Source organism: Vulpes lagopus, chromosome 17 (assembly GCF_018345385.1).
Source record: "Vulpes lagopus strain Blue_001 chromosome 17, ASM1834538v1, whole genome shotgun sequence".
NCBI classification, from domain to species: Eukaryota; Metazoa; Chordata; class Mammalia; order Carnivora; family Canidae; genus Vulpes; species Vulpes lagopus.
Window position 1 is genome coordinate 9,096,265 of NC_054840.1, and position 121,896 is coordinate 9,218,160.

The 121,896-nt window shown below is 40.8% G+C and overlaps 1 long non-coding RNA gene across 25 annotated transcripts; it reads right to left on the reverse strand.

Moving 5' to 3' along the window:
* Nucleotides 1-63,935: 63,935 nt before the first annotated feature.
* LOC121477286 lies at nt 63,936-118,494 on the reverse strand. 25 transcript variants are annotated; one of them, XR_005984184.1, is made up of 11 exons: nt 117,866-118,255; nt 117,670-117,777; nt 115,812-115,883; nt 114,227-114,344; nt 105,893-112,449; nt 105,605-105,795; nt 84,579-84,750; nt 81,680-81,833; nt 80,825-80,954; nt 74,721-74,773; nt 63,936-67,228 (listed from the first exon to the last, which is right to left on the reverse strand). It is a non-coding gene; the product is annotated as an uncharacterized LOC121477286 (long non-coding RNA). The 25 variants fall into 25 exon arrangements; XR_005984185.1 differs by lacking the exon at nt 74,721-74,773 and having other exon boundaries at nt 81,680-81,740; XR_005984193.1 differs by lacking the exon at nt 80,825-80,954 and having other exon boundaries at nt 81,680-81,762.
* Between the last annotated feature and the right edge of the window lie 3,402 nt (nt 118,495-121,896).

Genomic DNA, 121,896 nt, shown 5'->3' on the forward strand with positions numbered 1-121,896 from the left:
ATACAGAAAAGCTTTCAAAAAGAAGCATCTGCAAAGTAATTCCTAGGGGAAAGAAATCTCCATAAATAACAAGAGGGCAGGAATAGCTTGTCATAAACTTATTTAATATTCCTCTGATCTCTGAATATGAGGGTGACAACACATGGGGACCTGCTAACATCTTCAAGGATACCTGAGAAATCCGCTAATAGCAAACTGGAGCCAGAACTGAGGATCTTGACCCCATTTATTACCTGATGCACAACTAAAATACAGTACACTTTGTGTATTTGTTTCTAAGTTTAGCTTCCGCAGGACAGAGATTCCAACCCATCATTTTTCTCTTCTGCATTCACACAGTAGTTATATTATCTATAACTGTGTGCTGATTATTTCCTAAGTATGGCTAGATCCTATTCCCCAAACTGGACAGTGCGCACCTAAAGGGCAGGAGGGTGTCTCCTGGATGTTTTTTTTCCCCTTCCTTACTTCACGTTGCACAGGGTCAGGCACAAAGCAGAGGTTCTATGTGGACAATGGAAGGAAGGCTGGGAAGGAAGAAAGAAAAGCAGCCAGAAGTGAAGCAAGTTTTGGTGCCAAGCTTATCGATATACTTTCCTTCTCTCTAGTTTTTATCAATGGCCTCAGTATTCTACGCACCATCCTATAGTCTTCGGTTCTGACTTCTCCCTATCCAGGTCTGTCTCCACAAATTCTTCCTCATGACTCCACCACTTTTGCTTCCTCAGCCTCTCACCAAGCACAGCAGCCACTTCTCCTGCATAAGCGACTGCAGCATCTGCCCACCTTGCCTTCTTGTCTTAACTCTTCCCTCATGGTTATCACCTAACTCTGTTGGTGCTCTTGCCTCCTTGAAAGTCTTCAATGGCTTTTAGAAAACACCATACATTACACACAGAGTTTGTACGTACTACCACCCGCTGTCCTCTGTGCTGTCCCTGGCCTCCACATCCCCATCCTGCTCCATCTCCCCTTAAAGGCTCAGCCCAAAGGCCAGGCCTCCAGGAAAGCCTTGTACGTTCTCATCATGTCCAAAGCTCTCTGCCTTTATAGAAATGCCCTGCACTTCTCAGGTGGCCTTTATGGTATCTGTCACTGCCAAATCGACCTGAGGATACTGCAAGCGTCTCGTAAAAAGTGCCACCATGTCTCGTTAAACTTTGTATCCCGTGCCTTTTCCACAGTAGTTGCTTAGTAAACATTTGTTTAATGATACCCATATGCCTTCAGAACCTTATATCCATACACTCGGCACCAACAGTCTCAGTGATGATGAGGGAATCATAATTTAAGAATTGACTCTAGAAAACAACTGATTTTAAGCCTTCTATCTTTAAGGACAAAAATATCTCGGCCAGTTAAGAATTTATCAATATTTAGTACTCTCCTAAAATAGTTAAGTCAAAATACTTTAAATACAAAAGATATTTACATGTTATACATATTTTCCAGCCACCCAACCAAAACGTTTTGACGAACACCAACTCTTTTCTATAAACCCAGCAAGCCAGTGTCCTAATTCCCCTCCCTTCTTTATCCTTTTTCCACAGTGTGTTTGCTCGTGTACACAGTTCCTTTGGTGCCTCTTTTATATTTTGATGTGCATTGGCACCTCCACTCTTCAGCTGCCCCCAAGATGATTTTTTTTTTTTTTTTTGCCTAGGAGTGATTATTTGCTGTCCCTCTTACTTTCTAACAAGTCCTACAAATTCTTTATAGCCACGGCTTGTCTACTTCTTTCACATAACCTTTGCCGGCAGCTCTCTAAAGACTTGTACTATAATATATTCCGAGGCCAGGTATGCTCACAGCTCTTCCACCCTACTTTGAGGCCTGCATCGCCTCTCCTGTAACTCTTTCTCTACCAGAATATAATTCCTTATACCCAACCTAAATTTCTCACACTGCAGTTTTCTCTCCTTTTTCTAACCTTAGTGCATGTGGAGTACAATAATTTTCCTCTGTATAATTAGGGGGAATTATAGACCCCCAGTTCAAGGGCTGTCCCAAGAAACTCTTGATATTACTTTGCTTTGCTCTTGAACAATATTGCCCTTTATATTATTTATCCAGTCAAAACATAGAGTACGTCAAAATTTGTCTCTGCCAATGACATCCTATTTCTTTTATCCTGTCTGCACAGTTATCTTGTATGAGCTGATGGCTCCTATTTCGAAAGTCTATGAAGGATTGAAAGAGTCAGCTGTAAGCTTGGTGAATTGTGGCTGCTAATCCAACTTCCACACACTACGGTAGTGTGGCCAACTCACCTTAAGATATGCATGATTTTAATGGAGAAATCCAAAAGAGCTTATTAGCTTAGAGGATTTACATGTTTTAGTAGCACACTCAAAGTGTTCGATTAATACTGTGTTCTTATATTATATACCAACCAAGCCCTAATAGAGAGTTCACTCACCTGAGTCTAAAGGCTCTGTCCCACACAACCCTAGACACGATATAAGCCTCATGGAGAGAAGGTGAGAGGACGCACTCAGAGAAGTCCGTGAAAAGAACTCTGGAGGTTCTCTAACCATATCTAGAAGCTTTCTTGTTTTATGTGCCTCGGACGTAACATGGCCATTTACGGATTCTTTCAGAATGGTGGACTATCCAATTCTCTTCCTTCAATTGGAGGAATAAAACAAAGCTACCTAGAACTGAATTTTTCTAGGCAGATTATTTAGAATTGAGTGAGAAGAAACTTGGCAGATGGCACCCATAAATTAAAAAACAAATAATAATCATTAATGGGCAGTTGAAGATCTGCTTAGAGCTCCTGTAATCCATTAGAGTGTAGTGCATGTTTCATTCACTTCCTGAGTCTTGATCACAGTACCCCCTGCAGGCAGCGCTAAACCGCTGCACCACCGGGCTGCCCTGGGAATTTATTCTTTTTTTAAGATTTTATTTATTTATTCATGAGAGACACAGAGAAGAGAGAGAGAGAGAGAGAGAGAGAGAGAGAGAGAGAGAGAGGCAGAGACACAGGCAGACGGGAGAAGCAGGCTCCATGCAAGGAGCCTGATGTGGGACTCGATCCTGGGTCTCCAGGATCACACCCTGGGCTGCAGGCAGCGCTAAACCGCTGCACCACCGGGCTGCCCTGGGAATTTATTCTTTTTTTAAGATTTTATTTATTTATTCATGAGAGACACAGAGAAGAGAGAGAGAGAGAGAGAGAGAGAGAGGCAGAGACACAGGCAGACGGGAGAAGCAGGCTCCATGCAAGGAGCCTGATGTGGGACTCGATCCTGGGTCTCCAGGATCACACCCTGGCTGCAGGCAGCGCTAAACCGCTGCACCACCGGGCTGCCCTGGGAATTTATTCTTTTTTTAAGATTTTATGATTTATCCGAAGTTAATAAAGCAAAGTTTATCTCAGTAATTATTTTCTACTCATAAGTAATAATTGCCACATAGCAATTTATGAGGTATATCTGTCTGGGGGAATGTATACACACACATACATACACACACATGCAATGCATACATACACACATTTCTTTTTTCCATTTTAGGCACTGGAAATATATAGATGTTATGTTTTTAAAAAGTCAACTTTTCAGGGAAATCTAATATATTACTAGAGATATTTTTAGGTGCTATACTTTAAAAGATGGACAAGTTAGAAAGAGAAAGAACGAAAGAAAAAGAAGAAAGAAAGAAAGAAAGAAAGAAAGAAAGAAAGAAAGAAAGAAAGAAAGAAGAAAGAAAGAAAGAAAACTTAAATTATAGAGAGAGAGAGAGAGGCAGAGACACAGGCAGAGGGAGAAGCAGGCTCCATGCAAGGAGCCTGATGTGGGACTCGATCCTGGGTCTCCAGGATCACACCCTGGGCTGCAGGCAGCGCTAAACCGCTGCACCACCGGGGCTGCCCTGGGAATTTATTCTTAAGAAATTATGAGAATTCCACTTAAAAATTGAGGTACAAAAAAAATTAAGGTACAAAGATGTTTATAGTATTTTACAATGCTAAAAAAAAAGAAGTCAAAATACCAATGATAGGGAAACACTGATAAGTTATAGTACAACTACAGATAAAATACTCTACAACTCTAAAAGAGCATATTTTTAAATAATATTTCACATGGGGAAATGTTTATGATTAAAGTCAAGTAAAAGCAACAGATACAAAGCAATGATTAAATAAGATCTTGACTTTCTTAAAAAGAATGCAAGAGGGATCCCTGGGTGGCGCAGCGGTTTGGCGCCTGCCTTTGGCCCAGGGCGCGATCCTGGAGACCCGGGATCGAATCCCACATCGGGCTCCCGGTGCATGGAGCCTGCTTCTTCCTCAGCCTGTGTCTCTGCCTCTCTCTCTCTCTCTCTGTGACTATCATAAATAAATTAAAAAAAAAAAAAAAAAAGAATGCAAGAAAGATATATGTTCTTATGCATGAAGATTCTATATGCAAAGTCAAATATTAACAATGGTAATCTCTAGGAAGTAGGTTTATAAGTGATTTATATTTTATTATTTATATTTTTAGATATTCAAACTGGTCATTAGTAAATGTGTTTTGTTTTCTTAATTTTAATCAACAATTTTTCCATCTCCCTAACCCTTCACACACCAGGATTTCTTTATCTATTTCTACCCAGGCTTTGGAAGATGATACATGAAGTCTGCCCAAGAGAATTTCTTTCATTTTTGCTTGTTGCCCTGTCATTAACCATTTCCATACTCAAAGGTGTCCTGGTTTATATAATAAATCAATGCTGACCCTATCCTAACTAAAATTGTAGGATTAGAGATATAAAAGCTGGAGGAGGGATAAAACACTCTCTAAAATATGACCAATCTTCTGTCTAAAGATATGCGGAAACTCTATTTTAAGAACAGAGAAGGGATTGAGAAAGAAGCCTGATCTCTACTTACCTATATTTTGCCATTTCAGAACAGATTAGAGATCACTTTTATCCACTTCGAATTGTCTTGAATTTTAAGGTCAGGAACCAGGTGTGACCTCAGGTGCATGATATCAGTACAGCAACCTAATCATTGATACTCTTAAAAACTTCCATTTTTATACACCAAAAGAAAGAAGGTCATCAAAGCAGAACAAAGACAATTCACTCCTGAACAACACAGGTTTGAACTGTATGAGTCCACTTACATGTGGATTTTTTTTTTATAAATATGGTATAGACATGTATTTTCTCCTCCTTATGATTTTTTTAACATTTTCTTTTCTCTAGCTTACTGTATCATAAGAATGCAGTACATAACATACATAACTTACAAAATATGTGTCAATCAACTGTTTATGTTATCGGCAAGGCTTCTAGTCAACAGTAGGCTATCAGTAGTGAAGTTTTCTGAAAATCAAGTTATATATGGATTTTTCCCTGTGGGTGGGAGGTAAGGGGAAGAGGTGCCCCTACATTGTTCAAGTTCAACTGTAATCTCTATTGGTGTGTGGAGAAAGGCTGTGTTTTAGTATACTAAGTTTATAGTAAATAATCGGCTAAATTGGATGCATTCACCATTTCCAAACAAAATTTTAAAATAATTATTTTCCTGTATGCTAAAACACGATTTTATTTTCATTTTCCTAGATTGGTCTAAGAACCTAGAACCCTAGATTGGTCTAGGAATATATAATGTGTTCTGTTTTCTATCCAAAGTAAAAATTAATAGATTATGGATTAATATTAATTACTCTGAAACTAAAATCAGTATCTTTGGAACTCTTTCTTCCATTTGCCCATTTCCACATTCCTTCCAGGTGGTACACTGTGCAACTAATTCACTCAACTAGAAAGCTCTTCTTAAAATCAATCAATCCACAAGAGTTTATTGTGGATTTTATATTGCCATGATGAGTAATTAGACCAAAATCAGTATGACCATGCAAAATAGTAGTTTTTCAAAAATTTAAGCAAAATAATTTATTGCTTGTCATATAGTCCTTTGCAGAGCCTCAATGTATAAAAAATAAGTAAGGCTGAACCGCTTAATCTTACCCCTCAAGTCTTTCCCTTCCCTCCCCACTCTCACTCAACCAAGTGCCCCAAGGTACCTCTAATGAACTCAGAGCTTCATGACTCAGTATAGGAACATACTATAATTTTCCTCTTAGGAATCTGACTTCACTAGCTTCCTAACTGATTTCTAAAGCATACTGGTCCTGTTCAAAAAACACCCAACTAAACATATTCCTACCTCTCTGTTCTTTTTTTGAACTAGAACCCACTATCCAGCTCCTCTCAAACTCTGGCTGGAAGAAGTGACTTTAAAGAACATTGTTGAAGGATATAATAGGCAATCTCTAAATTATACTTTGGATCAAATGAGACCACATGAAGTTTACATATACAGACCAAATTAGCTTAGTTTTTTCTAAGAGTGCCTTTGCTGAACTGACTCTTAATCACCTTTAGATTTTTTTTTTCTTAAGACTGCTTTTAAAAAGAGCATTTGCTTCAAAAAATACTATTGAAGCAATTGCCTATGAAATCAGTGTTCATTATTTATGGTCTCATATGATAAATCTCTTTTAAAAATCAGTACTAGGAACCCTTGAGAAACCTATTTACTTACTTCTTTTGGATAATAACAGAAACAAAATTGATCATATCTCCTTTGTCATCTTGGCTACCAAGCACCTCAGAGCTAAGTCTGTGGTTCAGTGGTAACGTACATGTTAGACCTTAAGTCTCACACTTGAGTTTTGTTGCACCATAGCACCAACTTCAACTTTTACATACAACTTATTTCTTTCATTATAAGTATTCTAATTGTAAACTCCTTCAAATTCCTGATGGAATAATAATTGTTCATGAGCCATTAACTAACACTGTAATTGTACTAGTACAAATCTGTAAACTCAGCTAACAGTATTATAATTAAGTCAATACTGCCCCATCATGCCCACATTATCATTAGCTTTTGTTGGATGCCTTCTGAAAATATTTCTGGGCAGCCCAGGTGGCTCAGCGGTTTAGCACCGCCTTCAGCCCAGGCTGTGGTCCTGGAGACAGGGGATCAAGTCCCACGTCAGGCTCCCTGCATGGAGCCTGCTTCTCCCTCTGCCTGTGTCTCTGTCTCTCTGTCTCTGTCTCTGTCTCTCTCTCTCTCTCATGAATAAATAAATAAATAAAAAATCTTTTTAAAAAATACTTATTTCTTGCCTGTCTTCATAAATATCTCCAAGCTTTTAGAAAGATTACCAAAAATGGTTCTATCATAACATACACAGCATTTCAGTAATCCGTAATGTCATTATTCTAGGATTGAAAACCTCACTGGGGCTTTCTTACTACCCCCTGACATCTTGAGATTTAATTCCCTCTCAACTATTGTTCTACCCTTCACAGTCTGAAGATTATTTTCCTCTTTTAATGGTAAATCTAATCATCATCATTTAGTGCATACTATATATCAGGCACTATTCTAAGTATCTAAGAAAGTATAATACCTCACTAAATTCTCAAAACTAGTATCACCCATTCTTACAGATGAGAACACTGTGGCCAAATGAAGTTCAGTATCTTACCCAGGCTCCTGCAGTAATAAGTGGCAAAGCCACAATTTGACCCCCGGTGGTCTAACTCCAAGGTCCCTGCTCTTAACCACTATTCTATATTGCTTCTGTGAAACAGCCTATAAAATAAGAAGCTTGAGTTCTGCTGCAAGAGATTAAGTAAAATATTAATAAGAAAGTTATAATAGCATGACTTATATTTTAAAAGGATACCAGGTAAAGTTTTGAAAACAATTTTAATGGCTTCCTAAATAAGACAGTATTTCATTTTCTTGAGCTATTTAAGTGTGAGGCTGCCTGAAGATAAGAATGGGGAAGACATTGTAAAGGTTCCTTCCTGCTCAGTCACTCTAATTTTTACAATTTCGAGTCAAAAGAGTTTTATGCAAATGATGGTCAATTCCCACACCTCTGTTTCTTCAACTCTAGCCCTTTGTAATTGTTGGAAATAAGTAAGTATGGTTACTATAACAGATTATAAAATATTATTATTATTCAGACATCATTTTGTGCAAGGGCAGGGGTGGCAATATAAGGCAATAAAATGGAGGAGGGACATTCTCAAGAGATAAAACTCTTTTGAACATATTTTCTGCAACCAGAGAAAATACACCAGCACCCAAAGGAATATGGGAAACTTTACACTACATTTAAACACAAGCACATTTTCTACTTCTTAATTTAAAAAAGGAAAGGACAGCATTAAAATGCGCATACAAATAAACAGGCCATTTATTTACTTCTACTAATTAACATCTCTTGAGATCTCCAGGGTCTCTTAACATCTCTAGGGCCTCTCACAAAGGATGTTCTCATGGCACGAGAACCAGCGATTCAAAAACTTGCTGAGTCCAGAGGGAGAAATGTCAGAGAAAAAAGACACCCTAAAAACAAACATGTTAATTAAAAACATGAGATAAACACCAGCATCTTCCACCTTTACCCACTACCCCTGGGAGGCCAGGGAAAATAGTCTTCCTGCTTTAAACTTTTAAAGGGCCAAATTAGTATGAATTCTCCAGAAACAGTTAACATTTGCTCCATACACTCATTACCCTCAAGAAACACAACTCCTAATATCAGAGCTAAAGAGCAGGAACAGAAATTTCCAATTGCTCAGATTTACAATACATGAGACCCAAAGGGGCTCTGAAGTTCCCTTGGCTATTTCCAGGGGTCTCAACCAAAAAGAAATAAACTGAGACAGCTGGGATATCCAAGAGGGAATGTCAAAGTTGGGAGAAGACCAGTCAGGAACAGGAGGGGGAGACTGGGTGATTTGATTTTGCACCAAAACACAGTGTAGTTAGAAATAGGATTCTTGCTGCCTGAAAATTGAAAGTGATGGGGCTTAAAATGCACTACCCCCATATATGGCATATTGGCATCTGAATATTTCAAGCTAAAAGAGTTAGAGAAAACAAGAGAAGCAGGAAGGTCTCTCTGACCTGACCCCCGACCTTCCCTTCTCCCCTGAAGCAGCCCTTAAGATCATCACATGAAGGTGCCCTTCCTTTGCCCAGAGAAAAGGAGCATCTTTATCTCCTAGATGCAGGAAACCAAGAAGGATGGGCACACATGGTCCTTAACCAAGTTTCTCCCAATTTATTACATTTACCTCATACTCTTTGTCCTACCATATCTTCCCATAAATATCTACTTTCTATCAAACCTAGCATAAAAACTCAGCTCTAAGCATTTCTCTGGGACTTCTCTTCCTTATGAAAGTCCTTAAATCACATAAAACTGATAATAAATCAATGTGTGTGCTTTTCTCCTGGTTATCTTTGTCAGTCTAATTTTCAGGCCCAGCCAAGGACCCTAAGAGAGTTGAAGAAACCTTTTCCTCCCCCACAAAAGTATGGGGAAGGAGAAGAGAAGAGGAAAAGAAGAGAAAGGAAAGGGAAAAATTAATGAAGAACTATAGGGGCAGGATGAAGGTGGAAAGAAAATCAAAGTTGAACAACTTAACTCAAAGAAAACCCATTTCTATGGATACCATTCTGGATTTTTCCTTAATTTCCCTTATAATCTATAAGTGTGTTTTAAATGCAAAAGCAGTATTACAAGTTTAGCAAAATGTTAAAGGCACAGCTTTGGAGGCAAACAACCCTGCGACCTGCTCCGCTCGGGCCCTGAGCAGCCATGTGAACAGAACAAGCTACTTCACTGCACTGAGCTTTGGTTTTCTCATCTGTGGCACATTGATTATAAGAGTTATCAAATGATTATTATTTCTCCACAAATCTACTTTTAATGCATATTTAAAACCAAATACAACAGTAAGCTACCTACAATTTTAACTGCATAACATTTTTCACCTTGCATCATATCCAAGCAGTTTCCATGCTGTTGAGGCTTCCTGACTTTCAATGTCTACAACAATTCCGTCCAGTGCTTGCATCACATTCCTATACTGCTGCCCTCAGTTTCTCTTTTTTGGAAACAGGCAGTTACGAATACCATCCTGCTGATGGTGTTTCTTCCTATTTTGGATGATTCCTTTACATGTGAGGAGCTTCCCTATAGAGGATTGCCGACACCATAAAGGGCCTGAACATTGCTCTTGTCTTTTAACACCAGAGGTAGAAATCTAGTTCTGCACTCACCAATGAAGAGTGTGTGTGGTTACTCCAGTAGTACTAATTACCAGTATCTGTAGCCAGTGTTTCAGATTATGTCATTTTGTCATCTTTACAGAGGCTCTTGTGCTCCTCAAAGATCATCTTGAGTGAATTCCAGATTCTAGATCAATAGTTAATTCATGAACCTTTCCAGCACTCTCACCCTTGCTTCCCAGATAAACACACTTGCACATACACAGCATGGATGGAGTTTCTCTAGAGAGCGATTTTCAGCCCCCATCTGCAATCACTAGGCTGTCCAATCAATATGAAATGAAAAATCGCAGCCCAGTGTATTCAGCCAAAATTCAACTATGAGAAGTTTGTCCGTGGCAGTTTGTATATTATTTAATCGAGACCTTTATGACAAGTTTTTCCATTGTGGTTTGTGATAAATGCGATCAATCAGCAAATATACACAGATCGATCATCTAACTACTTTGAATTGTCTGTAAACTTGGTTGAAGTGCAAAGAAAAATAAGAACTATAATCAATATAATTGGTAATGCTGGAGGGAAATCAGACTTGGATGTTTTAAGTATACAGGTGTGAAACATGACTTCCTGTCTATTCTCTGCTGTCCCTGGAGGCCTGCTATATTAACTTTACATCAAAAGTTCACTTGATATTTTTAAGGAAACTGTCATTTTTCATATTAATATATGTTACTTCATATTACTAATATTTATCTGCAAAGACTACATCTATTTCCTGTCATCTCTAAATCTCATACTAATAGCTTCTGGGGCAAATAACATTAGAACTGTGTTATCCTGGGTTTAACCACAAACCTTTGAAAGGTCATGATATGCAAGACAGAATTCATAAATAAATAAATAAACCTTTTCTAAATTCATAAAATAGTTGTGCTTATCTGGATTTTGCTGGAGATTATCTCTTCTAAAGCACTTCTAGTCACTCAGTGAGACAGAGGTATAGTACAATCTTACAAATGGAAGAAGAGAACAAAATATAAAATGTGGTTCAACATATTTTAGAATCTTATCAAATCGTCTACCAAAGCATCTTGGAACAGGAAAAACAAAGATATGAAACAAATAATATGCAACTATTTCAGTAGATAATGTGAATGGAGGACATAAGTCAGAGTCCTACATATTCTTAATGACACAAAAATCTGATATTCTGAAAAGAACGTGGTACACTGGAAGATTTGTGTAACTTGATCAAGTTCACTGTTAACTTCTCCAAAGGTTCCTCATCTGTAAAATGGGATTATAACTCTCTAGCTCGCTGAGTTTTGTGATAATTAATGTTTGTGAAAGCACTTGGTTAATTATAATCTATGGATTCTAATTATGAATCCTTTTCTTTTTTCTTTTTTTTACTTCCTTCACATGTAATCAGTATTTCCACTTTAGAAACCATTTTTTTTTTCCCTGAATCTTGTTACTGTTCCGTTCTGCATGGATGGTTCATAAATATCAGACAATTTTTCTTTGTCCCCAACTCCTGCAATGTTAGCTGGAGACTTAAAAGAGACTAGATTGAATTGTGGATTTTTTCCTATAGATTTGCTTTCCTGGTCAGCCCCGGTGGCTCAGCAGTTTAGTGCTGCCTTCAGCCCGGGGTATGATCCTGGAGACCTGGGATCGAGTCCCATGTCGGGCCCCCTGCATGGAGCCTGCTTCTCCCCTCTGTGTGTCTCTGCCTCTCACTCTCTCTGAATAAATCTTAAAAAAAAAAGATTTGTTTTCCTCATTTTCAGGGACACTGAACACAGAAACATAAGATAAAAACACCTTGTTACCCCATCTGATGGAGTATTTAAATAAACATACATTTATTCAAACATCCACATTTCCATAACCTCTTCTCTCTTAAAGGTTATAGGCCTTTAAGCTAAAATCTCCTAAAATCACACATTGTCACCTACATCCAGGACTTCCAGCAAAGAAGCAAACAGGCATTGGTAGTGATCAACACGCCTCTCCATAATGAGACAAATTGGCATCTATTATAGCTGGGGCTTTAGAACCATACTGAGCCAGTCTGAACATTCTAACCTGCAGGTGGTAGTAGGATCTTGGAAATTTAGGTTTCCTCACTGAAGCTGGGTTTCCTCATTAGAAAATCAAGAAAGGAATGGTGCCTGGCATAGGATTGATTCTGTGTAAACAGCTGTACTTTTCTCCCAAGGCCACCTGAGCTCACCTCCGCCAAAGCACTCACCACCAAATACTCTAACCACCTGACTCCTCCCTCCACTTACTCATCTTCGTATCCTAGTGCCTGGCGTTAGGTGCCATTGTTTGGAGATTAATACGTCATCAACACTTGAATAGGAATGGAATAGCTTTTTTTTTTTTTTTTTTTTTTAAAGACATGCATTCTTTTTTTTTTTTTTTTAATTTTTTTATTTATTTATGATAGTCACACAGAGAGAGAGAGAGGCAGAGACACAGGCAGAGGGAGAAGCAGGCTCCATGCACCGGGAGCCCGACATGGGATTCGATCCAGGGTCTCCAGGATCGCGCCCTGGGCCAAAGGCAGGCGCCAAACCGCTGCGCCACCCAGGGATCCGTGGAATAGCTTTTTTCAAAAGAAATAGATACCGCTGTGGAGAATATGCAAAGCAATGTAGCAATATAATTAATGTTAATGTGACAACATGAAACTCATTTATTTATTCAACAATTTATTCAACAACAGTATTTATTAGCAACTACTGCCTGCTAGGTACTTTTCCAAATGCGGGGCATACAGCAATAAACAAAATGGACAAAATGCCCTACCTTAATGGAGTCTACATCCTAATGCAGGAAATGGATAATAAATAAATGACATCAGCAAAATATGTAATATATGAGATCATTGTAAGTGGTATGGAAAACACGGAATAAGAACGGGGGAGAAGACAGGTCAAGATCTTGGAAAGCTTCACTGAGAAAATGACATTTGAGCAAAGACCTGATGAGGGAGGGAGCGGTATGTATGTCTAGGGGAAAAACATCCAAGGCAGAAAGAATACACTCCGAAGCCATGAGGCAAAATTCCTTGCAAGAGTGTGTAGAGTAGGGTAAACATGTTAGAGAGTTCAGAGAAATAGGCTGTGGGGAGCGGGTGGGTGCTTGATCACATAAGGCTTGGTGGGCCACAGTAAAGACACTGGCTTTTCTCTCAGTGAGGTGGGAGTCAAGAAAAGGTTTTGAGCACAGAATTAACATTATCTGACTTCTATTTTAACAGATTCACTCCAGGGACACGGTGGGAAAAAAAGGGCAAGGATATAAATAGGGCGTCCAGTTGGGAGGCTACATTAATAGCTCAGCTAGGATATGAAAATGGTTTGGACTAGGGTAACTACAGTGAAGGTGGCAAGTAGATGTCAAAGTCTAGGTACATTTCGAAGGTAGAGCTCACAGGTTTGGATCTAATGTGCAAACTAGAGACGAGTCTGCGCACTTTGAAAGGCAAAGAATGAGTTCAATGAACAATGAGTTATACAGGGTTCTGAAATTAAAATGCAGGTGGCAACTTCCGAGGAATGAAGAATGACTACTGGCTAGGACCTAAATGGGCAAAACATAGCAATCACTTTTGAAAAATAACCTTTTGCCCACAGCTTAAAAAAAAAAAAAAAAAAACATGGAAGTATAAAGTGGAGGGTATATTCAATAGTGTGATGTCCCCACTTCCCTGAGGCTGGATGTTAAGAAGATATTCATACTTAGATGAAGAACAAGTATCAAAGGTGCTGAGGAGTGAAGGAGTCAAGGAATCAGGGTGTGAAGGGGACAACTGGAAGAGGGGATGATCCCAATCAATCAAAGAAATGGAAATCCAGAGTTCCCTATGGTTGCTGGACACAATACCCTGCGGTAGTAAGGGCAGGAAGAAACAATAAGCAAATGCAAAATGTCCTCATCCTTGGAAGGAAACCAATGACAGGACTTTGGAAGCAAAAAGGATCTTATATTGTTTTTAAGAGAATCTCAGGGAAGCTGGTGTCCATACCTATTCGTCCGCTCCACCAACCCTAAACCCCAGCATACAGCATTCCAGAGTGGGAGATGGAAAGCAAAATTGCGTGTAATCAAATCTTCAAAAGTCCTCATAAGGTGACATACACACACACACAGTGTATCTCTCCATTTATATATGGAGAAAAAGAGCAAAAGCAAGAGAGACACAGACAACCTACTTATTCTGTGACCATGGGAAAACAGTTAACTTCTCATTAAAAGAAGAAGAAAAAGAAAAGTAAACTTTGAAAAGAGCTATAATCGCATCAAAGGAACCTCCCTCTTCCCCAGCATTTTTGTTGCTTTGTGTCTAGGGGAATGAGATAGTGAAGACACCCTTTTAAATGTGAATGAATGAGAGAAACGTGACATCACACACTCACAACTCAAAAAAAAAAAAAAAAAAAATCAAGTTTCCTTTATTTAATGACAGTAGATGAAAAAGACTATATTCCTTCCTTTCCCAAATGGAAGAAACACACACACACACAGTGTTGTAATCCCCAGGGCCTAAAATATACTAATTTTCAAAATTTGATAACCCAGTTCCCATAGCAACCATAAATCAGTTGTTTGAAGGACACATAGGAAGGATATTCTGGCTGGAAACAACATTCTTTGACCACTGAGAAAAATGAAACCAGAGCCAAATCATAGTAACCCAAGATAGGCTTGTTTTAAAGGTCCCAAGCTTCTTCTCTCCGGCAGTATTAACGCTGAAGCAGACAGGACAGCCGCAGGCCCAGGAACCCTTGGATTCCGCGGGGAGAGCAGCAGGCGGGAGGCGCCCCCCGCCGCGCCCCCGATTGCCTATGGATCAGGCTGCGCCCAGCCTCAGCAGAGAGGCCGCACCAGGCCTTGGCTGTGCTCTTCCGGGCAACCCCATTTCCTAACGTCCAGCGCGCTGCATTTTCACGGAATCTTTCATCTCTTTCAGAATTTCAGAATTCAAACGTGTATCCACAGAACTGCATTTCCGCGCACTTTTCTTGAAATTTATTGCCAGAAGCCTTTCAGGTAAGATTCAAGTCTCCCCTGATTTGCTGGGGAGCTACTCTACTAAGGCATGCGAATGCCTCTTGCTATGTGACCTTAAGCAGAATAGGGGAAATGTGGAGCATCTGTTAGTATTCACAAACTGGTAATAAAATTTAATAGACTAAATCAGCTCTAAAGCTGCTAGAAAAACAGCCTCTATGACTTAGCAGGTATCCTTTGGCCAGCCACAAGCACCACTCTGGAGTTCCTTCTGTGTAAGCCTAAAATGTACCCAATTAATTGGATTGAAAAGAGCATTTATCCAAGGAAACTTAGAGTTCGATCTACTTTTTGTAAACACTCCCTTCTAACTAACAGCCCTTGACACAAAAGCATTGAGTTCTCTCTTAGGTGCTGTGTACCTTTTGGTGTCTCCTTCATTGACTTCCCCGCTCCTGTCCTCTAAAATTTCTCCCTTTGGTTGATGGAGGGAGCTAGGTGGGGGCTGAGCTCAATGGGTGATGGGCATTCAGGAGGGCACCTGTTATGCTGAGCCCTGGGTGTTCTATGTAAGTGGTGAACCACTAAATTCTATTCTAAATTCTACTCCAATATTACACTATATGTTGACTAACTAGAATTTAAATGAAAATTTGGGGGGGGGGGGGGGGGAATGACCTGATACATAAATATAAAAAATGTATGAATAAAACAGATTAGAGATTTTTAAAAAGTTAAAAGTAAAATTTTTCCCTTTGGGGGCACCTAGCTGGCTGGGTCGGTGGAGCATGCAACTGTTGATCTCGGGGTTGTAGGTTCCAGCCCCACTTTGGGTACAGAAATTACTTAACAAGGTAAAAATCTTTAAATAAATAAATAAATAAATAATAAATAAATAAATAAATATAATAAATAAATAAATAAATTTCTTCCTTTGTAAATTCAGTTTATTTTCATCACTTTGTGGAGATCCTTCTCAAATGAGTACCCTTCCAGGACCTTCCAAGGAATTGTTCAGTCCAGCAGCTGTTCTTTAGCAAATGGGTCTCTTCTTCCTCCCACTCATTCCTCCATTTCTGTTTCCAGGCCAGTGGTCTCAACAACCAGCCACTTCCCAAAGGACTGTCCTGATTCTAGTTCCTCTCCTGCCCTCCCTGTATCCAAATCCATCTTATTTATGGGCCTCAGATCAGAGTTGTTTTCCCCATATCCCATTTTCATCCCCACCTGGTTGGAGGGACAGCACTCTCCATATTCCGGCCTAAGCAAACCTCTTTCAGGTCCTGGAAAGCACCAGACTCATGACTCTACAGCCCCCTCACATGCTGTTTCCTCTACTTAGAAAATTCTTCTGCCCTGTTTCCTGCACCTGGCTACTGCCAACCTACCTATCTTCCAGCTACGTCTTACCATCACTTCCCCCAGGAAGAGGCCCTGACCTCCCTGCGGAGTTGTGGACCTCTACTTGCCCGATGGAAGTATGACTGTTGAACTGCTGGTCTTTCTCTCTGAAACGAAAGTTCTTTTGGGCAGGCACCTTTCCTCTCCCGACTCCATCGTAATTCCAGCCTAGAGCTTACTGTCTGGCAGGTGCTCAAGGAATATTTTTGAGTGAATGAAACAAATATGCTTCCTGTTATCTTACTTCCGTGTTCTTTCCAATACTCCTCTCTCTATGAAAGAACGGACTCAAATAGGAGGTGATATCAACAGCCACACAGGGAATAGCTTGGTTGGCGGCACAGCAGAGCAGGCAACTGTGCAGGGGGTTCGCCTCACTCAGGAGGCTCGCGGACTCCGGTCTGACCTGCTGAAGACACTGAAACGTCCCCACATACTTCAGGCCAACACCACGCCTGGCCTCTCACCCAGGGGTCCTGCCATCCCTAACTCAGACCAATATTCTCAGGAGAGTGGACTGGCCACAGGAGGCAATGTCGCTCCCAGAGCCTCACGTCACACTCAGCCAGAGCACAGGATGGAAGAGTCGTGGCCACCTGCCTTTATCCACAGCCTTGAGAGTTCACTCAGCTCCTGGCTCAGTGCCACACACAGAATATCCTGAGGGAAATGTGATGAATAAATGAGGAGCTCTTTTTTTGTAATTTATTTATTCATGATAGACAGAGAGAGAGAGAGAGAGAGAGACAGAGGGAGAGGCAGGCGCCACGCCCGGAGCCCGACGCGGGACTCGATCCCGGGACTCCAGGATCACGCCCTGGGCCAAAGGCAGGTGCTGAACCGCTGAGCCACGCAGGGATCCCCTAGGAGCTCTTTTAATTCAAAGCTCAGCTGTCTGCCCTGCACTAGCTAGTCTTCCCGCACTAACATAAAATGCTTCAGATTCACCCTTTCTTCACAACAACCACAAACACTCCCTCCAACTGACCTCTCCCTCCAACCATCATCCTAACTCCGATTTCAACCAAGCTATCAAAGTAGTTTCCACCTGCTAACTCCACCCTAACCTGCTGGTCATCCCTCAGACCACTGGATGAGGATCGGAGTCCCACCCCACCAATGCCACCAGCAAAGTCTTATAAAAACAACAACAACAACAACAACAACAAAAGGACACTTCCCAGCACTTACTCGGCTTGTCTTTCCTATAATGTTTAATACAACTCACTTTCCTTCTGGCACACTTTAATTCTTACGACTCCTCTCACAGACTTCTCCTCTACCCTTTTGACAACACCTATTCTGCATTCTTCACTGTAAAAAAAAAAAGTGAAATTTGTTTGGCCAAATCTCCTTTAAGCGTTATAATATTATAGTAAAGCTAAATCCATTCCATTTTTACTAAGAACCAGTCCTATTATGTATACTTTAATATATTAACTCATTTTATGATTCACAATCTGTCTACAACTCAAATAAATATCATCTCTATAGTATGGGGGAGAAAATTGAGGGACAGAGAGAATAAGTAACTTGCCCCAGTACCTGAGAGAACTAGGATTTGAACCTGAACAGCAGAGCCCACACCCTTACTACTAGTCTGTGCTCATCCTTTAAAGGGTGGTAGTCCTCAAGGAGCTCTCTGAATCTACAATTACTACCTGCATGATCCTACCCTTCCCTGGTTTCATACTTATACTCCCAGACAACCCCAATCTGTTGTACTAGTCCACAGCTCAAGATCTCTCAGCGCAAGATCCACACATCCAACTGCCAGCAAACACATCCAAACAAACATCTCACCTTTGACCTTCCCTAGCAGTGTGCTTGATTTAGAGCATTCTTCACTTGCAGAAGACACCACCTAGCACGCAGTCTCCTAGCCTGAAGATAATGATGCCATCCTTTGCCACCCACTGCCTCGCCTCCCACACCTCCCAATCAGCAAGTTCATCAGTTTAACAACTTCGTCTCCAACACCTTAGTTCAGATGCTGATCGTTCCTGAGCACAACTTTCAGCCTCTTCACACAGCTGCCAGAGTGATTTCTCAAAACCACAGCTGCTCTCCTATCTCCACTGATGATATTTCCAATGGCTCCTCATCCCTTCAGGATAAAATTCCAACTCCTGAGCACAGCGCACAATACCTTCCTGATAGGTCATGGCTACTTTTTCAAGTAGCTTTCTGTCCTAACCTCTAGTCCTCGAATCTGTATACATGTGGTCCCTCATTTTGAAACATACTCCATCACCCTTCATCCCCTTGCCACTCCCCTATCGTCTTTGGCTCACTTTCAGTCTGTTTCTCCACTCAAGTGACTATGCCCAAAATAGCCTTTCCTGCCCAATAGCCCCCTATATCCACCTGTCCCGTTACCCACCATACTGAATTAGAATCACCTTCTTATTTGATTTCTTATCATTAAGCTGGACTTCTCTGAATACAGAGGGCACACCTTAGACCTCCTTGTATTAAATAAGCATTTAACACAGGACTCACATGAAGTAGGTGCTCAATAAATCTTTGTCAGATGAAATAGCAAATGGAAACACAGGTTTTAGAAGCTGGTTTTGCCCCTCCTTCTGAATTAAGTAGGCAGATGGAGACAAAGCTAACTGCATTTGAAGTGAAAGAAGCAGATGGCTTTAAATCACATCAACTCCAGCCAGGGAATGTATACTCTTTTCCTTTCAAAACATCCTTAAATTATCACTTTCATTATTGATCCCTTCTTCTTTACAAAAAAAGATAAAATAAAAAGAAAGAAAAACAGGTCACTTTAACATGTTTAAATAGAGGAGTAATGACAGCTCTACGGAGTGAAGATAACTGAAGTAGAATATCTCCTCACTGATACAAGCATCATTAAGAAAGAAATTGATTCACATAACATAATTTTCTAGGTAAATATGTATTTGTCCTTAAAGCACCAAATAAAGGGGTGTTTTTAATCGTTTCTGGAAGAGAATCATTCTCAAATATACACGTCTCTACTTTTAGAATCAAAGAATATTTCAAAATACATTCGTATCATAGTAAGTAAATATGATTTTTAAAAGTAAGCATAGTCCCATTTTGTTAAAACAGAAACATATATATTCACATTTATATTTACATTTGTGTTTATATTATTTAGCTCTTCCAAAATGTTAACAGTGGGTATCTCTGGTTGTGAAATTATGACAGATTTTTATTTTGTTGTTTCATCTGTATATTCTAATCTTTTCACAATAAAATGCATAAATTATATAACAGAAATAGAAATTTGCAAACAAAATAGTACTATATTGAATTTAAGATTTTGTTGACAAGATAAATTATCACAATCAAGTTCCATATTCACCCATTGGTACAATATTTGGAAGCTCTTAAAGTTAACAAGAGCCTTAACAAACTAATTCAAAATCTAATGCTTTTAGAATTCTTGAGCGTATAGTCTAGATTTTTCAGGCCTTCTCATTTAATCTACAGCCATACTTCTTTTTTGCTGTCAATTCCTGCTTCTAGAAGTTTCCTTTTCCTCTTTTCAAATATGTTATTTGTAAATTTGCTAAAGTCATTTGAAAAGCAGAGTGATTTCTTTCTTGAGACCCTGAAGTGTAAAGTCTGAGCTTTTTTGAACACAGACTTTGTGGCATCTGTTTGCACTTTGTATTTACTATAATAGTTAAGAGTATGTTTAGGCTTTGGAATGTACTTCGACTTCTAGCTTCACAGCAACTAGATATGAGACCCTGGACAAACTACTCAACTTTTCTGAGCCTCAGTTTTCTCATCTACAAGAAGGGAGACCAATAACAACTGTATGTATGTTTGTTATGAACACAAATAAGAATGAGGTAAAGTGCTCCACAGAGAGTTGAAAACAATAGCAAGTACTTGTGTTTAGGTACGTTATTTATTTTACTATTATTAGTGTTAGGTATATTATTTATGCTACTATTATTGTTCACTTCCTAATTCTCAATTATTTTCCAGGTATATAAGCTTCCAGATTGAGCTCTAGGGAAGCAAAATATTTCTATGTATAAGCAACTGGTTACAGAAATGAGTCACCTAAAAGCCAAATCAGGCTACTCTCATCCTGAGAAGTAGGAAAAGAGGTGTTAAACCTGTTAAAGAGTTAGCAATTTACAGTACATATAATGTACAGTAAATAAAACACAAGACTAACTGAATCACTAACTTCAGATCTAAAGAAGCCATGTTTATGGCAACTTGTTCTTCAAAATGCTTATGTCAGTTGCTTCAGAGGTCACAAGACTGGAGCTCATGTGATAAGGTTAGCTCTCCCCCCCTGTTCTGGAATGCTTCCAGAGCCTTTAAACAGAGGATATTGACTTCATATATATTTTTTGGACCATCGCTGGAATAAATAATAGCAACCTAGATATAGAATACATGTTGACAAACCTTCACTAAAATACAAATGAACCAAAAAGGTTCTTATTAGAAATGAAGTTTGGTGGCCTCAATAATGGTCTTACAAAGTTGTTGTCAGGACGCTCTGGTCAGTTATATATTACAGGTCAGAAAACTATTTCTAAAGCAAATAAAATTGTTTCAACCATTTTTCTAAGAAAAATAGTAATAGACGTACATTACAGAGAAGTTGGCAAAAACTAAGACTATAGATGAGAGAAAACTTACCCATAATTCACCACCAAGAGATAAACACTATTAAAACATTTTGATGTATTTTCCTCCTTTTGTGCTTATTATCTTTATACTTATACATTTATATATAAAATCATGCTGTTATAGGCATTTGTATCCTGCTTCTTTTTTGACTTATTATAATGTAAGCATTTTATAGAGCATTAAAATTCTTTGTAAACATCGTTTTTAATAGCTGCATAAATGCTCCATTGTAAAGATATGCCATAATTTACCTAAGTGTTTCCTCATTGTTGGACATTTAGACTATCCCCCCCCTTTTTTTTTTTGCTAACAGAAATTTTAAAGATGATTTTCAAGAGAAAACAAGTTTTATTTCGTAGGCAAATGAAGTACACAATGAAACAGACAGTGATGCTATGTTAGTGTAATAGATTCACTGCTAGCCTCAGGTTCAATCAGAATAGGCATTTATCTTTCCTTCAAGCAATAATTCATTTTAATTCAAACTTTCCATTCCTAGCTGCTTTCTCACAAATATGTTTTCCATCTCACACAATTGCAAAGAGTCAGCCATAAAGCTCACTTTTTGACAGGTGGCATTTAATTTGTCTGTAGGTCAAAAGCCCTACTATCTCTTGTTGCCACGCTGAACAGAAGCAGGAAGCCTCACTTAACAATCCTGCCCATGTGTAACCCTCCTCCTTTGTGAGAATATTTACCTCCTCTTCAAGCTCAATTCTTGGCTCCTCTGTCAAATGTAAAAGTGTCTTCCTTGGGCTTCTGGGTACTTCAGAATTAACTTTTCTTCCCAGGCCCTTAGGCTCCCTTGAAATGTGTCTCCATGGGGATCAGAACTCCATATCAAGAGACTCCATCCCACCTTTAGAAGATCCCTATTTCCTTTACAATAGGCCTCTTTCCTGCTATACTAGAAAGTCACGCCAGAAATCTAAATGCCCCACCTATGCCTCCAGATGAAGAGCTTAAACCTTGAGATAATTGAAGTAGTCACAGCAAGAAGCAAAGCCTTGGGGAGGCCATTAATAATGCAACATGTGGTCATGCAGATTGCAGGTACAAAAGAGAATATTATAAGCATATTTAATACGAAATACAAGAACTACAGCAGAGTGAGTTAAGAATTTCAGTTGATTCTCCTGAGAAACTAATCACTTACCAGTCTAAACAGCTACAGATTGATCACAAATGCAATCTAAAAAATTTAACAACTTGTTGGGGTCAAAATGCAGATTTCACAAAACAAAATAAAATGTATGAAAAATAGGAAAGTTTGTGAATCAGAAGAGAGCAAAAGACTTCAAAGTCTACTTCTATTAATATTGAATCTGGTACTGGGGTATCTAACAGACTGATCCTAACCAGACCACCTTACCCTTCAAAAGACTATATACCTTCAGGAATTAAACATCATAAAAAGTATGAAGACCAAAGAAGTTTTATCCTTCCTGCACAGAGAATGGAATGGGAATGAATAAAATATCTAAACTGTAGAAAATGGGCTTTTCTTCCTTTATCACTATTCCTAAATAATGTTTTTTCAACATTGGAAGCACAGTACAATCGCACAACTGAACACAATTGGTGTTCAGATGAAATAATACAGAAAGCCCTTGCCATGTTGCCTGGCATGAAGTTCCTGTTCAATGGATGTCAACTGATTCTTTTCTTCTAAAAAGAAGAAATGGGGTTAAGAGGATAACAACAGAACTTGTTTCATGTATTACCCTAGTGACTCATCTAGTCCATATTTCCTGATTATTAGGATGGGAAGTTATATGTACATATATTTTTGACAGGGTATGTCATAAAATGGTGGGATTTTAGATCTTAAAAAATCCACTTAATGATCCAGCTTTTTTTTTTTTTTTTTTTTTTTGGCAGGGGCATGGAGGACACAAGAAGCTAAATCTTCCTTACTTTACACCAGCCAACATCCAGAGTTTACACAAACAAAAATTGGTAGGCACTCCGTTGCTTAAAAACAAAATTTGCCTTATTAAAAAAGAAATCCATACATATAAGCAAACTTTTAGAAGTTTAAATAACCCTTTGAAATTCAGTATGTTCTTCAAATATCATATTTGCAAATACAGGTTTGAAGTATTTGAATGCCAAGGGGCCAAATTGTTTTAGAGTTCAGAATTTTTCACATTTTAGAAAGGCAATATGATGCATATATGCCCAGAACTGTCTCAAGAGTCACATCCTAATCAAATACATGAATATTTCTTCAGGGAAACTTAAGGATTTTCATACTGAATAAAATAAATAAAGTCCATAATTAGACTCCTGTCTGCTCTGTGAGTTATGCCACCAAATTAGCCTGTGACAAATAACAGCAACAAAACAGTACCTGCCACTGTTTAGAGATTTTTTTAATTTCAGACTTATGAATAAGGAATTATGAAACTTTTTTTTGATATGAACACACACTATCAGGTAAACCTGTCTACTGTGTAAATTTAAGAAGGATAAATAATTAGGTGATACAAAGGACAGGTTATATGCTGATATCATCTAGACAAAACACCGCCTCGAATAGAAAGAACTTTTATGAAAATTACAAGACAAAAAAGAATTGGTGAAACCAAAGTATTCACCCCTTAAAACAAAAGGGTTTCAAGAGCCTCTAGTATAGAGCTGGCCTGTAAAAGCACTGTTTTGGCATAAGATGCCTTCAGACCTATTCTGATCATTATTTCCTGCCACTAACCAAAATCTGTCTATGACTCTAAAGCCACACTTTGGCGAAGGCAAAGAGAAAAGAGAGTACTTGGAAGTCGAACACACGGGGAGGGCAAAGCCCAGCAAAGGCCCTTCCAGAAACTGACAACCACACAAATATAGTTCACCTCACTCTTCAAGTTTATAAATATACAGAAATCACATGGTAAAAAGAATAAGTGAACACATGCTCCCAGTTATTACTGTTTTTGTATAACCTACATCCTATTACGACTGCCAAATCTCAGGATTAAGAATAGATCCTTAACACCCCAAATACCAATTTATAGTAACATGATCTTGAGAATTCCTGGCTTTTGTAAGGTTTTTGAGTCATTTTGATGTTCGTCTTTACCTTTTTCCAATCTCAAGTTTTCCCACAGAAAACTAAATATTTTCTGTCTACCAGCAAATGGGAGGGTTTATTATCAACCAGAAATATTCTTTAGATTAAAAGGATCCTTTAACTGTATTTTATCAGAGAGAGCTTAGCAGAGATGAGAGCCAAACAGAAAACTGTTGTCTTGGGCAGAAAGTTCCCTACATTTAAGGGCTGAATGTTAAATAATTGTATATAACAAGTCACATTAGGAACATATTTTAAGGCTGGTGGATCCTTGAAGCATATGTATCTTCTGAAACATATACCAAAGTTTTAACAAATGAGAAACTAGAGATCACAGAGGTTACTCCCAGCTAATTTTTGGCACAAACAGAACAAGAACTCCCAATAGTTAGAAATAATTTAAGTTTGGATATATTTTTTATTGGGGGCAGGAGTACAAGATAGGGGGCAAACAAACATGGGTTGAAAGCAAGTTATCGGTGTCTAGTTTTATTTCAACAATTATTGGCTTCATACTTTGACCTCAATGAGAGTAAAAACTAGCTGTAAAGAATTAACACAACTAAATAAATGTCGGCAGAAAATGTTCAACAGGACCTTGGGAGACCCTAGGATTCAGATGAGGGAAAAGAGGGGGAGAGTTTTCAGGGGAGATTGAAATGAGACAATGCAGCAATATACCTGGGAGGACACTTAGCTGCTACCAAGAATCTCCCAACTGTTCCCTGAGCCAAAAATATATTTAGAGGCTTTACAAGCATCACTGGGTCATTAGACTATGGACTCCCTGGTCCCTTAAATTTTAATGAACCTGAGCCCTTTAAAGGTGGCACCGAGATCAACTTGAGCTGTGAAACAATTAAAATGTTAATGGGGTTTCTACTGTAAATAGATTTATGAAAGAAGGAGAATGCTGACTGAGTTGTTTCCTGGCCCCGACTTGTTACTGTCGATTGAATTCAAGCAAGATGTGCTTTACAAGAGATGTAGACATACCTTTTAATGGCTGCTACCCACTGTGTTTCCTATTTCAAAATTCATTTCAGTATTGCATATAACATGCCTAAAGCCCAATACAAACACTATTCTGTTATCACATAATTGGCCAGTGTGTATTGCTGTGTCTTGAGTTTCTACTTGTTTTATTTTACATGTGGTAGACCAGTGCATTGAAAGGAAACTCATGTTCATTTTTGCTCATCCCAATTCAGAGAGAGTTCAAAAGTTCAAAAGATAAGAAGTGGTTCTCAGCATGAGTAAACCGTGAAATGCATTGGAAAATAAATTTTTGATGTCAAGATACATTCCCAGTTTATTCATGCTGAGAATAGTATTTTTTTTTTAATCTTTTGGAGTTTATAAGCTGGGATAGCCAAAATTTAAATTCCACCCTAAATAATGAAGCTGTACAATTTACTATTATTTTATTGTCACATACTTTTAACTATAAACAAAAGCCTTTCCGCTATAACAAAAATTTGGAAGTACTGCAAATGAACATTAGTACTCTGAGCTCTGCAAAGGAAAACCATTCAGAATTAGATTGCCTTTCCCCTGGTCACTACACTAAACCATAAAAATAGTTTTCTTAATAATTCAGAAAACCAAAAATGTAAATCTCCTGGTGTTCCCTCTTCCTTCAAGAGCCAAATCCACGAAAGTCCAGAATCACTGTCAATTCTTAATTAACCATGTCGGTGAGAAGAAACTTTAAACACCACTGAAAACTGTCCACTGAAGACTGACCAAAAAAACACTTCCCAAATCAAAAGTTGACAAGCCACATCATTTATACCCAAGGACCTGACTTACAAAAAGCTGATTGGAAAATGCTTTTACTAATTCTGAACACGTCCCCATCATTATCATATGGTTATCAAATAGATTTCTTTAAAGAAACTAGAGATCTCCAGATACCTAAGTCAAACACAAATGTCAGTTAAGATTGCTGAGACTGACAGACATGCAATTAATTCTATCTGAGGGACCTAGAATTAATTGTGAAATAGATGACTTTTGTGCTGGGTCTTAGAGATTAGCCTGGAAGAAAAGAAGGAGGCAGAAAGTTCACTGAGAACAAAGGTCACATGGCAGGAATGTGTGGAGTGCATTTGGGGACCCTGGGATGTCTCCTGGTGAAGTAGAGCTGCAGGTGCATGGACGCAAGGGTGGCAATACCAGTTAAGGGTAGTGAATAACATTTCCGGAAGGTGCTGTCCCCTTCCAACAGCCTCCAAGGCCTTGCCATACTGTGCTCTATTCCTGCAATGAATGTTCTTCTGCTCCCAATCCTCACTTTCAAATGCCACCATGTTCATGAAGCTTTTCATGATTCCTTGTCATGAATTTGACTTATTACTTTTTAATTATAGTAATATTTTGGTCTAAGTCCTTTACAACGCTTAATTATCCACAACAAAGAAGTACTTGACCATAAGCTCCTCGGAAGTGGAGGCTTTATTTTACCCATCTTTACACTCCCTGTAGAAAACGCCTTGATGATTGTGAACTGATCTTAAATTGTGGCCCATCTGTGATCAACTCTGCTGGAGTAGTACTGTCCCCTGTCCTTTCTGGCCATTAGAATAATGAGGCTGAGGATGATGGCAGATACATAGTAAATATCTAGTCATGCAAAAATGCAGACTGCCAATACACGTAGCCACTCTATAGACATCTCCACTTCTTGTCACTGTCACTTCTTGTCATTAAGAGTGATACCTGCTAGAGTTAACTTCTCAACTAGAACAAGGTTCTTTCATCAGGTAGATCTAGATAACTCTAAATCAATTTTTTTTCAGTAATGACATCTTTCTACTTGCCAAGTTCCTGTTTAACTTTCGGGAAGCCTTCCATAGCATCTACCCCCCCCCCCCCCTCTCTCTCTCTCCTCTCAGGCAGTTTCTTAATCTCTTCCATGGGTCCTTCTTTATCTGTCCTCCTCTCATTAAAATTTGACAGGTTTCCGGGCAACCCCGGTGGCTCAGTGATTTAGTGCCACCTGCAGCCCGGGGTGTGATACTGGAGACCCGGGATCGAGTCCCACGTCGGGCTCCCTGCATGGAGCCTGCTTCTTCCTCTGCCTGTGTCTCTGCCCTTCTCTCTCTGAATAAATAATTTTTAAAAATAATAAGAAAAATAAAATTTGACAGGTTTCCTTCTTCATAAGCTTGTCTCCTCACTTTTATACATACTTGTGTTTTTCTGCTTCAGCATCCAAGTGTAGTTCTAACCCAGACGGCTCTTCTGGCCTCAGACCCTTGCATGGAGCTTCTCCAGAACATCTCCATCTGAGGTTCCACAAGCCCATAGGGCTTACATGGTCACTGCTGAACTCACCCTCCTTCTGCGTGTCTGATTTTCTCCATTACCCAGCCACCCTAGAGTCTTCTGTCCCCTTGACTTCCACTCATTCATCAGCTCTTCTTGCGATTAATCTTTCAAATCTGTCCCTTCTTTTTATCACCACCAGTATTTCCTTTGTTGAATAGTCTCATGTTACTTCTCCCTCTACTATTGAAAGAACCCTCTGGCCAGGCTCCCTGCCTCTGGCTCCTTCCCTCTTCAGCCCATTCCTCATTCAAAAACACAAATATGATGAGGTTACTTCCCCTGCTCTCAGTCAGTCACTTCCTGGCTCCTCGCTACTACAATGCAAAGTCCAAAATTCTCATCTTGATATGAAAGACCCTTCCTGAGCTATCCCCTCTCAGCTCCCCTAAGCTCATCTACTACTGAGACCCGCTTTCATATTCTTTCCTCTGGATATATCATTAAGGAAATGGCTTATGATTTTCCTAAAAGAGAGATGAGGCTTCCTTCTGGCATATGCTCTTCTCAACAACAGGAACCCACCACCGCCATCACCACCCTTACCAACCATCTAACCTCTACCTAAAGAATCTGCTTAAGAAAATTAAAATCCTGAAAACTGACACTGAGGACCTAGATTCTTTCTTCCCTCAAGCTAAGTTACTTCTCCCATCTCGGCCAAGTTTGTTTTTTTGTTTATTTATTTATTTATGTAAGTAGGTAGGTAGGTAAGAAGGTAGGTTCTAGTCTGTCTTGTGGTTTCCCTACGAGGTGCTCAAAGATCTATCTTCTCTGCATCCCCAAAGCCAAGCAAAGTACTTGAGACTGAATAAGCATTTGTTGAATGGAAGTAACAAGAAAAGAATCCAGCTACATGTTAAGCAACTGGGTTAGTGATTTGATTTCAGCTTCAGTAGAAAAAAAGACACATATTTGGGATTTAAATATATCCCTTGGATCGGCTCACTAAACCTATGTGTTCATCTAGTTCCAGAGTCTTCCTACCTATGGAAAAAGAATGGGAAAATCAAGGGCTGGATTCGACAAAAGAGAACAAAACTAGATGCCTTAGCAAAGCCCACGCGCTGAAACTGGGAAGGAAAACGTTAGGAGAGTTGGGAGACAATTCTTCAAGGTCTCTTGCATTTCTACATATCTTGTGAAGCTTAGATGGCTTTTGTTCTGGAAGGATGTTTGTATAGCAAATAGCCTTGGAAGATTTAGAGTGTCTCCTGCCAGAGCTGAGCAAAGAGTTGTTTAATGAGCAGGATAATAAAGATGATGTCTCCCTCTAAGGGCAAAAATTGGCCAGGTTTGCTAATAGTCCCCTCATAAGACTAGACATTTTTTTAAGGCCTAGATTCTGCAGCTGTGACATAAATTCCACTGTGTGCACAGTATGCATTGGGGTCATTCTTCATTATCCCTGTGGAATTTGGGAGAAGGGGAAGTAGAAGCAAGGGAAACCAATTCAAACACAAAGCCCATGCTACCTGTTATGACGTGACTAATAAAGTCCTTTGTCTTTGACCCAGGGGTCTCACGTCTTCCTTTAGCAGCTATGAACTGTGGCACACTACCTTGTTACCTTGTAGGTGGAGTAAAATCTTAACTAACTACATAAACTCCCCTGAGCTTCACACTCTCTTCTATGCTATTTCTCCAGAAAACCTTAACTTCCCTTGAATCTCAATTTCCTTTTCATGAAATGTGGTTACTAATATTACCTTCCAGTAGGGCTGTTGTGAGGATTAAAGGAGTTAAAAAATGTAAAGTACTTAAATTGTTCCTGGCATATAAGAAGTTCTATTTAATAATAATATTCTGATGCTTTGAATTTTATTTCATGGATAATCAAAGTTTTACGGAAGGAAATGATACACATTAGTAGGTTTTTGCTTGGGAAACCAACTCTGATGAAAATTAAATCATATTTATAAAAAAAATAAGGAGCAAGAGAATATAAAAGAGAAGACCAACCAAGAGACAACTATAATAGTCTAAGGGTAAAAACAGTATAGTTGGGCTTGAGTGTTGGCAAGAAGAAAGAGAACTAATTCAAGAGATGTTTCATTGCTTGTGTTTATAGGATTTGTCAATTGATGGGAATATAAATATTAACTTATAGTTATCCAGTCAACACATACAAAGGCCTTTTCACAATTCTCTCACCTAAAGCTCATCACATAAGTACAAAGTAAACTGGGAGAAAGGTGACAGATAAAAGATTTCAAACATGAAGGAAGGGGAAGATGAGCAATATTCCCAAGGAGGAGAAAATGCGAGGGAGGCAATGAAGACTAAAGATGATTTATGGATATTTTGAGTCTGAAGCCAATGGAGGTGGTAAATCTATAGCTGAAAATGCAAGTCTGTGATTCCAAAGAGACTGGAGCTACATGTATAGATCTGAGTCTCATCAGAATAGAGGATCTGATAAGAGCCAGTGCAAAGAAAGAGATAAATCAGGTAAAGAGTAAAAAATGGGGAGAGAATGAAGACAGAAGGTAAAAGAGTACAGGGGCCAACCGAAGAGAACCACAGGTGATACCAATGTACAAATGAAAAAGCATAAGTGAGGAAGTAGAGAAGTAGGAAATAGAAATAGCCAGTAATATCATATACTACAGAAAAATGAGAGTAGGGTGAGTTTTGAAAAGAAGGCAGTCTCTGAGAAGAAATTTTGGCAGAGGAAGCCAGACTGCAGTGGGTTAACTGATCAACAATAAGAAAGAAGCAGCATCAAGAGCTGTTCTTGAGAAACTGAAGATGAAAGAGAGAAGCAAGGTCAAGACGGATCTGCAAACAGATACAGACATATGATAAACACGAAATAGAGAAATAGAGACGTAGAAAGGGACACTTGGATACATTGAGAAAAGGGAAAAGCAAACAGAAAAGAAAGTGTTGGCAATAAAATAGAGAAATGATAGAAAAAAAATTAAGGATGGGATCTGGAACATACAGGGAAGGTATCTTGAAAAAAGAAACATATTCCTATGAGACATAGAAGAAAGAAGCAAAAATATAGGAAAAAAACATTTTGAGACCAACAACAGGGAGCCTGACAAAATTCATAGAACATAATGTCAACTTCATCAGCAAAAGGGTAGAACAAAGTTGACTGCTAAAACTCCAAGGCAGAGCTGAGGTTTTGGTCTGCTTGGAGAAGTAAGAGAAAGACTTAGCTACTGTTGAATATAGGTAAGCAGATTCAGACCAAAGTAGGAGGACCAGGGAGGCTGGTAAAGTGAGAGCCAAGGAACGAGGGGTCAAGGGCTGAGGGACCACCACAGAGAACAGCGATTAGGGACAGAACTCTCGAGTGAGACGGAATGGGTCCAAGGCCCATCCCACCATTTCCCAGCTATGAAACTTCAGGCAAGTTACTTAACCTCTCTCTACCTCAATTCCTCACCTGAAAAGTGGAGATGATGGTTATCTACATCATGATGGCTGTTAGGACTTGATACATTAATAAATAGAAAATGCTGAAAATAATGCCTTGTCCATAGAGAGTACACACAGACTTCTCTGGTACACTTTATGCTCATTTGGCCTGGCTGATCTCACAAGAAAGAAAAATATTTTTGGACTAATTTACAGTAATGAGTAAGTGACAGACCACAGGCCATGCTTAAGTTCTTTGTAAATTTTAAAAGTGAACTGTTAATAGCCCCAGACAACTCTAGTCAGCTCAATTTCGGACGTGATCATGAGAAAATTAAAAAAATAAATATATAAACCAGAACCAAAACAAAATAAAGCAAATTCCATTATGTTGTGCTACATAGATGACTTTGTCAATTCCCCTTCATGATTTTGGATTATTATAGCTTCCTGCCTTTGTCTACTTCTAAATTTAGTGATTTCTCAAAAATCTAACTCTCTGCACTCTGACCACAAGTTTCTTTCTTTTTTTTTTTAAAGATTGTATTTATTTATTCTTGAGAGATAGAGAGAGGCAGAGACACAGGCAGAGGGAGAAGCAGGCTCCATGCAGGGAGCCCGACGTGGGACTTGATCCCGAGTCCCCAGGATCATACCCTGGGCCCAAGGCAGGCACCAAACCGCTGAGCCACCGGGGCTGCCCGGACCACAAGTTTCTGTATCAACTACAGAAGCCAGAGGTAAAATATAGTTCCCCATAGGTGTGTTGGGGGTGGGAGGAAGATGGATAAACAGTATCACAGAAGGCATATTTTGGATTCGTGTGTCAAACTGCCCACGTCAGATACTGGTGTTAGGAAATGATCACAGGATGCCCTAAACAATTTAGGAGACTGCTGAGTCACAAAGTGGCCACACCTTTTTGAAATTTCCCCCAAATGCCAGAGGAATCCAAGTATCTCTAGTTCCAGGAGCTTAAGCTACTGGATCTGCCCTTATGCACTCTGCTTGCTTGATACCTATAACACTTCCAAGTTCACTACTTTTAATCACGTTGCATACAATAATTATGCAAGTGTTTACAAGACAGCATCACAAAGGATAAATTTTAATAGAGTGTCTTACCGCCAGTCATTTTCCTTTGATGTCTCAAAGATCTGGAGTAGAGTTTATTTCCTCCTATTTAATCCTTTAGAAAACATTTGCAGAGTCCCATTAACATAAGTAAACTCTTCAATATCCCTTTATCAAAATGCCATCACCAGACAACTCTCCAATTCATAATGCACTTGCCAAGGATTTCTCCATTCCACAATTCCCAGTTTAAGCCCTGCCCATCATTTAATACTTAAACACCAGACAGCCATGCGAGAGCAGCATTTCTTATGAAAAGTCTCAGTGAGGAAAGAAATCAGATCTTCTTTGTGAGGACCTATCTTACCCATTTTTTGACACTTAACACCCCAGGCCCTCTCCATACCCAGCACCAAAGTACCAATGGAACCTTGTAGCTTTTACAACAATAAAAACAGTCCCACTTTGGGGGGGGGGGGGGGGTTAAAGTTTCTCAATACTCATGAGCCCCACTCCCGCTGAAAACCCCTGGCAGTGATTAAAAACAACTTCAAAAAAATTCAGATACTGGGCCTGGGTGTTCTGAAACGGAGCATATCTACTAAGAACTCCAATGCTGGAATTCAAACTACCTTGACCCAAATCTTGTGAATTTTCGGAGTGTGAATTTAACCTGTGTCTCTTTCTTCATCGTAAAATGGAGGTGACAATAGTGCCTACCTTGTAGGACTATTTCCAGAATAAAGTGAAATCATACATGTAAAGTACCTGAAAAAAATTGTCAGACATTTAAATACGAATTCAAACAGATTAATTATAACCTGTGATTCTCAACGTTTCTTTACATGGTAGGTCCTTAGGGACCTCTCTGTGGAATACCGACTTTATAAACCTGCCTATCTTTACTTCTCCAAGGTTTCCTACATATGATAATACAAGGTCATCAAACAGTTCAGATATCCTTAGAGTTGGGGCATCCACTTGTCATACATCTTTTGTTCCAATAACAAAGTTTCCTTTGGAAATGAGCTCACTTGTGGAAGCATGCACCATAAATACAATGCATTAAGTTTAGGCTGGCCATTATTTAGCTGCACAATCATTTCCCCTTTTCAGCTGCCACCCCAGCTCCAAAATCTGCTCAAGTACAAGATCAGCTACATAAAAGTTTTGCCTGTGTTAATGACCTATAAGTGCCAGTCAGTAAGATGATGCATTCTCATTAGTGGTCCTCTCCTCATTAGAAGCCTGTTCTCACTGATAATGGACCTCAGAGGTCAATAAAAAAATCTCAGGAAGATTTCTCCTTAATTTAATAGATGGACAGGTACATGGAAGCCATGTGCTATACACGACTGCCTTCCACATGCCCGTAACAATCGCAAAGGCCTCTGCAGAACCCTACTTCTAAATCCCAACATGGTTCCTCCTGAAGAAACCCCCAACTCTAATACCAGGGAAGACTAAAGTACAAATTTGATCGGTCTTTCCCATCTAGATTTCAGAAGATACTAAGTCAGCAGAGTAATCTCAAAAATCCACAGAAAGAGCATCTCTATCAAACACCCCAAAATTCATCTTGGTTTTAATATCTTATCTCATGTCACCTACTAAATAAATGAGCTTCAATAGCAGTGTCCTTTAAAAAAAAAAAAAATGCAATGTCATCCTTCCAGCCTCTTCCACAAAAGTGTCAATATTGAAACATGGGGTAAAACATAAAACAGTTAAGCAATGTAAAAAGTCACATAGCATTTCTATTGTTTCTCAGGCCCTACAAAGGGATCGCTCGGTCTCCTGTCACACGGATGACTCTGCGGCTACCTAATATGCTAACCTGGAACTTTAATAGCGGCACTTTAAAGGGAAAAGCATAGCTGGCTGGCAAGCCTGTCACCTAGAAAGCAGTCCCCAAGAAGGGAGGCCTTGTGGAGTCACAAGGTATCCAAGGAAAGCTGTGTTTTCTGGGATACCCTGGAGAGGCCAAGCCTAAATCAACCTTCTCTTCAAAATAAACAAGACCCGTTTCATCCACGCAGGAGCAATCACCTCCCCAGAAACTCCTTGCACTTCTGCCCAATACGTATCTACAAACTAGAAAACAAGGTGCTCAGCTAAGCCACCCACACCTTGCCCATGTCTCGAGATTCACGGTCAGTGACATCTGCAGTAACCAGGTAGCAAATTTAACCTCAAGTGAGAAGGAAGACACGAGGGAATGCAAAGGGAACCCCCCCCACCCCCCCCCCCCACCCCCGCCAAAATCGGATTTTTCTTACACGAGACCGTAAAGCCCCCAGAAAAACCGAGAGGTTGGCTCTATGCCCTTATCTACATCATTTTGCTCTTGCAAAATAGTCCCGTTTCGGGAAATCACAGATGAAGCAAAGCAGCAGCGGAGCAGCAGAGATGGCAAAACGTTCAAAATACCCCGGGGTCGGTGCACCACGGCTCCAGGGCGGGGGCGGCGCGGGTCGGTCCGGCTGCGCCCTCCCCCCCCCCCCCCCCCGCGGGCGCCCGGGCGATGCTCCCCGCGGCGCTGCACGATTCCGCGGGAACTTCTCCAGCCGCAGAAGCCTCCGGGGCCGGGCGGCGAGCAAGGCCTGGGGGTGCCCGCGCCCCGGCTCCGCGCCCCGGCCCCGCGCCCCCCCCCCGCCTCTCCGCGAACCTGTGGCACCGCGCTCCTCCCGCCTCACACCCGCTTCTCCAAAGATACAAGAAAAAATGTACACGAAGTCGCTGGTCTCCGAAAGAACGTGTCGAAAACTGGCTGCTCGGCAGGATTTCGTCGAAACCGCGTCCCAGAGTGGAAAGTTGTCCTGAGCCAATTACTCGGGAATTAACTGAAAGCGGACGCACGCGCGCACCGCGAGGCCGGGGGGGGGGGGGGGGGGGCACCCGCCGGGAGGTGCGAGGCGCGGGCGGCCCCCAGCCCCTGCCCCCTCCCTCCCTCCGTCCTTCCCCGAGGGCGCATCCCGCACCCGGTGGCCCGCAGCCCCGGCCCCCCTCCCTCCGTCCCCTCCCTCCCCTCCCCTCCCTCTCCTCCGTCGCTCCGTCTCCTCCCTCCACCCCTCCCTCCCCTCCCTTCCCTCCCCTCCCGCCCCTCCATCCCTCTGTCCCTCTGTCCCCTCCGTCCCCTCCCCTCCCTCCCCTCCATCCCTCTGTCCCTCGCTCCCGTCCCTCCGTCCGTCCCTCCCCTCCTTCCCCTCCTCTCCATCCCTCTGTCCCTCCGTCCCCTCCATCCCTCTGTCCCCCCCTCCCCTTCATCCCTCTGTCCCTCCGTCCCCTCCCCTCCCTCTCCTCCATCCTTCCGTCCCTCCGTCCGTCCCCTCCCCTCCATCCCTCTGTCCCTCGCTCCCGTCCCTCCGTCCGTCCCTCCCCTCCCTCCCCTCCCCTCCATCCCTGTCCCCCCGTCCCCTCCATCCCTCTGTCCCCCCGTCCCCTCCCCTCCCTCTCCTCCATCCTTCCGTCCCTCCGTCCGTCCCCTCCCCTCCATCCCTCTGTCCCCCCGTCCCCTCCATCCCTGTCCCCCCGTCCCCTCCATCCCTCTGTCCCCCCGTCCCCTCCATCCCTCCGTCCGTCCCTCCCCGCCCTCCCCTCCCCTCCATCCCTCTGTCCCTCCGTCCCCTCCATCCCTCCGTCCGTCCCTCCGTCCGTCCCCTCCCCTCCATCCCTCTGTCCCCCCGTCCCCTCCATCCCTCTGTCCCCCCGTCCCCTCCATCCCTCCGTCCGTCCCTCCGTCCATCCCTCTGTCCCTCGCTCCCGTCCCTCCGTCCGTCCCTCCCCCCCCGCCCCTCCGTCCCTCTGTCCCTCCGTCCGTCCGTCCCCGAGGGAGCGGGCCGGGGCCGGGCGGGGCGGGGCGGGGCGGCGGCGCGGGGCCCCGGCTCCCCCTCCGCGTCCCGGGCGCGGCGCCACTCACCGGCCGAGCGGAGCTGCAGGGCTGCGGGCGGCGGCTCGGGGACCCCGGCGGCGCGCCCCGCGCACAAGTTGGGCTCGCGGGGCAGAAGTTGGCGCGCGGGGCCGGCGGGGCGCGGGGCGCCGAGGGGCGGGCGGCGGCGAGCGCGGGAGCGGGAGGGGAGCGGGAGGGGAGCGGGAGGGGAGCGGCGTCCGAGCCCCCGAGCCCCCGAGGCGCCGCGGCCGCCGAGCTGCGCCCCTGCTCCGCCGGGAGCCCCGGAGCCCGGCGAGCCGCGCGGCCCCGCAGCCCCCGCAGCCTCGGTGCCATGGAAACGCGCTCGCCGCCCGCCCGCCCCGGCCCCTGCCGAGCGCTTAAAGCGACAGCCGCGCCGCCAGCGCCCGCCGGGCCCGCCGCGGGGACCCCCGCCCCGCCCCGCCCCGCCCCGCCCCTGCCCCCGAGCCGCGGCGCGGGCTGCATGCCCGGGGGCCGACTCCCAGGGGCGAGCCCCGCGCCCCCCCGCCCGCCCCCCCGCGCCGACCCGGCCCCGCGGCTCCCGGCGCCCGACCTGCCCCCGCCCAGCCCGCCGCGGCGCCTCCTCCCCGGCTCCGCCTGCTCCCGCCCGGGCCGGGGACCGGGGCTCCGCTCCTCACCCGACAGCCCGGACCCGCCGCACCGCGCTCCCTGCTCCCAGGGGGTGACCCCCCCCGTTCCCTGGGGCCGGAGGTGCCCGGAGGAGCCGGCCCCTCACTCACCCCCCCGGACGCCCCGCGCGCTCCGCGGCCGCTGGGCCTGCGCCCGAGGCCCCAAGCTCCGGAGTCGGCCTCGCGGGCGTCCGAGCCGGCGGCGCCTCGTGCCCCCCGCCGTGGGCAGCCCCGCCCCGCCCCTGTAGGGCGCCGCTCGCTCTGCAGCCGGACAACTTTTTTTTTTCTTCCTCCCGTCCCTAAACTTACCAAAGTGGCTCTCCAAGGACTCATCCATAGTCCGGTACTGAAAGTGGTGACGTCTGATTTCCTCAGTCCTAGGAGCCCTAAAACGATCCCCCAAACGGTCTTTTGGGCTCCCTTTTGCCCTTCGCATTTGAATTAACCATCTGGCCTCGGTTCAGTATTCTGAGCCTTTGTTCTCTCTTTTCTTTCTGCTTTTTTCTGCAACTAAAGAAGCAATTGGGCATTTGAAGGAGGGACTGAGGAGCAAACTTTTGGAGTTTCTCTGAAAAAATGAGGGTGAGATGGAGCCATCCCACTGCTGAAATATTTACCCTTCTTCCGTGCTGCCTTCCTTGATTCATACCCACCTGCAGTGTCTCCTATTGCTCTCACACAGAGCTACATATTTGGGGTTTTTTACTGAGGCCTCACAAAGTGAAAAATCATAAATGTAAGACAGAACAAGATGCGATCTCTTTCAACAAATGTCTTTAAGAACAGAATTTTAGTCATTTGCATGGAAATCCTTCTTGGAAATTCCTTACTTCATCAAAGAGGGATTCGTTCTTCGTTTTCTGAACACCAGTTATACATGAACCAGGCCTTCTCCAGCCCCAGAGGGAGTGGACTTGGGGACAGTGCTGATAGAGTTACATCGTCACTTGGCTAACTTTTAACCAGTTCTGATAATGCCAGGCCTCGTCTGTGTTGCTAAAACACACTGATAATTTTTAAATCTATTGTTAGCTCCTATAATTTCCTCTAAATCTCTTTGCCACCCTTGTTAACAAGTGACAAAGTGCAGTACTTAATTTCACTTCCCCTTCTTTTTTTCCTCTCCCTCTTCTGGTAAGGTGCTAATAAACAGTAAAATGACCAAAGGCAGGCAGGGAACTGTGTGGGGAAAGGAAAAAAAAAAAAAAAAAAGGAAACTGGATAATTCACAATGATGGTGGCTCCTGAACTAAGTGTAAAGACTGTAGAAGGTGGGGCCGTTTCTCTCTCCTTCTGGGTTTGAGTATCGGTGAAAAGATTAATCCTCTCCATTGATTCAATTTCTAGTTTATCTTGTGCATGAAACCTAAAGACTCTAGGTTATCTCAATACAGTTTGATCTTAATTGTTTCAATGAAAATTTATAGCGCACCTAAAGATGACAGTATCGATTAAACTGTACCCTGAAATTTCCCAGGACTCCATAAGCCTTTCTTTGCTTCTGGACTGGCTTTAACTCTGCAGGGCTCTATCTGAAACTAATCTCATTCCTTCCTGGAGTGTGAAAAGTTTCTACTCATTTTCTTCCTTTGTAATACAGAAGCCCTTGCATAAATAATAGACCACCTTTATTACAAGGCTAAATTTTATATCAGCCACAGCTGAAACTCAGAACTATTTTAAGAACTGAAGAATGATGGGGAAATGCTGGAACATGTGTAGAGTATCTGATTGCATGGTCAGCTTAGGCACATGAGAAGTGAACCAGTAAATTGAAAATCACCAATTAGGAGAATTTCCTTTTAAATGTACATCAGTTTAAAAACATGTTTATTATAGATGAAGATTTTTAAGCACTCTGTAACAGGCTAAATATGATTAATGTATAGTTTCTGACGCGAGGTTGATTTCAGATTATTCTAGCACGGATAATAATATGAACACAATGTCATTTAAGCAATTATCATTAAATAAAACATACTCTTCCAGCGTTAGGATTTAAAATTTTGCCATGACCTAGGAAACTCTAATTTTAATTCAGCTCTCCTTTTGCAGTCTATTCATACAATTTAAGAATACCTGGTGATTTGGTTTGATTGGTTGCTTATGCTTTATCTCTAAAACAGGGGAATATCAGGAAACCTGTTAGTTACAGGCTTATATATTAAAAGAGCAACACCACTTGGTGGCTTGGGGATGCTATGAGCACATAAAGTGAAGCCAGATACAGGCAAAACAATTCACTCGGCCCTTATTGCCTAAAGTGCAAGAAATTTTAAAATTAGCAAAGCAAAAGAATGAGCCAAATACACAAAGGGACAATTTTTTTTTTAAATCAAGAGAAAAGTTTTGTGTTGATGGCATCCCCCTTTTCATGGGGGGGAAAAATAGAAACATCATGAATTGCGTTTTATTCTTTGTGAATGATTTTCTTTTTACACTGTCAACCTGGACAAGCTCTTAAAAATGGATTTGATCTAGCAGACAAATGTTCTCTCTGAGAGGAGTCCAAAAGATTTGGGGGGACCTCCACTGGGAATGCCACATGCCACCCCACTCTCTCCAGACCTGCATCAAAGGAGTAATAAATCTAACCAGCTTTTCCCTTGTTAGGAGGAGGCGGGGTAAGCCAATTTCATGCTTTATGTATGCTGGTTGTAAAAAGGAATGCTTACCTAAAAAGAAATAGATTCTGACCAGATGTTCTCAAAATCTTCCTCAGCTGCTGCTTGAAGCTTTACAGTCACCGCATACTTTATCTTCTCGTCTATCTCCTTCTAATTGAGAAATTGTTGATCCATGCAGTTCGACAGGCAGGCTGCTGCAAAAGCCTTCCTGCCAAAGCTTTTCAGCCCTGCTCTCCTTTTGCACACAAAAACTTCCAGTGTCTGTATAGGGACAGGAAAAGAGAGCAGGCCACTTCATTCGGCAGGTGTTGCGGGTTGAAAGAGGAGGAGGTCAAAAAGTAATTCTTCAAAGGACAGCTTCTGTCACCTGAAAGTGTAATAAATTGCCATTATAGAAATGCCTACAAGCACTAATGAGCCATGTACATTGAAATCTTGATGTCAGGCAAAATAGAATGAAATTCACCCAGGAACCAACTGGGATTGTCACACCAAGATGTGAATAATCGTTCTCACTTTGGTTTCATCTGCTACTAAATTTTGTCCCTATAAACCAATAGTTCTCTCTCTTTTTAAGGAAAATGATAAATTCAACATAAAATTCCTAGGATATCTGTCTAGTGATTTACACGTAATTTCTCAGTGCTGTGCTACCCACCGACCATAAAGACTTGGCCAATAAGATGTAAGATAAAATTACCAACATCAGAATTGTGTATTTTTATGAGAACATACTTAGAAGATTAGCCCAGATATACGTTGACTTGTACTTTTTGGAAACTACACCTTGCACAGCTAATTCTTTTGTGTATGTGTGTGTGTGTGTGATTAAAATAAAATATGCAACATTAATATTAGCATCTTAATCATTTTAGACAATTCAGTAGTGTTATATATACTCACATTGTTGTGCAACAGATCTTTCATGTAGCAGAACTGAAACTCTATTCCTACTAAACACTAATTCTTCCTCCTGTTCTCTATCTAGACCTTCACAAATACCTCTCTATTTTCTGTTTCTATGATTTTGATTAGTTAGATTCCTCATAAGTAGAATCACTGGCTTATTTTGCTTAGCATAAAGTCCTCAGGGTTCATCTATGTTGTAGCATAGGATTTCCTTCTTTTTTAAGGCTATGTAATATTCCATTGTATTCTACACATTTTGTTTATCCATTCATCTGTTGATAGATATTTGGATTGCTTCCTCCTTTTGCCTGTTGTGCACAACGTTGCAATGAACCCGGATGTACATGTATCTCTTTGAGATCCTGCTATGAATTCTTTTGGATATGTACTCAGAAATGAGATTGCTGGATCATATGGTAATTCCATTTTTTTTTTTTTTTAATTTTCAGAGGAATCTCCCTACTGATTTCCATAAGGGCTGTACCATTTTATATTCCTATCAGCAGTGCACAAAAGTTCCATTGTCTCTTCATCCTTCCCAACACTTCATATTTTCTGTTCTCTGTTCTTATTTTCTGTATATTTCTGTTCTTGGCCATTCTAATGGGTGTTAGACATCTCATTGTGAATATAATTGAATGTCTCTTGTAAGTTGAGATGTTGAGCATCTTTTCATATATTTGCTGGCCATCTGTATATCTTCTTTATTTTTTTTAAAGATTTTATTTATTCATGAGACACACACACACACAGAGAGAGAGACAGACAGACAGAGAGAGAGAGAGGCAGAGACACAGGCAGAGGAAGAAGCAGACTCCATGCAGGGAGCCTGACGTGGGACTCGATCCCGGGTCTCCAGGATCAGGCCCTGGGCTGAAGGCAGCACTAAACCGCTGAGCCACCTGGGCTGCTCCTATATATCTTCTTTAGAGAATTATCCATCCTTTGCCCATATTTTTGATTGAGTTATTTGTTGTTTTTTGTTGTTTTATTTTGTTTTTTGGTGTAGAAATTCCTTATATATTGTAGATATTAACCCCTTATCAAATACATGATTTGCAAATATTTTTTCCCATTCCATAGGTTCTCTTTCAGTCTGTTGATTGTTTCCTTTGATACCCAGGAGTTCTTGAGTTCTATGTAATTATTTTGTCTATTTTTGTCTCTTTTGTCTATTTTTATTTTTGTTGCCTTTGTTTTGCAGTCTTATTTTAGGGCTTATGTTTAGGTCTTCCATCTACTTTGAATTAATTTTTACATATGGTATAAGGTAAGGGTATAACTTTAATTGTTTGCATGTGGATATACAGTTATACCACCACCATTTCTTGAAGAAACTGTCCTTTCTCCATTGTATAGTCATGGCACCCTTGTCAAAATTATTTGGCCATATATACAAGGTTTATTTCTGTGCCCTCTATTCTATTCATCTGTATATTCATCCTTTTGCCAGCACCACATAATCTTTTTTTTTAAGATTTTATTTATTTATTCATGAGAGAGAGAGAGGCAGAGACACAGGCAGAGAGAGAAGCAGGCTCCCTGCAGGATCCCTTAAAGCTAATTTTCATATGCATAGATGCTCCTTATTGTTATTTGAGTAAGGCACAATTTTTCTACATCTTTTCTGTCGGAGGAAAAAAATGAACACCAAAATATCTCCCCTGGCAACTCTTATTCTGAATTCCTATTTTTTTGTGTGTCTAAATGCCTTGAGTAACAGATCAAATCCAAACAGTCATTATCAACGTCATTCATATCCAGGAAAGATCAAAAACAGTCCTTGAGAGTAGAGTTTTTTGTTCCTTTTCCAACCCAATATGGTTAAGGCAGAAGAAGATTTCACAAAAGTGGGTAAGTGAACAAAATAGTAGCTGATGAAACTCTGTAAATAAGGAAAAATATCTACCTAAGGAAAAGTGATCAAACCCAATATAGTCTCAAGCCTATCTGTCTCAACTCCATGTAAGAAGATGTGAAGCATTGTCAGCTGTTATCTGGAAGGTTAAGCCCAAATTGTGGCTAAGGCCCCAAATCAGCAGCCTAAAGCCACTATACTTAGAAACTCATTATTCTATACTTACACACAAACATAGTGCACATTTGCACCTGGAATATTTTTTATAGTTTTGGCTGTGTGTTTTATGTGGCATATGAGTAGGCATGATTACTATGTAGCTATGGAGTATCAGTATCGGAAGTCCCATCAGTATATTATCCAAAAAGTGAACAACCCACAGAGTGGGAGAAAATATTTGTAAATCATACATCTGAGAAGGGACTAGTATCCAGCATATATAAAGCTTACAGTTCAACAGTAAAAAGAAATAAAGGGGGAAGTAATTAGAATAGACCTTTCTCCAAGAAGATACATAAATAGCCAATAAGCACATGAAAAGATGCTAAGTATCTTTAGTCACTAGAGAATTGCAACCTGAAACCACAATGGGATCCACTTCCCACCTCCTAGGATGGTTATAATCAAAGAGACTCTAAAAGTGTTGACAGTGATGGGGAGAAATTATAACTCTCATACATTTCTGGTGGGAATGGAAAACAGTGCAGCCACTTTGGAAAATGATTGGCAGCTCTTCCAAATGCTGGATGACCATATGACCCAGCACTTCTACTGCGAGACAACAGAAAACATACATCCACACAAAAGCTTGTATAAGAATATTCATAAAAGCATTATTTATAAGAGCCCAAAAGTGGAAACTATCCACTTGATACATTGATATAAATAACTATCAATTGATAAATACACAAGCAAAATATGGTATATCCATAAAATATATTATTCACCCATAAAAAGGAATGAAGTACTGACACATGCTACAACATAGATGAACTCTAAAAACTACATGCCAAGTGAAAGAAGTCACACAAAAGAGGCCACCTATTGTTTTAGGATTCCTCTTAAGTAAAAGGTACAGAGCAGAGAAATCCATAGAGATAGAAAGTAAATTAGTGGCTACCAGGAGCTAGGAGAGAGGGGGAAGTAGGGTATGGAGTTTCTTTCTGAGGTAATAAAATTACCTCTTTTTGAGGTAATAAAAATGTTCTGGGTTAAGTAGTGGTGATAGTTGTACAACATTTTGAAGATCCTAAAAGGCACTGAATTATATACTTTAAAAGGATGAATTTTCTGACATGTGTATTATATCCCTTTTTTTTTTTAAGTTGAGTTTATAGACCAGTGCCAAACTGCAGTGTTTTCATATCACTCCTTGACAAGATGAGAAGTCTATGCCACAATGGAAGCAGACTACATCGCTAAGCACTCTGCTTAGCTCAGATGACATTTTTTTTTTCATGGCAAGACTTGCTCAATGAAGTAAGCAGCCCATTGATTCTCCTTCAGAGGTAAGCTCCTTATCATCCGTGGGGCCAGGTAATGAGGAGTTCACAGATCAGCTGCTTTAGGCAAAGCCGCTGTAATCTGCATGCCTGACTTGGTAACGTGACACACCGATAAATGAATTAAGACATTCGCAATTTCAGAGAGAAACCATTCCAAACTTATGTCTTACATTTTATTGTACATGGTAACATAACTTCAATTTAGTTCATCATGCCTCTATATATCTTGCAGTGGGTCAGGTAATAGAAGTTAAGGAGGAGGAGGGCAAGAGGAAGAGCTGGAGGAGGAGGAGGAGGAGGAGGAGGAGGAGGAGGAGGAGAAGTGGAGAAGAAAGGAAAGTGGAGGAAAAGGGAAAAGGAGCTGAAATAATAACACACAGGTGCTACATGTCTAAACAATTTATTCTGGGAGTTAAATATATGACTTGTCCAAGGTGATGAGTGTAACAAGAGAAATAGGAATAAAATAAAGAGTAGGAAGAAGTTATTTGAGGCAGAATGTTTTGTATGTGGTCAGAAAAATCTAGAATATGCATATGAGGTGTGTCATAAAGGATGAGTAGGTGTTTAACAGGCACATATCTTGGAATATGGAGGAATAGAACCAGAGTTAATTAAACTAACTAAGGCCATACTGTAAACCAGTGCGTGTCAAGGTGTGGTTCCCGAACCAGCAGCATCAGCATTGCCTGGGAACTTGTTAGAAATAATTCTTAGGCTAATACCTTTAAATAAGGAATCATATAGTCTGGAGGTGAGGCACTGCAATCTGTTTTAACAAGCCCCTTGAGTGATTATTTTTAAAGATTTCATTTGTTTATTCATGAGAGACACACACAGAGAGGCAGAGACACAGGCAGAGGGAGAAGCAGGCTCCATGCAGGGAGCCCGATGTCGGACTCGATCCCGGGTCTCCAGGATCACGCCCTGAGTTGAAGGCAGCGCTAAACCGCTGAGCCCCCCGGCTGCCCAAGTGATTCTGATACACGTTAAAGTTTGAAAACCACTATTTTAGATAAATACAGAAAATAGTTTTAAAATATATATACTGAGTCTTGGGGAAAAAAGCCAAGAGAGTGTTCTAGTTTAACAGTCTTTTACCTCTTCTCGCTCAGAAAACCTCACTAAATGAAGAATAAAGAAATGTTTTAAGATATTTTCCACCAAGACGAGTGGGAGAGGAGACAACAACTAGCCAACTATCTCCAGAAGAGTTGGGAAAGTAGAAACCTGATGAATCCTTTCTTAATTGCCTTGGTAGAGAAAAGTCATAAATGTCACAAGCCAGGTGCTTGCAGAAGGCAATGCCCAGAAGAGAAGTGAGCCACTTCCCCAGAAAGAATGCAAAGGAACGTGATACTTGAAGGCACCTGGAAGGAGTAGGTGATGTGTGAGCCTAAAATGAGGAATCTGGTTCTGAAGTATGGAGAGTAGTTGACTCTCTGATGTTACCTTCCCCTCACCTGTCCCTCAAGAGACAGGGGATGTATTTCCTGGAGAAACTGAACTGCAAGTGTCTATCCGTGACACAGTGCCGAACAGGGGCAAGGCAAAGAGCGCACGAACGTTAAGTAAAAGTCCACGAGATGAACAGGCGGTCCTTCATGGCCCTTGTCACCTGTAGTCCCCAGAAAACCTGTATTCAAGTGTATATCATGCACCATGTGGAGGTTGGAAGATTGTCCCCTGGAAAGCGCAATGGCAAGGCCAGTGATTGATAACCTTCCAGTGAAGTCTACCACTTATATACTCCTACCTACAAAAACAGAGCTTTATTTCAATAATATTTATATGTTTGTGCTTTAACATAATCAGCTGAGAATTACCAGATGCAAAGAGAGCTTCCAGTATGTAGAGAGCTATAGGAAAAGAGCAGATAAAAGGAAACTTAAAAAAAAAAAAAGGAAAAAAAGTCCCCTCCCCCTGAAATTATACTTATTAACTTCAGAAGGAGACTATTTGACATTCGCATACACCAAAAAATGTTTTGCTATAAAAAAGAAAAACTCAGAAAGATGAGAAATTGTTCTTTACAATGATTTTCAATTGCAATACAGTTGACATACAATATTAGTTTCAGGTGTACAACATAGTGATTTGCCAATTATAACATTATGAAATGTTTTCAACCTAGAATTCCATGCTCAATCAAACTATCAATCTAGTATAAAAGAAAGACAATTTCAGACATAAAAATACTCAAAAAAATGGACCCACTCCTCTACCATTTCTTAGGAAACTATTAGAGGAAATATCTCAGCAAAATGAGGACATGAGACAAAGAGAATCTCGAGGAAGTTGGCAAAGGAATTTTTTTAAAAGATTTTTTATTTATTTGAGAGAAAGCACGTAAGAGTGGAGGAAGAGGGAGAGAGAGAGAGAGAGATCCCAAGCAGACTCCCCACTGAGCATGGAGCCTGACACAGGACTCAGTCTAAGGACCCTTAGCCCATGACCTGAACCAAAATCAAGAGTCAGACGTTTAACTGACTTGAGCCATCCCGGCACCCCAACAAAGGGAATTTTTACAACCTAAGCTGTGAGCCAGAACTAAAAAAGCATCCTACCAGCTGGGGATAAGCAGGGGGAATAAGGTGAAAATCTCTGGAAAATGAAAGGGAAGGGTCATTTAACATGTTTGGGGGATATAGCAATTATTTCTAGGTATTAGAGCATTTGGGAAGAAAATTAACTACCAACAAATGAGAAAAAATACACAAGAAAATGATTAACTATAAAACAACAAACAACAACAAAAACCAAAGCTCAAATGAGAAAGGAAATATCTTAAGACATTATTTGGTGTAGCTGCAAACAATATGCTACGTATCAAATAACATAAATATTCATGCATATTTGTGATAAACTACTGAGAGCAGAAAGGAAGGTTGTGGAAATAGGGGCTTAACAGATGCCAAATGAAAAGGAAGTCGGGGTACCTGGGTGACTCAGTTAAGCATTTGCCTTCAGCTCAGGTCATGATCTCAGGGTCCTCCAATGGAGCCCTGGGTGGGGCTCCCTGCTAAGTGGGGAGTCTGCTTCTCCCTCTGCCCTGCCCCCTCCTTCTGTGCATGTGAGCTCGCTCTCTCACTCTCTCTCTAATAGATAAATAAAATCTTTAAAATAAATAAAAATAAAAAAGAAGTCAATAAACACAGCTTGATAAGACAAATTAAGAAATAACAGAATCGGGGCCCCTGGGAGGCTTAGTCGGTTAAGCATCCAGCTCTTGACTTCAGCTCAGGTCATGATCTCAGGGTCATGGGATCGAGCTTCTTGTTCAATGGGGAGTCTGCTTGAGATTCTCTGCCTCTGCCCCTCCCACCCTAAAATAAATAAACCTTTAAAAAAATAAAAGAAAGAAAGAAAGAACAGAATAGGCTAGTCTATCAGATGGTGGTATATGTATGGAAAAAGAAAAGAATGTCCTAGGATGGAAAGAAAGGAGAGGCAGGCTTTTCTGAAGAGTATCTGAACTCTTAGGAGGAGCCAGTCATGCCAAATCTGGAGGACCAATCCTCCAGGCAAAAGTAATAGCAAGAGTTAAGATTTTGAGGTAATGCTAAACTTGGTGTGTTCTAGAAAGGCAAGAAGACCAGTAAGCATTGGGCAAAGTCAGCATATGGGAACAGTAGAAGAGACATAGCCAAATGAGAGAAAACCATTTGCACTTCAAAAGTGTGCTGTATCTAAGAAGATTATGTGGTTCAAAGAAAAACGAAGCAATACCACATCTGTTTATTTTATTTCATGGATTTATCCTGCCCTGCACAATTCTATCCTGCCTTCTTCACCACTTTAGTACCATCAACCACTAACACCACAGGGCCCAGTACTGTAGTAAACACTCAGAGAAAAGTTCTTCTGGCTACCATATCTGGGTCTTTTGCATGTCTGGGATTTAGTCTATTACCACATAAATCATGCCCCCTCTGTTTCTCTCTCCTCTGCTCCATTTTGGATTTCTCCATGTGATCATCATCCCAGTTTCCTATTCACATTTTCAATAGTAGTAACCTACGAGATTTCACATTTTCTGAAAATACAAGAGTCTTGTGTGGAAATTATAATTAGGCTGGCTGGGCAATGTTCTATTATTAGTAAGAATTGTGATTTTTAGAGTTGTGGGTTAATTGCTAATAACTGTATGCAGTGTTTTCCCTCAAGATGTTTTCTATTACAGTAATTAACTGAGCAGCTGGGAGAGCAGACATTAACCATTTGTCTTCACAGTAGCCCTCACTGGGGACTCTCCCCAAACCTTCGCACATGGCTTTATTTGCTGTTTGATGGGTAATGTAAGACAGAGGCATAAAAGATACGGGGTGTTTGCACTTTGGAATGGATATCCAATTTAAAATGATTTTTTTTTTTCTTGTCGAAAGGATTCTTTCTCACACATGTGATGAATAGATGATGAGAAATGTAGAACGCCTTTTAGATATATGGACTTATTTGACTAGTTTTTATGTGCATGTTTCTCTTAGTATCTTCACATAATGAAATTTTGTCGCAGTGATTGTGTCAGAAGCCCGAGCTCCCCTGAAGACACCACTGGTTTATCTGTTTACAAATTAGATTGGACCAGTAAAAGCTGGCCGGTACTGAAAAAAATCTGTTCAGTAAAACTTTGGGAGCCACTGCCTGGTAGCTCTATTCCTTTTCATGATACCTGAATTCCCATTTGGTCATTAACTCAGCTCTGGCCCTTGATTTTAGTATCCTGAACCTCCCTCTGGGACGCTTGGTGCTTGCTCGTAAGGTTTTCTACTCACTGTCTCACGTGGCCCCTCTCTCAAGACTATATGCGAAATCAGATATTTTGACCCCAGATTCTCCTAACCGACTCTGCTGTTGCCTGGACTCCACTCCATCTCTGCCAAGTTCTGTTCTACAGCATGCCTTTTGTTAGTGCAAAGGCGTTCGTCTTCTTTTTTTAAACAGGGAACATTTTATTTAACATATTTTTTAAAACAAAATGTCTCAAACCACAAGTCGAGACTAAGTACATTTTTTTTTTATTAAAAAAGCTAGGCTTTGGGGAAATTTTTAGGTACATAAGAATTCTTTATCTTCCCTCTTGTTGAATAAAATAATAAGTTCACTACTGTTCAGATCTCCTTGCTTTTTTTTTTTTTTTTGCCCTGCTTTTCCAGAGGTGAGAATTTTCTTTCTTCTTAAAATTACTCCCTTTTCTTCAAATCCAGAAAAGCTCTGGATTTGTCAGAGTGTGTGGTTGTGAGAACCTCAATGGGAAGAATGCTATCTGATTTCAATTTATGCCACAGAAGCTACACAAACGAGAGCACTCCAGGCCCTCTGGTGAATGAGGCAGACCACAGCTTTCCTTCCCCCTCCAATAAGATACAAGACCCTGACCCACTCTGCCTTGGTTAGCGGTAGATGGCTCAGCATGGCTCACTGGGGCCAGCCCCTTAGTGTCACTGCTCAAAAGGGAGACTCACCCATTAGAGATCATGCTCCCGAGTCTAAACTCTGCAAGTCTCAAAGGTCTCCCTTGTATTTTGAAGAGTATAATTTATCAAGGGTTTGAAGGCAAACAAGGTTATGGTGTACTGTAAAGAAAACTTTTCATTCAAAAATTTCTATTATGGAAATCCCACTGGGAGCCTGGACCATTAACTGGAAGAGGTCAACAAGACACAAGAGCCTGGTGTAGATGCATTCAAGAAGACAAGCCTCAAAGCAGTTGGAGGTAAGGCATCAGGCAGAGAAGTGTTAGCCTGTGATCCTCAGGGTCAATGAAAGCTTCCAGAAAGAGCAAGGCCATAACCAGGATGCCCTCATGGGAGAGAAGTTGCTCTAACCACTTGGCTGTGGACAAAGAAGCCCTGAGTTATCCTGCCTCTTCCTCTAGAAAACCTTGACTCCATGGGTTCATTCTCACTGTATAGCATTCAAATCTAAATGATGCTATCTGCTTAATTTTTTATAAACAGTGCCTTGCAGGGAAATGCTTTAATGAATCCTTTTTGATTTACTGGTTGGTTGAACCAATTTTGGAAAAGCCCTGCAAAGCATGAATTAAAATAAAAATTGAGTTTAGAAAATATCAGCTTGCATATTCCAAAGGAGATAAGCTCTTCTTAACTTGCCCTCACAATTCTCCCTTACAGAAAACCCTTCTCAATATACTCCTGGCAATAACTAGCAGGGGAAGGCTATGCAAAAATAATATCTATATTTCCTGTCCACTTAAAATGGATTTCGCAGAGAAAATCCAAGTTGATCATTTCAAATTAGTATCCAAGTATTTTGATTTAACTGTCCCCTTCTCCCATCCAAATTTATTTTGAGCTCCTTAAGCTGGGAAACATGTTTTATACTTATTTATATTATTCAAGTGACCCAATTGTATTGGGTGAGGTCTGTTGAATGATTGAAGTGTCTTAGTTTAAACTAAGGTTTTGGGACCCCTGGGTGGTTCAATGGTTGAGCTTTTGCCTTTGGCTCAGGGCATGATCTTGAGGTCCTGGGATCAAGTCTTGCATTGGGCTCCCCGCTAGGGGCCTGCTTCTCCCTCTGCTTATGTTTCTTCCTCTCTGTGTGTGTGTCTCATGAATAAATAAAATATCTTTAAAAAAAAATAAGAAAAAGTAACTAAAGTTTCTTTTAAGGCCAACCTAGAACACTTTGGAACAAAAGAGCTGACTTGGATTGTCATTATGACCTCAGTTAACAGAGGGGAAGCAAAGGGAAGCATAGATAACAGCAGTGCTTCTTTGGCTAAAATACAAACACTACACTACTTCAGAAATAAGAACCAAGGACAAAAGTCTTGGCATTTTGGCGAGTCCTTCATAAGCAAGAAAACACATGAGGTTTTGGTATAATCCAAGAGCCATTCTATCAGTGCTTTAAAGAGGGTAGAAATTAAGCTATATTAAAGCTTGTCTTGGCCCAATTATGGAGTGAAAGTGAGGCATCCATGGAATGGTTCCAAGATAGGTTTCAAATCAGTTTGAATCCAGCTATTTGGTCCTTATTAGGACTTGAGGGGACAGCCAAGAATTACATTTAATTCATTATCTTGTTCTGAAAGCACTACAGTGGCTGCTACACAAATTGAAAGCAGCATTTACACAAGCTAATACCCATGGTATCTTTCCAATTTATCTTTTGGGCATTATCACCTCCCATTGCACCTCCTTGAAAGTTGGACATGCAGCCTGAATTCTTATTTTGTAGGATGATAGCTATTCACCCCGAAGAGAACATTGAAGAAAATGGCCCCACATTAAAGTGTTAAGAATGCTACCTCAAATACATTTTAAAAGATTTGAAAATAGCTACAGTCTTATGGCAGAAATTGTGCTATATATAAACTTGCCTTTTAGGCAGCCCATTCTTTCTGGATTGAAGCTGCAGTATTATTATTGACTTAATTCATTGCTGTTGGACTCATGTCTAGCAATCTGCTGTAGATTCACAATAGAATTACTGCCCTCCTTTGTGACACATTCAAGACCACTGATGTTATTTGTTCATTTATTTGTCATTGTTCTTCAAAAGTGAGAAAATTTAAGGAGCACGTTTATCTTTGTGATGTGAAAGTAAATATAACCTGTTGAAATTCAAGATAGGGATACATTCCTTTAGGAAACTGGTAGGAGTGATACAGGAAGTAATGTTGCCCACATATAGAGTGATTTCTAACAGTTCATTGATCTGACTGTTTAGTGTCGCCTTTGAGTTGTGCATTAACAAAACCCTGCACAGCTATTAAATTGACAGCATAATCCTAGAGTGTTTTATGTAACGAGACACTAGCAATAGAGAATACAGTACGAACTCCCAGATATCAGGCAATGGCACTCCAAGCCAACTTGTATTAATGCTTTATATTGATGTAAAACCTTTCTTCCAAAAAGTAAAAAGCACTTTCTTGAAATTGTCTTATTGGGTTTTGTAACAACTCAGCAATGCACAGTGTCTGAGACCACAATGTGTTGGGCTGAGATAATACCAGTTTCCCGATTCCTAATCTAGTATTTCAAATGTTTAATCATTAGTCATCCTTCCAGTTTCCAAAAATGCCAAAAATTATTCATTCTGTACAAGGCTTGAAAAAGGTTATATTTCAGAGAAGTTTCTTTTAGAGTCTCTAAACCATTAAGTAAAAGTTTAAAAATCAATTGTATAAGAATTCAAGTGACTTTCTTTTAGCTAAGGATTTAAGTCTATTATTTCATCCTTTTATAGAAGAATAAAGTGAATGTTAAGAAAAGATCAATAAAATAGATATTTTCCAGTAACTACACAAAATATTCCGAAAGTTAAGCATAATCATTACTAATTCAAAATGGTTGACTACTCTTTTAACTGTAAAAACGTTCACCAATCTTTTAAAAAGCTAAGGATTAGCCATCTTAGGAAATGTTTAGGATCATTTTGATACAGATATCAAATGGATGAATAGTTTCTTTCTTTTGGAGGGTAATTTTGGTTTACTTTCTTATAAGCACTTACCAGGCTCCAGTGCCTAAATTACAAAATTTTCCTCCAGATGTACAGAATGCGCCCAGAAGTGAACACTAAAAAATAAAACTATACAGATGCTTTTGGTGGTCCAAAAGCAAGGTATACAAACAAATCAAGGCTCTCACCACTAATGTACCTTCCTGCTTTATTAAGTTTAATACAGTGACTTAAGGCCTAGCTCAATATAGTGCCTTTTTCTGTTCTTTCAGAACACATCTTCTCTTACTTCTCTCTTAATCAGTTGGCCTTTGAAGATATTTCTATCAATGGGAAGGAAAAATCCCTTCCTAAAGCTAGCAACTGATAGTAGCTCATTGAAATTTCATAAGAAGGAGCACTGAGCATGTTCATTTTCCTTCAGTTTTGCTAAGATACATGATAGATTTACCAACACCTGCTGTTACGATTTTGTTTGCCCTTTGAATTAAAATATAGCAAAAGAAAAAATGTACACATTTAGGTTGAAACGACCTTACGCCTGCAAAACCATGTGCCATCTTTGCCTTTTCTAGATTCCATATACTTTCTCTTTCATTTAGAGCAACAGTGTGTTTGGTTAATAACCTTACTGTTTTCTGCTGTTAAGGGAACTGAAGTGCCATTAACACATATTAAAGTACCATTGATTCCATTAGTGCCGACAAGCACTAAATCCCAATTTCTTTTTAAATAAGCATTAAAACAAATGCAGATGTCCTTTATTAACAAGTAACATGCTGAGCAACCCTTATTGCAATAGTTTAATATATGAGAGCTATCTTAAGGACCAAGTTAGAATCTTAAGGAGCCAAAATGCTAGAACGTGGGTACAATGAAGGACAAGTGAAGGAATAAATATGAATTTTCTATATGCAAAGGCCGTTATCTGAAGGGTCATGTTTCATGTCCCTTATTAGAATCATGATCACTTTTCACCTTTATATGTCTTTGCATTTGTATAACACACATAATGCCATACCAGTGAAGAGACACAAGCTGTAGATTTATAAGATTTAAAACAAAGCAATTTATCGGGGCACTTGGATGGCTCAGTCAGTTAAGTTTCTGCCTTCAGGCTCAGGTCATGATCCCTGGCGGTTGCGCTTCCTGCTGGGCAGGGAGCCTGCTTGTCCCTCTTCTCCCAGCTAATGCTTTCTCTTGCTCTCTCTCTCTCTCTCTCTCTCTTCCTGTTTCTCTCTCATATCTCTCTCAGATAAATAAATAAAATATTTTTTTAAAAAACAAAGCAGTTTCTGAATGAGGAACTAAAGCTCAGAAATGGACATGGCTTAAGTAGGCTCCTACTCTGTGATTTCTAGATGTGGTCCTTATGATTAGATGTTCCCATAAAATAGTAAAATACTTTCAATTGTGAAGCAATCTCAAGGGAAAATATTTATGTGCCTCGGCATTGGGCCTTCTTAAAATATATGACCATTTTCATACCAATAGAACTTAGAAGATTTCAGCATAGACCTTAGAGTCAAATTTGCAGCAAAAACAAAATGGTTTCTCTTTTAGTATTAATCTCATCTCTAAGCACTATTTTATTTCTTTACCCTTTCCCTCCTTGTATTTCATCTCTTCTTTACTTATTTCTGATAGGATTATGCTAGTTGTATGTATTCCTCGAACTCTGCTTCTATTACTTTTCAAATAAAGATATAGACAAAAGAGAGAAATTGGCTTGTTTTTGTTTGTTTGCTACTGCATTTGCAGAACCAAGAAGAGTGCCTGAAATAGAGAAGACGCTCAATATTTGTTGAATAAATGAAAAAATGGTAGATGATAGATAAGTAGATAGAAATTGACGGATGAGAGATTGATAGATAGATAGATAGATAGATAGATAGATAGATAGATAGATAGATAGATAGATAGATAGATAGATAGATAGATAGATAGATAATACTGGTAGGAAACTAAGAAGAAAGGAAAGAAGGCATGGAGGAAAGAAAGGCATTATTAGGCAAATGTACAGGCTCACAACTGTGGAGAATTTTACTCTACCTACTTAAAGAGTTTGACAGAGTGGACAATAGTTAGAAGCCCTAGAACACCAAACTATACAATCTAATAAGTAGCCTTCCACAGTTCCATGGATGCTAACAAATGACACAAGACTCTTCAGAGACAAAGTGCTTTATTACTTTCACAACAAAAGCAATAGCAGGAGCATCAACATATTTGTTGTGCCAGTTCCCTGAGCTTCAGGTTCCACAGGGCGATAAGTAGAGCCAGATAGAACCTGAACATGGAACAGAGGGTGCCATAGGAAAGGAACCACAAGCTTAAGGACTCTGCTACTTTTATAGCAAGCACTTTTATATGCTCGGGAGAGAGAGCAGATGTGTCATAGGACCTGTGATTCATTACCCTGCTTTCCAGGATTGCCACTTCAAGGATTCCCAGTCCAGGAAAAATGAGTAAAAAGAGCAAAAATTTAATAGAGGATAAATTTGCTTTAGTACGTAGTTTCAGGGATTAAACTGGTGAGCTACGATGTATGAGTAAGAGATAAGCTGATGATGTGCCATGGGAGCTTAGAAGACATACTGAGAGGTGACTGGCCAAATAGAAGAATAATAGCAGAAAGTTATCAGCTCATTCATCGCATGAAATACACTGAGACAACCTGGAGTCCATAGCAACATCTCCACCCTAAAACACCATGTATCATGGATGGTCGACACATACACAGGCATGTATAGGAGTCATTGGAGTGTCATACGTTGCGACCAGAGGTATTAGACTGGAGTTACAGGGGGTAGAAGGAGTGGCTGAGTGTAGAACTGATAGGCTGCTTCACTGAGAAACACTGGAGCTTAGGCTGAGTGTATGTGGTTGCCCAAAGGAAGTTTCCCATTGCAAGAGGATGGGGGAGTAGGGGTAAAGGCTTGGCATCTATATTCACAATGTAATGTCCTCTAACCAAACATCTTGGATGGCTCATGTGGGTGTCCTGTAGGAGGTTCTCTGCTAAACCCATCCCTGAACTCTCGCTGCAAGCCATCAAGGTTGTCACGATCTGTCTCTCTTCTTTGAAAACCTTCAAAATATTTTTAGTATATTTGCTTTAGGAAAAAGTGTGGTGCATTATGTTTGGTTTTTACATGCAGCTACTTTCTCAAGGATTTTGTTGTAGTTGGACAGCAGGGAGGTCGGAAACAGAGGGGCACTAATGACATTTAAAAAGAACATCTTTTTATCTTTTGGGGTTTTATAGCAGCTTTGGTTACTTGTTTATCTCCTGAAATTATAGCTTCTTTTTTATATAGAAATCTTAATTTCAATTCCCTGCAATATCAAAAAGCAAAACAGAAACCATACTCCTTCAGAGGAGCAATAAGCAGCAGGCTAAATGAACTCTGCATACTTCCTTGATGTTTTAGTGGTCTGTAGTTAGTTAATAAGTTGTTATTCATTTTAAGAAAAAAAAATGACTACAACAGAAATTCAGGTGGAATAACCAAAAAGGAAAAAAAAAATGCTACAAGTCTCTCAGATTTGTTTTCCTGCAGAGTTATTTCCAGGTCTAGGATGTTTCTGTCAGTGCATTTTTTCTATGGAGATACATGTGTCATTCTCATAATTTTGTACATATAGGGCGACATCCTAAATGAGTTTTAAGGGTCTCCTCTAGACTGGGCCTTCTGTTCAATGCTGCCACCAGTTTATTAGAAAAGCATGAACTGAGTAGTTGTTTTGGTTTGAGTCTCAAGATAAAATAATTACGAGTCTCCAAGACATTCCACAGATACAATTTGATAAATATGTCCATATTTGTTTACAGTATGTTAGATGACTTTGTTCATATACCGAAAAAAAATAAATCTGATACTAAGAATTCCAAAAAGAAGCAAAGAAGCTAAATATCAGAACCATGAAATAAGATTTCTTAACTCATAAGTATGCTTTTATCTTGAATCTCACTCAAAAGAGCCTTGAACATGTTAACATTGTCCCAGTCATAGATAATTCTATCTGGCATTGCTTTACTACTCATCCAAAAGCCACAAGGTCTTGAAATACCTTAATTTGCTTAAGTTTCAGAGCATCTTCTTTCAAGTCTTCCTCCAATTGAATATCTTAAAGTGGAATGTCTTGTACAATAGGGTGAACACCTTTAAAAAAAAACCGCATTGCATAAGAAAGGAGTAAACATTGCAAATATTTCCCATTTGTATTTTTCGTTAAGAATTGTTAAATAACAAGTTTGGACAATAATTGTAATAAACTATATTCAAGGCCATCCATACTTGTTCAAAGGCAAAAAACTTCTGTAAGAAGGAAAAAAAAAAAGCATCTAATTTTCTTATGCACTGGTTAGAGGCCAGAGTGGCAAAAATTTGCATAGGAAAGTCTTTCATTTTTTTTGCCCGGGACAGAGAGAAGTAGATGAATCTGCCTATACATAAGATAGAGAAGTTGATCTCAAGTGACCTTGGAGGACCATGTAAGACTATAGAGAAAACACATATGTATTAGAGAAGATGGCTGTGACATAATTTGTTCTTTTAATTTCATATTTGAGGAGACTGGCTCACATTTATGATCAAGCTTTACCCACCAGTATCTGTCACCTTAATCTGCAAAGAAATTTGCAAGTTGCAATCACAGAAATTGCTATGTCTTGGGTCTACCTCTCTAAGATAATTTCAAGGTCTCTCTCCCTTTCCTAAATTGTCAATATTGGAAGGGATCCAAGGTTTTGATGAGAGTAAAATTTGAAAAGAGAGACTCTTACTTGGGCCAAAGAACATTCGGTTTAAAATAGCTCATCCAACAGGTATCAGTATTGCATTTAGCACATCTGAATCTCCACAAGGTGACTCATATCCACCTGAAAGAATCAAATTGTAAGTTTTGTCGCAATACGTTAGAAATAGGCCTTTCTAAGTCTCAAAAGCTCACTTGTCTTCAGACAGAGTTAAAGAAATCTCAGCTTTAAGGGATTGCCCTGCAAATGCAGAGGACATTGAATACTGTCACACAAGAGGTGACGGAGGAAGATGCAGAAGGCAAGAGAAATGAAAGATAACTAATCGTTTAATTCTCTTTACAGTTTTTCTAAGAGTGGAGCCTGCTTCCATTCCTTGTCATTTTTACCTAGAGACTCAGTACTAAACAACTAATGAAAGATCATATCAGGAATGTTTTCTCCCTAGGAGATGAACCAGAGCTGGCTATTAAGCTTTAACTATAAAAGATTCTAAAGGAAGCTAATATCAGCATCAGCACTCTGTGGTGACCAAGACAAACAAAATTATTCTAAGGGCAAAAAGAAATACGAACCTTGCTGCATAAAGTGGGCAGTGCATCTCTGTGGCCACGGCTATAATTAGTTTACACAGGCATGCATTCTAATTGATTAGCAATATAAAGCCTAATTTAATGGCATACATATCCGGATGCTAATCAAGCTTGCTGATACATGTCTCAAGCATTATCAGCATGAAGAGAGATATTTTGCCAAATGTACAAGGGTGAGGAAATAGGGCTGTTGTAAACTCAGGGTAAGAGAGTTGGAAAGGCATCTGCATCTGGCCTCTTGCTAGCCTCATACCTCCTTTGCCACATTTTTGCAAATGTGACGTCCCTACCCTACTCGTCCATGGTGCCTTGCACAAAGTAGGCACTCACCTTCGTGCAGTTGAATGTAATGGTGAATAGAATGGAGTCAGAACTGAAAATTAGGAATCTCTGATTTCTTAACCTACCTTTTGCCAGCAGATTTGTGAGTTTCGAAAAACCCAGCTAACTTCTTTACCTCTTAGTTGTCTCATCTGTGTAATAACAGGTTAGGCTCTATAAGCCCTGAGGGCCTCTCTTACCCTAAACTGTGGTGAGCTATCCTTAGGAAAGATACCTGTTCAAGTGCACCTCTGCTGTACTTTCTCCAAGCTTCCATGCCATGTGAATTTTTCCTTCCTTCCTCTCTCTCTTCTATGTGTTTTTTGATGGAGTTGACTCCCCTTCTTGTTCCCGGGGTTAGCATATGGTCAGCCCTGGCCAATCCAGGCTTCAAATACCTCCAGCCATTGTCATGTGTTCCAGTCAAAGCCAATAGATACAGTGATACTTAGGACTGTTGGGACAATTCTTGGGATGTAAAGAGACAAGAACTGCTAGAATTAGATTATAAAGCCAACAGGCAGAAGGCTGAGCAAACAAAAAGGGAGAAACTAAGTATTGACGGCACCATTTGATCCCCTGACTCAGACTTCACCCAAAGCCAAAACAACCTGTAAACTTTTCTATTATGTCAACCCATGAGTTTCTTTTACACTTATGTCTGCTATAGGTGAATTTCTGGTCAGTAGAAATGGAAAAAGTGCTTACCAGTAATACTTACGTGTGCCCTATAGAGTCTTCCTAACCCTTTGTAATCCATGAATATTTGGCGATAACAGAATGGACTAAATGGACACCTGTCCCATTCATCTGTCACTACAAAAAACAAGGTCTCTATTAATGGGAAGAGAAGTCTGCCTCAAGTGTGTGTTTTACTAATGAAAGTAAGCTTTTAATCCCTATCTCTAACTAAGGAAGATAAAGCTCATATGATGAATCTTTCTCCAATAGGCTTGGTCTCCAACCCCCTGATAGGTTTCCAAAGACCACAAAGAACAGTTCAACAATGGCTGACTTAAGGGAAATACTCCACTATTTATTGTGTATTTTTGGTATTCTGTGCAGTTATTGAAATATATATCTGCATGTTATTTCATGTTTCCTTATTAATGTCCTTCTCTGTCCTCTCTTTCAGACATGTTTTAGCATATTTTTCATTTGATTCCCAGGTGTATCCTCTACCATTCTTCACCATATACCATGTTCTATGTGGTTGGCACTTATGGTCTTATGACCCATGAAGTTCCTTGCTTTCTAGCTTCAGGTTGGGTTTGCCCAACGAGAGCCACTGAGATATGGGCAGGTAGGATGGAGGGAAAGATACCTCTTGCCCCAACCCTCTCCCTGTCTCATTGCTTTGAGTTATACACAAAGACCACATTCTCAGAGCCCAGTTTTCACAATGCTTTCTCTAGTAAAGAGGTTCTCAACATTAACACTACTGACATCTTGGGCCAGATAGAACACTTTGTTGCCTGCATCTGTTTAGCAGCATCCCTGGCCTCTATCCACTAGTTGCCAATAGCATCCCCTCAGTCATGACAATCCAAAATGTTTCCAGATGTTGCCAAATGTCCCCCAGGAGAAAAAAATACCCTCCCTTCACTCACCCCTACCATTAAGAACAACTGGAAGCTACTCTTCTCAGGTTTTATTAAGTTCCCTCCCTTTGCCCCTTCAGGCCTAGAAGTAATAACATACCCCTCACTGCTAACACTATAGTGGGTCTGTCTCTATTCTGGTTCCTTTGCTTTTGTAAACAGCTCTTTTACTAAAATTGTCCTCAGTTGTCTCGGTTCAGTGTGTTATGTCTTTGCTATTGGGACACTAATGGATATTCTTCCCCGATCCTACCAAACTATTTACTGTCCACCTCTTAAAACCTGCTTACTTTCTTTGCATCTTTGTACAAGTTCTGCTTAGAAGAGAAATAGAGGCGGCATTGATTGCAAGCTTACCACATGTCAAATATGGTGAATGTGGCTTACATAATTGTGGTAAATATTAATGATTGGCTGTCTCATCACCATCCATTTTCTCTTTTCTAAAAGCACTTTAATTTGGGTTCAAGTATCCACCCCTCCTAGACATAACCCATGTGCTTCAGGCAGAGCTGACCCTACTGCTAGCTTCAGATTGTTTGAGGGTTGTTAGGACTCACCATTCTAAGAATAATCCATTAAGCCTTCAGTGATAAGCATTAATTAAGACTTTGGCTCACAAATAAGCATGTGCCACAATTTGGCCACATGAGACCTGAAGAGCAATTTGATGGCACTTCTGGGAGCAATATTTCCTCACACCAGAGAGTTGCCTATAATGGCCTCTTTTTCTCTGAATTTTCCTTATGCATTATAAGGTCTAGAACTCTTGCAACCATCTCAATAGTGGTATGAGGAAGAAGTCATCACAGGCAGGAAGGTAAAATTAGAGAATTACAAAGAAATGAGGCCATTGATTCAATCCTACCTGACCGTTGCCAATCTTCTGGACTTTCTCAATTATGTTATCCAGTATATTTGTTCATTTTGAAGGGACTTTGGGTTAGGATTTCTGATGCTTGTAGCTAAAATCTTCCTATCACTCTAAGAGTGAGATGTATGTGTCTGACGCTGACAAGAATTCTCAGCTGAGAGATGTTAAGCAACTTGTTTAAAGAGACCAAACTAGGAAGTGTTCGAGCTGGACTAGATCTGCTGGATCACATGGTCTTTCTATTCCACGCCTCTCTATTTGACCCAGCCATCTTAAATTATTCAGCTTCCAGTGCTCACACAGAAAAGACACAATTAGGTAAGTTTTGATGAGGGGGAGGGGGAGCAGTTATATAATCCAGGAGTCTGCAGTAGTTTCCATGAGTTTAAAGGACAACTAAACTAAATATAGAGTTGTCCTCCCCTGGTGACTTGGCCCTTTGAGGCACTTGTTGATTCTGCAGGGCTCTCTGTGTCTTATCTACCATCTCCACCTCATTGCCTTAGAACAGGCCAATGGCTCTCAACCTTGTGCTTCCCTGTGGGGGCCTAGAGAACATCTACATTTTTTCCGTGTCACATGGAACTTTGCATAATTATGTCTTGCTTCCACTTTTATTCCATCCCTATATTTCAGTGGGAGGCCAGTGTACAGATCTTTTAGATTTCTTCTCAAAATGACTACCACTCTCCCAGATGCCCTCTTGGGTTTCCAACACAGAGAAAGGAAGGTATGTAATCATGTCTGACCAGTTGCCTTGCCTCATTTCTTAGCCTTTCCTCCTCACTCCCACATGGAGTGGAAGGGCAGGATTTACACTTCCTTTTGTTTGTGTATTCACATCTCTGACTTTGACCTCTTCCTGGGACCCTTAGAGTGGATTGGGTATGGAGAGAAAAGCTACTTTTCTGAGCATATTTCTCATGAAGCATTACAGAAATAATTCTCCCATCCCATTACAAATGTCAGCACATTGACCGTATGGAATTGTTTTGAGAATAAAATGAGATTGGATAAAAGCTGTTGATGAAATGGAAATTACAATAAAAAGTAAGATGTCATAGTATTATTTCCTTTATTAGTCACAAAGGAAAGAATCCATGTAGCCCCATATTTCAATTGCAATATACATCTGTACTGAAAACAACTTATGGAATTAAAAGATGCCAACTGTGTACTACTACAGTATGGAGCAAGAAACCAATCAATAAATTATATTAGTAGATTCTTAGTAAGTCTTTGACTCATGAAGTAGCATTTTAGAGTGAGACAATCTTACAGATTTTTAGTCAATGGTTCTCTGCCTTTGCTGTACAACAGAATCATCTGGGGAGGACAGAACTAATGCAGATGCCCTGGGCCTACGTTCAAATCCACTACATTAGATTAAATGTTCCTTCTTGAGAAGAATGACATTACATGAAAAAAAAAGTGAAAGAAGCTAAAAATTGTTAATGTAAAGTTTTTGGTATTAAAAGTTAGAGCCCTTCTGGAAAATCAGGACTTCCACATGGATAGGTTAACTAATGTAAAAACCTGAGATCACTTGCCCAGCTGGCAATCTTATTTTCAGGGCCAAGGAAATCAGAAGTGATTCTATTTAGACCGTTTCATTTTTTGATGTGAAACACGAAGACTTTGCCAGATTTGTCCAAAGTTGTCCTCCAGAGCCCACATTTTAAGTGCCCTGAACTCCAGGAGAATTCTCAAAGACAGCAATCGTGTCTCCCCCAAATTCCCTGCCCCGTGACTCTGGCATTTCAGTATCAGTATACACTTCTCTGCCCTTCACTCAAATGAAAGCACGACTTCAGAGAAATGTGAAGTAGTTCCAGTTCCTCCTCACACTTCAATTGGCCTAAAACACCAGCTGATCAGAAACACAGATGCCTAAGATAGAAATAGTCCTGTCTTCCTGGCTCCCAGGGCCAGAAGACAAATGGGTGGGGGCCAGAGCCGCGAGGGAGGTGCTGCTGGAGCCAGCCTCCTAGCAGCAAAGTGAATCACCGCTGCCATTCAAAACGTGTCCAAAAGAAACCAGGGTTTAGGGGGAGAGGAAGCAGGTTTTTTTATCCCGCGACTCCGTAGAGATGGTGGTGACAGCAGCTGTGCTTCCTCCCTTAGAAAGTCATTTTAGCGTTAGATTTTCCCTAAGGAGGAAGCAGATGGAGAGAAGCTTGACTTACACATATGTGACTGCTGCTGGCTTTCCTACTGCTGCTACTGACCCTGGATTATACGGAGAAACAGGGCTTTGGAGGGGGGGCGGGGATCAGTATTTAAGGGGCTCTTTTTGGACCTGCAGATCTAAAAGCCCCAAGAGTGCATCAGTACCAAGGGGTTAACTGTGTGCTCTTTGAAATTCTAAAGCTGTGGCAATAGTCTATCATTTTATGTAAGATGATGATGTCTCCTGATTCCCTAGTAAACAAGAACAGCACAGACAGCTGTGACGGGCGAGATGACCATGAGGGTGAACAGCACAGAGTTCCTGGCCACAGAGTGGTTGTAGTCGAGCCCTCTAGCAGCACGATAAATTAAATCATAGGCTATGTTCCAGCATAGTAACCAACATATTTCCTTTTTGCAGACACAGTACTTCTCACCCTCATGTCATCCTACAGAGAAGCACTGGGCGTATTACTTAGGAAAGCGACATAATTGGGTGAAAAAAGCAAAGAAGAAAAAAGTCTTTCTTCTTCCTGACTTTGCTTCCAAAGATTTAAGCCTAGAGGACACAGTGAACTCCTATAATGGATAAAACATTTGCTTCCTTTCTGAAGATGCAGAGACAGATTCTCTTTTTCTGAAGCAGGGAGGAGAGATGAAAGGGGAAAGGATGAGCGCAGAGAGTTTAATGAGAAAAAGAAGAGAACACCAACTCCATGAAAGCCACGTAAACTGAAAAGTATTCTCAGCGAAAGACAACCATGACATTGTTCAGGCATCCAAGAGATGAATGGGGGCTGACTTTACATCCTCAAACTACCAGGCCTGCAAAACACTGCATGCTCCCGAGATCACACTAGTAGTTCCTGCCACTGGCACCTGCATCTGTGAAGGGCCTCCCTTCACAGGCAACCAGCACTTTGTCAAGTGGATACCCAGCATTTGACATCTGTCCCAACCCAGAGACTTTGCTTTCACCCTTTGATGTGCCTCACATAGACACCCCTTTGCTACATCCCAAAGAATGAGATGGGCACTGGTACCTAGCAGGGTGATAATGGGCCATAAAAAGTCTTCACATCTGTTGTTTAGCAATCCTTAGGAGGACAAAACAAAACTTGGTCAAAATTCTCCCTGAGCAAGGAGACTAGTAAATATATCCCATAGAAATGTTAGAGAAGAATGATATAAGCACAAGTAGAGTAGAATGGGAATGGGGGCGGGGATGTCATTCATGTTCCTGGGACAAAAAAAGTAACTGCTTCTTTGAGGAAATGACACTGAACTCTAGTCTAGGATCACAGGAGGCTTCCACATGGGGAGTGCAGCAAGGAAACCATGGTATCAAGCTGTGGAAGGAGCCACGATGTCCTTTGACAGATGAATGGATAAAGAAGATGTGGTATGTTACTCAGCCATCAGAAAGGATGAATACCTATCATTTACATCAATGTGATGGAACTGGAGGGTATTGCTGAGTAAAATAAGTCAACTAGAGAAAGACAATTATCATATGGTTTCACTCATATGTGGAATATAAGAAATAGAGAAAGGGACCTTGAGGGAAGGGGGGAAACTGAGTGGGGAAAAATTAGAGAGGAAGACAAACTGTGACTCTGGGAAACAACAAAGGGTTGCAAAAGGGGAGCTGGGTGGGGATAAAGGGTGACTGGGTGACCAGCATTAAGGAGGGCACATGATAAGATGAGCATTGGGTGTTATATTAGATGTTGGCAAATTGAATTTAGATAAATTTTTTTTTAAAAGGCATGGCATCCAGAGAAGTAGAAGAACCAGAGAGTTGTATGACATAAAATTCAAAGAGGGAATATAGGAGTAGTCACATCAAAAGAAATCAGAAATTCTCTCTAGGAATTTGATGGACAGTAAAAAGTGATTTTTAGATTTTGCCATTGAATTTAGCCATAGGAGAACATAGGTCAGAGCACTGCCAGTGGACAGTAATACTGGAAGATGGATTGTGCCATACTGAAGAGTGGACTAGAGGAGAGGGAGTGAGAGAAAGTGAGCCATCCACATGGAGAGCTACGGTTCTTAAAGTGTAGACCAGCAGCATTAGCATGACCTGGGAATTTGTTAGAAATGCAAATTCTCACACATACACACGTATTCCCCAGCCATCAGTCTGGGTTTTCATGAGCCCTCCAAATGACTCTGATGCTTGCTAGAGTTTGAGAACTATTGGTTCTTGTGATGAACTTGAAGTTTATTTAATTATAATGAGGAGGAATTTATATTACATTTACTCATGAATATGGGGAGTGATTACATTAAAAGTATCTTGGTAACCAGTGAAATATCTATTAATGATTTCTGATAATGATTAAGGAAGCTTATGCAATAAGCAAGATTAATAATAGGTATATAAACCCAGAAAATTCCTTAAAACAGGTGACTGAGGAGTTGAGAAGCCCATCCCAAATCCAGGCAAGGTGACTCAGGGGAATTTCGAGATTGCAGACTTATAATTTGTTTGGTTCAGCTTACTCAATTTTGCCTTTTCTAGAAACAAAATGTGACTGTATATGCCAAGACTTCTAGGCAGAGTGAAGGGGCAGGGAGAGTGTGGGAAGCTGGGAATACTGGCAGGAAGGTGAAGGGGAGGCAGCAGTCAGGAATGGGGAGGGAGAAAGTAAGTGGTGATGAAGCCAAACTAGCAAGGGCTGGAACAAAGACAGAGCAGCTGAAAACTCTAATTGGTGTCAGGAGGAGTCCCACGTTGTGATCTCAGGCCAGGTCACAAGTGTAAAGAACCTGAGCCAACTGAAATCTCTTCTGGGCAACGGGGCTAGCTGTAGCATCACATTCTCGGTGCCCAAGACCCAAGAGTGACCTGCCCAAATGGCTCCAACTTCAAGAATCTATATGGTTCTCCCTGGGGTCTCACCCCCTTAGGACAGGCAGAGGAATGGCCAATGAGTGAGTGACTGTTGGTGGGATGGACTGAACGCTGTGTCGGCAGAAGTCTTTCCCAACATGGATGTGAGACCCTTAACAAGTAAGGGAAAGAATCAGGGATGAAGACCATAGGATAGAGGCTGAGAGCCATGAAGCTGATTCCTTCCCACAAGGAAAGTGAAAAATTCTAATCCTGTACTGGCCCTCTAGGTCATAATGAAGGTATATCTGTCAAAGTAGGAAGACAGGACATGTTTTAATTAATGATATGTTAATTAGTCATTTATAAACACTTAGGTGGAATGTGGGCCTTGGTTTGTACTCTTGCCCTAGGCTCCATACAAGTTAGAGGTGAGCCTGCTAATACTAGGAATGGTTTAGTCATAAATATTCCAGTCATGGTAATAAATATTGTCTAAGTTAGTATAGTGGCCTTCTTATTTATAAGTAAATTTGTGGTGGGTTTCCTGATTGTAAACCACTTCCTCATCATGCAATCTCATGAGCTCCCTATTCCTATGTCCTTGAGAACTAGATCCAAACCATAGGGACCATATGAAGACAATGGCACCCACCCGATTTGCCTCAGTGCTATGTGGCATCTTGGACAATATTGATCTTGTCTCTAAGGAGGGTGAGAAAGAATAGCAGAAAAGAAGGATAAGCTAAAGGAGAGCTGAAGCCAGACATAAAGAACTCTTCTTTCTAATACATAAAAAGGAAAAATGTCAGCTATTACTCAGTCTCATTTCAAAGGTTTAGTATTAATGGCAAAAAAGCAAAAGTTCTGATGCATCAATTTGGAAAAAGCTGTTATCAAGTACTAAGTGTCCCTTAAGTGAAATTATGGAAAATTGGAATAGAAATTCAATATATTGCGCAAATAGAAAATTATGTAGGAGGCATAAAAGAAACGTGTTGGAATCTACCTAGGCTCTAAAAATTAAGAATATCCTACTGAAACCATTTCTTTACTACTTACCAGAGACCACTCAAAGTGACTACAGCTGACAATCTATGTGGGAACCGTGGTGTCTTTAAGGCCAACTGCATATGAAATTGCCCCAGGGCCTGAGACTGGTGGTAATGCAGATCGTGACAACTCTCACAATCAGAGGCAGATAATCTGCCCTATTCTCCTCTGGGGACTCTCCAAGCTGAGATTGTTTTTAATGGGAATTGTTTATTATAAAGATAGACAATTTTAATACTTTTCAAAGCTGAAAGGAAGCAATCTGAAGTTGTAACATGTCAGAATAATATGTTGGTCTCTGGCACACACACAGCTTGAAAACACAATTTTTCCACTTGAGCTAAAAATCACAAGGAATATTTTAGACCATGGCTCAGTTTTTTATGGATAAATATTCAAGCACGAGTAGCCACAGACTGAAGGAATACCATCCATACTTGTCAACTCTAATTTTTAGAGAGATCCCAAATATCATCTACTCCACCCTGTGCCAGTTTCATCCAAGAGAGTAAGTAGAAGGTAGGGAAGAAGAGACGTAACAAATAGAAGAGGGGGCGGGTGGGAAGTACAGACAATATGGTGACACTAATAATATCTCCCACTTGGCTATAACACTTCCCTATTTAAAGGATTTTTACATAATTCTGTTATTTGCTTGTTACAGGCAGCCCACGAGGTTGGTGTTACTTCATTGATTTTGCTGGTGGAAAAAATCTGGGCCCAGGGACACATCACTTGTCCAAGATCAGCCAGAACAGCTGTATGAAGATTAGGCCAGAATCAATGAAATAATTCCCATCCTACAGTCATAACATTAATGATGATGATATTTAACATACTTTGATAGACTGCTAGATATTGGGCATTATAGCACTGAATCTTCCAAACCAGTGGATGGGAATTGTCATTGGCTCAGCTTCACAGACGCAGGGATGAAGGCGTAGCAACTTGGCTACGCCACCCAGGTAGCAAAGAGTCAAGGAGCCAGAATTGGGGGCTGGAACTTGCCTTTGCTCTTCATCCTCACAGTCCCATATGCAGTGTAGACAGGTAAAATTCCTCTGCCCGTCTTGATTTTTCAAACATGATGGAGGAACAAAATGGTTACATTTTTCTATTCCTTCACTTCAGTATTCTTTCGTGCTTCGTTCTACACAAGTCAACTTCAAATCCTTTAAAAAAAAAAAAAAAAGGTTTCTTGATGTATTTGGGCCAAGCACCAACCTCTTTATGTCCCCAACTAAGATTTCCAACCATGCTTCCATTGGTCTAAGTTTCCATCCAATATATTTTCTCTATCCCCCAAGCAATTAAATGCGGGATCTTTCAAAAAATGCAGTCTTCTATTCCACTCTAGACACACTCTGAGTGTGGGATCAAGTCTACCAGTTACCTACCAGTATCCAGCCTCTCCTTCTTCTAAAAAAAAAAAAATAAAAAAAAAAAAAAACAGAACATTGGTTTTGTGCCCCACTCAAATACTCTATTTGCAAGCATTCTCAGAGTAGGGGCGGTCATCAGGCCGAGATCTGACTAACAAGATGTATGTAAGGTGACTGGGACTAATTGGGAGAGTTTTGCTTTCCTGATAAGGAGAAACACTACTCTTTCTCCTTGTAGATTTCTTTTTCTTCCACCCGCAATTCTCAGGGAAGGCCAGAGATCAAACATGTGGGATCCATGAGGTGACCATGTGGGTAAGTCAAGGGCCAAAATGGAGGAGCAGACTGGGAAAGCACCTAGACTTTGATGTCACCAAGAGCCGCTGCAATGGTCCTGGGTGACTGAACCCCAGTCTGTTCTCTGTGAAAGAAAAAGGAAGCCTTATTTGGATAATTGACTATGATTTGCTTTATGTGGGTGAAAACAATCTTATCTGACACAGTGCGCTAATGCCGACATAATAGTGTAACCACACTGGTACAAAAACAAGAAAAGCAAATCTCATAGCAACAAAATCAACAGCAATTATATCAGAAGAGTACACACTGTGGTTTCAAAGGTGTGAGTTTATGCTCCAAAAATGAGAAATCAAAGCTGGTTCCTACGGGCTTGCGGGGGGGAAAAAAAAGAGACATTTATTGACAAGAGATACAATCAATAGAGAAAACAAAGAGACGTTAAATGAAAACACAAGTGTAAAAAGTGATGTACAATGTACAACAAACATGTTTATTTTACTCATGTGAAATTTTTCTACACATGTTTAACCCTACATACCACTAAAGCAAAAATCAATAGACTAAATTATCTGGCCAGAATTCTGTAAAGGCAAAATTATGAATTTCAGAAATGCTTTCACTGGTGTCCCTAATTTCTTGCTACTTCTCTACCAATGTCTAATAGTCTCAGCCCCAAACCTCATGACTTTTTTTTTTTTTTAAGATTTCTGTATTTATTTGAGAGAGAGTCATATGCACAAGGGGGGTGGGGCACAGATGGAGAGACTCTCAAGCAGAAGCTCCATGAGCCTGGAGCCTGTCACGGGGCTCGATCCCATGAGCCATGAGATGGTAACCTGAGCCAAAATCGCAAGCCGAAGGCTTACCCGACTGAGCCACCCAGGCACCCATCATGACTTCTAACTTAGTGCCTTTTATGTTTGCCCTGTCAGGCAAGGACAGCACTCAAAACTCATCTTTCAGAGCTGCCCCATTTTTCAAAACCCCAGGACCCTGCACTTTGCTAGAAAGGGCATGGATGTGCCAAAGTACCCTAATGGGTTAATTGGAAAATACGCCCTTCTCCCCACTTACATAAAGTATCCATGAACAATTAACACCTGCTTCTGGTGGGTCATCAGGACACAGCTAATCACAGGGGTTTCCGACACCCTGACACCCCCATGAGCCTTCCAGCCCCCCTTATATGACCCTCTGTAGGGATCTGCTTATTCCTATTTGCAGGGCCTGCCCTGTCGCCAGAGGAACAGGCCATCACACAGATGATAGCTTGGCAAAACAGCAGTCATCACTGACCCCTGTGCCACAGACTCCTTCGGCGTACCCCAAAGGTGCCCTTTCCTGAACCTTCCCTAGTGAGCTCTGCATGGTTCTCTAGGCACTGTGTGACTCTAACACTACCTTGCTTTGTATTTTTAGCACCTGCTCTCAAGCCTGGAAACTCAGCGGCTTCTATCATTCAACGCACCATTTTCCTTCACTAACTTTTGCATCGTGTTATTACACTTGTTTGCGGAGTCCCTTAGGATATCTGGATTAAAACGGCTATGAGAGAAACTTTCATTTCTATTTAATTGAGAGTTACTGGTCAGACAAGTGTTCTATGTAATTGTTCACACGGGATGCTGAAACAGTCTGTACTGCGTTTTCCCAAACCTAAGCAGATCTGTGTGATTTTCTTTAACTTTGATATGCCTGTCTTTTCCTTTATTTTTTTAAATATATTTTTTAAAAATTTTTCTTTATTTATGATAGTCACACACACACACACAGAGAGAGAGAGAGAGAAAGAGGCAGAGACACAGGCAGAGGGAGAAGCAGGCTCCATGCACCGGGAGCCCGACGTGGGATTCGATCCTGGGTCTCCAGGATCGCGCCCTGGGCCAAAGGCAGGCGTCAAACCGCTGCGCCACCCAGGGATCCCCGATATGCCTGTCTTTTCCAAACCAACTCTGAACTAAGTGACCTCACCAGTCCAGTGAGAAGCTCTAACTGGGAAGAGAGCGTTTGCTCTTGAGGTCTTTCTGTGACTTCAGGCTTTTGCAGTTGATTAGTAGTCGAGAAATTTGAGCACTCTTTTAAAGTCTCTAAAGGATGGATGATTTTTTAAAATCGAATAATTCTAATTCCATATGGTTCTTAATGACTTTTTACAACAGCAGCTATTTTATCCATTGTTCCCACTTGCTCCTCACTTTAGAGAATGAAATTCAGCATTTGCTCAAACGAAGTAGCCGACGAACAATTACACGTAATGTGTATTTTGTCTTTTTCTGTCTCACAGCATATTGAAGTTATGGATTCAGAAGGAATCTCTTTGCAAATGTGGACAGCGGACTGCACTCTGTCTTTTCATGCTGTCATATTCCTTTGTTGATATCTCTGTTTTAAGATGAGTTTGCCCCATGCATCACCAATTGTCTTTTGTTTTCACGCTGCAGGGAAGACTGGGCTAATCCATATGTCACTATGAAGCTTCAGGCCTCTCTGTTTGACAGGTAGCGAGCCTGACAGCAATCTATTGAAAATGCATTTTAGACAGCAATCTATTGAAAATGCATTTTAGACTATCATTTTTCCAGTCTAATTTACTCTTAATAAAATGACTTTGAAGACAAGGGGTCCACTCTGTGTTGGTTTGCTTCTTGCAGATAATTGCATTTTGAGAAAGGCACATTGACAGTTTTCACAAATACAAAAATGATGAAATTCCCTTGGGAATAAAATAAGATAGCTTCACAATAAATAGCATCTTTTAGCCTAAGTGATCCCAAAGCACTTTGGGACCTGTGGACATTCAGATGACTCCTCGGGGTAGGGAAACAGTCAAACACTCATCCAAGATCTAGAATGAGACACGTGTTTTTCTGTGCAGTGGGAAAAACATAGCACCCACCCCCGTGCACCCACACCTTTGTCAAACAACGGATATTTATGTACTTTGTGTATATGTATGTGCGTGTTACAATCGGTGGCAAAATTTTACAAAAGAGTACACATATAAAATATTATCAAAGTATCTACCTAACACTAATAACATTAAATCTATTTTTAGCACGACTTCCTTTTTAAAATTCACTTCATGATGTTCACTTATTCATTTCTCCCCCTTCTAAGAAAGAATAAAAATAATAAAAAAATTAATACCTATTGCCCCTTTATCCATTTTCAGTCACCCTAGCAAAATCATTCCTTACTTAGTACCCCCATCTCCAAATCTGAAAAAAAAAAGAAAAAAAACTGCTTATAGCTACTTCCTCACATGAAACTTTGTCAAATGGATACTTGATTGCCCAATAAAAAACTTTCATTTATAAAGCGTGGGGGTGTTTTCTAAGCCATTGAAATAATAATAAAAAATAATAAATAATAATAATAAAATAAAAAACCCTCAAAGTTTCTTAAACCGCACATATCATCAGTAACAGAATTGTTAATGATGTTGCTTTAAGAAACAACTATCCTGCACTCAGAACATGATACGAGATGGTATATTCTAACTTTATTGTCTTCATAATTTAGACGGCTACCCATACTATTTTTGCTACATCAATGATAACTAAATTTTTGAAATTGAAGAAAAATGACACTAACATTTTAAAATAGGAGAAAATGGTTTTACTCTTCTGTTTAGGATGCCACCGGATGCATAGATTGGTTTTCACTTTTCTCAATTGTTATCTTGATAGGAGGGAGGTATTGCGTTTCTATTCTTCGAGATGCTTGGTTCTGTAACAAGTGGAGCTCCAGCGCTCATGAAAGAACAGGGAAGCAAGCACCGAGTGCCAATGACAGGGTCCCTGGGAATGTGATGTCCATCACAGCCTGTTGTTGGCCACAATAGAAAGAGGAAAAACTCAAAAATAAGGATCTTTTCCTCAGAAGGTCTCATTCTCTCTTTCCCTCTCCTGAGAGAATCCAACGCCAAATATTTCAAGAAGTTGGAGTGGGAATTTTAAATTCTGTTGAACTTGCACGTAGAGTCATCATCTGAGCATTTATTTCTCCACGGTCTGGGTTCTTTTCCCGGAAGGTGTGGAGAGGGCCTCTTACTTGGAATGTAATGTTTTGGTGCCATCTGGTGGAGAATTGTCAGTTTAGCAACTTCACTTAAGAACCTAAAGAAATGTTTCTGAGGAAAGGGAATATAAAAAATAGTGAAAGGGAATAAAGGGGAAAGGAGAAAAAATAAGTGGAAATATCAGAAAGGGAGACAGAACATGAGAGACTCCTAACTCTGGGAAACAAACTAGGGGTGGTGGAAAGGGAGGTAGGTGGGGGTGGGGGGGCTGGGTGGCAGGCACTGAGGTGGGCACTTGACGGGATGAGCACTGGGTGTTATTCTGTATGTTGACAAATTGAACACCAATAAAAAATAAATTTATTAAAAAACAATAAATTTGAATACAAAAAATAAAATAAAATAAAATAAAATAAAATAAAATAAAATAAATAAAATAAAAGGAGGAAAGGACAAAAAGGAAGGGCCGCAGAAGGGCACAGGAGGGAAGAAGGAAGAAATAAATGGTCAGTCTCCGCAAGTCATCACTGAGTGCCCACATCTGCAAATCTCAAAGAATAACTCCTTTTTTTTAAATAAATTTATTTTTTATTGGTGTTCAATTTGCCAACATATAAAATAACACCCAGTGCTCATCCCATCAAGTGCCCCCCTCAGTGCCTGTCACCCAGTCACCCCCACCCCCCGCCCACATCCCCTTCCACCCCCCCCGCCAGTTCGTTTCCCAGAGTTAGGAGTCTCTCATGTTCTGTCTCCCTTTTTGATATTTCCCACTCATTTTTTCTCCTGAAAGAATAACTCCTGATAGCTACTTCCTCACGTGAAGTTTTGCCAGATGGATACTTGATCGCCCAGGAAAAAGTGTTACTTTATAAAGTGCAGGGTGAGTTTTTTAAAAGTCATTGAAATAATGCTTGGGGGGGGAAACCCCAAAACTCCAATTTTTAAAACTGCACATATCATCAGCACCATGAGTGTTCATTAGGCGTGGGGTCAAGGGCATATCTAGGGAAGGGCACCAGGCAGGAGCCCTTGATGCTCAGTCTGCGGAGACTGAGTTACCTCAAGTGACAAGGACTGAACCGTGAGTGGGAAGATCAGAGGTGGTGTTGGCAGGAACTGAGCTGAAAAGTCAAAGCTAGAACTTCATTACCAAAGATCTCTGAGGTCTCAAAGGTGCCTTCACTCAAAATTCATGCTCTTCCCTGCCACTCTCAACCTAATCCTTAAAAAAATAAAAACAAAACAGAAACCTATTTCTAGTTTCCCCTTTTCAGTGACGGCAAAACCATCCAGGTCAGCTTGATGCCACCCCCAAATTTCATCCCACAAGTTGTGTTGACTTCACCCCCTGTATATCTCTTGAACCTGGTCTCTTCCTCGTTGCCACCTCCCGGTTCAAGCAACTACTCTTTCACCTGGTTGACTACCTCTTCACCCTTCCACCTCCTTTCACTTCTCTCACTTCCAATCTACTCTCAGTTCTGTATTTTCAAAATGCAAATTGATCATGATTCCGCCCCCGCTGAAAATACTATTATCAGGACTTTCCCTTTAGGGTAAAGATCAAATTCTAACCTGAACTGCAAGACTCTATGTGACCAGACTCCCACTGTACCATCTTACTCTGCACGCTGTCTCCCTTACTCTGCAGGTGTGTCTCCCACACACACCGAGTGGTGTACTCAGCTCTGACCACTCAGGCTTTCTTTACTGCCCATTCTTCTTCCTACCACAGGACCTTTGCATATACTACTCCTGCCACCTGGGCACTCCTCTCTTCCGGCCTCATCTAGTTAACTCCTATGTTTCAGAACTCAGTTCTAGGTCACTGATTCGCCCCTGGCTTTTCCAATCAAAGCCCTTCATGTTAAGCTCTAGGAGCTCCAAATTCCTCTTATTGGATAAAAATCATACCTGTAATTTTACTCTTAGAAATTACTTGAATATCTATCTCCACCATTAGAATATAATTCCCAGGAAGGCAAAGACTGCATATATTTTGCTTTACCGTTGTATACCCTGGGACTAACACGGTCTCTGGGTTAACATATATGCGATAAAGGAAGAAAGAAGGGAGGGAGGAAGGAAAGGAAGAGGAATGGCTGGAAATTATAAATGTGATTACCATCGTAAAAAAACTAAAGGTTTTTCTAAGATTTAAGTATGTAATTAATTTTTTTTTTCTTTAGCAGGCCATCCTGACCCTTCTTTATGATCCAGTATGTATTGTGTGTGTGAATGCCCTCCTGTGGTCCCTAACTACTAAGAGTCCTGGGTAATGTAGTAGTTAGTCATGGTGCTGCTCAGATCAGACAGCCAGAGGTCCGAGCCCAGCTGGGAGATCTGAGGCAACTACCTCCACCTCACTGTGGCCCATTTCCTTACGCCTAAGAGGAAGATAATAATAGTACTTGCCTCACAGAGTTGAGAAGAAATCGGGTCTCTTTGGGCTCAAATGAAGCATTCAGTAAACCCGTCACCAATACTAGCTTTTATCATCCCCCATAATTGAACTGTGCTGTGACACATTGTCACCCATGGACATCAGCTCTAGACGCGTTACACTTGCTTCTGCTTCCTCCCCTTCCCCCTCCCGGCTATCTGGGCCTATCCTGGCAAAACTCTCCTCATCCTCAAAGGCCTAATTCAAATGCTGCTCCTTTCAGGAAGTCTCCTATGCCCCTTTCATAAAAATCCACATATATTTAGTTAAGGTATCCTGTGTTGGCCCATTCACACTTTGTAAACTCACACGTGGCACTTACGACAGATCCATGGGGAAAACACCACAAATTGTGAAACTTTTATTTGAAAAATCCTTAAGTGTACCTATGATACAAGATGCCTAGTTTGGAACTAGATAAATATGCCATTTTTCTATAGTTCTTTTAAGCTATTATTTCCAACTCTAGTAATAATGCTTCACCTGTATCAACATGGGACTATTTGAAAACCTACCTTTAGAGGATTGTCTGGGGGAAGTAATAGGACAGCAAGAAGTACAGTCCGCGCTGTGGGCCACCAGAAGAAAAAAGAAAAAAGAAACCAAGGACAGTGAGAGGACGTAGCTGGTGGAGGACAGTGTGTTGCCTGCATCTCTAGAAGATTTTCTCAGTGGAGCCCACTAAGAGACCTATGAAAATGGCCAAGAAACAGTCCATATATAGCTGCCTGCAGGCCCAATGGGCACAATGCCATCTTACAGTGGGACCAAATGACAGTTTTCCTTTCCCCTTCCCATCCTCCAGATGACAGAGGAGAAGATCCAATTTCAAATCAAATTTGGAGTTTTTATTTCTATATGGGATCAGACCATTTTCAGAATTGAAATAGTATTTGAGGGCAGCCCGGGTGGCTCAGTGGTTTAGTGCCACCTTCGGTCTAGGGTGTGATCCTGGAGACCTGGGATCGAGTCCCACTGTCAGGCTCTCTGCATGGAGCCTGCTTCTCCCTCTGCCTGTGTCTCTGCCTCTCTCTCTCTCTCTCTCTCTGTGTCTCTCATGAATAAATAAATAAAATCTTTAGAAAAAATAGGAAAAAAAAAGAATAGTATTTGAATAACTGAAAAACTTCTTAATTTCTAAAATGAAGCAGAGAATTCATTGAGCAACCTCTATTTTTAACCAGCAGGCAATCAAGGACTTGCCTGTCAAATAAATTTGAAAAGGACAAGGAGAGATTAAAATAAAGATGATTTCTGAGTATATCTCGAGTCCTGCTCGTTTAATGTACCAGATATACACTAATATTTACCTTAATTCTCACAATACTGTGAGGTAGGCCTAGTATTATTATGCATCATTTCCATTTTAAAGATGAGGAAACTGAGGGGCACCTGGCTGGCTCAGTTGGTTAAGCTATAATCCAATGCTTGTTTCTTTTTTATCTTTTATAAATTTATTTTTTATTGGTGTTCAATTTGCCAACCTATAGAATAACACCCAGTGCTCATCCCGTCAAGTGCCCACCTCAGGGCCCATCACCCAGTCACCCCCACCCCCCGTCCACCTCCCCTTCCACCACCCCTAGTTCGTTTCCCAGAGTTAGGAGTCTCTCATGTTCTGTCCCAATGCTTGTTTCAACTCAGGTCATGATCTTAGGGGTGTGAGAGCAAGTCCCATGTTGGGCTCTGTGTTCAGCAAGGAGTCTGCTTGGGATTCTCTCTCCCTCTCCCTCTGCCCCTCTCACTCATTCTCTTTCTCTCTCTCTCTTAAATAATTAAAAAAAAAAAAAAAGATGAGGAAACTGATACATTGAGAGTTTACATAAGTTTCCTCAATACCTGAAACCAGGTTAGGTTAAACTACTCTGCTGTAAGTAGTTGAACTTACAATAATAATATTATTGTATACAATCACATTAAGCATTTTAAGTTAATTTTTTATACCCATGGTTTCTTCTCTTTCCTTAACATGGGATTCCACACCAAAAAGTCATTTTATTGGTTGGCTGAAATTTTTGGAGTCTTCCCCGGAAATCCCAAAGCCTGAGATCCCTCCTCCATAGAAAACCATGAAGCTGCTTTTCCCTTCTCAATCCAAAGTAGGGCTGCCATGGGGCTCTGGCTAAAGATCTCTATTTCTATGGAAGTCACAAAGTTATATATCTCTCTGAGTCTAGGAAAATTAATTTTTAGTCTTGGAGAACCTATCTCTTTGTCTAATTCTCTTCTCCCAAGAGGGCTGGGGCTGGAATTTCTTTGTATTAAAAAAGCTGGATTTCCAGTTTCCCTTTAAAAAATTGGAAGTCTGGCCTTTCTGGGCTCACATCCCACAGAACAAAAGCTGGGACAGTGCAACAGCTGCCTTCTTTATCCAAACCACATGCCCTCCAGCTCACCACAGACCCTTCCAGCTCACTCCTCCCATCATTTTATCTGCCAGACCCTTCTAAGCGTTTGGATTTGTTACCCTTGGCTTAGGCTTTTGGAAACAAAATCCAGGAAGGTTTGCTGTGACTTCTTCTTTGGAAAGTGTCATAATCCTCCCTGGAAGGGATGAAGCAAAACAAACTACCTTTCTGGATGACAGGAGGCAAAAATTCAGGGTGAGGAGGGGAAAAAAAAAAATCCCTCAAAATTTGGTCTGCTACTTCTCCCTAGTAAAGAAAGTTCATTTCCATTCTTGTACACCTGAATTGGTTATCTGAAATGCACACCTGCTCCCACTGAGATAGAAGGGCTCTATTCAACATTCCGCAACGAACAAAGTGGGCCTTCAATAAATATTTACTGAATCAAGTTGTTCTGCTGTTCCCGAGTAGATTAGAACAAAAATATTAAAGATCAGCATCCATGCCTACACACAAACAAGGATTTGTTCTAGGAATTTTAATTGTATTCTAGATTCACACGCACTAACAGACTTGCCAACTGTTGTCCTTTGGAGTTGCAAAGCATACAAGTGAAAACGACATCTATGATTGCTGGCGAAGTAACTAGTTCTCTGGGCCCTAGAACATTATTTAAAAAGAAGTCTTTAGAAAGCTGTCACTTTATCCCAGATGTGCCATCCGTATGGGATCAAATCTAGACAAAGTCACAAAGGATTCTGAAAAGGGACCTGCATAAATTCAGTAACCTGGGATTTCCTCTGGGTATCAATGCTCCTGACTTGTCAGTAAAAGGAGCGTCCAGGCTCTTTGGCTAAATTTTCCAAGTCGTTCTATGTATGTATATCTGGACCCACGAAAGAGAAAAGGATAGCAGGGAAGTGTCGAAAACAAGAGCACTCTATAAAATGAAGATGTTTGAAAGGATTCGTTGCCCTCACAGTTAATTATAGGCTGCTTATCCAAGAATTCTCTCTACTGCTGGCTTTCGCTACTAGTGCAGCTCAGCAAAAGCAACCTACTGCCAGCTTTCCAAACCACCTTCCTTCTTCCTTTTTTACTTTTTCCACAGGACAAAATACTTCAAGGATTGAATCATAGGTGGCTTATAAGAACAAATACGGGAGTCTTTATATTTTCAGATCGCACTTGCTGTGTGGAAGCCCAGATCCCTTACCAGACATAGAAGTCGTAACTGGCTCGTCAGCTGGACTCAGCAAATACAATGCTATCTACCCAGTGATTAGCCAGCAATCGCTAAATATTTTGCATGTGTTTCAAATATTGTCTCATCAATTCTTAACTCATGTTTAATAAAGGTGGGATCAAAGCTCAAAAACGTGAAGTGACTCGTTCCAAGTCACACAGTCATTGAACGGAGTTAAAAGCATCTCATCGGCTTTTAACTTCTAGTTCAATTCAGAAGGTGTCCCTAAACCCAAGACCTTGCTGGTGTCTTTAAAACACTCTAGGGAGGCCTAGAGATAGGTAACGGCATTAAGGCTTTTGAACAAGAGATAGGAAGATGCTTTGTTCTGGATGAAATGAAATTTGCAATGTAAGATCCTGGGACGCCCGGGAGGCTCAGTGGTTGAGTGTCTGCCTTCGGCTCAGGGTGTGGTCCTGGGATCCAGGATCAAGTCCCTCATCAGGCTCCCCTTGGGGAGCCTGCTTCTCCCTCTGCCTGTGTGTCTGCCTCTCTCTGTGTGTCTCTCATGAATAAATAAGTAAATCTTTAAAAAAAATGTAAGATCCTGAGGATTCATCACACACACACACACACACACACACACACACACACACACACAAATACTTTGACCCATTAGGCTCAAGCCACAGCCTTGGCTGTGGCTGTGTTGTGGAGGGCTGGAAGTGCACACGGGCCTTTTTGTCAAATCATCATAAAGTACTTATTTAGCATCACCTAATCACACATGACAACCCTTTGAGACAGATTTCATTATTGGTCACATTTTACAGGTAAAGAAGCTAGGAATTAGACAAGTGACATCACTTATAGGAAACACACAGCCTGGGTAGCGCGGTGGCTCAGCGGTTTAGCACCTGCCTTTGGGCCAGGGCCTGATCCTGGAGGCCCGGGATCGAGTCCTGCATCCAGCTCCCTGCCTGGAGCCTGCTTCTCCCTCTGCCTGTCTGTCTGTCTGTCTCTCTCTCTCTCTCTCCCCCCATGTGTCTCTGATAAATAAATAAATAAATAAATCTTAAAACACACACACAGCCTAAGGGATTGTACAGCCCTGGGTTCAAATTGAGTTTCGACTTTTCTGGCCCAAAGACGAAGTCCCTCCAAAAAGGATGTGTCCTTCTGCATACCCCATTCCTCGCGCTCAGCCCCATATCACTACTGAAATCCCACCATCCAGAATTAGTTTCTGTGGGGAGGGGGACTGCTGACCCAGCATCCTCGTTCCCACCCGCATTAGAGCCCTGAGACGGGGGCCAGGGCCCCGCCTTCCAAACTGAAGAGTTGCCCGTGGGACCCGTGGGACCTGTGCCACCTGCCGAACTGAGGAAAGAAAAGCGCCTGAGAGGCCGAGGACGGAGGGAAGCGGGCACAGGCCGCCCCGGCTCCCACCGGGTGTTCCAAGCCCCGAGCCCCGGGGCCGAGGGCGGGCGACACCCCCAGTCCTAAGGGAACCGCCGGGGTCGCCTGCACTGGGGCCGCTTGCACCAGGTGCTCTACTTTCAAACACAGGTTTTAAGGACTTGGGCCTTCCGGGCGCCGGGGAGAGCCGAGCGCGCTGTGGAGGCCTCGGCACGCTGCCCCCCCCCGCCCCCCCGGGCTGTGGCCACCCGCCACCTGCAAAGGCAGCCCCCCCCGCCTACCCCCAGCCGCTCCCCTCCCCCCACCATCACATGCAAATCTTTGCATCGCATCACGTGGTCGCCGAGACCCACCTCCGGACGTAGTGCCCCGCGGAAGACCACGACCAAGTCTTCAGAGGTGTTACCCACCGAGGACAGGTGTGGGGATCCGGGCCCAGGTGGAGACCGCGCTGGGGCTCGGGCGGCCGAAGCCACAGGTGCAGCCCCCCCGCCCCTCCCCCCCGCTGCGGGCGCCGTCACCCCGCGCGGCCCAGACCTGGCCCTGGGGGGAGCCGGGGGCGGGGCGGGGAGCGGGTCAGGACGCGGAGGAGCTGCCCCGCGGTCCCTGCTGGGCCCCGCCACCCGCGGGCCTGGGTCGCCCCCAGGGCCCCGCCGTCTCGCGGCTCCCGAGTCCTTACGGGACTGAGAGGAGAGACGCGGAGGGAGGCCCCGCGGAGCCGCGAGCCGTGCAGGGTCCGTCCAGGGCCCCAGGGCCCCTGCACCCCCCCCCCCCGGGGCCCCTGCACCTCCCCCGCGGAGCCGCGAGCCCTGCAGGGTCTGTCCAGGCCCCCAGGGCCCCTGCACCCCCCCCCCCCCCGGGCCCCTGCACCTTCCCCGCGGAGCCGTGAGCCTGTGCAGGGTCCGTCCAGGGCCCCAGGGCCCCTGCACCCCCCCCCCCCAGGGCCCCTGCACCTCCCCCGCGGAACCGCGAGCCGGTGCAGGGTCCGTCCAGGCCCCCAGGGCCCCTGCACCCCCCCCCCCAGGGCCCCTGCACCTTCCCCGCGGAACCGCGAGCCGGTGCAGGGTCCGTCCAGGCCCGGGCTGAGCCCCCGTGGCCCCTGCACCCCCCCAGCCCCACGCGCCTTGTAGCTGAAGGGCCTCCCGTCCCAAGTCGGCCCAGACATACCCCTTGGTAAAACCAAACTGGGGAAGGTAGTTTTATTTTTATAAAAATAAAAAAATGTGGGCAGCCCGGGTGGTCCAGTAGTTATCGCCGCCTTCAGCCCAGGGCGTGACCCTGGAGTCCCTGTGTGGAGCCTGCTTCTCCCTCTGCCTGGGTCTCTGCCCCCCCCCCTCTCTCTCTCTCTCTCTCTCTCTGTCGCTCATGAGTAAATAAATACAATCTTGAATGAATGAGTTAATGAATGAATGAATGAATGAGTGAATGAAGAAACCTGAGGCTTGAGGCTTGCCTCTGCCCCGTTCCAAGTGGGTCAAGTTGGCCAGATCTGTCCCTGCTGCTGGAACCCGTGCTTAGTGGTCAGGCTTTTTAAGGTCAGGAGCTGTGGTCAACAGTCTTAGGAGAGCACATGGCCCCATGACACCTAAGGGGAGTAAGCTGGCCCTACCTTAAGGCAGACTCATAAAAGGAGAATTTCACTAAAATTTAATTGATGAGAACTCACCCACTTTTTCGATGTTCTCCCCTATAGCTCCCCAATCTTATCTCTCTCGCGTCTCTGCCAGTTGTCATCGCCAAAGTGAACACCAGTGAGCAGAAGCTTCTGTGGCTTTTCAGAGCCTCATCTCTCCAAACTCCACAGTACATAATGTTATCGAAAACAAAACAAAGTTGAGAAAAAAAAACAAAACAATAGCCTACAACCAACCTTAGATCTTTTTAAGTTATTTAATTTTTATATAAGATGTAGGAAACTTAGTTCCCTACAAGGGCCATAAAATGATGCAGCTAAGCAAAGTATAGAATATCATATTATATATTATAATTCTAAAGAATTAGTAAAGAGCATAGAACAGCTTGGGATTTAGAATCAGCTGACCCCGGGTTGAACCCTGTTTAACCATTTACAGGATGTATAATCTTGGGTAAATTAGTATCTCCAAACCTACACAGTTTGTGCGTCTGTATGAACCCACCACTCAAGTATCCTGATGACTAAAGTGTTAATGTCCATCAAATGCTTTTTATGCAGCCGGCCTTAGAGTGAGCACTCAGTAGATGGTGTCCCATATTCTTTTTTTTTTTTTTTTTTAAGATTTTATTTATTTATTCTTGAGAGATAGAAGGAGAGACAGAGCCAGAGACACAGGCAGAGGGAGAAGCAGGCTCCATGCACCGGGAGCCCGACGTGGGATTCGATCCAGGGTCTCCAGGATCGCGCCCTGGGCCAAAGGCAGGCGCCAAACCGCTGCGCCACCCAGGGATCCCGGTGTCCCATATTCTTAAGAAAAGTAAGTCAAATGACAAACAGCAATATTTCTCCTATCCCACCCACAGTTATGTATCTTTATCCACTTACCAGGAAGAATTATGGAATATTCATCATAGTCTCATTTCTCCATAATGTCTTCTTATGAGACCTTGGGTAATAAAATGATTCACCTCAAAAAAAATGAGAACATATGAAGAAAATTATCCTAGCAATGTGATCTGACCTTTCTCAATTTCCTCATCTGTAAAAAGGAGCAAGAACACCTATCAGTATTTATCAGCAGATAAACTTACTTCATTATGTGAAAATACTCCCTAAATTACATGATGCAGGGACACCTGGGGGGCTCACTGTGTTAAGAGTCTGACTCTTGATTTTGGTTCGGGTCATAATATCAGGGTGATGAGATCAAGCCCTGTGTGGGGCTCCTCGCTGGATGTGGAACCTGCTTAAGGTTCTCTTTCTTCTTCCTCTGCCCCTCCCTCCTACTTACACTCTCCCCCCACCAAATAAATAAATAAATCTTTTTAAAAAATTACATGATATTTGGGGCACCTGGGTGGTTCAGTGTTTGAGCGTCTGCCTTTGGTTGAGGTTGTGATGCTGGGTCCTGGGAATGAGTCCCACATCGGGCTCCCCACAGGGAGCCTGCTTCTCCCTCTGCCTCTTTCTGTGTGTCTCTCATGAATAAACAAATAAAATCTTTTTTTAAAAATTACATGATATTTTTATTTCTTATTTGGGACAGAAGGGATGGATTGGAGATATAAGAAGCAGTTTTAACTAAAGAACACTGAATAGCTGCCTCATCAAAAAGTGGCACTTTCTAATTTTATCCCCCTTATTACTCAAGGTCAACCTACACCACTTTTTTTTTTTTTAACTTATCACTGGCAATGACAAATTATGAGATTAAAAATATATTAACTACTGGGAAAGAAGAAACTATTATCATTACAGTGTCTCCTATCTTTATCATTTGGCTTCCTAGGTAAGTTTGATGAAGAGAAAAATCACCTAAACCACCATATGATCTTACCTGCCAGACCCTATATTTAGCATTCCGGAACAGACCGACCAAAATCCTTCCTTCAAAAGAGACTGAAGTATGTACTACAATTAATATTTTAAATGGATTTTGCTTAGCTTTTTATATTGATGGAAAGACTTCTATCTGCAGGTATTTTACTAGCATTGATTTGAAATTATATTTTATGTAGAGATGCCTGGGCGGCTCAGTGGTTGAGCATCTGCCTTTGGCTCAGGTTGCGATCCTGGGGTCCTGGGATCGAGTCCTGCATGAGGCTCACCACAGGGAGCCTGCTGCTCCCTCTGCCTATGTCTTGCCTCTCTCTGTGTCTCTCAGGAATAAATAAAATCTTTTTAAAATTTTTATTTAAGTATGCTTTGTATATATATTGAAACCCAGCAAAGTGAGCATTTCTACAGACAAATGAACTTTTATCCTATGTTTTTACCAAAAAAAAAAAAACCCACAAAAAACAAAAACTCTATGCTTCCTTCCAAAAAGGCTATTTTGATTTCGTACGTAGAACTCACGTGGTTTCCCTGAGTAGGTCTTGGGTAGGACTTGCTTTGCCAGGCTGATGAGACTATTATAGCCTGTACGTAAGACTTGAATATTTATATATCACAGTTTATTTATTGAAGTGGGTGAAATATTTTTAACTCCCACTCTGCTTTATAGAGGGAACAATTTCCCTTAGAAAGAATATTATTAGCATGGAAATTTAAAGGTATGATGATTTAAAAATAGCAGAGGAGTGAAAAGAGTAAGCTCTAGGGTCAGACTGCCTGGGTCTGCGGCAGACTCTGCTTGTGGTGGCTGTGTGACTTTAGGCAAGATTTTTAATGACTGTGCCTCAGTCTTCTCATCTTTAAACCCTGCAGCATGTATGGGCAAACTCGTGCAATGCTGCCGATTTAATCCTTAAGCTGAGTGATTAAAAATAAAGTATGTAAAGGACAATAACAAGGCCCAGCAGAAGAATTTATATATGTGCATAAACTCTTGGTACAACCAATCTGACATATTCTTCCCTTCTAGTAAAAAGGTAATACTTTATTCAACTTGGCTCAAGGTAGGCTTTTCAGTTGGTGTCTAAATTTAGTCCTAGAGTTCTTTTTTTCCTGGTGGTTTCAGGAACATTCATACTCCATGAAATATGAGCATTTATATATTGTCTTCTGGGTGCCCTTCACTACCCGGGTTTATGTTTTACATTTCACCTATGATTCTTCCTTCAAGGTGATAATGGTCTAGCCCAGAGGTAGGTAAACTCCTACCAAATTGAGCTCACCACCAGTTTTTTATATGGCCTCTGAGGTGAGAATGGTTTTGATTAAATGGGTAGAAATATCTAAAGAAGAATTATATTTTGTGACATGCGAAAATGATGTGAAATTAAAATTTCAGTATCCATTTAAAAACGTGTTACTGGAACACAGCCATATTCATCCACTTACATATTGTCTATTTTCTTGGCTACCTTTGTGCTACCACAGCAGAGTTGAATAATTAGTATAGAAATCATATGGCCCACAAAGCCTAAAGTATTTAGTATCTAGCCCTTTAAGAAAATGTTTTTGACCCCCCCCCCCTCCAGCCTAAATCTGTCCCAGAAAGAATGGAAGTTGGCACACTAACAGGATTATAGGCAAAGTTCTATTAAGCAGAGGACAAGCTGGTGTTTATCTGATGACCATAGAATAATCTTCTGCTTCAAGACAAGAGAGAAAAAGAAGAAGAAAGACCAGTTATTTGCCGACTAAGAAACTCCACGTTAGGATTGCTCATCATAAGAACTTTTCCAAATTTTCTATAGTGATAGATGGATCCTAATTATATTAAATGGGTTATTCCATTATGATATTACACAGAAAATGAGTCAGAAATTCAGGCAGTTGAGACCAAACACAGGCCCACCCCACATCCCAGGCAGTTGGTGACATGTTAAATACCCACCAGGTTCCCAGCTCTTCTGGGAAAGTGATGTAAAGCATTTTCCCCCAGGAGGAACTGCCACATTTGGTGCCTCAACATTCATCTCTTCACTTCCTGCTCTGTTGCAGGCATTTCGGTCAGTTCTGAGGATACAGGGATGATCAGGAAAGCACTCTCCGTGCTCTCACGGAACCTAAGATGCAATGCAGGTGACAAACAATAAGCAAATGAATAAAGGAAGAAATGCGGAAAAGTGCTCTAAAAAAGCAAAATATAAAAAACCATGATTCCACTCTTATGAAGAATTTAGAGCAGTCAGATTCACAAAGACAGAAAGAGAATGGTGGTTGCTAGGAATTGAGGAGAGGTGGGAAGAGTATGTCATTACTTAGTGGCTACAGAGTATAAATTTCAGCAAATGGAAAGAGTTCTGGAGGTGAATGGTGGTGATGGGTACACAATATGAATGTACTTGATGCCACTGAACTGTAACTTAAAAGTGGCTAACATGGCAAATGTCATGCTATTTGTATTTTACCATGATGTTTTAAATTGGGGGAAAAAACAGTAGAAAGTAAAGAAATGGTTCTAAAAGTTTCCCTAAAGAGGAGAAAAAAAACCAAAAAACAAAAAAAAGACAAGTCACCCACAAAAAAAAAATAGGATAAAGAAAGAATATTCAATTTCTAATCAGGAACTGGACACTAGATAATAGGGAAGAAAAGTGTATTCAAAATTCTGTGCTGAAATTATCTTCAACTTAGCCTTCTATACTCAGACACATTAATTACCTGTGAAAATGGAAAAAGTCATTTTCAGAAAAACACACAAATACACAGGTATAGTCATGGTAGCTGTCTAAGGGGGCAGATGTTCATGTTAATGTATTTGCAGTTTAAAAAAAATATCAGAATACATAAAAAGATATATATGGTAAAACTCCCCCTCCAATGCTCACTCCCATATTCTCAAATTGTTCTTACTGCTTATTTCCAGAAGTTACCACTGCTGTTAGACTCTCACGTAACTTTCAGAGTATCACTCTGCATACATAAGCAAATTTGAATATGGATTCTTTCTCTTCCCATCCTTTAAAAGATTTAAGTGGGGTCATTAGGTAAGTAAGGCATGAGTAGTAGGAAGACAGCCACGTGTAGACCCAGGAGGAAAGTGTTCCAAGGAGAGGAAAGAGAGACCAGAGGCTTCAAGGCAGGAACTGGTGTCATGTGTTTAAGGATCAGAAGTAAAGTCAAAGCAAGGAAGAATGTCAAAGTGAGGCTCAAAGTGAAGGTCAAAGGAAAATCAGGCTGCATGAAGGAGAGTGTGGCAGGAAAACAAGGCAGAAAGGAAGGGAAAGGCCAGGGACCTCGCCTAGAATAATAGTTGATAGCCTGCCAACCCTAACTCATTGAGAAATTGCCTGCCACTGTCGCCATCCCTATCTATCACCAAAGGACCATTATGATAATTTGACATCAAAAGAAAAAAAAAAAAAAGGATTCCATGGGCCCCCACCTGTTCCAGGAAATGGTCAGCTGTGGTACAGCCTCACCCCTTAACACTGAACAATTCACCTCTTTTGAGATGTCCCCAGATGGCTCACCTGCCCTTGAGGCCAACCAAAGAATGCGGAGTATTCCTAAAGTTCAAATAGAAAGTCTCCCCTACTTCCAAAAAATCCCACCAGAATAGAATGTTTGTCAATTAGAGACTGTTTCCTCTTTTTTTGCCATAAACTAACTCTACTTTCTGCCACCTTAGAACTCCTGCTAAACAAAAGTGATGACAGCTGGGTTCCCTTGTCCAGTTTAGGAAGAAGCAGATTTTGCTCATTTATCTCTGACACAGTTTGGTCTTCGACATCATGAGACATTTACACCTTTGGCCTAAGTAGGGGATCCTACCTTTCCCCAGCTCCTGAAATGGAGAGGGAAGAGAGGGGGGGAGAAATCAGCAGATTCTTATTTATTTATTATTTTATTTTTGTATTCTCTATGCTTCTTAAAGTCTGTTATCCTTCAGTACTAAATCCAAATACTTATTTCATTTTACCCCCAAATTTGACTCAGAGGAGTTCGTTTTTTTCCCCCAACTGATCTCTATTTTGCACAATACATGCATAGACATAAACTCATGAAACTTTCCAAGTTTTATTAAAAAGGTATTAAAACTATCTTTGATGTAGTTCCCATAAAGCAATATTATGACTCAGGGTGCATTTTTAGAGAAATTACGATGAATTCTTTTAAAATTCTAATTATAGTTTAAATAACTTAATTGCTATTCAATATCAACACATCATACATCCAATTCAATATACTTCTTGAAAATATTGCAAAGGATTAAAATAAATTATCGTGTATACTGTGTAATTTCACCTTAATTATGTATTTCTGTGATTGGTTTTCAGTTTCACTATTTCTGTTTTCTTTGTAAATCATCTTTCTTCTCCACGGTATTTCTTGCTTGATAAAAGGATAATGTCAAAAAGATGAGATTCTAAGTTTTTTAAATGTTTCTATTTTAAAAGTAGATTTAGAAAAATTTAAAGCAGCAGAAAGTGGATAAAATGGGTGAAGTTTGTCTCTGTCCCCTTGAATTCTACACCCATGAAGTAATTAAAATATGAAATGTGTGTATGAGTGTGTGCACATGCATGTGTGTTAAAAAAAAAAAGTCAAGAATGGGACTCTGTGAAGAGTTTCAGCCAACTACAAAACTAGAGGACACATAGTCCACACAAGACTGCTCTCACTTCTCACACCAACCTTATGTTTGTGGGTATCCCAAAGCCACCTTCAGATTTGAAAATTTTCTAGGACTTAGAGCTCACTGAAAGCCATTATACTCATAGTTTATTTCAGGGCGAGGATACAAATGAAAATCACCCAATGGAAGAAGCACATAGGGGGGAGTCTGGGGAAGTACCAGATGCAGAGCTCCCATTGCCCTCCCCCTAGAGTGTCAGGTCACTTTACTTTCCTGGCATCAAGGTGTGACAATAAACATGGAGTATTGCCAACAAGGGAAATTCACCCAAACCTCAGTGTTCAAAGTTTTTACTGGAGTTCTATCATGTAGGTATGATGGATAGGCTCCTTGCCCGCATGGTTGAGCTCAGCCCCCAGGTTGCCTGACACAGCATGACCCTAAGTAACGTTGCTGGGTTGTCTGATGTGGCCAGCTCCTGGGCACAGCCAGCCTCCACCACACATCTTATTGTTAGACCATCTGGTGAACGAAGGTTCAGGAAAACAAAGGCACTCCTTTCTGACCTGTCATTCCAAAGGCTTAGTGATTACCCCCCAAGAAGCCAAAGTTAAAGGCCAGAATTTGTGGGGGAGGGGGCAAGGTTAAATTCTTTACTACATAGGCCTCTAAGTGAAAAACTATTAGAGTATGAGCAACCAGGCTTATTTTTTCTTTCAGCTGATTTCAGACATTATTCCATTATATATACAGTATTATATATATTCAATATATGTAATATTTCATAATATTATATATATATATATATTAGAAGAGAGAACAGTAATTGTCTTTTTTGCCATCATAGAATAGTAGGGGCAGTGGGAGAAATGGGATACTATTCATTTTATGCTTTTGCTGTTTGTCTTTTTTTTTTTTTTTCCTTTCTGTCCACTTGGCTTCCTCCAATCCACTGCAGTTAGTTTCCATTACTAAAATGTCACTCTGAGTTAGGGATCGCCTAGACAATGTCCACGGAGGTAGATAAAGGAGTAAATCTCCCATTTGAGGTTGGCTCAACATTGATATACTTTGTTCGCGTATTACACATTAAAAAATATACATTTTTTCCAGAAAGGAAATGTTTCCTTACTTCTCCACTGAACCCCCCTTTTTTCTCTTGAAAGGGGTAGATCTTTCAGCAAATCTTTTCTTTTTCTTCTTTTGTGGCACATGCAGAGAAAGAGTTCTCTGCCATAATAAAATTTACAGCTGGGGTGAGTAGAAACTTGTCCCTGACTCTTACTCTAAGGTGTAAGTCAACAATAGAACCTGGTGATGGTGGTCCTTAAAACACATCTTCTCATCTAAAGGAGTAGTGTCCACTCAGCTCTAGTTAATGGTTACATGGTGAGTATAAGAAAAAGGTAGAAAATCTGAAATAACTCCATTCATTCATTCATTCATTTGTGTGAAAGTCACACAGCATAAAATTAACCATTTTCAGGTGAAAAATTCAGTAGCATTTAGTATATTCACAATGTTGTACAATCACCACCTCTATCTAGTTCCAAAAATTTTCCATCGTTCCAAAATAAAACCTTGTGCCCATTACATAGCTCTCTATTCCCCCTTCCTTCTAGCAACTGGCAGTCACCCATCTACACTCTATTTCTGTGGATTTACCTATTCTGGGTAGTTTCTACGAATGGAATTATACAATATGTGATCTTTTGTATCTGGCTTCTGAAATAACTCCATTTTAAATATGGTATCAATGCTAAAAAACAATAAACAACAATATTGGGTTAGATAAACGTGTCAGGGTGGGTATGGCCCGCCCATCACTAGTTAATAGGCTCTATTCTGATGTGAAGAGAGAGAAGAGGCCATAGATAGAAGTTTGATTAAAAGAAGGGGCCTATCAAGATGTTTTCTAGGAAGACAAGCAATTGAACTAGGTCATCAAATTCATAAACCCAGTCAAGGACATAGAATCCTGTGGAGAGAGCCTGTTAGAATCATGGTTTTGACAGGAAAACTAAGCCCGATGTTCTAGAAAATCCTAGAAAGTAGAGAATAGAGAAAAGAACTTCAAAGGTGGAAATCAAGTAGTCTGTAGACCTAAAAAACATGGAGGATTTAAAAAAAGAAAAAGAAAGAAAGATATAGGGTAAAATAGAATGATGTGAGAGATGATGCCAATTGGAACTCAGCTTGAAGCTCAATACTTAATGTTTTCATCTCAGATTCTTCCCTAAGAAAATGAGTAGAATTACTCATTGTGCTGGATTGTTGTTAGAATTGTAGATATTATTTCTATAATACCTGGCACAACATAAAAATGATTAACTATGAATTATTATAATAATGAGATTGGTATCGACAGTTATTTTTTTGTTTTCAACAGAGTTTAAGTCAATACTCCTAGGATAGACATTTGCTTTCTGGACTGCCTTTCTACTCCCTGCTGGGTGCAGGTGGGACACCATAAAGTGGCATAGCACATCCTCAAGGGGTTTAATAGACCCTCAATAGAAGGAGAGAGGTGTTCTTACAAATGTCTGTGAAGCACTTTACCACTAGTTGAGAGGAATGGTCATGGCTTTTAAATTAAATCTAAATAATTTTACTCATTGGAAAGGATGACAGATGGACAGTGTGACCCCCTGTAATCCCTTTTCGTTGTGGAAATGGCAGTTAGTGGAGGGATTAAGCCTGTCAGTGTCACACTGCCAACTGGACAGATCTCAAATTGAGAAGGACAACTTCTGTGTCAGACTAAGTAGGTCAAATTTTTGTACCTTTTCCATAAAGTCCTCTGCCAAGCAGAGAGTGAAAATTCAGGGGCACTTGTTGATTTGACAGAGTTTAGATTTCACTTTTTCAAATATCTTTAATAATCATCTAGAAATTTAAGACCAACAGAGAATTATACCAACACCTCCATAATACAAACAGTGTTTTTGGTCTACTTAAAATGAATTTTGCATCATAAAGAAAGATTTAAACATATGACTCCAAGTCTTAGCTGTTATATAATCTTAAATAATCTCCATGTTTTTGAAAAGGAACGTGCCTTGTTTAATGTGAAATGGGGAAAGGGCCATCTTTTACTCCTTAAAATTCTATTTTCTGATTAGCTCTGTGTACATTAATGATAAAAATCTAACATCGTTTCCAGAAATTAAATGTCTCTCTATTTAAATAATTGACTTGAATTAGTTAAGGGGAAAAAAAAATCTGATTTTTAGAACACAATATACCAAAGGGAAAAACAATCAAGTCTGAAAGTGTTATTTCTCTTATTAAGTCTTTTCCTTAGGGTTTTCAGTGCGCCTTGACTTGCATGGAAGTAGGTGTAATGTTGACAAGAAGGATGTGATACCTACAGAACAGTTCTGGACTCGGTTCCCTTAAGCAGGGAACTTGAGTTGAGCTAGTTTCTATTAGATCTTGAGTGTCAAGAAATTAATAAGGGTATTGATTCCACAGGTGTAGGAACATAATTGTGGGGAGTGAGGTCCTAGTTTCTGATTGATTGCTTGATTAGGCAATGATTTAGCAGGGGAGCAGGAGGCCGGAATCATTTAAACCAATATTTCCAGAATTATAGCACTTATTAAACAGATGAATTAAGGTCACCTATATATGATATATTAATATTTTTAATTACCTTTTTATGACAAGTGATACTGACCTTCTACTTATATTGATGACATGCGCTTTCGTTTTAGATTTATCTGACCAAATGGAAAAAGTTTTAATTAAAAAACAAAATGGTAAAGCTTTATGAAACGTGCCAAACATTGCAAAGGTTGTGTATGAAGGACCGGTTTGTGAAACATTCATTTCAATTAAGAAGACAGGTAGTTTTTTAAATTGAAGTACATCTAACCCTGTGAGGTCCTAGGCATGTGAATTGACATTCTAAACCTGTCAGAACCACTGGATTTGGCGGGGAGGGGTGTCTGGATTTTAATTTTTATCTTTGTGCATCTAAATTCTTAAGTTCCTATAAAATAGTCTGACTGATAATAAACAGAAAAAGATATCATCTCTCCAATGTCTAGAATGAAAATGAATAAATAGAAAGAATCAAAAATCATCAGTCCAAGTGTGACAACTTTAAATATTAGCTAGAAACAGATATAATGAGTCAGCAACCCATGCGAAATACAGACGTCTTGGTATTTGCTTGACACACATTTACACCTTACAAATTGAGAATTACATCTACAGTAATACAAAATCAATTCCCAATTAAAAGCGAGGTTTAATTCTATTTAATTATATTAGTCTTCTTTCGAAAATAAATTCACATGATGGTTTCAGACACAAACAACACAATATCATTTTTTTTAAATGCAATTAAGCACGTTGGCATAAAGGAAAGACATCATGGATATCATGGTATATAGTCTGCAGACCGCGTGGTCCATGCTGGCAGTAGACTGCAAAGTTGTGGATAAGCTTCCTAACAGCCAAAATAAACACAAATGTGTAATTAGTTACAACGGGGGTGGCAAACTATGGCCCTTGGGCCAAATCCCATCTGCCACCTGGTTTTGTAAATAGTTTCACTGGCACACAGCCACGCTCATTTGTTTCTATATTGTCTATAGCTGTTTGTCCACGATGGGGGAAGGATTGAGTGGCTGCAACAGAGACAGTATAACCCGTAAGAAAAAGTTTGCCAAGTCCTGAGTTACAACATCACAGCAATTAAAAGATTTTCAAAACTCTACTGGCTTGGTGAGTTTTTTATTTTTTATTTATTTTTTATTTTTTTTTAAAGATTTTATTTATTTATTTATTCATGAGAGACAGAGAGAGAGAATGAGGCAGAGACACAGGCAGAGGGAGAAGCAGGCTCCATGCAAGGGAGCCTGATGTGGGACTCGATCCCAGGACTCCAGGATCACGCCGTGGGCCAAGGGCGGGCAGGCGCTAAACTGCTGAGCCACCCAGGGATCCCCTCGGTGAGTTTTTTAAAAACACAACCATTTTTAGTTATTAAAAGGCATTGATATTAACATGTTTATCTTTCTCAAAATGGATGTGATATTTTTGCATAAAATTTGTTCCTATATTTCCATATAACAGATTAGCTGCGTTAAGCTGCGTTGCCAACTTTAGCTAGCTAAAGCTCATCTCTTGTATAAATTAAGTACTACATACTCATACTCCCTAAAATATGAGTCTAAAAAGGAACTGCCAGCAAGGCCCAGATCTAAAATAAATCCATTACCTAACAGCCATCTTTTTACACAAGGATTTGTAAACACCGTCCTCTACCATTTACGGTGCATCACATTAATCATTAACTTCAAAGGAAAAGCAATCTCTCGATAAAGAACATTTCCTTCTGCTCAGTCTTTAAGTCCAGATCAGCAGCAACTATCATGTAATGGATTTAGGACAATGCACTGTAAGCAAAGGATGAGAATGTCAATAAAGCTTCTTTAAAAACCTTTCCAACTGCTTGGACTTCAGAGAAGGCAGCGAATGAAGGCAAAGGGAGCCAATCCCAGCTGTGACTATGTGAAGAGTGTCCGTTCCCAGGTTTGACTCCTAGGAGCCTAAATTTGAGGCTGACTTTACTATCGGGCCATACTTGCTTGATCCAAGAGTGGACCCGGTATGGGTTGGCTATCAGATTCAGTCTCCAGAGAACTGGGAATACCCTGGAATGTTGGTTCTCAGACTCACAAATGGAACCCCCAGGAAAAGGAGGCTTGAGCTGTGCTGCTGAGTGAAAAACCAGAGCTGCCCCGATTCCTGCCTCACTGAAACCTCGTTGTCCAGAACTTCCTTAGCTCCTGTGAATTCTCCATCTTTTCCTAATTTCTATTGTTTGTATCCAAAGGAACTTAATAACTTGTCCAGATGGTATCTTTTCAAACACTTAAGGATAGTTATTGTAGCCCTCTAAACTTTCTTTCTCCATATGAAGGTTATTTATTTTATTAATTCTTTCCTCAAAATAATTTTACTGGGGAAGAAGAATCCCAGCTATCTAAACAGATACATTTTTAAAAAATATAATCTAATCCTAACCTCTAACCTCAGCCTCTCCAAATTCTTGCGTCAAGAATTGAACGCAATGCTCAGGCATGGTATGATCAGCACAGAGTAAGACAGTACTATCACCTCCCCTATTGTAAGTACTATATTTCTTCTTCTCCTCTAGGATCTTGATGGATTCCTATCTCACATTTACATCTTTCATTTGAATTTATTTCTGTGTATGGTATAAGAAAAGCGGTCCAGTTTAATTCTTCTGCATGTTACTGTCCAGTTTGCCCAACACCATTTGTTGAAGAGACTGTCTTTTTTTTTTCCATTGGGTATTCTTGCTTGCTTTGTCAAAGATTAATTGCCCACAGAGTTGGTGGGTTTATTTCTAGGTTTTCTATTCTGTTCCATTGATTCATGTGTCTATTTTTGTGCAGGTACCATAGTGTCTGGAAAACAATATGGATGTTCTTCACAAAGTTAAAAATAGAAATACCACACAATCCAACAGTTGCACTACTAGGTATTTACCCAGAGGATACAAAAATACTGATTCAAAGGAATACATACACCTTGATGCTTATAGCAGCATTATCAACAATAGCCAAATTATGGAAAAAGCCCAAATGTCCATCAATTAATGAGTAGATAAAGAAGCTATAGTATACATACATCTAGATATATAGATACATACATACATACTTACAATGGAATTTTAGCCATAAAAAGAATGAAATCTTGCAATTTGCAATGACATGGATGGAGCTACAGAGTCCTAGGCTAAGCTACATAAGGCAGTTGGAGAAATGCAAATACTATGTGATTTCACTTACATGTGGAATTTAAGAAACAAAACAAATTAACATAGGAGAGAAAAAAAAAACAATAGACAAACCAAGAAACTCTTAGCTCTTAATTATAGAGAATAAACTGTTGGTTACCAGGGGAGAAATGGAGGCGGGGGGATAAATAGGTGATGGGTATTAAGAAGGGCACTTGTGATGAGCACTAGGTGTTGTATGTGGGTGATGAATCACTCAATTTAACATATGAAGCAAGTATTGTGCTGTATGTTAACCAATTGGAATTTAAATAAAAACTTGAATAAAAAAAGGTTGATATCTTTATTTTAATCAGCACCCATGGGTGCATTAAATCCACTTTATTGAATCCAGTAATATTGAAATATTATTTACTCTGCATTTCTAAACTTTTCCATAAGAATGAAATAAGTCTTTTCCAAATCCTTGTTCAAGTCCACTTACATTGTGCCTACAATTTTCCCCTGATAGAACAGTCAAATTACTCTGTCAAAAAAGTTGTATAACCTTTCCAGAAAACAATTCAGAAGTACATGCCAAAGCTCACAAAAATGCTCTTATTTCAACCATCTCATAAAATTTCCCTTCAGAAATATGTGCCAAGGAAATAATTCAGCTTTTGTACATAAGTCTTTTTTTCTAGATTTTAGATTCTTTTATAATATTTCTATTTTTGTATTCTGTGTTATTTAGAAAGGTAAAACAGCAAGCATAGTAAAAGCAGAATTACAAGTCATGTTGCAGCACATAATGAATTGCTACACAGACTTTTAAATATTGATTTTGAAAATATACATTGACATGGGCAAAATGCTCATAACACAAGTGAAAGGTAAAGATGCAAATGCATAAAGTTTGATCTAATTTCTAATGTATATTTAATATGTATAAATGATGTGTATTATGTACATACCCTAAATAACTAGACTTTCCTATGTTTCATTAGTCTGTAGCTCTAATGAATATATATATATATTCATATACATTTTTTACTGGGTTATCCAACCTCCTGTAAAGCTGTCCTCAAGTATTTCCAAAATACTAAAAGTATTTCCAAAATATATATCTATATATTTCTGAATTCAAGTAATTTAAATATATTTCTGAAATAAACAGTTGACCCTTGAGCAACACAGGTTTGAACTGCTCAGGTCCACTAAGCATGTGGATTTGTTTTCAATAAATACTGCATAGTACTGTAAATATATTTTCTTTTCCTCATGATTTTCTTAATAACATTTTCTTTATTATAAGAATACAGTTTATAATACATTTAACATACAAAAGACGTGTTAATTGACTTTATATCATCAGTAAGGCTTCTGGTTAACAGTGGACTATCAGTAGTTAAGTTTTAGGGGAGTCAAAAGTTATATATGGATTTTCAACTATGCAAAGAGTCAGTACCTTTAACCCCTACATTGTCCAGGGGTCATCTGTATATTCAAGTACTTATACATATTCAGGAAATTCAAGTATTTCTGAAATATATATATATATATATATAGTGTATTATATATAGTGTATTATATATATAGTGTATTTTATATATATAGTGTATTATCTAGCCCCCTGCAAAACTTTCCACAAGTATTTCTGAAAGTTGTATGGAAGTACACAGGAATATGCTACTTTTACCACCATGCTACTACATTCACTATGTTTTCTCTAGGGCTGCCCTACTAAGCATTGCAGACTTCTGCCAGAAACTGCCACCACTACCTTTCATCAGACACTATTCTCAAGTGACTACACAATGCTCAAAATAGAAAAAGAAAGAAAGCTTGCAAGCTTCCAACAGCTCCAATGGATAATAAGTTCTAATTCCCTAAAGTAGTCTAGAGCCTGTTTTCAGATATTATTTTCATGATGGTTTGTTGATTGTCTGGAACCTATAGTTCAAGCTACTGAAAGCCCTAGCAAATCACTAACTCTCAAAAATGCTTTGAACTCTCAGACATTTGTTATAGGGCATGGCAGCAAGATTATGACCTCTATTTTCTTAGGATTTCTGCTTACCACCTATTTGGACACTGACCATCTTACATATTTTATGGCATCATTCAAGGAGCAACACTGAGGATATATCACCAAGATGTTTAATCAAATGCTGGCAAGATACTGCTAATATAATTATATTATCTATTTAAACGTATTCTTCCCATTAATTCACAACACTAATGTTTTCTCCATGAACTACTGGGAGGTAGCAGGAGTCATTAAGATTTCTTAGAGCATCTTTTAAATTTTGGTAGAGCCCCAATAGGCATGATGAATAACATCTTGACTATTTCTGTCTTAGCCAGTAGGATATAAAATATTATTCTGCTGTTGTATAGGTTGTGCACTGCTTGACAAAAGATAGCGTGACATCTAAGGCAGTGCCATTTATATCCTAGTTACTAGATTTGTGTAACATGTTTCATTATAAATATTAATTACAAGTTGAAATTATTATACCTTGTTTTAGGAAGTAGAATGCCTCATGTAAGGGAGTGACTTTGTCTAATTTACAAAAAGACATCGTGTGAACTTCTAGCAGCCCTAGGACTAACCACGATCACTTATAAATTCAACTTTGAAATGCCCTAGCAAATACTTCGATAACTAAGAGAGGGTGTGTTGATATAGAATGATGTCACTAACTGAGAAAGAGGGGAATGAAGAAAAGGATAAGTTATACTTCACAATTGGAAATATGAGACTGGAACTCAGAAAAAAAAATAGGGGTTGAAATTCTAGAGGGGTGAATTTGTGAGAGTAAATGAGACCAATAAAATAGATGATGTACATGTGAACAAAAATACAAAAATATACTTGGAAATAAGGAAATCAATAACCTAGCCCCAAAGAGGCAGAAGGAGGGGAAATGTAGTCAGAAACACAAATAGAAGATGGTCAAAGTATTAGGAGGACAGAAGAAATAAGATCATGGAAACACCAACAAAAAAAACTCTTACAAGGAATAGACAATCCATACTGTCAAGAGGAAAGACAGGTCAAGGAGAATGAGGATTGAAAAGAGTAGATTCTATGGAGGAATTGGTGTGGGAATTAAATTGCAATGACTTGCAGAGAGAATGGAAAGTGAATATCTAATAATAATAAATATAGATTGGATTCTTAAGAAATCTGGTTTTGAATCAAGAGAGACTATTGTTGCAAATGCAAGTTTTCATAGGGAAAAAAGTGCTACAGTAGAAGTCAGCCTCCAGCACTTATTTAGTCCATTAATGAAATGCTGAAAGTGCAGATTTAGAATTAATGCTAGAGGAGAGAGATGCTGTTGCAACTCTTGCAATAAAACAAAACAAAAAATAATATATGTTAATAACCAATTACTTTTTATGTGTCTTGAACGCTGGTTACTTGGGAAGAGAGGTTTTATTTAAGGATTTTGAGTTGGCAGATAGTTTATATAAAAACTCTGATATGAACTTCCAGCAACTTCTAAGGCCTTAAGTTTATTTTTTCATTGTGTTTAATTTCACTTCTCAACAAATGACTGTGCTTTACTTTGATTTATCTCCGTCACTGGCATTAGTCCATAGTTTCCAGCTTTATTTGGAGTTGTTTAGGTATTTATGGGTATGAAAGAGGAAGAGAAAAAAAGATGTGGTAGTGAAAATGTATATAAAGAAGACAGCTCAAGGTTGGTGTAGAGAAAAGTTTCTGTGATTCAAAGACATTTATTTTTTTTAAGTACCTCTATAGCCAAGGTGATCACATCTTGAAACAGTCTATGTTCTAATTTTTACTTAAAAGTAAAATGGCAGAAAAAGTAAATGGTGAAAGAGTAAGTTGCAAAGGGTCAACAGTGAAGGAAGAGTGAGAAGAAAAAGGTCAGCATTCAACTGACCAAGAAGTTAAATTCATTTTTCAGAATAGATGAGTCTCGTAAGCTCTTATCTTGCTGCTGCAATAAAATACTTCAACTGCCCAGTGGGTAAAATGAAAGGTGATAAAGGCTAGTCACCCACATTGTCATGGAGAGAAAAGTCAACCGTCAAGGGGAACTTCTTCTTGGATCTTAATGGTTTCCCAGCCACAGGAAAACCAGACTTATTTAAAGACAAAATTGAGTGTGGTAGTATTTGGAAGACCATAAATATGAGGCATTACAAAGAAAAAGAAAAAAAGAAAAGCTGACCAAAGCAAATTGCTTAATGTCTACAAATACTGTACTATTGTAAGGGTCTCAACCTCAAAGAATTTAATGGGCCTGAAAGTGTTAACACTAATGATTGCTACAAAACATAATAGGAAATATTAAGGTAACAATTAAAAGAATCTTCCTTATTACCCCTACCTCTCTCCTCCCATGATCCCCCCCAAACCCTCTAGGCTCAGATTCCTTCACAGAGGCATTCTACCTAATATTTAAGGAATAGATAAAACTAGTTCTGTACAAACTCTCAGAATATAAGGTAGGAGGAAATACTTAACTCATTTTATAAGGCCAGAATTATCCTAATCTTAAAACCAAACACACAGATGATAAGAATAGAAAATTACACACCAATGAAAATAGATGTAAAAATCTTTAACAAAATATTAGCAAATAAAAATCACCAATATATAAAAAAGATAATATAGTTTGACAGCTGGCATCTATCCCAGGAATGTACAATATTAACAAACCTAAAAAGATCAGGTGATCATCCTAATAGATACAGAAAAAGCATTTTTAAAAATGTAAACCTAGGGGATCCCTGGGTGGCTCAGTGTGTTTAGCGCTGCCTTCAGCCCAGGGCGTGGTCCTGGAGATCCCGGATCGGGTCCCACATCGGGCTCCCTGCATGGAGCCTGCTTCTCCCTCTGCCTGTGTCTCTGCCTCTCTGTGTGTGTGTGTGTGTGTGTGTCTCATGAATAAATAAATAAAATCTTAAAAAAAAAAAAAAGAATCCTCACCAAAGTAAAAAGCAAAGGGAAATTTCTTTATTTAACATAATATTCAATGGTGGAAAATTGTATATATATATACAATTGATTTTTGACAAATATTTGGAGGCAACTCAATAGATAAGGAAAAATCTCCAACAAATGGTGCTGGAACAACTGGATAGCCATATGCAAAAAAAATGAACCTTGATCGCTACCTCACAGCATATACAAAAATGATTGTGAAATATATCATGAACTAAAATATAAGAGCTAAAACTATCAAATTTCTAAAAGAAAACATAAGAAAAAATCCGTGTAGCATTGGTTTAGGCAAAGATTTCCTACTTAAGATTCAAAAAGCACAAACCATAAAAGACAAAAAATCTATAATTTGAACTTCATCAAAAGTTTTAAAAATGTTTGCTTTTTATTTATTTTTTAAATATTTTAAAAATATTTTATTTACTTACTCATGAGAAACACAGAGAGGTGTCTCAAATGTTTGCTTTTTAAAAGACACTGGTGAGGGGATGCCTGAGTGGCTCAGTGGTTGAGCGTCTGCCTTTGGCTCCAGGCATGATCCCAGAGCTCTGGGATCGAGTCTTGCATCTGGCTCCCTGCTAGGAGCCTGCTTCTCCTGTGCCTATGTCTCTGCCTCTCTCTCTGTAGTTCTCATGAACAGATAAATGAAATCTTTAAAAGAAGAAAGAAGAAGAAGACGATGACAACGACAACACTGGTGGGTGGCTGTGTGGCTCAGTCAGTTAGGCATCTGACCCTTGGTTTCAGCTCAGGTCATGATCTCAGGATCATGAGATGGAGCCCTGCTTCGGGCCAGTGCAGAGTCTGTTTAAGATTCTCTCTTTCTCCCTCTGCCCCTCTCCCACTCTCTCTCTCTTAAATAAATAAATAAATAAATAAATAAATAAATAAATAAATAAATAAAATATTTTAAAAATAAAAATAAAAAGACACTTGTACGCTTCTTGTCCAGACAAGATGACATAGACTCATTTCTCACTGCTCCTCAACCATATACACTACAACTATAAACACTGAAATAATACAAGAGGCAACCAAAGGAGAAACCTGGAAGATAGTAAGGGAAACTAGTTTGAGATCATAGTACTGGAGAATGACACAGGGAAAGGACATCTCACCTCTCTTCCTACCCAACAGAAGAAGGTAATCAAGATCTGGTGTTTCCCAACTCCTAACCTAGCAATGGGAGGCAGCCCAGGTAAGCCTATTCCAAACCTGGATTGAAATGAAGTATGGATGAGCCTGGCACCATTGGAGAGGAGGTTAGATCTCAGAGCCTTATTCACAATAATTGGCCAAGGAAGCACTTGTCCTCCCCTCCAGGCCTGAGACTTCCCTCCTACAACTCAGGTAAGTCAGAGTAGCAGGGAGCTTCAGCAAGAAGGATCTGCCACAACAAACTGTCCAAGCCTGGAAGCCTCTTTGCCTTGCAGCCCTGAGATGCTCTCTTCCCACCAGGAGACACCAGCCTGCCCAGCCTGGGGAAACACTTTTACCCCCTCAGCACCAGCAGAGACCAGTGGGAGCCCCAGATAAACAGAAAGAACAAAATAACACCACAGAGTGCCTGAAACTTGAATTGTCATTGGAACCACAGTCCACAAAAGTTAGCCTGTGACCTGGATTCTAAACTAAAGCCTGCTGAAAGAAAAATCTCAAAGGAAATTTAAAAAATATGGAGAGTTGAATGAAAATACAACATATCAAAAATGTAGAATGAGGCTAAAGCAATGCTGAGAGGAAAATTTATTCCACTCAATGTTTACCTTAAAAATAGGAAAAGGTCTCAAGTTAATCATCTGATTTCTTACCTAAACAAACTAGAAAAATGAAAGCAAAATAAAGGCAAAAAGATGGAAATATTAAAGCATGACTAGAAATCAATAGAATCGGTAAAAGGAAATGGGTAGAGAAAACTCAATGAAATAAAGCCTAGTTCTTTTAAAACATTCAATAAAATTGATAAACTTCTAGCAAGTCTGACAAGAATCAAAGGAGAGAATACAAATCACAGTCTCCATCTAAAGAATGAAACAAGCATATCCATGACAGGTCTTAAAGCTATTACAAAGCATAATAAGGGAATACTGCAAGCAACTCCTCTATTCAAATATTCATATATTCATTAAAAGAAATGGACCAATTTTTCTAAACTCACAAACTACCAAAACTTAACCTAGATGAAATAGCTTAATTTATTTTTTAATTATTAAGTTAATGTATTAGTAATTAAAAGACTCTCAAGAAAAAAAAAAAATCTCCAGGCTCAGATACTTTTACTAGAGAATCCTACTAAACATTTAAAGAATTTTTTTTTTTCATTTAAAGAATTAATGCCAATTTTACACAGTTTCTTCCTGAACAGAGAACAGGAAACATTTCCCAGCCTATTTTATGGGGTCAATATTACCCTGATACCAAAACCAGACAAAGAGAGTACAAAAAAAGAAAACTACTATGAACTTCAATGAAAAAGAAATCCTCACCAAAAAAATCAGCAAACCCAAATAGAGCAATGTATGAAAAAGAATCATACACCATGACTAAATGAAATTTATTTCAGATATTCAAGCCTGGTTCAGTATTCAAAGTTCAATAGATGAAATTCATACTAATAGTAAGTATCCTTAGTTACTATCCTTCCTTAATCATCAAATTATAGATAAAGGAGAATTGTCTCAACCTGATTAAAAGCATCTACAAAAAATCTACAGCGAGGGGCACCTTGGTGGCTCAGTCAGTTGAGCTTCGTTCTCTTGATTTCAGCTCAGGTCATGATCTCACCATCATGAGCTCAAGTCCCATGTCGGGCTCCGCACTGGGTGGGAAGTCGGCTTGAGATTCTCTCTCCCTCTCTGAAAATTGCAAAATGCTGATGACAGAAGTCAAAGACCTAAATAAATAATACCCTGTGATCATGAATTGGAAATCTCAATATAGGTATAGTTTCAGTTCTCCTCAAATTGATCTATAGATCTCATGCGATTCCTATTAAGATACTAGCACATTTTTCTGTAGACGTAGACAAGCTTTTCTAAAACTTATAAGGAAAGGCACCCAGGTGCCCTGGAAGGATAACCTTTTCAACAATTAAGCATCCATAGGCAAAAGAAAAAAAAAAAAACTCAAACTGAGCCACATAACTATACAAAAATTAACTCAAAATGGATCATTGATTTAAATGTAAAACATAAAACTATAAAACCTCTAGAAAATAGGGTCAAAATGGATCATTGATTTATTTTATTTTATTTTTTTAATTTTTATTTATTTATGATAGTCACAGAGAGAGAGAGAGGCAGAGACAACATAGGCAGAGGGAGAAGCAGGCTCCATGCACCGGGAGCCCGACGTGGGATTCGATCCCGGGTCGCGCCCTGGGCCAAAGGCAGGCACCAAACTGCTGCGCCACCCAGGGATCCCTGGATCGTTGATTTAAATGTAAAACATAAAACTATAAAACTTCTAGAAAATAGGGATGCCTTGGGTGGCTCAGTCGGTTAAATGTCTGCCTTTGGCTCAAGTCATGATCCCAAAGTTGTGGGATCGAGTCCCACATTGGGCTCCCTGCTCCCGAGGGAGCCTGCTTCTCCCTCTGCCTGCCATTCCCCCTGCTTGTGCTCTCTCTCTCTCTCTCTCTCTCTCTCTGACAAATAAATAAATAAAATCTTTTTAAAAATCTTTTAGAAAATGAAGAGAAAATCTTTGGGCTCTAGCATGAGGCAAAGAGTTCTTAGGCTTGACATCAAGAACATAATCCATAAGAGGAAAAATCCATAAATTAAACCTCAACAAAACTAAAAACTTTTGCTTTCCGAAAGACTGTGTGAAGAGAGAGAAAAGACAAGCTACACCACAGGAAAAACATTTTGCCCATCGCTTATCTCACAAGTGCCTGGTATCTAGAATACATAAAAAAAAACTACAAAACTTAGCAATGAATCAATAACCCAACTAGGAAATGAGCAAATGGCATGAACAGACATTTTATTGAAGAGAACGTACAGGTGACAATTAACACCCGAAAAGGTGTTCAACATCACTAGGTCCCGGGAAAGTGCCAGTTAAAACTCTGATATCACTATGCACCCAGCAGGATGACAGAAATAAAACACAGCGACAAAGCCCCAGGCTGGTGAGAACGTGGGGGGAGCGCATCAGCCCTGCGCTGCTGGCAAGAATGTAAAGTGGCGGTGCCCCCGTCCTGCAGGGCAGCTTGACAGTTTCCTATAAGGCGAAACATGCAGTCACCGAATGACTCAGCAATTACGCTGTTGGCGTTTATCCTAAAGAAATGAAAACTGTATCAACACAAAAATCTGCACACGAATGTTCATATCAGCTTTACTCCTTTTCTTTTTTTAAGATCTCATTTATTTATTCATGAGAGACACAGAGAGAGGCAGAGACTCGGGCAGAGGGAGAAGGAGGTTCCCTGCAGGGAGCCTGATGCAAGACTTGATCCTGGGACCCCAGGGTCACGCCCTGGGCTGAAGGCAGACGCTCAACCCCTGAGCCACCCAGGTGGCCCCATATCAGCCTTACTCCAAATCACCACAAACTGAAAACAACTCAGGTGTCCTTCAATGAGTGACTGGTTCAAGTAACTACGGTACAAGCATATTGTGTAAAAAAACCTCAGCATTTAAAAGAAGCAAAACTATTGATACACAACAATCTTTAGAGAATTATGATGAGTGAAAAAAAAATCTCAAAAGTTTCCCTACTGTATCAGAGAGGGAGACAGAACATGAGAGACTCTAACTCTGGGAAACGAACTAGGGGTGGGGGAAAGGGAGGAGGGTGGGGGGTGGGGGTGACTGGGTGGTGGGCACTGAGGGGGGCACCTGATGGGATGAGCACTGGGTGTTATTCTGTATGTTGACAAACTGAACACCAATAAAAAATAAATTTATTAAAAAAAGAGTTTCCCTACTGTATGGATCTATTTATGTAACGTTTGAAATGACAAACTTTAATGATTGTCTGGGGCCAGGCGGGGTGGGTAAGGGCGAGTGTCCGTGGATATGGTTTTAAAAGAGCCACACCTGGAGTCTCTGCGGTGGCCGCAGTGCTCTGACTGGTGGTGGATACCCAAGCTAGACACATGTAGAGCTGAACATTACAGAGTCAAGCCACACACACACACACACACACACACACACACGGAAATAGGTACAAAAAATAAAAATAAAAGAAAGGAGAAAAGGGTGAGGAGACAGATTTCAAGTTCTAGTTTGGGATAAAGTTTGGAGCAGGGCCATCTCTGCAGGTTAAACAAGAAAGAGAGAGAAAATGCTGCAGAAGGAAAACAGAAAAGCAAGTCACGGAGAGTGAGAGGATATTTATGAAGCACGTATGTGATGAGACGTATCTAAAATAAATCTCAAAGTATGATTTAATAATGGGCAACAATAGACTCCATAATATATATTTTAAAGCTTTCTGTTTAAAACTGCCTGGACTTCGGACCAAAACATCAGAAAACGGCCATGAGAGATGCTAGAGACTGAAATAGTCTTCTGATTGCAATGCACTTACACAAATTCTCTAGCATAACAGATAAGATCTTTTACCACCTGGCCTCAGTTTACCCCGTTGGTCCTACCTGCCTTTGCTGTCCAACACGCGGACCGTGATTTAGCCTCACAGGGATATTTGAACATAAGCAGCCCTTCCGTGCTTCTAGAACATGGGGCAGAAGAAGCCCCAGGGACATCTGGAGACTCTGAGGTCAAAGGGACCGGTGACTCAATTCCTAGGTAAAACCCAGGGAAGCATCAAGACACCGGCACGGACGTGAAGGTTCCATGTGCCTAATCACACAGCGCAGTCGAGAGCCTTCTAGAAGCAGCAGAAGGTCTGGGAAGGCAATGGACTGGCTGAGACAGAGGCAGACGTGGAGAAACCCTGAGAGGGGAACGAGAGCAGATTCAGCGATGACCTGTGGGCCGAGGCCAAAGGGCAGACAGAAACCAGGGCAGGTCAGCACAGAGCCCTGCCCGGGGACACCTGTCACCAGCTAACGGCCAGCCCTCAGGCCTAACCAGGCACGAGTGTAGGGGCGCTCAAGGGGCTGAGATGACTCTTCATCACCGAACAAAGTGGAGGGTTTGTGACCTGGATTCTAAACTGGATTCTGGGTTTTTAAAGATTTTATTTATTTACTCCTGAGAGACACACAGAGGGAGGCAGAGACACAGGCAGAGGCAGAAGCGGGCTCCCTGCAGGGAGCCCATGGGGGACTCGATCCCAGGACCCGGGGGTCACCACCTGAGCCCCAGGCAGATGCTCAACCACTGAGCCCCCCAGGCGTCCCCAGAATGGAGGCTTAATCTAGACATTAATCATGTTACAGGAAAGCAAGCTTAGAATTCTTGGTTATTAGCTGTGTAGACTCAACTACAAATAATTCCTATAACTTAGAGCTTCCTAACGTTCTCAGTGCACAGCAAGTCCTCCATGGGTGTTTACTGTGAGAATGAATAAAAGGCATAATAATGATTTTAAGCCATCCCCCAGTTCTGAAATCCTGGCATTTATTTTGTTTTTTGTTTTTTGTTTTTTGTTTTTCAAAAACCTCCAGGTCCCCACCAGGTGGCGTCCAGCATCTGGAATTCTTCACTTCCCGGGTTGCTCCCGGATTTTTCTCCCCTGTGATCCGTGCTTCCTTGTTCACAGTTGGCAGAGATGTTTCCGACTATTTCACTAGAGCCTTAAACTTGCTCTTCTCATGCAAAACTGCTGGGCTTTCCCCTCCAATCTTTCCCAGCTTGCTTCTGCAACTGCAGAGGGGGAAAAAAAAAAAAAGAAAGAAAGAAAGAAGAAAGAAAGAAAGAAGGAAAGAAAGAAAGAAAGAAGAACTATCTAGTTGCAGCTCACCTAAGCATCAGAGCAGCTGCTGAGAACAGGTCCATGGCACTTTCTCGAACGTGTTCTTCGGACACAGACTTTAGGGCATTGTCCTCCCTTCTGCATACGTCTGTCGGGCCCATCTCAGTTTTGTGCTCTCCGCCCCCATTACTTCGTGAGAAGTAACATTCTATTTTGACTTAAATACGTATTTTAAAGCTTTCTGTTTAAAACTGTTGGCATTCCGGACAAAAACATCAGAAAACGGCTACGAGAGATGCTAGAGCAGCTTAGAAAACCTTCCTTGGGAAACAAAGCTTCTCAAAAAAAAATGACTTAAATTTTTTGAACATTGAAAAATATCCCTCTCTGAGAAATAAAACAAAGACGATCTCAGTTACTTGAAGCTGAGTAAGTCAGGGACTTGAAGATGAGGAGAGGATCCTGGAAAGAGGAGAGCGAGAGACGAGAGCCTGCACAGGTTTCTTTCCTGGCCTCTCCTTGGGAGACACTAAATGGTTGTCCGTGAACCTCGTGGACTGTCACTGTTCCTGGGGCTCCTGGGCTCTTTCTAGGCATCATCCCAGGCAGATCAATCACCCCAGATTCCAGTACCTGCAGGCTGTTCCTGGGTGACTGCCAGTCATCCTTCTAGAATAGCTCTTACTCACCAGCTACAGACAACCGACTGCCCGCCTCCACCTCCCGGGGAACTAAAATTCCCCAAGCCCAGCGCTGGACCCTGCCACTACCTCCACTGCCCCCTTGTCCTTGGTGGACAACGACACCGCCACCCACTCAAGACAGGGACATGGGAATTCATCGCCAATGGGCCTTCTCCCTGCCTCCTACCTAATCGGTCACCTGGCCCTGGCATGGGGATCTACTCTGCAGTTCCCACTCCCATCCTTTCCACTCGAGTCCTAATATCCTCGTCTTGGTTTAAGCCCTGGTCTCTTCTACTCTGAGTAATGCTGCAAGCTCTAAACGCACTTCCCTGCCTCACCACCCTCCACTCCTCACCCACGGCCTCCAGACTGGTCCCAACACAGGTGTGATGGTGCAACCAGCTCCTAGAAGTCCAAACTCCTCCTTCCGGAGTCAGCCCTCACCTCCTGTAACATCACCCACCCCTCCTCCTGACCTGGACCCTGCATTCCAATCTTCTGAACTACTGACGTCCACCAAGGGGCCCCCTTCCTCCATGCCCCACACTTTAATTAGTGCTCAGGCTGCATCCCCTCTCCACGATGTCCTTTATCTCCTCCCTCCTTCATCTAGAAAACTCCTTATCATTCTCCGAGACCCAGATCATCCCCCCAGTTGACCATTCTTTTCTCTGTCCTGTGTTGGTACCTTGTATATAAACCAATCCGAGTGCCATTGTCCTCTCATGCCAACACTATGAGCTCCCTGACAGCTCCTTATTTTTGTGTTTAGTGACGAGCACGGTGCCTGGCCCTACTCAGGGCTCTGAATACCTTGAGCAGTGAATAAATGAAGAGGCAGGATATTAAAGATCAAAATTTACTGACTGCTTAATGAGACAAGCACTTTGCGAAACCTTTGGAAGCCTTATCTCATCGAATTCAACAGTCCAACAGTCCAAGGTTCTGTAATTACTGTTTGGCAGCTGATAAATTTCAGGAAGTTAAGAAATACATGCAAAATCAGTACATGCAAATTAAGGGCTCAATTCCTTGCTTAGTTTGCCTCGCCAGAACTGAATCTCTTCACTCAGACCTATGCTGCTTCTCCAAGAACCCGAATAGAAGGAAATACTATTCTGACACCCAAAACAATTTTTTTTTAAGAGGAAGGTCATGGCTTCTGTAAGCTAACCACTTGAGAGCTTGACCCTGATTCTAGAAAAAAGGCAAGAGTGACTTTTAAGCCTGGCTTGTGAACATTTAGTGAGGGGAGTCTCACTAATACCCTCGGGCATTGCCAGGAAGCAGCATGGTTTCTCTAGAAATAGGCAATTCCCAACCAGCTTCCTTCTGCTCTGGGAGGCAGGATTCCTTTAACCTAAATCTAGGGAAGTAGAGTAGGTGCGTGAGGATGTGTGTGACTCACCCCCATCCTCCCCAGCCCTGCCCCATGGCACAGCAGCCATGCCACTTTGGATGTTGAAGCCAACTTTAGGGGTGTGTACTGTCTAAACTAGATGAAACTAGTGTTTCTCCAAGTACTGGTCTATAGGATTATCTGCATGCTTGATAAAAATTCGTTTCTTGGGGCGTGTCTGGCTGGCTCAGTTGGAGGAGCATGTGACTGTTGATCTCAGGGTCATGAGTTCAAGCCCCATGTTGGGTGCAGACATCGCTTAAATAAATAAAACTTAAAAAAACTAATTTCTTATTTCGGTGCTTAGAGATTCTGAGTCAGTAAGTCCAGGTGCCCAGGAATCTTCTCCCAGAGGAACTGACAAAGGTAGGCGAGAACTACACTTCAGAACGGTGTCTCGAAACCAATCGTGAGAACACAACCCCTTGCTGGGACCCTCAGTTTAAGCCAATCAGAATCTGGTTTTATCCTGGAAATGGTTCCTGGTCTAGGCCTAAGTGCTAGGGTGACTCACTTCCGTGTTTGCTGCAGATTTTCTTGGTGTTGGTGCTGCAAGCCCACATCCCAGGACACTCCTCACTCCCAAGCAACTCGGGATTATTGGTCACTTCAGAGGTGATCTAGGAGGTTGTCCAACTGGAAAAATACTCTTCTACTCACACTTTCTTCCCTTCTCACCCTCCTCTGGGCACAGACAAGGCAGCATGTTGTCCCCCACTGCTGTTGGCAGCCACCTGACAACCGCAAGGGAAGCTGGCCCGGCGACAACACACGGGAGAAGCTAGAACAAACTACAAACAGCAGAACAGAGTCGCAGGCCTGGTGGTACGTGCCCGGGGCCCTCCCTACCTCTGTGCGCTAATAAAGGTCCTTATTGTTTATTCCTGGTTGATTTAGAGTCCACCCTTGCGTGCAAAAACATTCTAACCAGTGCAGTCTGGCAAATCGAGGTGTTCGGAAGCACTATGACAAAGTCGCTTTCAGACAAAATGAAGACGTGGGCTGAGAAACAGGATAGCAGGGCAAATCCGTCACTTTCGAATGTGCCTAAGTTCTTCCGGGTTCTGTTTTACCGGAAGTTATGGGGGAAAACGTATGAAAACCTGAAGGAATATGTCAAATGTTCCATGAAAGCTGGCATAAGGACCTAAAGGTAAAAGATGAAATTTAATACCAATAAATGTAAAGCCCTACATCTAGGCCCAAAACAGTCATTACTTTCACAAGTGCAAGATGGCGGAAACATGGCTTAAGAGCCGCACGTGTGAAAGATTTAAGGATTTTGGTTGACTGTAAACTCAATATAAGCCGACGGTGTGATGTGGTTGCCAAAAATGCTAATGCTGTTGTAGGCTGCCTTACTAGAAGTGTAACAAAGATCTCCCTCAGGCCACACCAGCCATAATAACCTTTTACAAAACAGGATTTTTCTACTTTTATAACCACCTGTGTTCTCCTGTTTAGCCCATGGAAATTCTAGACGACCTCCCCCACCATCTCTTTCTGAGAATCTTTTGGAATCTTATTGTGAGCCTGTCCCTCTACTTTCTTTTAGAAACTATTTCCACCATGGATGAAGCTAGCTGGCTGGCTGCTTTTTCACATTTTCATACTCAAGCTACTAAATAAACACTAAAGAAAATAAATGATAGCACTACAAAGTCACCACTGTTACCTCCAGCTAGACCCCTCCATACTATTCAACAGCCTTTCATTATCCCAAGACAGGGCTCTGTCCTCTTGCTCATTACCTTTCCCTCCTTTTCTCGAGACCCACACCTCCCTTCTCTCTGTGGACCTAAACTCTTTCTTCATGAAAATATAATCTGAATTAACATAGAGCCTTCATCTCTCTCAGGACCCCGGCTACCTGATTTTCTGGACATCCCCATGGGGTTTCCATCCCAAACTGAGAGATATTGAGACCTGTGGAAGCCAACAAAGAATCTCCAACTGGGCATCCTTGGAGGACCTCCATGTTTTTCATGAATCCCTTTGGTTCCAATACCTCTGTCATTGCAGAATAAACAACCAAAGTGCCAGGGTCCTCTAGGTTACAGGCACAGCTCTGTTCCAACCAAACTGTTACCTGGTGCCAGCTAGTGCCTCCCTATCTCAAGAAAAACCAATCCTTCAGCTTTTGCTGGTGGAATCCCTTCAGAGAGGCTGGAAGTTAATGTATCTTCTCTTTTTTACCATCCCACCTTCATTGTCACTGATCCCACACTCACCTTGGGCAACCAAAACCTTCTTCATCATTTCACCAAATGATAGAGCTTTCCCAGAAACTGGCTTATATAACTGATCATGTCACAGGGTCTATTTCTCAAATTTATGCATCATGCCTAGGCATGCCTCCGCCCCTAGCCGCAAACACAACTTAGGCCCAAGGTGAATCTCTTCCACCTGGAAAACTAGGAGCTAATGAATAAGAAGTCAAATTCCTGGCCAAGCACATCTGAGCCTCTCCTCCCTGCTCTTCCAACTCCTCAGGAGGTGTCTCTCCCTGTCTTCACCACTGTTCTGTGCCTGACACCTCCTACCTGTTCAGAGCCCATTTCTCTCCAGAACCTTCATCCTCTTGGGGGATAGGAAGGGATTTTTCTCTTTGTGCATATATATGCATACTCGAGTCTTGCCAATGCCCCTAAGAAATAATAGAACAAGATTTTGTTTTTAAATTTCTTGACCCAGTGGCATAAACTAATAAAAATGTGCCCTGGAGTAGAATCTAATGTAAATCCTCCTCCATAAATAAGCTCATATCTCTCTTTTTCCTTTGAGTATTAAAAGTAGAATTGGCTATGCAACAGCAATCTTTTTTTTTTTTAAGGGTTTGATGTGAGGAGTATAGTAAAGTGAACAGAGATAGAAGCCAACCGCATATTTTCCATCTTCTCCTCATCCTTCTACAGTATTGGAGTGGAATTACAAAAGACAAGAATATAGGGTCTTCCAGCCTAAGTGCTCTCGGACTGCAGCACGGGGTGGGCTCTCAACTGGCCAAGATTGGCCAGCCCTTTCTGTCTGTTCCAGGGGGGCTCAGCATGGACAGAACCTTGTCCTCTTTCATTCCAGCTCCTGGGCCTCCCCAGCAGGCCCCCAATCCACAGCTGCTCTACTGTCAGTTGGTTTTGCCAATGTTGCCATGGTGCGGCCCTCATCAGCTTCCCAATGCCCTCACCTCTTCTCTCCTCAGCCAATTTCACATTCCACCCCCTGGCCTGTTCCTTGGGAATCTCCATCACTGAGGTTCCCCAATGACCACATTGTTGCAAATTCAATTAACATTCTCCAAGCCCTTTCTTACTTGAATTCTCTACAATATCTGTTGCTGGGTTTTATTGGTCTTCTCTTGAACGTTTTCTTCCTTACTTCCCATGAAATCACTGGGTTTAGTCACTCTTTCTGCCCCCAGGCCATTTAGTCTCAGTGTCCCTAGTCGTCATCTCTTATTTCCTCAAGTATTAGTGTTCCCCAAGACTCTGGTCTTTTCCCTTTCCTCTTCTATCTTTGTCCCACTTTTGAGTGTTTCAACCCCCCTCCATGATCTCAATTAGCCCCTACAGATTGCCAACTTCCAAAGCCATACCTTTAGTGCCCATCTCTCTTCTGAGGTCCTAACCAGCCCCATACCCCAAATAAACATTGAATATCCAGTAAGAGACTTCAAACCCAACATGATAAAAATTGAACTCCAAATAACACTCACCCACCCCAACTCTAGGCCTTCTTCCCCTGTGATCTTTATCTCTGTTAATGATACTATGTTCACATACCTGAGGGCATTTGGAACTTCTCCCTTTCCCTTACTGACCCCCAGTGCTTCTATGGGTTAAAACCCTATGCCTTCTCTAAAGGCCCAGTGTCTACTGATCTAGTTCAGGTTTTTATTATTGTCTGGGTGGTGGCAACACCCCCCCCCAAAAGGGTCTCCTTCACCTCAGTCTAGTGTCCCACTCCCTTCCTACTGCCTGTCTATTCCCCTATTTCCAGATAACTGTTTTTTCTAATGATATGATAATCTCATCTCCTTGCTTAAGATTCTTCAGTAGTGCCTTCTCACAGACTTCAAGACAAATGCCAAATTCCTTACCATGAACTATAAGGCCATTATTATCTGCTCCTGCTTTGCTTTCTAGGCTCTTTACCAGTACCCTCCAACTCAGTCCTCAGGCTATAACTACAGGAGTTATAGCCTCAGTCTCATGAGAATATTCTGCAGCAGGAAAGAATATATATATATATATATATATATATATATATATATAGCAGAGAACAAAGCCTTCCTTCCCTTAAAAACCATCAGTTTAATTCCAAACATCATTGTTCATTGTGTGGTCCCTGAAGGCAGTGGAGGGATTTTTGTTCATATTTTTATCTCTAATGTTTAGCATGGTGCCTGGCCTATTGCAATGTTTCATAAATGCCATGGAAGCCAAAACCAAACAAAGGGGGATAGAAATGAGAGAAAATAAAAGGAAATGGTGCAAGAGAAAGAAAGAAAAAAGAAAAAGAAACTGAGAGAAAATAAAAAAAAAAAGGAAAGGAAGAGGGGAGGGAGAACGACAATGGGAGCAGAGGAAAGGAAGGAAGAAAGGAAGGAAGGAAAGAAGGAAGGAAGGAAGGAAGGAAGGAAGGAAGGAAGGAAGGAAGGAAGGAAGGAGGGAAGGGCTGTCTTTAATTGCACTATTTTATACTGTTTCAAACCACATTCTGCTCTTGGCCTGTCTCTGTCTGTCTTACAAAAACATGCGGCACCCAAAACTTACCACATAATTTTTTAATTAAAAAAAAAACTAATAAAAGAATTTTTGTTTGAGAAATAGAATATTTGTCCTAAAGCATCAAAGAATCTTGTTGGAAAGCAAGCATCTAAGCATCTGCAGACAGCTGAGGATTTTTTGAAGAAAAGGAGAAATGTTAGGAATTGAACAGAATTATTAACTTTGTGTCTCATTAATGTTTAATCCTAGGTATATCTTAAGAAAACAGAAGAGAGAATATTAAAGTTCCCCTGTCCTTTAATTGAATATTCTAAGTATCCTAGACTCTCGACTTAGATAAAATCAGGAGCCTGGAGTAATAACTGTCCCAAGATTAAATAACATTAAATCCCTTTCTTCCTGTTTTCTTATCTATGCTGACACCGGGCTCTAACCCTTTCCCTTTGTCTTAAGTGCTATCCCTCTCTCCCAGCAAATATATGAGACCTATCCTGGATAATGTCGCCATGGGGTGAGGCTGGTCATGGGGGAGGGCATTTGTGCTAAGGTAGCTAAGAAAAATCCCCCCACTGCTAAAAACACTGTCATAAGATGCCACAGCTCATACAAAGATCAGAGGGACTGCCCAGGACAAATTCACAAATCCAAGGTGAAAAGCCTTGGAATCAAGATAAAGTGTGCTCTCTCTTCCAATAGCAGTCATATAATTTGGGAGCTCATGAACTGATGTTAAGAGGAAAAATATTACATTTTCAACCTTTAAAGCCTTGGCCAGAAATGCATACTTTTGAGGGATTTGATTTGCTGCATTGCCTATCTCTAGTCAATGAGGAAGAAATGGAGCGATGAAATGTCACGAATGGCTGCGTGTACTGGTGTGGTGGAAGGAGGCTTCCGGTTGCCAGTGACTGAGCCAGTGACTGGAGTCAGGAGAGGAAGGGTCGGCAGGAGCCAGGGTATCTTCCCTGGATGGACAGGATTTTGGACTTGACTCTGTACAGGCAACTCGAAAGCATTCATTGGGGATCCCTGGGTGGCCCGGTGGTTTAGCGCCGCCTTCATGCCCAGGGTGTGATCCTGGAGTCCCGGGATCCAGTCCCACACAGGGTTCCCTGCATGGAGCCTGCTTCTCTGCCTGTGTCTCTGCCTCTGTGTGTGTGTGTGTCTCTCATGAATAAATAAATAAAATCTTAAAAAAAAAAAGAAACCATTCATTGAAAGGGTTAAGCTCAATAGTGAAACAGATCTGGTTTTAGGAAGGGGACATGGACAGCAGATAGAATAAAGACCGGGAGGGAGAACAGTTGGGATGTTTTGGCAAAAATCCAGAGTAGATATTCTAGAGTCCAAATTCAGGCAGCAGGAAGGAACAGTTTGGTGGTGAAAAGATCAACGAGAGAAAGGGAAAAACTAGATAAGAGGAATGGTAATGGTAGTGGGAGATCTTTCTTCCCTAACTCCAACCAGGTGGTCTAATTTCACTTAGCTTCCCCAAAACCTAACAAGCTTACAGGATAGGACTTCTTTTACGGGCTCTACAGATCCAGCCATTTAAAGCAGAGCTTCTTACCAGTGTCATCTGTCAGCATCACCTACGGAGCTTTCTAGCATTTAATGCTTCCCGGGTACTGCGCCACGCTCTTCTCGTTGCCAATTCTGTTGGGTACTCTTGGTCAACAAAATTACTGCTTTGAGATGAAACCACTCTGTCAAGCACACGCTCCAGACATTAAAAAAGATAAACTTTCCTTAACTCTTCAAAGGCCTCGCTAAACCACGCATTTTTAAAATGTCCAACATAAAAATGAGCAGCATATTTTCCTGTTCAAATATTTGAAATGTACTCCTTGTTTTATGGCTATTTATAGTGTCCCACTGACTGCTTATGACATGTTTTCTTGGGGATATAATTAAAAGGAGAATTTGCAAAGAATAATGAAAAACATAAACTTGTCAGATGAATAAAACGATTTCAGATAAAATAGCGTACTGGTTCCGTCACCCTCCTCTCTGACGTCCATCAGAATCACAGCTGGTAGATGCTGAACACTCACCTTCTGGAGTCTGTCTCCCAAATTCTTAGTAAAATTAGAGAAGGAGCTGGAAACTGAATTGCATTTAGCTTCCTCAGGTACTAATGTGAGTAGCCCATAGGCCATGCTTTGGGAAACCTTCTTTTGTACTCGGTTACTAGCGCCTCCAGCCAAATGTTTCTGACCTCTGTGTCGTCGACATCGATTTTTCATTCCCTCCTCCCTGAACCCAGCTGTCCTAATCCATTTGGAAATCATGCTCATCAAAACTGCAAAGGAAAACCTTTTGATGTTTTATTTATTTTGGGGAGAAAATTGTGACCTCAAATACCATGGGTAGGGCTACAGAAAATTAATTATGACCTCAAATACCGTGAGTAGGGCTGCAGACTATTAGACGCCAGGAGGCCCCTCTCTCAGGCTGCTATGTAGCTAACTTCCCTGACTGTGGGCTGGCTCTGGCCCCGGCATGGAGGGATTTGCACGAAGAGCCCTCCATGCTCACGGAGGTTACAAGAATATGGCATTTATCACCAGATTTAGTTCAGGTTCTAACAGATAACAAGGTTAAGATTAATGCAAAGAGTGGCTCTCAAGTCTGGAGCAGAAAGCTAGGTCAGGAACCAGAAGAAACAGTAAGAAGATACAGACAAGAGGGAAACCAGGTAGGCACACGAGAGCTAGACTGGTGTTAAGTGGACACTAGGGTCACCTGCAGAATTTAACAGCAACAACAGCAACAACGACAAAATAATAATACTAGTGCCCAGGTGCCAGGTGCACTACATCAGTAACTCCGGAAGTGGACCCAAGGATAGGTAGTCTCAAAGTGCTCCAGATGATTCTATGTGAAGCCAACGTTGAGATCCACTCCTCCAAATACCTCCTTTCTCTGAATAGCCTGTTGCCCTGACTGATGACATTCATTGGCCCAACTGCAAATGAAAAGGCTCAAATTCCACTACCTTTGGTCAGGACTTACTGGTCTTTCAAGACACAGCTCCAATATCATGCTTGTAATGATGTCCTTCCTGATCCCCACTCCAATCTCTTTCTTCCTGTGTGCTGATAGCCTGCGTAGATATGGTGTCATCACGGCACCTGTTAACTCTATGCACTTACCTGTCTCCTTCACTGGGATCCCCAAGGGCATGACTCATATGGTTTCATATCCTGGTCCCACTTGCATATTGTCTGGAAGGTAACAGACCCTCAATAAAAGTTTATTGAATTCTTAAGAACCCAGTAAATACTTATTTATTCTTAAATACATATTTAACCACTATGTAGCTCATTTTCTTTCTTTTTTTTTAAAAAAAGATTTATTTATTTATTTATTTACTTATCTATTTATTTATGATAGACATAGAGAGAGAGAGGCAGAGACACAGGAGGAGGGAAAAGCAGGCTCCACGCTGGGAGCCCGATGTGGGACTCGATCCCGGGACTCCAGGATCGCACCCTGGGCCAAAGGCAGGCACCAAACCGCTGATTCACCCAGGGATCCCTATGTAGCTCATTTTCAACATCTATTAAAGTAAAAAATCAGGGCACCTGGATGGCTCAGTCGGTTAAGTGTCTGCCTTCGGTTCAGGTCATGATCTCAGGGTCCTGGGAGGGAGCCCCCACCTTGGTCTCCCTACTCAGTGGAGAGTCTGCTTCTCCTTTTCCCTCTGCTGCTTCCTCTGCTTGTGTTCTCTTTCCGTCAAATAAATAAATAAAATCCAAAAAGAAAAAGAAAAAAGATTGAACTGTGTTGTCTCTAAATCTTAATCTCTTTGAGATCTAAAACTCAGTGATTTTTTTTCTCTTTGTATCACATAAAATATATACATATGATTCCAGAAATAATGCATTAGGCTTGGACTCCTTTGCATTTCCCAAACTTTCATATGTACTCTATCTGCCTAGCATCTTGGTAAAATGCAAATTATAATTGGACAGGTCTGTGGTGAGGCCTGAGGTTCTGTACTTCGACTAAGCTCTCAAGTTGTTGTATCTGGTGAGCGATGACACTTTGGGTAGCATAATTTTAGGGGATAGAGGCAGATCCTAGTCTTCCCTGAGTTCCCATCATACATTATAAGGCAGAGAAGATAATCCTTAGCACCAGACTGCCTGGGTCAGATCCTGGCCCTGACACTCCCATTAAGACCATGAGTCATCCTAACATATTTGTGCCTCAACTTCATCAGTAGCAGAGGGATAACAATAGAATTTTTTGGTGAAATTAGTGAGTTAATTCATGTGCAATCCTTACAATGGTGCCTCACATGTAATAAGCCAATACATATTAACACTATATATATACATTATATATATAATATTAATATATATATATTAAGAAGAACTGAAAACTTCTTTTCAGTTAATTAGTTTCAGAAGGGATCAGTTCTATTTGTCAGGAGCACTGATTTTTCTTTTTTTTCAATCTTGAAAACAGTAAAGAGAAGATATTTTTTCTTCCTTTGAAAAGCAAATACTAGATCCATAGGCAAAGAAAAGATCAAAAGAGAGAAAAAAATTCAGCTCGCCACTCTTCAGTCCCATCATTCTCTGCTTTCTCATCCCTGCCCCATTGCAACATTGAAAATACAGAATGTTACCGTGTCAGAAAAAGTGACTTGCAAGGATTAAAACCCACTTCTGGCCAGAAGATACAAATGGACACTCGGTACAGCGTAACTCTCAGCACAAAATCACACTATTCTTTTAATAATAAGGTTCAAAGCTTATTTCCTGACACTAAGATAGCAGTTCTTCAGCAAGACAATTGGGTTTTCAAAGAGGAGTGTCAAAGTTTTGGGGAGTCGTCAGAATGCAAGAAGGAATCGCCCCAACCTGAAACACTCTCAGAGCAAGCACAGGGCTCAGTTCCAAAGAAGAAGGAAGAGAAGCATCAGAGAGTAGAAGAAAACAACAACAACAAAAAACAAACAGGCAAACAGAAAATCTGACATTATTAGGAGCCTTGTGTTACCTTAAATAGGAGAAGGAGAGGGGCGCCTGGCTGCATCAGTCCGAAGAGCGTGCAACTCTTGATCTCAGGGTCGTGAGTTCGAGCCCCGCGATGGGTGTAGAGAATTACCTAAACAAATAAATATTTATAAAAAGAAAGGGAAAAGGGGATAAGGAAAAAAAAAGAGGTTCAAAAACAATCATTATTGAGTCCTTACTATGTGCCAATGGCTTCAAATATATTCAAGTTGTAAACATCCTGAAACACTCTCTGCGGAAGGCATGTTGAAGCTCACTTTACAGTTGAGGAACCTGAGGGGAGGGTCGTCCTTGTCTGACTCTGATTTGGCAGAGCTGGGATCCGAATCTGCTGCCAGTGTACATTCTGTTACCAGTTAGTCCCGTCTCCTGAAACAGACTTCGAAAGAGCCTCCAGATCTGAGCTTTCTCAAGTTAAAATCAAGCTTAAGGTCACATAATAACTAACAAGCCAGGGCAAAGCGAAGCAGGAATGAATATATAAAACAGCTGAAATTGTGCCAAAGACACATTCCCCCTCTTAGTTTTATGGAGAGGGTAAGTCCTGGGACGTGACCAAGGTAGTCGACCTCCTTACCTGCCAGCCTTGTAGGCTTGACGCCAGCCAGGTGTGCAATGTCCCTTCTTTTGTTTTAAGGCATGTTTGGAGAAGAATGTCTGCCCTGCAGAGCAGTTCAAGGTGAAAACTCAACCAATAGCTTGAATTCCGCCCCTGGCTTCATCCTGTACTAGAACAGAGGTTGCTGGAGTTGCCAACACTGGTCTCATGAGTGTAAATTCCATCGGGCCACTGAGCTCCTGTTAGGTGAAGGAGGTTCACCCAGTGGGAAAAATGAATCCAGGGCCTTGAAAGATGGTTGATGTAACACTCAGAGTTTAGTGAATCTAAAGTTGGACCTATTTACTTACTCATGTCTGAGCAGAACAGAATAGAACCCCTGGCCTGTGGGTTTAATCTCTATCTCTTTAGGCCATGAGACCCTTTGCATATCCTGACTTATGTAATTCACTGATTACATTTCCTACTTTTAATGTTGAACCTAACACGTTCCTCTTGGTTTGGCTACAAGGAAGAAAAAGAACTTTACCCCCAGTTAAAACTTTCAGAAAATCTAGTTTTCACACTTGGAAAAGTCCAATTATTTCTTATTCAGTTAGAAGTCCCTGTGTTAGAAGAAAGAAAATCACTGATAATGATACTCTTAAGAGAACCAAATAACTCAACAGTGTCTCATCATTTGGGGTTTTCCTAAACAGAAAACTATTGAAACCTTTTTATTTTAACTTTATGCTTTCCACAGTATATATGAATAGAATAAAAGGAAAACATAGTCCTATTCGTTAATTAGTATGTTAGGAATTTTCAAAATGCTGTGAGGAAGTACTTAAAATGGAAAATGACTGCAAATTCCAAGGTATTTTTTTAACATGGCCTAAGAATAAGGTATTTTTGATAAACAGATTATTGTCTATACTGTATATGAATTAAATACTTCTGAAGAATTAGAATTTTCTGAACACTGAGGTGACTTAGAAAATGTGATTTAATCTTTCTTTGGTGATCAGAAGATATTTTAAAACTTTTTTAAAAAGATTTTTTATTTATTTCTCTGAGAGAGAGAGAAGAAAACAGGAGCAGAGGAGAGGAACAGAGGGTGAGGGAGAAGCAGATTTTCTGCTAAGCGGGGATCCTGACCCAGAGCTCTATCCCAGGACCCTGAGATCATGACCCAATCTGAGGGCAGACGCTTAACTGACAGCCATCCAGGAGCCCCAGTATTCTAAAATTTTATGCATTTTCAAGGTCACCGAAATAAACACCAATTAACACAATTTAACTTGTTACTTCCAAAACACAAGCGTCATTATTTTTTTTTTTTTAAGCGTCATTATTAAGAGAAATGCGAAGTTAATAGAGTGACCAATAAACCGTATTTCACTGTAACCCATAATGTTTTGGAAGATATGTCCACTGTGTGTGTTTTTATTAAAGTATATTATTGAGAAATAACTATGTTAATGGTTGCGAACCTCCACACTCTACAGCTAATTAAAATGCAATTGCGTAGGATTTTTTTTGTCGCCTGCATATGGTCATTACAAAAGTGGCCAAATCTGGCATGACAAACATTGCCTCACTGAAATCCCATGTGACATGAAGAGCCAAACAAGAGCAGTGTCTCAAGTATACAAAAGCAAATCTGAGAATTTAATATTTTCTCATACATGGATTCTCAATCTAAGTAGAGGAAACTTCCCATTCAACATAAAATTGGTAAAGAATCGTCCAACTGTTCTATATAAGCTGGAAACAAAAAACAAACTTAAAACTATTTGAAGTCATCATGAGTCTTGAGAGAAATGTGTTTCTGCAGTATCACAAAAGAAAGCTCAACTTTCTCATTTAGGGGTTTGGAGGATTTATTTGGGAACATTAAGCTATACTGACTAGAAAGTGCAGTTATGTTTTAAGTGGAGCACATTAATGCAATCAGTAGCATTCATCAAGTGCATTAAACATCCACCAGAAAAAAAAAAAAATCCACCAGGCTTTAAAACAGAAATATTGACTAGAACATGTGCATTCATCACGTTCATAATAAAAACAGACATATTCTTAACATTTCTGTCATAGAGAAATTTCTAAAATGTTAAGTTCCTTAATGCTAAAAAAATAATCAGATGGAAAACTGATTGGAAGGTGAAGAATAATAAGGACAGAATGGATCAAAATGGACCAAGGGGAAAAACTCACAAAACCCCCACAGCTTTTGGCGCACCTATCTGGCTCAGTCAGTAAAGCATGCGACTCTTGATCTCAGAGTTCTGAGTTCCAGCCCCACATTGGGGATAGAGATTATTAAAAAGCAAAACAAAACACAAAAAACACAGCTTTTTAAGTATAGAACAATGATGACAGAAATCAGAATTGCCACAGAATCAAGGAAGGAGGGACGCCTGGGTGGCTCAGCGTTTTAGAGTCTGCCTTCAGCCCAGGGTGTGATCCTGGAGACCCGGGATCGAGTCCCGCGTCGGGCTCCCTGCATGGAGCCTGCTTCTCCCTCTGCCTGTGTCTCTGCCTCTCTCTCTCTCTGTGTCTCTCATAAATAAATAAATAAATAAAATCTTTAAAAAAAAAAAAGAATCATGGAAGGACTTCATGAAACTGGATCTGGGAAGAAGTTCTGTAACTGTGCTTTTAGCAAGTCTTCATAACTTATTTGTGTACTAGTTATTGATCAATTATCCCTTTTGTCATATAAGCTACGTATTTCTACCTGGGTTTCCCGAAGCCCACCTTCAAAATATACCTTTGTTAAAATACGTTTATAACCTCAAAAAATCCTTGAAGAATATAATAATGTGTGTATAATCCACCTGAAGAGATGTATTGGTTAATCAAAAGTTAAAACATAGAATGTTACCAATTTTCTTTTTTTTTTCTGCTCTTCATTTTATTTTCACATAGCTAATTCATTCACATAGTATGAAATTCAGAAGCTAATAATATTTTACAAACTTTTATCTATTATTGAGAGACATGACTATGCCCCAAGCAAGTCCTAAAAATAGCAAGCATCCTTCAATATCATGTCTTGTCTCCTCCATATCTTGTTATAATATTTCAGTCTCTAGTTTTTACTCTGTGTGTATAACTTTGATATTCGGAGGCATAATTTCAACCAATATGCAGAATGTCATTATGACATGCTTTACAAACTCTGTAGCACTTAAATTTATATTTATAGACTTTTACCATCTCTATTCTAACGTGTCATCCCTTTTAGGCACCAAATGACTACTAAAGCAGGTTGCTTTTCCCTCTCATTTGGAGACCATGGGTAAGGAGTGTAACACGAATAGGTAGGTGGTGGTTTATAGGAAAAGGTGTGAGAATATTGAGGAACATGCCCAGTTTTAAAATTCTTACGCTAAAAAAATGTATGCCTTTAAAATTTTATAACCAGAAACAGTACCCTGAAGAAACAAATTAAAGACAAATTTAGAAAGCACCTAATTGAGCATGTCGTCTAAGCCCACCTTGTTATAGATGAGGAGATTTAGGCCCGGAGAAATGAAGCAGCTTGCTCAGTTTCACAGACTTATGAATCCAAGATCTGAGACTGGAACCTAGTTTCTGGACTCCCAGTCCTGATCTCATTTTGCCGTCCAAATCACTTCCTTTCATGCACTTTGCCTTGGAATGACC